Source organism: Mytilus californianus, unplaced genomic scaffold (genome assembly GCF_021869535.1).
Source record: "Mytilus californianus isolate M0D057914Y unplaced genomic scaffold, xbMytCali1.0.p SCAF_49, whole genome shotgun sequence".
Taxonomy (NCBI): Eukaryota; Metazoa; Mollusca; class Bivalvia; order Mytilida; family Mytilidae; genus Mytilus; species Mytilus californianus.
The window spans coordinates 1,241,293-1,385,471 of record NW_026262700.1 but is presented as its reverse complement, the minus strand read 5'-3'; the positions used below and the strand labels follow the sequence as shown (position 1 = coordinate 1,385,471).

The following is a 144,179-nucleotide window of genomic DNA, read 5'->3' as shown; positions in this document are numbered from 1 at the left end:
GATAAATTCGTTCAACATAGTCACCAAATTTTGTATTCTTTAGTGAGAGAACATCATCTATATAGCGGAACGTAGTGTTAAAGGATATTGCTAACTTCTTATCTTTCTTCCTAAGAAGTTCCTGTATGAAGTCAGCCTCATAATAATAAAGAAACAAGTCGGCAAGAAGAGGGGCACAATTGGTTCTCATTGGAATTCCGACAGTCTGTTGAAAAACACGTCCTCCAAACGTAACAAATATGTTGTCAATCAAGAAATCAAGCATCTTGATAATGTCAGTTTCAGAGAATTTTTTGTTTGAATCAGAGTGATTCTTTACAAAGTAGGATTTATCCCTCCCCAAGACAAGATACTTGTATATACGTTCGCCATTCTTTTTAATGAAACAAAGTAATACCAACTCTTTCAATTTGTCTTTTAGTTTAGAACAATGACAAGAAACATAAACATAGATCTGTACACTTCTGGAGTAAACAATCACACAGCAATACGCACAGTAAAACTCAATTTAACAGAAGTCTGAGTCCGATGTTATAACATGGTTGCAAACAAAAGCCATACGTCGATTTAAATCAAGTTACACCAACTTCAAAAAAAGAAGCAACGAAAAGACAAACAAAATTCGACAAAACACTACACATACAACTTAATATTAAGCAACACGAACCCGACCAAAATACGGGGTTTGAGGTGCTCAAGGAATGTTAGCAGTTCTTTATTCAATAGCGAAAAACAATCCTGTTACTCATTGTGTGATGGCATGATCAAGAAAACAGGACTGGGTTGTGGCTAGGCGCCATGGAATATCTGTGGTCATCTATGACACAGACATTTCATAACAGTCAACTAAATCATGATGGCATCCGTAGACTTTCGAAGATACGAGCCGATATCTTTTCGACAAGCCTTACAAGTATAAGAAGTATAAGGGTAAAGAAGTTCGTTTGTCGCTGCGTTTTAAATACTTTTTTTAAAGTCGAACCTCTATTTTCGATGTTTATGTAATATACAAGTGTTTTATATCTAAGAACGTCTGTTTTGTATTATACGTGAATAATGTTCATCATCCTTTTTTATATTTCATTTGAACATATAAATCTGACCTCTCTTAACAGTTAAATCTATTTTATTTTCACAACAGTTATGCACGACGCATAGCTATGGACTTCTAATTCTGCATCTACTGGCTGAACCCATACTTCGTCATTCACGTTTAAGGCTAAAACAGCTATTCCGGTACCAGATTCATAAGCGTTGGTATCAGATATATATGCCTTTGAAACCAGATACCCATTCGTGTTAATACCAAACCTTTTATCGTTGGTCCTTGATAAAATTGACACGGAAATCTGAAATAATCCTTCTGTTGTGCATCTAAATTTACCGGTTGATGTAAACGTTGACATATTCCTTATTCCAACGTAGTACAATACATTCTCAAATTTTATAACGCTGCCCTGCAGGTATTCCCGAGTAGTGATGGCACATGAGGTAAATCCAACTGTAAAGTAAAATAGCATATAACTTTCTAAATCATTTGGTTTTTTTCTATAAAAAAAAAGATGTGGTATGATTGCCAATGATACAACTCTCCACCAGAGACCAAATGATATATTAGTTTACAACTACATGTCACCGTACAGCCTTAAATAAAGATCATATGTATATTTCAATTTTTCAAAATATGTATGCTTAATCAAACAAGACTTTTATTATTATATCATATCATTTGATTAAGATTACTTTGATGAGTTATATTTGTTGATCGCGAAGAAGACGCCAAAATATCTTAATAAAGAAGATAGTATCCTATGTTCGCTAATCGTTTTGACTCAATGCTTATTTGCGACTAGGTAGTCAAGAATTTATTGGTGAGTAAATCAACCAGAAAGATCGTGTAACTGGATACTACTTGATTGTCCACATAATCGTAAAAATAATTTTCAAAGTATTACGACATTTCATTCTTGTTGCTACCGTTTCTAATTCCTATAGTGAAATCAATGTTCATTAATCAAAGTAAGAAAAAAGTCAATGCCACCCAAATATAATAAATGTATATACGTACAAGAAGCTACTGGACAATCATACCGTAAAAATCAAGTCGCTTTTCAAATTTCTGTTGTAAAACATATTGTTGTAGAACATATTGTTGTAGACATATTGTTATAGTATAGAATAATTAGCTTGAGATTTTTATTTGATCCCAAATTTGGGTGTTTGTTTTGTTTTTTTGACTGCTTTTCCAGAAGGCAATGGAGTATATATATAGCCTTTTCAGATTTATCCCATATCACAAATTACTATCCGCCGTTCATTGACATTAGTTATAGCGGGTATCAAATTGACATTTGCTAAGTCTTGAGTTTTCTATGTTGTGTTTTTTAGTATGTTGTTTGCCTTTATTTCGTTTTTCGTTTTTGCCATGGCATTGTCAGTTTGTTTTCGACTTATATTCTTCTTCTCTTTACAAAAATGTTCTTAAGGACAGCTAAACGCAATTCTCGTTTTATTTGGCAGTTCTTGCAATTCCAAAGTGCGATTTTTAATTGTATCCTTCTATAGTTAGATTAAGAACTTTAGTATGCAAAATAAATTGATATTTAACAGAGTATCTAAACACAAGTTCCTATATAGTTCTTCTGTTGGTTGCAGTAATGTCATATTTTAAAGTTGAAAAGACTATTTGAATGTTCGCAACGACCATTTGCATTGAACATTGAATATTCTTTAATTAACAAAACCCTTTGATATTTTAGAATAAGGTCTCTTTTTTCACAGGTCGAGTTTCATGGGGAAAATTCTGAAGATGATTTCTTTTTTAACAATTGAAGACAATAAGTAGGTGTTTTGTAATAAGGACCATATTTTGAAAAGAGATTGACAAATAAAAATAAGGAATAATATTGAATTTTTTTTCAAATATGACGGTTCTTAATTACCTTTTTCGTTAGCTTTTTCTATAAACTCTGCATATGTTTTATTCACATTCTCGTCAATTGTATCTATTTTCTCATATAGGATAGCCCTAGATCTGTTTTGATAGGTCTTAATATTCTGTAAGAATGTCATTGTTACATTTTTGTCAGCTTCATGTTGTTTACCTAGAGATTTAAGTGTATTCTTGTTGATAATAGTCTAGTTATACAAGGCTAGGAAGTCCTGGTTCCTTGCCTGCTGGTTAACGTCTGATGCATGCGTTCGTGAACTAATACTTCGAACTTCTTGAGTCAGTCCATTTAAATCCTGAAGTTGTTGATTATTTTTGAGTTGCTGTAACGTTTGAACGTCTTTCCATAGATTTGCTGTTGAATTCCCTAACACCTGAAGTTGTATTTCCATGCCTTTACATGTTACTTGCAATTTTGTAAAATTTTGTAATAATTTTGTGATTTTGTCTTCTAGTTCACTTATTATCTGTTTCAATTGCTTCAGTTCATTTGTGTCATTCGTTCTTCCACTCACTTGTATTTATTTTCTATCGAAAGTAGTTTTTTGTTGTATTTGTGACGTTAGCAGAGCTTGTGTTTTATCTGAGTCAGCTTTCATTTTTTCAATATGGTGCCTAAGAACATTATGTTCATACAGGTGTTCTTTTTTCGCTTCGTAAAATTCAGCAATCGTCATTTATTGTTTATTCCAGTGAGATTAACGGCACAGTGTGTATTGGTTTCGAAAAGGAATCCATCAGTCGAACAAAGACAAAAACAAATAGAAAACAACACCCTAGACATGGTATTTTATTATATAAGATTATCGTCTCAATTCGGATATAATTTGATATTTGGACATATTTTGTAACAAAAGTTAAATTCTTTTTACCCAGATTACATATATTTCATGTTCTGAACTATGTTCTTTGTAGAATAAAATGTATTTGTCTTTGCCAAACAAAATTCCTTATTTGTTACTTGTTGCTCAATCAAATTCGACCGAAAGATAGATTAAATGATTCAACTTTGGGTAGAAATGTCAAAATCAGGTGAATATTTCACTCAAATGGAAATTTAATCTGATACCATACAAGTATGCTATCCGTTACATAGCATAACATTACATTATATAAATTTTATTTGTTTTTGGCTTGCCAACTGATAAGTCTTGTGTAGATGAATAGTGCGTATGGGTACCAAATTATGCACCAGGTATCTTTGATGAGTTTTTATACACAATACATATAGCTATACGTTTCACACAAAAAATGGAAATTTGATAATTTGCTACATCTGAAATTGGTGGAACAGGACAAAATACAGTGTCATAAATGAGGTTGAAGACTGCTTAATTTTTAGATTTGTTTAATGATTTTGTTATATGATGCATTTTCTTTCTTATTTGTCGAAACCTGGTCTGGTAGGGATATCAACCAACAACTGTTGTCAGGCAGGTATTACAATACGTCTATGAACACAAATGTGTCTCTTATAATTTTGCTGAAGTTTTTTCTACATATTATAGATTGTCAGGGTAGTTAGTATAGATACTTTTTGCAATCACCATGGATCATTTTAATATTTAAATTTTGTAGCTGTTCATAATCTATTGTGACTGGACAGCAATTACTAAGATTGTATTCCCGTCGCTGGTATTGTGAAAAAATATTTCTTAAAGTTAACTGTTCCATTTACATTTTTTTATCGATAACCATAATTGTGTTCATACATTTGCTAAAACATTATGACTGCAAGCTATTTTGTATGATACCTGTACATCTGGAGAACAAATTTCCCTTAATTCAATACTGAAAATGCCAAAAATGTTTTCATTTTGAGAACTTATTTAATTTTCAGATTAGAGCCAAGACATCACCACCAACATTTGTTTTGATTCAACATGTATGTAAAAAAATGTAAATGTTAGTTCTGTTAAAACTCATTTTTGTTTAGAATTCATATATAGTTTTTCCAAAAAGTAAAATACATCATTCCATGTCAATATGAATAATATGAGTGCAAATTAGAAAACTCTCCATCCAAGTCACAATGCATAAAAAATTAACAATTATAGGTCAAAGTACGGCCTTCAACACAGAGCCTTGGCTCACACAGAACAGCAAGCTATAAAGGGCCCCAAAATGATTCTAACAGGTAAACCAACGGTCTAATCTATATAAAAAACGAGAAACGAGAAACACATATGCCCCACACAAACAAACGACAACCATCGAATAGGCATCTGACATAAACGTTTTAACAGACGCCAACCTTCACCCTAAAACATGTTTTTGACGTAACGTTTAAATCTCCGCTGATATTTCTATAATAAATGAACAGGTTACATTATCCTAGCCTTTAATCAATAAAACTATATTTTTTTTAATTCCAGGAGCCATATAATGGCTCTAATCATACCTCATCCTCTATCCAAACTGTTTACCAGGACTGACGAATGGGAACAGGGCAATATGTACCCGTAAGGAATGACAGTGCACTTGCTGGTAGACTGGAAAGGCGACAAACATTTCATAATAGGTCATTATGTGTTAGGATATACAAGTCTTCGGTAAACAGAAATTTGATGAGCGATAAATCTGAAAACGCATCACATGGTATACATTGTAGCATGTTCACATAAACCATGAAAACAACTTTCAGAAAGGTCTCATGAGTAACTCCTTAATAAAATGCGATGGCAATCCCACGTATGGTCATTATATGTTTAAATACATAAGTATTCTGTAAGCAGGAAATTGATAAGCGATAAATCTAAAAAAAATAGTCACACGGTTCAATATATTCGCATAAAGCTCGACAATCAATTTCAGGAAAAAAGTAAAATAACAAAAATACCGAACTCCAAGTAAATTCAAATCGGAAAGTCCCTTATCAAATGGCAAAATCAAAAACTCACACACATCAACGAATGGAAAACAAATGTCATATTCCTGACTTGGTACAGGCATTTCAGGAAGCTCTTATTTCTTGTTCTTGGGAAAATTTGTGAATTAAATTGACGGGGACGAATGGACGGGCGAACATAAAGACAGACAGTAGTAAAACGGAGATCCCACTTTTGGAGAAGGGTATAATAAAGCAAAAATTCAAATATTTCTTTCTTATAGTATACTAACATTTCAATGTGCTTGAAACTGCAATTATGATTGGAGTGCACATTTGTGAGGGGTATATGCAGAGTTCACATGCTAGATTCATCTTTCGAATCGCAGATTGCGTTTTAGTTTATGTAAAAAAAATATCCAATTGAAATGCACTATTCATAAATTGCATTCGAATAGAAATAATCGTTATGTTATTTATACCTGCTGACGTGAATCTTACAGTTTTTACATGACTCAATGTGCGACAGTAAAATCGATTTTGACGTAAACAAGTAAAAACATACAACACTGCAATCCATAATTAACCATATTATGATAACATAAACTGTGCTTTCTATTTCTCATTGTAACAAGTTTAGCAATTAGAGTTTAATTCAGATTAAAAGAGAACTGAAATACAACATATAAATACAACCACAAAAATCTTAACTTTCGTATTTTTTGAACTAGATAACTTTTCGGAGAGCTAATTCACTGATATTGCTTTCCTTTAATGTAGCTTTACATTCATGTTACAGTGTACAAAATGGAGTTCAGTAGGATACAAAATTATCCGAGAAGAAACGGTAATATTGACGTATAGTAGATAAAACCTAGTACAAATCAGAGTTATAATATTTACTACCATACATTTAGATATCTACATTAGTACTAGGAGGACAGATGATTATTTATATTAAGACATAGAACAAAATAAAAACTTATTTAATTTACTGTACAATGAGAATGAAAACATTTAATCTGTGCTTATCTTGACAAAAGAAAATTCCTTGTCACAATGCATCTCTTCATGTGCCTTATGACAAAAGTCATTATAGTCATGATAGTGCTCACTTGGTTCTCATAACAGTTTAATTTAGTATTGGAAGATAAGATATTGTCACTAGAGGATCGAAACATAAGAAAATGTTGTTTATGTCAGACAACGTACCAAATAAGCAGTATAACAGTCGCATGAGAAATGTCACTGCAATACCAAAGTGTTTATCACATATTATAGTGTTCAAATACACAAAGGAGCAAAAATCAATTGTAGTATCAAACAACCTTAGGAAACAAACATTTGGTTATAAAGATATTTATATTCATTCCAGACATACCTTGTAAAGAATAAACTGTTTACACAGATTTAATTTTCATAGTTTAATGCAAAATTTGAAATTAAGATGACAACATTTTTAACATAAAGACACAGTTGTTTGTCTTTTTGACTTGATAAAATGGAATTTGGTATATTCAAAGTGTACAATTACTCTTTGTAAAATAACATTTGTCTAGTTTATACTGATTAAATAGTACTGAGTAAGAATTTGTTTTAAAAAAAATACCCGTCGTTGGACGCCAAGGTATAGTTCCGAAAGCGCTTAATTAGCTATAAAATGATTTAGGATAATTGTTAATATACTCGAAAACGAGTGTGGCATTTGCTCAAACTCTTAACAAGAAATTGTGTGTTTTTTTCTATTTAAGGCATAACAGTATGCTATATTAGAAATGTATAGAACTACATGATTTTGATAACTGTCATACAAGTTCCAAAACTGTCTATGGAACCACTATCAAATTTAACCCACACTTTGTCATATACCTGTAATTCTACAGCTACTGTAGCAGGACCGGTATCATAATGATTGCTGTTCGCTATACGTGTGTCTGATAAAGCAGTACTATTCTTAAAAATAGAAAATTGGTGGCCACTGGATGAAGGTTTAGCAAGCACCCAAATGGAAACTAGATAAAGTCCAGCTTTACTGCACGTAAACTTTCCAGTGGATATAAACGCAGATAAGTTGTCAATTCCTACATGTGTCTTCACGTGTGTAAACAATACAGCCTCACCATTGGGTACAATATAATCACCACTGATACATGACGTCACTGCCACTGAAATTAATAATATATTTTCCAATGAAAAAAAAACAACATTATGTTATAGAGAAAGTTTATTTCATTTTGGAATGGTTTTCTTTTCATTTATCCCGTGTTGTACCCAATAATCCGCAGGCAAAATTTAAGATCAAGCTGACCATCTACTCACTTAATGAAGTATCAAGGAACAGTAGAATAACTACTATGAAAAGATCTTGAATAAAGTTCATCCAGATTTATGTTTTAAGTAATTGGATACGCACGTCTTTCTTCTAGTGGGATTGAGAGGATATTTATTTGTGTTTTTAAGTGGTATTTCGGGGGGGGGGGGGGGGTGATATTGATGCAAATATGTTAATGGATTAAGTGTGTTTTCCGTTTGAGAAATACTATATTGGATGTAGAATCGTCTTAGAAAAAGGAACGGTACAACTAGAATAAAGTTCATGGTATGTTATTCAACTAAGAAGGGAGTACTCGATTATAAGTCATTTCGGAACCAAATGTGATTCTATATTTTAAACCATTCTAGCTATTAGATGAAAAAAATTAAACTAGAAAACAGTGTTTCAGGCTTAACCCAACATTTTTGATAATGTTACTCATAACTGTCGGAAATTGAATAAAAACCGCGCCGAATATTTAATAGAAGCCTCATTTAAATTTTATCCATACCCTTAAAATTCTATAATTATTTGTACTATATTGAAATTATACATAACAACGAACATTTTAATAATATACCGATTCAGCGATTTTGATCATTTCAGTTTCTTGAAATATTTATTCTATTTAACCACAATATTGTTGTAGAAACTATCAGAGTAACTCCTCTGTTTTTAATGTATATATTAAAATGCAACAAACGATTTTTGCTGTACAAAATCAAAATACCACATTTTAAATTTCAAGGAGATAGGTGTTTTTTAACCATAAAAATTAAAAGGAAATATTTAAGTGAAATTTAGTTTTTCTCTAACCTCATTATTGAATAATGTTAATGTGTTCAATATTACAAAATGATTCATCTGAGTTAACACAGTTAATATTTTGTAGACGCACAGAAGAGGAATGGCACGCAATGGATAATATTCGTTTTTACCCACTTGGATACTATCTGTGACAGAAATTCAGCCCAGATTTTCATCTAAAAACAAACTGCGGATATTGTTGTTTGATTTTAGTAAATTCGATACTATATTTTATTCAATGGAATTACGACTCGCAAATTAAAGATGTTTGTAAATAATGAGATATTTAGTGTTCATTGTATTACTACGATCCCACCTAAAAAAAAACAGTATCAGCCGTTTTACTAAGTTTTCATTTTCATTCAATATCGCGTTACGTCTTTTAGAATTATTTAAATTGGTGAATACTTTTTAAGGAACTGCCCATGGAAATATCCAAAGGGCAAAACGTCCGGAATAATTAAGATGAACAATAGAAAATAACTCTCCATTCCTGAAAAATTATGGAGAGTTTAAAGAAAAGATGTACTTCACAGGTGTATTTCAATTTGAAAATCATCCATACTGTAATTTGCTTTTATAATTATCATGACCGTTATACAACTAGAAAATGAGAACAATCATCGTATTTGTTCTCTTACTTCACTTCATCATTCTATCTCATAGCGTTCTTACTATTGAAACTGTATAAATGTAAACTTTGCACAACCTGTTTGTCAAAACAAACACGCATGGTGAAACATAATTCCTTCATAGCTGTTTAAACTAGTTACATTTTACCTACTATTACGCCATAATTTAACAATTTGTCGTTTATAGTACCATACTATCTTAATATGTCTTGTAACTTTGATAATGAATTTTAACTATATAAAAATGAGAATTCAGAATCAAGATTTATAACTAATAGTAGTTTAATTGTGACATCATTAACATGTACAATGGTGTTGCTATGGTGAAGTTATTAAATAGGTAGATGTTGACCAACTACTTAAAACACAGAGGATTCTGAAAATAAGTAATCAACGGTTCCAAATCGGGTTTACAAAAAAGTTTCTGACGTACAAATTATAAACCTGGTATCTTTGATCTATTGTTTTCCTACCTTTTTCGTTTGCTCTATCAACACGAGCATTTGTCCTATTTATACTCATTGCTAATTGATATATTTTGCCGTTAAGAGCCAATTTAGATGTATTTTGCGCTTAATATTCTGTAGAGAAGCCAGTGTTTGATTTTTGAAAACTTCTTGTTGTTGTCCAAGAGAATACAGATTATTCTGATTTATAAGAGTCTGGTTATACAAGGCTATGAAGTCCTGGTTCCTTGCCTGCTGGTTAACCGACAATGAATGCGTTTGTGATCCTATACTTTGGACCTCTTGCTTTATTCCATTTAGATCTTGAAGTTGCTGAACAGTTTTGAGCTGTTGTATGGTCTGAAAATCTTCGCTCAATTTCGCTGTGGTATTTCGTGACTGTAGAAGTTCGTTCTCAATTGCTTTAAATTTTATTTTCAAATTTTCTAAATCTTGTTGTAGCTTTATGTTTTTGTCTTCAAGTTCATTTATTATCCGCTGTACTTGTTGCAGTTCATTTGTATCATTCTTTTTCCCATTCACTATAAACGAATTTTCCATAGACAATAACTTTTGCTGTATCTGCGACGTCAGCAAAGCTAATCTCTTTTCCGAGTCGGTTTTCATTCGTTCCATTTTGTGACGAAGAACATTCAGATCGTACTGATTTTCATTTTTTGCTTCATAAAATTCAGTAATCGTCACATATTGTTTATTCACTCCAGTAAGATTAACGGCACTTTGCGTATTTGTTTCCAATAGGAACCCATCACTCACGCAAAGATAAAGACCAACAGACAACAACACTCTGAACATACTCTTCTTTAATTATATTGGATTTAAAACAATTGCAGATTTACTATGGTGTAATGCCTGACTGTACTTTTACAAAACAGTAGCCTTCCTTATAAAATGAACTACATGCAGAAATCAAACAACATTCACTTTAACTAATAGACACTACATGAAACAAATTTATGTAACAAAATCTAATTTCTATTTACCCCGATAAGATAAATGTCAAGTTTCAAATAATTTCTTTGTAGAATAAATTGATTTGTCTTTGACAAACACATGTCATCATTTGTAACATGTTGTTAGGAAAAATTTATCGGAAAAGTAAATAGAAATATCTTACGCGAGAAGAACATACCAATATCAAATAAATATGTTATCTACAAAGGAATTAAATCACTGACATCATTTTGTTATAAGCTATATTATATGTCATTCAATTCTTATATAGATATACTGTATATAATGAGACAGTCTCTGAGACGAAGACGAAGGAAATATAATTCCTCAGTCGGGAATGTCACATCATATACCGTGACTGAAACCTGAATTACACTTATATACCGTATAGAACGCCACATGCTGGGTGTTGGTTGTGTTTGACACGAGTTGGCGGTTTTTGAAGCGAAGAAAAAGCGATCAAGGTAAGTAAAAGAATCAAAATTTCTTTTTTGAGTATTGTTAGCATCAAATAATGTATTGCACAGAAGGAAGCGAACCATTATATATTTCCAGTAAGCAGAAGCAGAGATTTCTAGAGCTCCGTTTTTTCAAACATCTCTCCCTAGTTTTTTATGTGTTGCAGATTTTGAGACATCATATGCAAGTTTTAGGATAAAAAACTACTTTTGTTAACTTGTTTTCCGTATGATTTATATGTAAATGAATTCCTATTTTAGATTTTAACCAAATGCCAGCTTCTTAGTCAAAATTTATTGGTTTTAAAGTACATTTTTCATCGACATGTAATGTGTCACTGGGAGTATCAGGTTTTGCTTCTCAAGCGGTTGAGGCTTTTTATTAAATCAAGAATAGATTTGCCTATAATTTAATGTTTTTCTGATAGTTTGTAATTCAAACGCACCAACTCGGTTATTATGACTCATCACAACCTTAAGGTATTTCATTTTACCCATTTTTTTAGTTTTTTTAGTAATGTGCATTTTTAATGTTAGATATAGAGAAAAAGCCTCAATATATCTGAACATGGTTTGGTTTCCTTTTCAGTTATTAGCATGGTCAGAACGAAGTCACGGCTATGGCTTAATGCACCAAACTTTAAAAAAAATCAGTAGCCAAAGTATGTTCTTCAGGTCTTCTTGAAGCTTTATTTTCATTTGTAAATAATGATTGCAATGAGTATTTCTTTGGAGTGAGTAAGCCAATTCACTTCGGAGTAAGTCCTTTTTAGAGCGTGCACGTGTGCTTTGAGAGAAAACTAGTTAAGAAATGTGATGAAATTTAAGTGTTGGTTGCTTCGGCTTCGTACAAATCTTATACAGAGGTCTGCTCTGTGATTTTGTTCCATGTTTTGGTGCATTACGCCATAGCCGTGACTTCTAACTGACTATGATGGTAACTGAAAAGGATAACAAATCAAGTTCAGGTATATACAAAATACTTTGAGGCTTTTTCTCTATTTCTAACATTAAAAGTTCACATTACTCAAAAAACTAAAAAATGGGCAAAATGAAATACCTTAAGTTTGTGATGAGTCATCATGCATAACAGAGTAGGTGTGTTTGAATTACAAACTATCAGATAAAGACCGAAATTATAGGCAAATCAATCCTTGTTTTAATAACTGTCTCACCCCCTTGAGACGCAAAATCTGACACCCCGAGCGACACATTACATTTTAATGAAAAATTAACTTTAAAACCAATAAATTTTGACTAAGAAGCTGGCATTTGGTTAAAATCCATGATAGGAATTCATTTATATATAAATCATACGGAAAAAAATGACCAAAAGTAGTATTTTATCCTGAAACATGCATATGAATTCTCAAAAACTGCAACACGGAAAACTAGGGAGATGTGTTTGAGAAAACGGAGCACTAGAAACCTCTGATTGTGCTTACTGGAAATAGATTATGGTTCGCTTCCTTCCGTGCAATACATTATTTAGAACTAACAGTTCTCAAAAAAGAAATTTTGATACTTTTGCTTACTTTGGTCACCTTTTCTCCGCTTCAAAACGGCCACCCCGTGTCAAACATAGCTAACACCCCGCATGTGGCGTTCTACACGGTGTTATATTACGGATTACCCCTGTCTTATGATATTTTTCCGCTTACGTGAAACATTATGTTATTTGCAGTGAAAATAGTTTTTCGTGTATGCAATACTTTATAAAAATACCAAGGCTCCGTGTTGAAGACCGTACTGTGACCTATAATGGTTTGCTTTTATAAATTTTGACTTGGATGGAGAGTTGTCTCATTGGCACTCATACCACATCTTCTTATATCTATATTCTAGCCATCAATCTTTTTTTGTGAGGGTGTAAAAAGCTTTCTTTTGAACTCGTACCATCGAAGAATACCCATTAAATTTTTTTACACTTTGTGAGCCTCTGATATTCCTTTACTATTTTATAGATTAAGACTATGTCACATTGTAACGTTTGTTACGATTGACGTTAAGCAGGTTCCAATTGGCATAAAAAAAAAGGTCATATATACCCTGGATGTTTCCGGGATATATTCTGAAACCTCTGTGCAGTTATCCAAACACAAACTCGACCCATTTATAATCCGTAATACAACATGATATTCACAGTATCAATAACTGTTCGATTCAGACATTAAAACAGAGATCTAATACAAGTTCTAATATGCTACGTATAAAAATTGATAGTACAGGAGAAAATACAAAGTGAAAAGAATGAACTGTGATCCTGTATAAAATTGAAATTTAGCTTGTTGGCCCTCGGTTGTAAAGTTCAATATTCTCTTCTACTCTAGCTAATACTGTTTGTAACTTTTGTATTTATTTTACATTTGTTACAAAACAGCCATTATCAGGTACACTTATTGTTAATAAAACTATTCTTTTTCCTTTTCCTGCAAATTAAAATTGTGTATTGCAAAATTACCCAAACGTCATCTAACGAATAGACATTTCAGGATAAGAGTGATTCTTTAGCCAGGTTTTTTATGTTTCAGAATTGATTATATGGTTAAAATGTGATGATACATCAACGATGCAGCCTGCCAGCTGTATATAAAACAGTTAAGAATATCCTGTATCGTTGAAAGTATTTTAAAGAGATCCTTATATGACACCTTACGAAAAGAGTGTCTACCAAAAACGTTTACCATTTCAAAATACAATAACAAGTAAATAATCAAATCACAAATAGCTTGGACATTGGGTTATTTTGCCTAAAAGCAAGATTTAGCAAAATCATATTCGTTGTCTTGTAATTTTGCATTCTTATGCAATTTCACATGATACTTATAGTTAACGTATACTATAAATACAGAAGACTGCCTCATAATTATACTTACATCTACAATTTTGCATAGACAATCGATAGTGAAGTAAATTATTACGAAAATAGAGATAATTTCAGATTTCTTGCAGTGAACTTTCGATTTCTATGTAGCAACATTCCAGCAGCGCCTGCATACTTAGGATATAGCTTCCGATAGAGACAGGGGCCTCGGTGGCCTAGTGGTCTAAGTAGTTACTACTGTAATCACTAGCCAGTCAACACTGAGGTTGTGAGTTCGAACCCCGCTCGTGCGGGTGCACTCGACTCCAATCTTAATTGACTAGGATTGTCAGTTTTCCTATCGAAGGTCGGTGGTTTTCTCCGGGCACTCCGGCTTCCTCCACCAATAAAAACTGGCCGCCACGAAATAGCCCAAAAGCGGTGCTTAAAAGTGGCGTTAAAACACAAAAAAATCAAAATCAAATCAAATCCGATAGAGACTGTGTTCCCTACAATGATTTTCTTGTAAGAGGGTCGCTGCTAGTAAGATCGGAATCAAACCAAGGGTTTCTATAATTAAGTTGCATCCATCTCTTTTTTTAGCGATTTAGACATCGCCAAATGTCATTCTCAATGTGTTTACTCGGTATAAGCAACCCGGCGAGTGAGTAGGATCTGCTTATTCTCGAGAGTACCTGAGAAATCTTACTCGATTTTTTTTAGGATTCGTTATGCTCATTTTTTTTATGCCCCACCTGTTATCTAGGAATCTCATCTTTTTCGCCACTTTTGATTGTATACTCCATCGTTATTTTACGACTGACGGTCGGTGTCATTCACAAAGCTTTTTTAGATAGATACGCTACGTGTAAATTTACCAATCTTTTGAATGAATTAGTTATAAATGGTTATCAATTTATCACTGAAATGCTTTCTTTAAATATGGTTTATCGGAACAAACATTGAGTTTATTATCAATAAGTTAAAACATAACTAAATATTATTGCTATTCAGCTATGAATATTTACGGTCCTACATTTTGTTTCTGATTTGTCTTAATTTCTTAGATACATGAGTTTAAGGTTGTATTGGTTTGAATGTTTTCAGAAACTATGAGTTCTCTCAGATCTGTACGGTAAGACTTACGTCTTATCGTGAATTGTTTTTGTGTTATTTATTTCGATCTGATTAGTCAAGTTTTTTTCATAAGATCTTTATAGTTTGCTCTTATGATGTACAGTTACAACACTGCCCAAGGTCAGTGCGAGGATTTGGCACACGCATACATGTTTAAATCTGCCACACTCTGTGTATGCCTGTCTCAATTCAAGAGCCTGCAATTCAGTGGTTGCGTTTGTACATAAATCAGGCCTTGTTTGAAATGTTGCACATTTGTCATGACGGTTTTTTTATAGCTTTCAATGTGGAATGGTTTTTGATTATTGTAGAAAGCCGTGCAGGTGCCTTATAGTTACTTACTTTTACGTTATTTGGTATCTAATGGAAAGCTGTCTAATTGGAAATCACATCTAGTGTTCTTATTTGTATTTTACAGTAATATGTTGAATGCATTGTTGGCGTTATTTGGGATTTTCTTAGCACCACGTCACTCATATAATTTCGTTTGCCTCAGTCTGTCTTATCCCCTTCGAACACATACTGTTTTTTCTTGATTACTTGGCTCAAAAGAACATATGTCAGTCAATGATGGACAACAGAAAAATGTTATATGTTATTGGTAGAAAGAGTGGAGACAGATGGCATTTCCATTTTTCTCAAAAACAATTTGACATGCATGATTCAGCCAGTGCATTTTAATAGAGATATAACCGCTATATGTATTTTGTACATTCATGCCGACGTCAAATTGTTTACTGGTTCGTTTGACTCAAATTACGATTGTAATGATTGTGACTGGCAAATGACAGGAAATAAAATACAGTCATTCAACGATTAACGCAACATGAACTTGGTTCACTTGTCCCACGTGTCACAATATTGAGAGATCCACCATAGTTCAAATGAAGTGGATGTAAGCAATTATAGACAACCTTACAGCCTTCAACAATGTAAAAAAAACAATTTTTGGGGATTTTGTTTAGTGCTTCTGACTACGTTTTCAAAGGGCTAATTTTCGAAGTTTCGTTTTCCTTTTATATGACTTAAAATATATGGGACAGTGTACAAATTCAAATTTAAAAAGATCCAGAATGGTCCTAGTACAAATTGAAATATTGATTTATAATTATTATTATATATCTAATACAAATAAAAATTCCAATATTTGTTTTCTGAAGTAAGGATGTCTACATTTGGACTATGAGGATAAATGAATAGTTATACAAATAGAGCAAAAAAATGAAAACAACACTTTATGCATGGCATGCGTCCGAATAATTTTATTTTATTCTGGATATATTTTTGTCAGGAGCGTTCAAAGCCGAATGTCTGAAAGCCAGTGATGTAAAACGTCAGAGTAGTTTACCGATCTTCAAATCTCGTAAATAGATTACGACTACAATCAAGGTAACTAACAAAAGCTGGTGGAATCATATGCGCTCCAAATGGGGCGAGAATGGTGCATCGATAGACTAAGCAACTCTTGCTATGTATGCATTACTAGCCACGCATATCCACACTCAGTTAAGATGTTGCATAGGGGGAATAGGACACAATCTGTAGAATAACAGATAACACGATTATTCTGGTTTCTAAAGATCTGACTGCAAAGACATGTCGCTAGTTAGTTAAGACATAAAGATATCACACGAACATAAATATATAACACAAACATAAAAGACATAACACATGCATAAAGACATAACACAAAATAAATATTGAATCAAGAACCAAACTCTTGTTGCAAAGGATATTTCCATTTGTTTAAATGCATTCCTTGCTAAGAAAACCTTCAATATAGTTCAAACTGACAAAGTTAACAGATTCAAATTTGTTACCATTTAATTTCTTGAAACCAAACGGATTAGTGATTCAAAGTAATTTTATTCGTTTTCCTCTTCGGATGGAATTTAAATAATTATTCAGAAGATGATCACGTTGATTTTCTGTTACCCTGGATTCAATTTCCATATATTGAAAATTAAAAAGAAAAATTATCCGACATTGCCTTGATATATGCTAGTATCTTACACGACAGAGTGACGAGCCAATGTAGACAGAGTCAAAAACAAAATACAATTTTAAAACGTAGCAATGCTTAAAGTTAATGTTTTTCGAAGAAATTGGTTTTGGTATTTTATGGAAACGGTAAAAGAGAAAGTAAATAGTTTCTTTAAAAATCTAAAAATAAAGGATATGTGAAATCTATATTACTACATGATTTTAACAATTGTCATGCATGTTCCCCAACTGACTACCCTGCCTGTATTATATCGTACCCACACCTTATCATTCACCTTAAATTCTACAGCTAACGTAGAAGTACCGGTGTCATAGTGTGCAGTATTTGATATATATGTTCTTGATAAAAGTCTGCCATTCTTAGAAATATATGCATGTCCACCATGGTTCCATATGGAGTTAGCACCCTATGGAAATCCGCAGTGAACCGCACCCAAATGGAAACTAAATAAAGTCCAGGTTTGGTGCAGCTAAACTTTCCAGTTGATGTAAACGTAGACAATTCCTACTTGGGTTCGTACATCATTAAACACTACAGCCTCTCCATTGGATACAGTATGATCTGCACTAACGCAATACATCACTGCTACTGAAAATTATTTATGATTATCCACTGTAAAATAAGTCAGTTCTCCTTACTTAAACTTGCTATGAATGTCAAAAATCTATCATGTAGATTTATTATTTTTATTATTATTATTATTATTATTATTATTATTATTATTTAAATGATTATATTTAACTAGGAAAAGGGAATATTTGCCGAATATTTTGTCTTTTGTTCTCTTAAAGTATATTCAAAAACTGTATTCTATTCTCTCATTCTATCTCCTAGTTTTCTCTCCGTTAACAAATTATTGTTAAATAATGCCGATTGTGGCCACGTGGTTATTAGAGACTTCCAAGACAAGGAAGTTATGATTTTTAAATTAATAGACCGAAATATCGTCCACCTATAATAAAAATTTTGTGAGTTCATCATGACATGAGCAAAAAATAATACAAAAAAAGTGAAAAATATATACCAAAAGAAAAAACATCATAAACCATTGAAAAACAGCGCCATTTTTTTTCTGAATAAAAAAAATAGATCGGAAAAACTTCAAGCGGTTGAACTTCTGGGTCAGCTTATTTTATTCCCGATTTGAATGGACTGTTAAAAATAGCGTTGCATTTTGTTGTTCCTATTTGTTTGTGTTAATGGTCCTCCTATACATATATCTGTTTTAACAGGTCTTGTTCGTGCATTGTCGGGTAGATTTTATCCATCTTTTATATTGTTTGCCTCTTACTTGTATACTATCGTACGCACTAGTATGCATAATTTATTGTTGCAATCGGGGTTTTTTGTTTTTTCTTAAAATTTTGACTTGACGTAGTAGCAAGCTCGAACAGTTAAAACTGTAGAAGAACGTCTTTTTGAGATCAAATGAAATAGGTGCCATTTATTATTGAATTATAATCATATCTTGACGAACGCAAATATTTATATATGATATCTATAGTAATATGTCTTACCACGTTCGTTTGCCTAATCAAATCTTGCATTTGTAATATTGATGCTTTGTTCAACATGTCGAATTTCCGCATTAATTGTGGCAGTAGAGATGTACAAAGTATTGTTCATGTTGTTCGAATTGTTGTTCATGTTTTTCAAAATATTTTGTTGGTATATTTCATGCACCTTCAGATTATTCTCATTGGCTATAAGTCTGATTATACAAGGCTAGGAAATGATTTCTGGCTTGTTGATTAACAGCAAGAGAATGGGTCTGAGAATCTAACATATTAACTTTCAGTTGCAATGCACTTAGTCTGATATCCTTAAGTTGTTGAACAACTTTGAGTTGATCTAACATTTCAACTTTATGTTTGAGTGTTTCGATTTCATTAGAAAACTTATCCTCTATTTGCTTGTACTTCGATTGTAAGTTGTCCAAATTGTTTACCAGTTTTTGTGTTATTTTTCTTCTAATTCGCGGTACTTTTCATGTAGTTGCTCAAGTTCCCTTGTGTCGTTTTTGCACTTATGTTCTATAGGTCTTTTCTCAAGAGAGGTAAATTTCTCCTGGACCTGGGTTGTCAGTAATGCTAATGTTTTATCTGAATCTAGTTGCATTTGCTCCATCTGATGTCGGAGGACAGTAAGATCGTATTTTCCTGATTTTTCGCTTCATAGAATTCAGATAATGTCAAATAATGGTTATATCCAACAGCCTTGTTACCCTGATTATTTGTTTGCAACAGAAATCCATCCATGATAGCACAAAAACAGAAAAACGAACAAAACAAGATACTCAAAATCATGTCATGTTAAATTGTGCAAATTTCAATATAAAAGGAAACAATGTTATCTATCGCTAATGAATACAATCCAAAACAATGACATAAACTAGTTTTTTTTGCATTTGAAATTATCAAATTTCTATATAGCATATAACATCAATACATTATTTTATATTTATAACTGATAACCGTTGCACTATTCAGTGCTGCAGATAAAATAAGTAAATATATACAGCTCACTTATTATTTTGACTTTGTCTTAGGACAAATCGATAAAGTGACGTGTAACAAAGAATATCTTTCAACTTCATTGCCCCGAAAAATGTACCTGCAACTGGATGTTTTAGGGGGCATTTCTCTTTTCAAACATTGGTCGACTATTCTCCTTTTTTATATTTTAGTACCCCATTCTTCTCTATTCTTACAATTTGAGCACCCCATTATTCTCTATTTTTATCTTATTATTCTCTATTCTTTTTTGCCCATTCTTTATAGATCTATATAAAAATAAGGAGATGTAGTATGATTGCCAATGTGACAACTACCAACCGCAGTTCCAATGAAGTGTGTAAGAGCAGTTATAGGCAACCGTACAGCCTTCAACAATGAGAAAACCCCATACAGTATAGTCGTCTATGAAAGGCCCGACATAAAAAATATAAAACAATTAAATTGAGAAAACTAACGGCCTAATTTATAACAAAACAATTTACAAAAAACCCTCCCCTAACCTGGGACAGTGGTTTAACAGTGCAACATAAGAACAAACTTTAAAAATCAGTTGGGTCAATATCCCTAATGGACCTTGAGATGAGGAACACAGATTTATGACTCTCTTTAAAAAATTAGTCCGCCATACAATTGTGGAAGCTGTGATTTTAAAAATTGACATAAATGAACTAGGACTGGTGTTTTATAGAGCTGATGTGATGTGAAAAAAAGTATAAAAAAATAAACCTGAACAAATAATTACAAAGGACATATTTTTTAATGATTTTTATGGTCAGAATTTTGGGATTATTTCCTGAGGAGAGTGACATTTTTCACTATCTTTCGGGGTTGGGCACTTGACGGGAAAACGAATCACACTTGCCAACCCGAAAATCGCACCACACATGTGCAAGTGTCTCAGCTTCAAAATGAGCCATCATACATATCCAAGTTTACGATATGGCCTGAGCAACAGAAGAAAACGTTAACATTACCGCCTATGGAGAATCTATTACGCATATTGCCCCAGTTGAAAAGGGCTAAATCAGATCGATACAAAGCAGAAAAACATCTGTAAACTTTGTCCATTATTCTCTATTATATAAACACCCATCTAGACCTTCATTCAGGCATATGGCAGGGTAGGCATCGTTTATTTGTCTTTTTATATAACATTTATTTTAAACGAATTTACATTTTAGTCTTTTAGCTTATAGTTTACCTAATATTTAAATCTAAAGGAGATAATATAAAGCCAGTGAAAAATATTTATATTTTGACAATATCTATTCAAATAAATCCTGACAAAACAATTTGAATTAGGTTAAAGCGATAAGAAAGATTTTGTATATTAGATTTTTTGTGAAAAATATATTAAATGTGAATGTTTGTGTAACTTTACAATGGCTGTGGAAGTGCACATCTTGTTTATAATAAAACGGGATTTTTTTTTTCCAGCAATCCCATATTCCAAATTGTCTCCGAAAATTTAGGCTTTTGTGCAAAGGGAAGCAAATCAAATTTACTATCTAAGGTGCCATATCGCCAGATGTTGGTAGTCTATCTTATGGGTGCTCAATCTTCAGGTGAGTGATCTACACCTTACTGGTATCAGGTGGGAAATAATATAAAAAAAAACTCGCATTTATAATTTCAGTTGTGACGTGGCGTTAAACATCAATTAATCAATCTGATCAACTTGCCAAAGCATACATACTGTAATTAATATAGATAGTAATGTATGCATTCATTATTGCAAATCACTGATTACTGGTAAAAATATGAGATCTAATAAATGCGATTGCAAAAAAAATGTGAAGAAAATCAAAACTGAAATTATAAATGTGAGTTTTTTTTATATATATTATTTCCCACCTGATACCAGTAAGGTGTAGATCACTCACCTGAAGATTAAGCACCCATTTCAGCACTATTCTGCTATTTCGGAGTGGTCAGTTTTATTGGTGGAGGAAGCCGGAGTGCCCGGAGAGTACCATCGACCTTCGGTAGGAAAACTAACAATCCTAGTCAATTAAGATTGGAGTCGAACGCACCTGCTACGTGCCGGATTCAAACTCACAACCTCAGTGATGACAGGCTAGTGATACAGTAATTTGACTACTTAGACCACTAGGCCACCGCGGCCCCTTGATCAGATGCAGTGGTGCAAATTACTTGTTGTAAAGCCAACTACCTCCTGGATTGTTAGTAATCACGGGTAAAAGCAAAACTGAATGAAATTTTTTTTCAATCGAAAAAATTAATAACATTTAATCTTGATATTTTATAGATATTCCTTTTTTGGATAGTTATGTTAATTTGACCCCTTATGTTGTATATGGAATTCACATTTAATTATCTTATTTTCAATAGGTCAATACATAACTAAAAATAAATTCAATAAAAGGCACCTTGTTTATACTTATATCTTGATGTTGCACGAAGTTAATAAAAAATCTACTTTTCTAAGACATGTAATAGTATGTTTACACACAATCTGTTGGAGATGTACTTTTCATGGTGATTGTATGTCTACACAAAATCTGTTGGAGGTGTACTGATTGATCGATTGTTGGTATAAAAAAACTCTAAGCACGATGGTTATATCAAGGTGGAGAGTTTTTATTGATGGAGAAAGCCAGAGTAGCCAGAAAAAACACCTGACCTTTGGTAAGAAAATTGAAATTTGTAGTTAAATTAGACTGGAGTCAAACACACCAGAGTCTGGAAAAAAAAAAGGATATTTATAGGTTGAAATTGAGCTTTGAAATACTTTTCATAAACTGCCAGTACTCCTTTATTGATACTGTGTTTGTGCCTAGTACCTGCCTGATGATTTTTTTCCACTAAATTCCAATAATTGTGTGTGCGTTATGTAATCAAGAGCATATTTAGCCTGGTCTCTTTTTTATTTGGCCTGTCCCAAGTCATAAATTTGTAGTCCAGTGATTGTGATTGGTTATTCTTTTTAAGTTACTGTACAACATTTTCGCTCATTTGTGAAGATCATAAAATAAACTGCAGTTATTAACATTCTCGTCCTATAGTCTATGGTGGAAAATTGTGTCATAGTGTCATGTTTAATAAGCCAAAATATTTTTGACGTCATAGTTGGAAGACTTCTTTCAAAATTCTAGCAAGCCTTGTTTGCTGAGAGGTGCAAGTAGTTCATCTACAGCAATCACTAGCCTGTCAACACAGAAATTATGAGTTCAAACTCCACAAGTGGCAGGTTGGTTCGACTCCAATCTTTATTAACTAGGATTGCTTGTTTTTCTGCCTACGACCGGTGGTTCTCTCTTCCTTCTCTCCTGCTTCCTTAATCAAAATAAAAACTGGCTGCTACGATATAACCTGTAGTGCTGACAGTGGCGTTAAAAATGAATGAATCAATCAATCAAAATTCTAATTCTGCATCTTTGACATAATAGTTGGAAGACTTCTTCGAAATTCTTACTTTGAAGAGAAGTGACATTAAGGTAAGAACATATGAGACAGACAACACAATTTCATTAAAAGAAAGTACTAAAAAAGTGATTTAAATAATTTAATTCTGTCATTAACATAAACATGAAACAAAATACATAACTTAAAAAGCCTTTATTTTTATACAACTCTCTGTTTCCACCAAAACTAAAATTGTAAAAGCTTCATAAAAGTTTATGTGTGAAATCGGAACTTGTGTTACATTAACCTGTACGAGGGTAGCAATGCCCTTTACCGTCAGGAGTCAAACGGTCTTTTTCGGCTACCGTTAGCGTTAAATTACTTTAAATTTTACCGTGATTCGTCAAAATATCCTTATCGTGATTCGTCAGAGGTCTCAAATAAGTATCGTTACCGTTATTTTTGGAAAAATTTAACGTGATTCGTCAAAATCAGTCGATTTCTTTATCGTCTAAAAGAAAGTGTACATTTTATCGTCATGCACCAAAAATTACCGTAAACGTCATTTGGCAAGAACTTTTACCGTTATTCGTCATGAAGGGACCCCTATTATGACCCTCCTGTATTGTTTAGAATACAAATAAAGTCTGAACTATTTTCAGCAACTATATGAACAAAGACTTTTAAACAAACCTAAGCCCTTGTCATCATATCATGCTTTTCATGATCAGTACAATGTCTGACACTGCATATTGAAAGAATGGACAGGGGCGGATCCAGCCATTTTTAAAAGGGGGTTTCCGACCATATGTCCCCATTCAAAAGCATTGATTGTCAAAAAAAAAAAGGGGGGGGGGGGGGGGGGTTACAACCCCCGAACCTCCCCTGGATACACCACTGATGGATAAGTTTTACTGGTGTCTATTTTCCTGATTAAGGAGTGACATGATGGTCCATGTACACCAAGATCTTGAGATATGTGCTCAGGACTAATAATTGTCTTTATTACTGAAAGGAATTGAATGAGTCAAAATATTGAATTGAAAGGAAATGGTATCATGTGTTTTTGAATTTGAATGAAATGATGTCAAAATGGCTAGAAAAAAAATATTATTTCATCAATAAAATGCAGAATTAGCAAAACATTCCATATTTTTCAATAGTAACCATTTAGAATATCATGTTTACAATTAGAAGCCAAACTAGAAGACTTGCCCGTCCATAAAAAGTGACCTCTTCAGTTGTAAATTCAGAAACATTTGTGATCTTTTATTATTGCAACAACAAAAAAAACTTTATGCAAAAAATAAAAACTTGCATTTCAAATTTTGATAGCATTATTTGCATGAAGCATGTCCTGAAATCTTAATAATTGATCTCACATAAAATGTCTATACTTTGTTCAGCAATGGCTTTAATATAAATGCACACAGAAATTTCAGTATACTTGAATGTATATCTTTGTCCTTTAAGGAATTTTTGTGTAGATGGTTAATCATTAATATTATGATTGAATGCATTGACAACTTTTCATTTTTTTTCAATTTTTGCAAACTAGAGCTTGACATGTTGAACAGACCCTCCTTACATGTTGACGACCTTATTTTGACCTCTACATGGCTTTTACTTATTTGTGTTGTTTCTTTGCTGTCTCATTGCCTTATACTCCACCTTTTATTCACATTCACAAAGCTGACCATAAATAATATGATTTCAGGGTTCAATTTGCAAAAAACTTGGGTAAGTTCTAGGGATGTCAACTCAGTGAAGATAAACTAATCGAGTACTCGTAGGATTTACCGAGCGATACTCGAGTACTCGCTCGGTCAAGCATTTTATATATACAAAATGGAAACACAAAATTATATCCATTTTATGAATTGTGGGTCATTGCATTATAAACGTTAAACCCTCAACATTATTACTTAGGACTAGATAATAATCCAAGGAATTTTATATCATAATTAATAGTTCATTTACTACATGAACTGATTATGTAAGCTGACAATAATCTAATCAAGTAATTAATAAATATCTATAGAAAAATGATTACTCAAACAACAGTGACCGTAAAAAACACATTTAATGATCAAAGGGGTGATGATTAGAACTTAATCCTTTTCTGAGGGTCAACACAGGGTGCAACGAATTTGTTCTTATTGAAAAATATCATCTTGTTTACTTTTTCTGGGACGAGGCTATTTCTCATCTTTGTTAGGTAACTAACAGTCTTGCTGAAGAAAATATATACTTTTACGGTAGAGAAGATGAGGAATAATTAAGGTCAGCCAAAGGTGTAAGCCTTGGAAACATGCTCTTGTTCATATATCCTACCTCTCTTTGGAGGAATTTTAAATGACATTTAAACACAAACATTCGAATCGAATTTTAAGTTTTATTAATTTTGATTAATATTTAATTTTCCGGGAGGCGCTCTCAAAAATTTTTTTTTTGTTTTAGCTTAAGAAAGCAAGAAAGCAACAACATTCTTACAGGAAACCGATTAGTCGAGTATCATTTAGGTAATCGATACTCGGTACTACCGAGTGATACTCGAGTACTCTAGTACTCGTTGACATCCCTAGTAAGTTCCCATAAGCTGGCATCTGTACAATTTAAATTATTCAAGTACACACATCCTTATAGCAAATTTTCGGCACTTCATTAAGAAATTTTTATATAAATTATTTATTCTGCTCTGTCTCTGCCATAAACTTAAAACCATTAGCGATAGCTTTCTGGATCAATTTTCTCGACTCCATAAAGAAAGTTGAGAACTGAATGTGAGGGTATTTGTCAACCATGGCTTCAACTCCTTTCTCTGACACTGAATCACATCTGAAATTAGAAGATAAAGGGTTATCTCCCTTTGAACAAGTTGCAAGATTAATTTCTTCATAGTAAAACAAACTTGAATTTGAAACATCTATCAATTAACATACAAACTGGTTAAAATCTTGTGCCACAGATTTTTAGTATATGAAATAATACATCAGGTATGAATTTGGAATGAAAATGATTGATCAACTAAAACAAATTTGATACTAACCTAACTATGCCTATTAAATTTGCATTGTTTTAGTATCTACTGTAAGAAATCAGGGGCGTGGAAATATTTGTTGTGAACACTTGTCCCTGGGCAAGTTAAACTGTAAATTTTACTTGTCCAGAAAAAAGTAACTTGCCCTGCATTTCCCAAAAAATATTTAAGTATTTTACTGTAAGCTTGTATGATTCTTAAAACTGCTTTGTATCACAATATAAATGAATGTTTGTGATATTTGTTTATGTGTATGAATAACAGGTATGGGGTGAACATCAATGAGACAGAAACCTAACAGCAAAATAACCAGAAGACATCTTGAGAGCAATTTTGCAATATGTTTTTCTCCTGTTGAACAATAATTTCTTTTACATAAAATAATACATCTTAACAAGTTGTGAAAACAATTCTATACTTTTAATTAAATTGATTTTGTCAAGTGTAATTTTTTACTTGTCCATGGGCAACCCTAACAAAAAATTACTTGTCCAGGTTTTCAAATGTACGAGTCGGGCAAGTCCAGCATAGTATTTCCACACCCCTGGAAATAGAATCAAACATCACCAAAAATGTAAGATGAAACAAAGTCAGATGTCCTATGGTAAGATTTCAATCGATATCAGACTTTTGATATGAATGTCCTTCTAGTGGATGAATAATCTTTCTTATCTCATGTGTCGGATATTTTGTGGTCACAATTTTTTCTTATGTATATTTAAGAGCACTCAGTGGTGATCTCTGTCTCAATTGACCTTGACCTACCTAATAAGTCCTAGATATTTTAGAGCTGGACAATTTTCAGTGACCGCCCATATTCCACGGTCAGTAATGTCCTTACACCAGCCCAAATCCAATTTTTCTATATTCCTTCCATTGGATGCTATGCCCATTAATCCTGCAAAGAAAGGAATATTTTTTAATATATTACATGCATATTCAAGACATGAACATGTTGATATGATATATACAAAATCTCTCTGTATTTTACTACATCAAGATGCTTATTTCATTATAAAATGCCAGTTCAGAAGTTATCAGAAAAACATGTAACCCCATCTGGAATCGTTCTTTTGACTCCTTTGCCTAGCCTGAAACATTATTGTACTACCTATAACTAAATTCCCATTGTTTTTTTTATAAAGAATTTTCTTCCATAAGCCAATGAAATGAGAAGAGGGACATGGCCTAATATACTTCTTAAAAGAATTATGAATGCTAAATCCTATATTTGGTTTATTACAGGTCATCTATATGAACAACTCCTCATCCTATGCCAGGATAACTCACTGGGTGCACAACTACAACATATTAACTTAAAGATTGACTAAAAAAAAGTTATAAAGTCGCATGTAGTTGAAAATTCTAAGCATCAGTATAAAAAATTTGAAAAATGACATGACATGTGATCCTGAAGCTTAACATATATATATCTTCATGATCTATGATTCTACCTTCATCACTTAAACTACAGTTAACACAAAACAATTTTGTTATCTTCTGCCCATATCTGACCACTTCCTGTATACATCTGTCATCAATAGTCAGATTCAATGAAAGGTTTAAACACTCCAGATTATCACACTTTCTTGTAAGCTGAGAGACAATTGCTGCAGTGATACTACCACCAGGCAAATTAGAAATATCAAGGTATTCCAATTTCTTCATCTGAAAATAAAGAATTTACAATATTAAATGAAATTGACACAAAATAAAAAGTAAAATTCTATACTGACATTTTTAGACCAACATCAGCTGTTGAAAAGGATTTCAAGGTTGCACTTTGTAAATATAGCTGTTTCACAAACCATGCCTCTTTTGGGGAGATATAATATTCATAGATATTTTGTTTTGTTTACGTACTGGTTCCCAGATATGATCTCTATGTTTCATCTCATAGAGAAATAACTTGGGAATGTTACCAGTATAAATCCAAATGGATAGCTGCGAAATTGAATTTTGAAAAAGACCCAAAGTGAAGGGAGGGGTAGTACAGAATTTTAGTATAAGTTTAAACTCTTAGAAGTTCAGGGCATATAAATGTTATGTTCATTAAATGAATTGATTATTAAGGCAAATTAATTAATATTTCATCAAGGTTTTCAAAAGCAACTCATATATCAATGTAAATGACCCCCATCTTCACCCCCAAGTGCATGATGTTACTCCATACCAAGTTTGGAATAAAATGACAGGTGATTATAAAACAGTTGGTCAAACATTCTCGGGCTTTACACTGCTTGAAAGATTTATATGTTTTCTTTAGAATGAGCCATAAATGAAAATTATTATAGGCCCAGAAATAATTTAATAAATAATTAAAGTAAATTAAATTAACCTAGACTCATTTTTTGCATCAATAAAATTTTATAAAAAACAAGAAATAATTGTAACTGGATGCCGTTACGAAGTCTCCCAAACAAAGCCCCCATAATTCGTCATTCCCATGGTCTCCTGACATTGGGTAAAGTCCAGTTCATATTGGTTTGGTCTAGTAAATTGATATGCATATGTGACACCTAAGAGATTGACCCTGTATGCCATTCAAATCTTTTTGAAATGATGAACAGGAATAAATATGGTTTAGGTGTGGGTATCTCGACCGTTTACAAGTTCTCAAACAGGAGGGGGTTAGGTGACCCCAGGGACTCTACCTATATTTCATTTGATTTGTTATATTGTCCCATACATGAATACATATGGTTTAGGGGTGGGGATCTCGACCATTTCCAAGCTCTCAAACAGGAGGGGATGGGGTGACCCCAGGGACTCCCTATATATTTCATTTGATTTGTTATATTGTCCCATACATGAATATATATGGTTTAGGGGTGGGGATCTTGACTGTTTACAAGTTCTCAAATAGGAGGGGGTGGGGTGTCCCCAGGGACTCCCCCTATATTTCATTTGATTTGTTTTATTGTCCCATACATGAATATATATGGTTTAGGGGTGGGGACCTCGACCATTTCCAAGTTTTCAAACAGGAGGGGGTGGGACGACACCAGGGACTCCCCCAAATTATTTTCATCTGATTTCTTTTATTGTCCCATACAAGTATATATATTGTTTAGGGGTGGGGATTGCGACGGTTTACAAGATAAAAGTACATTTTCAAATTGAAGGGGGTTGGGATGACCCCCAGGGACTCATCCTATATTTTGGTTAATTTCTTTTATTGTCCTGTTCTCATTACTGAAGACTGCATGTGTCTATCACTTACTGTTTTCGAGAAATAGTCATTTGAAAATTAAAATAAATAAAATCCCATAGGGTTCTATAGTAAACCCCTCCCTTCTTCAGGCCCCTCCAAATATCCCTAAATAGACCCCAATGCACAAACAAAAGATTAATGGCTCCGCTAGACATGTTAGTCTAATATTTTATGAAACCCTACGTAAATCTGACAAACAGTCAAAGTTGTCTTCTTAGACGGTTTGAGTGGATTCGGTCCGACTTGTCTCGGGGACGAGTTGTCTACATTACTTAAAACATCCCATCAACGTCGATTTCCGCATCTGCTTCATGACCTCGTTTCATTCATAAAATAACAACAACCTTATTTGGCAAGATAAGTTAAACATTACCGCCCACTTTTATAACTTTATTTCCTCTATCATAGAGATTTGTTGAACATGAACAATATTCCTGCGCATTTTGCTATTTGGGAAATATAAACGACTTGTAATTACCAATTTTCGGCGATGAAATATTTCATACAATTGTTCTTTGACATCATAGCCAAAAGCACAGGGGATAATAAACTACGTACGGATTTCCATAGATCACTACTTCCTATGTGCAACTTCAAAAGTTTTGGGTAGTTCGACGATCATTTAAGGTTTTTCTGGTCATATTTTTTGTATTGCAGAAATAAAAGTATTAAAAAAATGTCCAATTAGTTATAAATAACATAATAGCCAGCTAGATAATAACATTGGCACGTATTTCAGCATTTATTGGGTAGAACACAAATCTAGGGTGCTCGTATAAGGCAGCTTAACTGCCTAAAAATAGTAGTGCATATGAACTATCCATTGTAGGATATTATTTATTACAAAATTTCGTAGTAAAAGTGGCACAATTTTAGCCGTAAAAGGACTTCCTATAGGAAATTGCATTGTCTATATTTACACAAGTGCAACCTCAAGTTCGAACACTTAAACTGTTATAAAGAATACAAATTGATGAGGAAGTGATCATAAAATAAGTAGTAAATGTAAGATTCTACAATATCATATGGATCAAAAAATTGTACATGTTCTAAGTTTTCTCAATCTTAGTTTTTGAGTTTGTATATTTAGTAAACTGCAACATTTCTGCCATAATAACAGTATTTGAATGAAGATTTCACTGAACATTATGTGATTTATACATTATTTCTACCTCCCCCAAAGGGTTTTCCAATGATTACTTTGTACTGAGTGCCTGGCATTGTTCTACACCAGTCATGGGATTTAACATTCTACTTCAAACCTAAGGTTAACAAACACATATTATTTATGTTAGCCTGTATGGAGAATATGTCAAAGCAACAAAATCAAGTATTTACAAGTTTTTCCAAAACCATAAAAAATGTTACCAATGAAAATGAAGTTATAAATCTTCAGTAGAGAACAGATATGAGTTTCAGATGACTTTTTATTCATACCCAATATACATCATGTACACTGTATAATTCAGTTGAGACAATCTTGATTTACCTCTAACAAGTGATGACAGACTGACAGACAGGGTGATTACAAAAGGGCACCACTCACTAGTCAGCAGGCCCTAATTACTTCTATTCTTACCCTATATATAGAACATATTCCAGTGTCTGTGATGTTACAGTTAGCTAATGACAATGTCTTTAAGTCTGGACAGTTTTCTGCCAACATTCTCACTGATTGATCTGTAACCTGGAAAAGAGAATAAGAGGAAATATGTCTATGATATTTTTAAAATTTATTTCAAAGAGGAAAAAAGAATCAATATGTACAGTCATTAGTTTGTTACATAAGGAAATGCCTGTACCAAATCACAGGAACATGACAATTGTTTTCCATTCGTTTGATGTGAGCTTTTGATTTTGTCATTTGATATTAAAGGGACTTCCCGTTTGAATTTTCCTTTGAGTCCAGGATTTTTGTAATTTTACTTTTTACAATGTCTTCAACTAATTTTTTATCTCAGAATGTTATAACAAGTTTTCTCTTTAACTCAAGTCCAACTAATTTTGATGTTGTTTGCATCTACTCTGACCTACACAATAATACAGAAAATTATTTTTTTATGGATCAAAGTTTCGAGTTACCTTGACCCCTGACATATGTTACCTATTACAAGATCCAGTTCAGTATTTTCAAAGTTGTGGCAGCTTTGAGATACCTTACCTTTTTGAAATGATCCAATATGATATTTTTTTTAAGTTTATGACAATTTTGAGCAACCTTGACCTCTGACCTATATTACCTTTTAATATTGGTTCAGTGAGATATTTTCAAAGAAATGACAGAGTTGAACTACCTTTACCTATGACTTACATAACCTATTACAATGGTCCTTAATGATATTTTGTTTAAAGTTATTACAGTTTTGAGCTACATTGACCTCTGACATACTATTACCTTGTTACAATGATCCAGTATAATATTTTTTAACTTATGACAGTTTTCAGCTACCTTGACCTCTGACATACTATTACCTTGTTACAATGATCCAGTATAATATTTTTTAACTTATGACAGTTTTCAGCTATCTTGACCTCTGACATACACTATTACCTTGTTACAATGATCCAGTATAATATTTTCTAAGTTATGACAGTTTTCAGCTACCTTGACCTCTGACATACACTATTACCTTGTTACAATGATCCAGTATAATATTTTCTAAGTTATGACAGTTTTCAGCTACCTTGACCTCTGACATACTATTACCTTGTTACAATGATCCAGTATAATATTTTCTAAGTTATGACAGTTTTCAGCTTCCTTGACCTCTGACATACTATTACCTTGTTACAATGATCCAGTATAATATTTTCTAAGTTATGACAGTTTTCAGCTACCTTGACCTCTGACATACACTATTACCTTGTTACAATGATCCAGTATAATATTTTCTAAGTTATGACAGTTTTCAGCTACCTTGACCTCTGACATACTCTTACCTTATTACAATGATCCAGTATAATATTTTCTAAGTTATGACAGTTTTCAGCTACCTTGACCTCTGACATACTATTACCTTGTTACAATGATCCAGTATAATATTTTCTAAGTTATGACAGTTTTCAGCTACCTTGACCTCTGACATACTATTACCTTGTTACAATGATCCAGTATAATATTTTCTAAGTTATGACAGTTTTCAGCTACCTTGACCTCTGACATACACTATTACCTTGTTACAATGATCCAGTATAATATTTTCTAAGTTATGACAGTTTTCAGCTTCCTTGACCTCTGACATACTCTTACCTTATTACAATGATCCAGTATAATATTTTCTAAGTTATAACAGTTTTCAGCTACCTTGACCTCTGACATACTATTACCTTGTTACAATGATCCAGTATAATATTTTCTAAGTTATGACAGTTTTCAGCAATCCTGCTAATTCCTACATCAGTCATCTGACTACAGCGACTCAGGACCAATTCCTTTAACTGTTGACATCCTTCTCCAACCTACAAAAACAAATTATTAATAAACTCATTATAGATACCAGGACTGAAATTTGGTACACCAGTTGCGTGTTATTTCTACAACAGAATTATCAGTGACGCTTGATTCAAAAAGTTTATAAAGCCAAATAAAGTGTCATGCAAACATGAAAGGTTTTTTAGGTGTTGTTGGGTTGCTGGCCTTTTAGTGTATAACCCACTTTTCCTTTTAAGAATATTCATATTAATACCACGAGGATCAACAAAATTACGAAATAACTGTAACATCATTATTATGATGCAAAGAAATGTGTGGCTGTTTACTTAGCTGATGAATGAATTATCAAGAATTCTGCCTTTTAAATATAAGGTATTTTCCATGTGTTTCATGCTATTAAATAGATAGCAATACACATGATACATTTAAGCAGTATTATCTGTTTATTATGAATTAAAATTGTATAACATATTCTTCCATGAAAATACCCCCACCCCCCATTTTTAACCACCCTCACTAGAGTGTGTTCGTACTTACACTACAGGTCCATTGATCACTGATTCTATAACAACCATCCAGATATAAACACTGTAGATTCTTACATGAAGTCCCTACCATCATTAGTACATCATTCTCTACAGAAAAACACCTGAGGAATAAAATAAACAATCAATATAAAACTAAGCAAATTATATGAAATGTTTCATAAGTTATAGAAATTAAGTATAGTCATGATAGTGACATATTGCAACAACTGGAAATTTGTTACCATAAAATTCACCTTTAGAGCAACCTTGTCATTTCCATTTATCCAAGGTCAGAGGACAGGGAATGGACAAAACTTCCAAACAGTCCTTTGTGCTCTTCTAATGGAATAGATACACATGTAAATGTATTATTAATAAATTCTTACCATCCTAAGAAACTGATCATTAAACTAGAAGTACTCACAATATGAAACTCCCACCCTTACATACAGAAATGACAAAGTCTATGAATTGCCTAGGGAAATCCTATGAATAACAAGACCGTATAGACGGACGGACACACGCCCGGTATTTCCATGTCTCCCGCAACGAGTTACGCTGGGGACAATAAACTTTTTTTTTTAAAACGGTAGGGGGTTACAACTGATAATTAATATGGTTAAGATTCTGAAAAAGTTTAAATTCTTATAATGTGTTTTGGAGGGGGTTGCAGATACAAAATATGTACTCTCCTGATAAAGCATGGCAAAGTCCATGATTTTCTTCAGGAAACCTCAAAAGTAACACGAGTTGTAACTTCAAACAAACTAGAGGCTCTCAAGAGCCTGTGTCGCTCACCTGTATTGACTGATGCTTTGGAAATCATGTAAAATAAGGTTAAAATGATAATTAATAGTATTAGATATTAGATATTATAATGATATCTAAGATAATAACAAAAAACTGTAAAATTTTTGTAAAATTACTAACTCAGGGGAAGCAACCCAACAACAGGTTGTCGGATTCGTCTGAAAATTTCAGGGCAGATAAATCTAAATCTGATGAACATTTTTGCCACCTGTCAGATTTGCTCTAAATGCTTTAGTTTCAGAGATATAAACCAAAAACTGCATTTTACCCCTATGTTCTATTTTTAACCAAGTTGGCCATGATGGTTGGAAGGCGTGGTCCTCGGACAAATTTTTTAAACTAGATACCCTAATAATGATTATGGCCAAGTGTGGTTAAATTTGTCTCAGTGGTTTCAGAGAAGAAGATTTTTGTAAAAGATTACAAAAATTTACGAAAAATTGTTAAAAATTGACTATTAAGGGCAAAAACTCCTAAGAGGTCGACTGACAATTTTTGTCATGACAACTTATTTGTAGATCTTACTTTGCTGAACATTATTGCTGTTTACAGTTTATCTCTATCTATAATAATATTCAAGATAATAACCAAAAACTGCAAAATTTCCTTAAAATTACCAATTCAGGGGCAGCAACCCAACAACAGGTTGTCAGATTTGTCTGAAAATTTCAGGGCAGATAGATCTTGACCTGATAATCAGTTTTACCCTATGTAAGATTTACTCTAAATGCTTTGGTTTCAGAGATATAAGCCAAAATCTACATTTTACCCCTATGTTCTATTTTTAGCAATGGCGGCCATCTTGGTTGGTTGGCAAGGTCATCGGACACATTTTTTGAACTAGATACCCTAATGATGATTGTGGCTAAGTTTGGTTAAATTTAGCCCAGTGGTTTCAGAGGAGAAGATTTTTGTAAAAAGCTAACAACGACGGACAACGGACGCCAAGTGATGAGCAAAAGCAGATACAAATGTGTACTGCCGTGTGTGGATAAGACAAAGTCCATGCCAGGTCAAAGTTAAACCCATAAGTCAGTTGGAAGAAGAAACTTAATAGGAGATGCAAAAGTACATTTTGTTAATAAAATTCAGCAAATGTTCACAAATTCTCTCAATCGTTTTAGAAGATACCATATACATGATATATCAGGTTTTTTTCGTATCGTCTTTTTTCGCAATTTGATCACAAAATGGGCAGGTTATACATGTTATATTTTCAGAGTGTATAATTTACCCAAAATTGGAAAATACATGATAAAAAAAACTCTGTATTGTTAAAGATGTAAATAACATAAAATTAATTAAAGACAGATAATAACGAAAATACACAAAATTCAGGTTCTGGTTATGACAACAATCAATAGACCATCGCTAATTGACATTTTTGAACATATCATTGGTTGGTGTGTTGTCAAAAGGTATGATATGTATTATTATCATGATTATGTAAACAGAGATCTTAATTATATTTACACATTCTGGTGATCTGTCGATCAAAACAAAAGACTTATTATATATATATAATGTCATTTCACTTATAAGATGAAGAGTTTACATACAAATTTTGTGTATTCTCGAATGCACATATGTATGAAATGCTTAAACAACAACAAATCTTGGAATATACAGGCAAATTAATGCGGGTCAAATCTTTGTATTTCTTTAGATGCCGCAAACAAAGCAAAAATTGAACACACACCAAAAAAAAGATATATGGTACAAATGTGGGGCGAAAGGATGAAAGGAAAGAGGAAGGCCTTTCCTATCACTATAAAACTTTGTCTAAGAAAACTCGGTGTATATTTAGAATGTCCTTACCTGGTTAACTTCAGTTTTTGCAGATGTTTACACTTTACACATACCAGGCTGATTCCATGACTCGTAAGAACTTTCGTGTCTTCAAGATTTATATTGGTTACTCTATCACTGTATGAAGTCAAGCGTGACAACACATTATCATCTGCTTTGTGCTGATGACTTAGATCAACTGATCTCCAGAGGTCAGGGTCATGACACAGGTTATACCATGTTTTGCACACCAAGCTTGCCTGACACAATAGTTCACACATTGTTAAAGATTTAAATATCTGCAGTAAAATATTCATTGGCAGTCTGTTTATACTTGACTGAAATTCTATATCACCACTGTTTGAGGAGTCATCTCCCTTGAGTAGAAAATAAGGTGAGCCATTTTGATCTTCAGTGGCATTGATTGCTGTTTCTCGAGTCAATGAATCAGTCTGTGTGGCTGAATCAGACATGCTTCTAAAGTTAAATACATATTTAACAGACTGACGACTATTATAACCATCTCCTAGTAACACTGTATGAGTCATGTTAGACCTTGATCCAGTACCACCAAATGTTAAGGTCATTTCAGTATGACGACTTGGCTGAATTTTGAATGTTGATTCAGACCTATCTGATCTGGCAGAGTCTATTTGATTATCTGAACTATCACTGTCTGAAGAGGAGGAATTCAAGTTCTCAACAGGGATTACCTCTCCTGTATCATCAACAACAATGTTAGCAGGACTTTTATTCCGACTAAATCTTGTGTCGTGAGAACAACTCGGCATACTTTCTACATCTCGACAAGGTTGATTGGGTTTCGTAAAAGATGATATATTTTGTGACGTTACCCAGTCAACAAGTATATCAGATGGCATTGGTGCCTCTTCACTACCTGACCTTGAACTTGACCTTGAATGTTCATCAACTTCCAGCAAGTTGTTACGGCAACCCTGCATATCATCATCTCCATCCAGACTTTGCGCCCTTGAACCTCTATCTTCATTTTCTGTATTACTGTTTGCATTGCTGTCAGTTCCCATAGCGCATGTGGCAGCACCTTTCACTTGAACTTTGCCCTCATCTGCTGTATCAGAAGCACTTTCACTCTGAACTTTATCTCTTTCTGTGCATCTTTTCTTACAAGGCTGGTCAGAGTCTGAATCCATTTCTAAAATGTACTGTAAACTTTATAAAGGAACATTAACATTATTTATCAGTATATTTAAAACCCAGTAATTTAAGACTATAGGCATATCTTAATATTGAAAACTGGCTCACAAACTACTGATTCAGTTAATTTTGTGGCAGGTTGGGCCCCTAGTTGGAAAATGTTAGTTTTATTCCCTGTAAAGCTTTATGAAAAATACTTTAAGCTGCTGCTGCCAGATTAGCTCACCTGGGTATCACATTGTACAACTGTTGTTGCACAAGAGACAAAAAATAGCAAAAAATAAAATTATATGAGGCAAAAGTAAATTCTTTTGGAATTATTTTACTAAAGCAAATTCAAAGGAACGTAATTCCGATAAATAAAAAATGAGATTTCTGGCCCAGAGAGCCTACTTGCTAAAACATTAATAATTTAAATATAAATTTTAGGCCAAGTAAATTTAATTAGTAGATTTTCATCCAAATTTTTGAAAAAAATGGGGTGGGTGGGAGGATTTTATTTTTAATTTTTTATTAGATATGAAACGCTCTTGTGACGTGTTCTTCATATATGCAAGTGTAATAATAAGGTTCTATCATGTATATACATGTATAACGAATCAAACATACAAAGAAATGCAAAAACCAAAATTTGAAACAGGATGTTATTAATGAAACGAAATTATCGACAGTTACCGGTAACGAAAAGGAACAAAATCCGGAAATCGTAAATTTTTCAAAATAAAAAAAAATTGGGGCGGAACGATTTCAGAGGGGCGGGCGGGGATGAAAATCTATCAATTAATTTTAATTGGCCTTACATCAAAGTCAAAGTTGAAGACTATACATCAACCATTGTGGCATGTCACACATGTCACACATTGTATAATCATGTCTGTTTAGGGTTTCCCTGACTATCTATTTATAAACATGATAAAAGGTTATCACCTGGTCTTATTTTTAGTAGTGGGAACTAGAAATTAAAAATGAACTTAACCTCAAGATGAATTTCTGTATACTGTAAAAGCAGAAATTTTCGTGGAGGATTTATTTCGTTTATTTCGTGGAAAGAATATATCCATGAAATTAAAACCCCCTCATAAATTTAACCTAAATATAAGATCACTTCCAAATACTGGAAACCATGAAATTAAATCCCCATGAAATCTTATATCGAGACAAAACCACGAAATTTTAACCCCACGAAGAATGTTTCTACAGTATATGTATAAGGAAGAACTAAATCACTTGCAAAAAACAGGAAAACACATCATATAAGACATGTAAGATGAACGAACATTATAACTGTTCCTAAACCTTATCGAGAAACAGAAGAAGGAAAAAGAAATTTGATTTCTGGAATATGATCTGAAGTAGTTTCTACATTTCTTGTACTGAAATAAACCATGGAATACAGCTGTGACCGATGAAAAGTCTGTGGTATTGTTGAGAATTGATTCAAACTTTTTCATTGTTTTGTTAAAACAGGTCGGAGTGTTTGAGCTTCTATGATACATACATTTATTGTAGCATAGACACATGCTAATCTGCCCATGGGTTTGCAATAGTTAATGTTTACTAACTATTACAAATGACACAAATCATATTTAATGCACATTTTTTTTCTCATAAAAAATAAATTGGTACATGTAAAGTCCTGTTCTCGCTTTATTTGTGTACTCCTGAAGCTTTTCTGTATTTCCACTTTTAAATTATTCCTATGTTATGTCCAAAACTGGTAGTGTGGGTTGTTACAGAATTATTTTCACACAAAGTGTTTGCCTACAAATGTCGTTCAAATGCCAATCCCTTGAAATTGGGATATTTTTTTTGTAAACTCATAAGAACAGAACACTTATTACATGTATTACTTAATTCTGTTTTTAAAAAGAGACAACAAATCTTAAGAAACAAATGACAATCAAAATGTACTGTACAGAAAAAAGTGTGATGTTTTTATTAATATATAATTAACAAATCTAAGTCACTTTTTTTTTTCATAGGAAACTAACTTACATGTACATGTAACTAATTTTGCTTGGACAATGTTGGATAACACTAATTCTCTATGATTCATCTTGTGGCAAATATTTAACGCAATTTTAGGCCTTAAGCAACACAGTAAAAACAATTGTGTAAGTATTACTGCTGACTGAAGGTTTCAGGTCATCTAGGCCCAAAACAAATCCAGTCCCAAGTCAATTAGGTCTCAGTCTATCTGGCCAAAGTCATTCTTGCCCCAAGCTAATTTGATTCGCCCCCATAATACATGTAAATTAATGAATAATTGCTATAAAAGTCTGAGAGTTTTGTGAAAGTATTTGATTCAGGGTAAGTGGCAATTTGCACATGAAAAAGCTGTGAAAATTTTGCTGTCGATCAGAGGAATAGTTTTAGGAAACAGTAATGACGATCATTGACAACATTCAGCAAATCAAACAATATTTCTCAATTCAAGTAGTTTTTATAACTAAAAAAAAAATATGTACATTACTTTGTGGATCAGCTTGTGTGTAACCAATTGTTATTACACCAGTTGAAAAGATTATTAAGATCAAAGTCATATGAAAATTGCTGATTAATGTACGTTTACTTTATCATGTTTATTATGATCAAATAATGATTGTGCTAACTTTTGTAATACATGTATATATTTGTTTTTTAATCTAATTATGCATATAATCAATATTCTTGAAAACTTCTAATAAAATCGTAATCAACATAAATGCTATATGTATATATATTGCATAATCATGATAATCAATAAAATGTACATGTGATTGTTCACACAGAGATATGTCTTGCCTTTTTGTTATTTTGATAGTAAAATGCAAATGTAGAAATCAAAATAGCAATACTTTAACATGTAAGTTATGCAAAATATTCAGAGTCAATGAACCATAACTGAAGGTAATCATGGTAAAGGGCCAATCAAACTCCATGGAAATGAGTTGTGCCAATGCCAATACAACTGTATACCAAATATCATTGACCACTAGTGGTTACCCAAAAACTGACCTAATCACAGACTAATACATGTAAACTAAGCAAAAGTTTCAAACTCAAAGAGATCATGACAGTCAGGGGTAATACTTTTATACAAGTTTTTTTTATTTACTTGAAGATGTAAATAGTAATTTACCATGTTTACTTGTATAAGTGAATTTATAAGATTTTTTATGACCTCATAAATCATGTAAATTCTTAAGTTTTGGGAGGTCAAAACGTGCCTAAAAAGAATTTTTCTGGTTTGCTAATTAATTTTTCGTTTTTGAGATTTTCATTGTCCATGAAATTATACTTTAAGAATAGTTAAGATAACTATTAATGATAGACAACTAAACACTCTAATAGAGCAGTGAAGTCAAGAGAAATTATAGAGTAGAAGAAAATAAGACTTCTTTACTTATATAACATATGTATAAAAAAAATCTGAATGTCTAAGGGATATAACTCTACTGCCAAATTAATTTACCAGTAAATAAAAAAACACTTATACAAGTATTACCCATGACTGCATGACTGAGGCATTGGGGCCAAAATATCTCTATACATATGAGATGTGCCAATGCTAATACAACTGCATACAAAATATCATTCACCTACACTACTCACTAGTGGTTCCCCATAAACTGACCTAATCACAAACTAATACATTGTTGACACCTCCGGAAACAGTATACCTATGTCTCGCTTTTTGACAATAAAAATGATAAAGGTGATAACATATAAATAACACATAGCTGAGAGGGTGATAGAGCAGAATTTAACCCCTGAGAAAACATTGTCTACCAAGGTGAATTATTTTTTCCAAGTTATAAGGGGGCATAACTCTAGAACAGTTGACGACTTACTGCTAAACTTTCATCTCTGTCTGAGCGTTGTGATTCTTAGCATTGTGTTTGAGCTTCATAAAATTTCCATGAGACAAACTTATTAAGTTAGACATGTTAGAGTGCTGAAATGAAAAAAATGCAATTCTCCAACTTACAAAGGAGCATAACTCTAGATCAATAAATGACTCACTACCAAAATTCGAACCCTGTGAGTTTTGGTTCATAGCATTGTGAATGAGTTTCATAAAATTTGGATGAGGAAAACTTAAGTTAGAGTGCTGAAATGAAGAGATTTGCAATTTTCCAAGTTATAAAGGCATTTGAAAGGCATAACTCTAGATCGATAAGTGACTCACTACTAAAATTTGAACTCTGTGAGTTTTGGTTCTTAGCATTGTGCATGAGTTTCATAAAATTTGGATGAGGAAAACTCAAGACAGAGTGCAGAAACAAAAAAATTGCAATTGTCCAAGTCATAATTGGCATAACTCTAGAACGGTATGTGACTTACTGCCCAAATTATAACTCTGACTGCAAGTATTAGTTCTCAGCATTGTGTACGAGTTTCATGAAATTTGGATGAGGGAAATTAAAGTTAGAGTGCAGAAACAAGAATAGGGACAGACAAAAGGATGGATGGTCAAGGTAACACTTAATGCTCCCATTGCTTACGGCAGGGGCACAAAAATTTGTTATGGACCGTAACAAATAAGGCCAATATTGTGTACGGCAGAAATGACATATGGCCGAACTGGTATATATGGCCAAAACTTCTCGAAAGCCATGAAACCACTAAGAATTCATACATTACATGTATTTAAACGAGTCTTACCAGTGGCTCGTTACAAAAAAATATTGCTAATCTGAGACTGGCGCATGCTCCAATATATTACAGATCAGGGCCCGAACCAGTCACAGATGACCTTTTGATCAATTGTGACAAAAATATTTAAAAGAGGGTAGGAATTTGGTACCCCACATGACAAAAGACGGTAAAACATTTGTTAAAATAATGTTTACAATAACTATTTTACTCCATTTGACACTAACATATACTTAGCTACAAAATATGATGTGTTGAATGACGATAAAAATTAAGACTCATTTGACGCAAAAACGACAGGTAGTGAAAAACGGACGTTTGACGCTTGACGATAAAGCCAATTTCCTACCCTCTATAATCAGTCAAGGATATAACTCTATAGGGTTATTAGAGAAAAATAACATACGCTTGTTATTGTGGACAAAAAATCAAAGAACTGTGATAACATATGTATGTTACATGTTTCAAAGGGCCAATATACATCATTTGTTTTGTTAAAATGTATACAAGTTCTATTGATATTGCTACTGTCTTTATATATACTTAACTATAGAAAGATATAACAGCCCATAGTTTGCCAATCATGCATATCACAACTATGTTATTACAGAACAAATATGCCTGTAATAACTAGATGGTGTTATTATAGCTTCTCTACATCACTTCAAAGCCTTTGCTCAGACATAGATCATGCTCAATTACAATGTATTTTAATTTATTGTAAGAAGTAATGATCAGAGCATGTAATGAGGTTCTGCGCAAGCTTCCCAGTAATTCCCAAGTGTCTCATTTAATAAGTTTCATGCCTTTAATAACTAAGCCTTGTTATTACAGCTAAGTTAATGACTTAAAAGCCTTGTCTCATTGATTTACCATGGTTAATGAAAAATGTATTAATCTGAATTAATAGTTAGTTATCAAGGCTATGCATTTAGTTTCTGCGCAAAGTTTCCAGCGTTCCCTAGAGCCCACTAAAAATAAAAATATTTATGATTTATTTTACAAATAACAAACATATGTTATTACAGATTTAGTAAATTTAAGGATTAAAGAGTAGACAACTCATAAAAGTATCTGTAATAACACATGCAAGTTATTTTCTGTAATAACCCTATAGAGTTATATCCCTGACTGATAATTTAAACAAGCCTGGGTGGTCTGTACGTTGGGTGCAAGACAAGTTGGCCGGGAGACAACTCGGACCGTCTCCAAAAAAGACAATTGGACCATCAATAAGACAGCTCAGACCATCTATAATGACAACTCAAGAGTAAGTATAAAATTAGACTTTGGAAGAATATGATTTAAGGAAAAAGAATGTGTCTGATGAGAAGTCTCTAATAAAGTATTGATGCCGATTTTGAGTATATAAATAATGACAACTTGGTTCGTCTATGAAGAGACGTTTATATCGACAATTGAGTGTTGTTCCCAAGTATTTTTATTTCTGTTGTTCGAAAGCTGTATGAAAAAATAATGTTTGTAATGTTTTGATATATTCTCACATTACTGATTGTTGATTTAATTTAATTATAATGACGAAAAGAATAATTTAATTAACGGATTAACTAAGTTCGTTTATTGAATTAATGAAGATTTCTTCAAAATATAGAATCACTATGATGAAATAGAAATAAATATCTACACATTGATGTAAAATATAACATGTTTAACATATAAATAGCACAAACTCTTATGTTAATACTTAGTTATAGTTGGCATAAATGTATTTACACTTTTGGTATTTAGCTATATTTTGCCTGCGAATGACCTTAGATCTACTTCGAATCACCTTTTGACGTCAGGCAACAATCACTTTTTAATTGTGACGTCAAATGTTTTGAATTAAGATGTCAAAGTTTACGGGAACCTGTATGATTTTAGGTAATGGCGGATAAATTTGCATACAAGTGTAAATACGTCTATTATGGAAGGTCCGAGATGACGTTAAAATAATAAAGAATTCAAAAAATAAATAAAGCAAATTCAACCTAGAGTTATTTTTTGCATCAATTAAGTTTTATAATAAATTAATAAAGATAAGTAAAAAATTGTATTCACGTAATACAATACTTATTTTATTATGTTTTGCGAATTCAGTAAGGGAGCTACCATTTGATTTTTATGGGGGTCTAGGATGAAAAATTTCGTCCTGCCTTTTTATTTTTCCCTCTATTCGGTCCTGCCTTTTTATTTTTCACTCTATTCGGTCCTGGCTTTTTTTTTAGTTTATCCTGACTTTTTTTTTTTACATAAATTGTCATCCTGCCTTTTTTTTTTTGCAAATAATCTCATCCTGCCTTTTTTTTTTACTCAAAACTCCTGTCCTGTAATTTTTATCAAATTTCATCCTAGCCCCCCATAAAAATCAAATGGCAGCTCCCTAACATTCCCAAATGATGTTGTCATGTAAAATATATATCATATAAAAATAATGATATATATAGTTCAAATCCACTTTTCTTTCTCTGAGTTGTCCTTACAGACGGTCCGAGTTGACTTATTGACAGTCCAAGTTTTTATTGACGGTCCGAGTTGTCTTTTTAGATGGTTAGATTCGGTAGGTCTTTTCACCACCCAACACCACAGCACACCACCAAACACATTAAAATACCATCTAATACGCCTAAATATATTGTTTTCATCTTTATTTATATATTTGACTTACCTTCTGAACGAGGATGAATATGTTTATACATATACACAAATTAATAAGAAATGATAACAAGAGAACCAAAAAGAACAGTCTTGCAGGGCTGTTGTCAGAACAGTACACTTTCAAGTCTTACATTTTTTATATATAATTTAATATTGTGATAATTTCACATTAAATAAAATGTTTTAACTTATTTGAACAATTTATTTCTAATAATTGAAAAGTAAAGACCATAAGATAATATACAATGAAATACAGACAATGTAAATCCGAAAAAAATATTGCTGGATCTGGAAGGGATTCTCAACTTTAACATCACTAATGCACATAAAAATGTGAAAAAAAAACATGACAATAGGATTAAGTTTTACGTAATTTAATCTATTTTATTGTTTTATTGTGTTACATTACTGTTTTTGTTAAGGGTTAGTGGTCTTTATGGGTGTTCGGTGGTGTTCGGCGGTGTGCGGTGGTGTTCGGTGGTGAAAAGACCGAGGGCATAGCTATAATCCGACACCCCGAAATTCCGACAGTCCAGTAGTCCGACAGACTGATAGTTCGACAGTCCGATAATCCGACAGTTTGTTAATCCGACAGTCCGGTAGTCCGACACGAAGCCGTGTTGCTGCGAAGGGTATGGATCTCGTCTTCGTATAAGCTTATAAGCATACTGCCGAAACGCCAGCAGTGTTTAAAAATTAAAAAAATGGAATGCGTTAAAATGGTATAAAAATTAAATCCTATCCTATTTGAAAAGTTAGGGAGCTACCGTTTGATTTTTAGGGTGGGTTGGGGGGTTGATGAAATTTGAAAAAAAAAGGAAAGGAGTTTTGAGTTCAAAAAAAGTCAGGATAAGCAGTTTGGCAATAAAAAAAGGCAGAAAGCCAATTTATGTAAAAACAATTTATGTAAAATAAAAGTCAGGATAGACTAATAAAAAAGGCAGGACCCAATAGAGTGAAAAATAAAAAGGCAGGACAGATATTACAACTAGAAAAATTACAGGACAACATTTTTCATCCTAGCCCCAACCTCCAATAAAATCAAATGGTACCTTAATATATTCATCATGTCGATGTTGGTAACGAGAATGTCTGTTTTTATACATTTTGTACATGCGTATGCACGTGCATGTATAACATATACATGGTATAATGTGGTCGATTGTGATATGTCGCATGTATTAGATGTATTCTTCTCATATCTGAGGGGCATTCATAGAAGCAATAAATATTTTTTTTTATCTTTTCTCTTGTTTTTAAAAGAGCATAAGTTTTGTTAAAATGGGAATAGTGTCATTATCTCAAATTTTCAAGATGCAATAACACTTTCAGAAGATGTTTCATATTTCATGATTTGAAATGAAATCTTAATAAATTGCGTCAATTTTTCTGTAATCAAAATAATACCTTATCACTGCTTTTGCATGGCAATATCAATCGCTGTCCTTCCAATGGAAAAATTATATAATAATAGCAATTCTCTAACCAAAACATGATTTAAGATTTACTCAACACAAAAAACGTTTTCAGAATGTCAACTTATTATAAAACAATGAAAAAAATCGACTTTTGTTAAGTGTATTGCTATAAATATTTATTTTTTTCATTGTTTCATAAAGAAACAAAACTAAACGTGTAGGGTGCGAACGTGTAGGGTGTGAAAGTTTATCCGGTTCGTATGGGATCAGTGCGGCCCTGTACAAGACGTCATACTGACTAATTTGATAATTTTCTGTGTGAAAAAATATATAAATTTACAAACGTTCTATGTCTACATAGGCATATATTTCAGAGACAAGTGACCGCGCGTCGGACTATCGAGCTGTCGGATTATAGGACTGTCGGACTATCGGGCTGTCGGTTTATAGGACTGTCAGACTACAGGACTGTCGGATTATGGGACTGTCGTATTATAGGTTTGACCCCGAAAAGACCGACCGGTCCGATTCAGCGATTGGACTCGGTCCGACTTGTCCGGCATTCTGTACGTCTACCACTGTTCTGTCAAGATCATGCTTGATGTCATGAAGTATAGCAATGTAGCACTGTCAATGTAAATATTAAGTTCTTGTAACGTTTCAAGACGAATTTGAGTTATATGTAGTTTACCAATTTTTGATTTACAGCTCTGCCAGATTTGTTGTAGGAAAATTCCAAAAACATCCGAATGTTGAAAAGTTCCGAACAGACCAACAGTTTTCATGACGAAGTACACCTTCATCTTAAAGCGGAAGTAAAGATTGACAGCTTAATAAGTCTAAAGCAGGTCTTTCGAATGCAGGCTAGTGTTGAATTATGGTAAACTGATTACCCTGTGCAGTATTTAAAACATATTGCTATTCCTTTTTCCTATCCTATCACAGAGTATTTGAGTAAACTATGTCAAGTGTCTACGTCAGTACAATTTGCACAGTAGCTGCGGAACCGTAGGCGTAGCTCTTAGTCTTAGGTCCTTATGTTATTTTTTGACTATTAGCGGACCTGATCTATGGTCAGCAAATAGCAAAAAAATAACGTAAGGACCTAAGAGCTACGGTTCTGCAGCTATTTGCACAGTTGCAACTTGCAAGACCCTGAGGCCTGCACCGGTTGAAATGTTGGATTGGACTAAAAGTGAGACGGAGAGAGATCAATTATTAAGTTACAAATAAATATGAAGAAGGTGCTATTTGTTGATCTCATGGTAGTTATTGTTTTTTTGTCACATGTTGATTTGCATGTTTGGTCTACTTGTCAGCAGCAAATTTATTACGTCCCATCGACCATGTCGACCCATGCAAGATACTTTGCCACTAAGACATTTCGGTACACTGTTCATAAGACAATTTGGCACCATTTTGCAAATTTCAACTTCAAGAAAAATTGTTTTTTTTTATACAGTTGGTTTATAAATCACCACTTTTTTTTATACAGTTGGTTTATAAATCACCACTTTTTTTTATACAGTTGGTTTATAAATCACCACTTCTTTTATTTCTGTACGGTTGGTTAATGGGTCCTTTCATGGTTTTTGCAGTCAAATTGAATAGTTGGCAGATTTTCATAATGGAGGTGAAAATCTTTGAAAAACACTGGAAATCATCATTGAAACCAAACAGTTGCTTGGTAACATGCATTGGTTTTCCTGTACTTTCTTACTATTTCCCCTCCCACACATGTGATTCTTATGGCAGGAGTCAAAATCTCCCTTTTTTAAGCTGTCTTCTGTCCTTCCTGTTTGTACATTTGTAATTCAAATCATCCTTTTTTTGAAAATTTAAACCCCTAAAAATTTGTCAGTCTCAATCTTTTATTACCATCAATGTCAATCTCTAATATCGTTTTTGTATCACTGATAAGCAAAATTGCGTAATTAAATTATATGGCTTCATTTTTGGGGGGTCTGATCCCAGGTCCCGCTTATTGTTTTGTCAGATTCCCCATTCCTGCTTATCATTGTAATGATAATGCTTGTAATTTCACATGTCCCGCTGGACTCCGTTTTCCTTTTTCAAGCACAATAATTTGACTTTTGGAGTCACGCTTACAAAAAATCAGCCAATCCCACGTCATGCTTAGACCCCAATGTGACCAACTTCATTATACAGCTTGGGTGTGAAACCTATTTCGTACCTGATGGAAGTATTGTATGTATACCATTTCGTACCTCATGGAAGATTTATATGTATACCATTTTGTTCCTCGCGTAAGATTTATATGTTTGCCATTTCATACCTCATGGAAGATTTACATGTGCGCAATTTAGTACCTTATGGAAGATTTGTATGTATACCATTTCGTACCTCATGGAAGATTTAAATATAGAATCTACAATTCTGATTTTGGCACAAAATTTGAACTATTTACAAATATATGGTACGAAATAGTAAACATGTATTTAGTCCATGAGGTACAAAAATGCTATATGGGCAGTCAAGGATATAACTCTATCATGTCTATAGGGTTATTAGAGAAAAATAACATACATTTGTTGTTGTGGACTAAAAAATACAAAAACTGTGATAACATATATGTAAGTTACATGTTTCAAAGGGGCGATATACATGCATAGCACACCTATGTTATTACAGAAATCAGCTGAGAAAAAAATCTTCGGCAGTCAGGTTATCCGAATTCCAATGGGGACTAACTGTGCACCACTTATTGCGGACCTTTTTTTGTATTGCTATGAGTTACAATTTATGACAAAAATCAGCAAAGACCCATCAAAACAACATCTGATACACAAATTTAATAATACTTTTAGATATTTGGATGATATTTTGGCTCTCAATGATGACGACTTCAGTATGTATACTAAAGAAATTTATCCTGTTGAACTTACTTTAAATAAAGCTAATACTAACAATGACCACTGCCCTTTCCTCGATCTTGATATCTATATCATTAATGGAAAGCTTAATACTAAAATATATGATAAAAGAGATGATTTTTCATTTCCTATCGTTAATTATCCATTTTTAGATGGTGACGTTCCCTTGTCACCATCTTACGGTGTTTATATATCTCAACTTGTACGATTCGCTCGTGTATGTAACAATGTTTTAGATTTTAACGAGAGAAATTTATGTATTACTGAAAAATTATTACACCAGAGTTTTCGATATCACAAACTAGTCAAAACATTTACTAAATTTTATCATCGGTATAAGGACATCATTCGTAAATATAGCTCAACATGCAGACTTCTTATACGTTCAGGTATTTCACATCCAATTTTTTATAGAAATATTCTTTATAAAGCACAAAAATGTCAGTATTCACCTCTGAAGCTAACAAAACCTTTAAATAGACTTATTAAGAAGGGATATAGTTACGATACTGTTGTCAGGTCATTAAAGATTGCATATTTTGGCATTAATATTGATTCACTTATAGGGTCTTTGCATCGGCACTAAACATAATTATTTAAAAACCAGTTGTTGGCATGACACAGGTTATGTTCTTCTCATATATGTTATGATGGTATGATACTAAACCCCTAACGGGAAGGATTGTGCCTGATATTCATATGATGAAGACATAATCTTTCAATCAGTTTAATTGAAGTCTGGAGCTGGCATGTCAGTTAACTGCTAGTAGTCTGTTGTAATTTATGTATTATTGTCATTTTGTTTATTTTCTTTGGTTACATCTTCTGACATCAGACTCGGACTTCTCTTGAACTGAATTTTAATGTGCGTGTTGTTATGCGTTTACTTTTCTACATTGGCTAGAGGTATAGGGGGAGGGTTGAGATCTCATAAACATGTTTAACCACGCCGCATTTTTGCGCCTGTCCCAAGTCAGGAGCCTCTAGCCTTTGTTAGTCTTGTATTATTTTTAATTTTAGTTTCTTGTGTACAATTTGGAGTTTAGTATGGCGTTCATTATCACTGAACTAGTATATATATTTGTTTAGGGGCCAGCTGAAGGACACCTCCGGGTGCGGGAATTTCTTGCTGCATTGAAGACCTGTTGGTGACCTTCTGTTGTTGTCTGTTCTATGGTCGGGTTGTTGTCTCTTTGACACATTCCCCATTTCCATTCTCAATTTTAAATTTAAGGAATGATGACAAAAACATGAAAAAAGAACACAAATATTGTAAAAAAGCTGAAGTACACATTAATTTTATACATATTTACATGTATGTCTTGTAAGATTATTTTTTTTCTGACTGACTTACCAAAATTATTTTCATTAAAAATCTGGTAAACCAACAAATTAAAAAACCATGGACTAAGGTTACCCTGTAAAAAATGCTACTCTACCAACAGGGTTAGGATTCCACCCCATTACTCCCAATGGAGCAGTCCTGAAGTGATTGACTCTTAGGCACATTTAGGGAGCTACCATTTGATTTTTATGGGGGGGGGGGCCTAGGATGAAATTTGAAAAAAAGGCAGGACAGGAGTTTTGATTAAACAAAAAAGGCAGGATGAGCAACTTGTCAAAAAAAAAAGACATGATGACAATTTATGTAAAAAAAGTCAGGATAAACTAATAGAAAAAAGGGCAGGACCCAATAGAGTAAAAAATTAAAAGGCAGGACAGAGATTTCAACTAAAAAAAAAATTTTCATCCTAGCCCCCCCCCTTTTTTTGCTGAATTTAAATCTTCAGAGAGCAAATTTTTTAGTTTGAAATGTATTCACAGTATATGCCTTTTTCTTTAAAATATTCACAAGTGTTAATCATTTACTGAAAATTAATTACAGTTTTATTATTATTTTTATGCCCCCGCTGTTAGGCGAAGGGGGCATTAAGTGTTACCAATGTCTGTCCATCTGTATGTCTGTACTTCTGTACGTACGTCCCAATCTCTAACTTAAGTTTGCCTCAACCAAATGTTATGAAACTTATTTACAATGCTTATTACAATAAAACACAGATCAAGTTCGAATTTGAGTGGCATCCCTTTTACAGTCCTCTAGTTATGTCCCTTTATAATGTTATATGCAAGCAGAGGCATCATCTGTGTCCCATGTACACATTCTCCCATTTATTAGGTCTTTCCACTTTTCTGCTAAGATTTTTTGCATATGATATCGAACACTTATTGCGCTTTTGAGACTGACCGTGTTTAGTGGAAGACTTTTTATTGTAAGAGTTATCTCCCCGAACACTGTTTTCTTTGTAATGAGATCTACTCCGTAACCGTAAAAGAAAGTGACAAATTTGTTTAACCAAATTGCTCGCTATATCCTCAGGATTTTTTGTCCAATTTTGACGGAAGCGATAAGAAAACTCCATATGAGAGTTATTTCCCTTTCTGTATTTGAAATAAGGAATATATAAATGTATAGCATGAATGGTAAGTGATAGAGACCTAAGGTATATTGATTTGATGTCCTTGGTTCATTTAAATGAAATTGAGGCCAAGGTCAAAGGTCAAGGTCATATTCTTAATTTTTCTTTGTTCCATGATCTCGTTTGTCACTTTTTAAGATATATGTATATAAAAGAACTAGTGCAAAATGTTTGCCTAATTGTGATTAAGATATGATACATTTGGTCTGAAACAATCCAATGACATTTTATAGGAGTTATTGTCCCTGAAATGATTCAATTTGAGGTTAATTGATTATTACTCCAACTTGGTACATTATAAAGCCATAGGGTCTTTTGCAAACTGTTGATTGACATATGACCTTGAAAATATCAACCGGAAGTGACCTTGAATAAATGGGAAGTAGCCATTTTTGCACTTGTTTCATGGAAAATTTCTTCACTACCGTCTTTTGGGGTGTATAGTGCACCCCCTTTATGGTCCAAGAAACATGAGAAAAAAAGTTTATTGTTCGTATAAGACTCATAGACATTTTCGGAAAAGTTACAGCTCCAAAATCGGCAAACAGGAAGTCTATCGGTAAACAGGAAGTTTTTTAAATGGACACCGATGTCAGAGAATTCTGTACAGAATACTTAATTAATATGAAATTGCAAATATTCTGACAAATGAATAAGAATTTTATTAGATTGAGATAAATCTACATTTAAGTTTGTTTTTTTAAAACCAAATTTAATAAATTGTTTGAGTATCAAGGACAAGGTTAAATATCCAAATTAATGTTTTGATTGAAACAATAACATAATTACGAATCAGTCAAATAATTATCATTAGCATCTTTAGTGCTGTAATAAATAAATCTCATTATTTTTATTTTTTGTTTGTTGATTCTAGCTGTTAATCCGGATTATCACACCTCAATCAAAGGGTCTAATCGATGTCAAAACCAATCAGTGACAGGTTCACCTTGTTCCTAATTAAATTCGTTCAGGTTACAATTATGGGATTATCATGTTTTCAATCATAATTTCTTAAACGGTTTAAACAGTTGTTTAAAAGTTACAAAGTAGAAACGTATTTATAAAAATAAACTTCTCATAGACTAAATCATTACTTTACAATATCAAGTCACATGACTGACCCACATGACTGACGATCACCTGATACATTAGAAAAAATGGCGGTTTATCTTTTCAAAAGGAGCGTGGTTTATTCAATTTTCATACACTTTTCTTCTACCATGTCTACTCTCCATGATGAACACATACAAAAACAGAAAGTTATGACAACAAGGAACACAGAGGCTAATTTAACCGACAACAAAAGCTTTATTGTATCTTTATAAAGACAAATTTCCGGATTGCAAACAGATGGACAAATTTACACGATAAACGTAACTACAGAGATATAAAATGTTTTTTATTTGAATAAAACATGACAAATCAAGGACAATAAAATACATATTACAAATATAACATGTAAAACATAAAAACAATCGAGGTTTAAGCAAAAATATTCCGTACTCTTCACTTCTCCTGGAAATTTCTTTGTCGGAGTTTGGACCTGAAAAAAGACTTAAGAAAATGTCTGTAGGCATGTATAACGCGCACCCCTCTTACAAGAAACATGACCCAGGGTATAAATGTGCACACTATACATACCAAAAGACAGTATATATTTTTTTTAAATGCATACATAAACCTATCATTTGATACCGGAAGTGAACTTCAATAAACCGGAAGTACCTATCATCTCCCTTATTACAGACAAAAGTATATAGAAACCATATATTTTTGGATTCAGTGTGAATAAAGCTATCCTGTGAGACCTGAAGTGACATTTTTATACGACCGCAAAAAAATTTTGTGGTCGTATATTGGTATGACGTTGGCGTCGTCGTCGTCGTCGTCGTCGTCGTCCGAATACATATTGGTTTTCGCACTCTAACTTTAGTTTAAGTGAATGGATCTTTTTGAAATTTGACCATAAGGTTAAATACCACAAAAGGAAGGTTGGGATTGATTTTGGGGGTTATGGTACCAACAGTTAAGGAATTAGGGGTCAAAAAGGGGCCAAAAATGAGCATTTTCTAGTTTCCAGACAATAACTGTGGAACGGTGTATGGATCTCTCTGAAATTATACTACAAGTTTCCATACCACAAAGGGATGGTTAGGATTTGCTTTGGGGGGTTATGGCTCAAACCGTTTAGGAATTAGGGGCAAAAAAGGGGGAAAAACAAGGTTGTCCTGGTTAATGGACAAATACTTTAGTACAAAACATAATTTAAAGCAGTGTAAGGGAGATAAATCAAATACATCATTGAAATTATCTCCCTTACACTGCTTTTAAATTATGTATAAAGTAATGGTTAATGAACAATAAAGATAATCTAAAACAGTGTAAGGGAGGTAATCCAAATACAACGTTTTGGTTACTTCCCTTACACTGCTTTTAAATTATGTTTAAAGAAATGCATATTTATAAAGGAAGACCAGTAAAAATATCTGCAAATGTTTTCATCTTTTTTTTTTACAAAAAAATCCATATGAAAGATTTGACACTATATTTTTATTAATTCTATTATAAAATAGATTAAGTTAGCACTATGGTAAACTTAAATGGGTAATTATGGTTGCCAACTCCATTGGAAATTTGAATTGAGATTATGACCATATCTTGAGGGAAAGAATTTTTTTGGGGGAAAAAGGGGGGGGGGGGGGTAAAAAGAAATTGTGGGGGGCCAATTTTTTCTCATTTCAGATTTCAGAAATTAAAAAGAATTATTCTTCAAATATTATTTTTTTTTCAAATTTCAAATATTGAAAAATTTCAAGAAGTAATCTTTAATTGCACAGTATGGCGCATTAGATTTGTAAAATCTTTGATCACATTTATTTATTTGTTATGCCGAATCTAACAGTGTATTTAGATTTTTAATTTTGGGTCCAGTTTTCAAATTGGTCTACATTAATGTCCAAAGGGTCCAAAATTAAACTTTGTTTGATTTTAGCAAAAATTGAATATATGAGGTTCTTTGATATGCTGAATCTAAACATGTATTTAGATTTTTGATTTTTGCCCAGTTTTCAAGTTGGTCCAAATTGGGGTCCAAAATTAAACTTTGTTTGATTTCAACAAAAATTGAATATATGGGGTTCTTTGATATGCTGAATCTAACCATGTATTTAGATTTTTTATTTGTGGACCCCGTTATCTAATTGGTTCATATTGAGGTCAAAAGGGTCCAAAATTAAACTTTGTTTGATTTCATCTAAAATTGAATTATTGGGGTTCTTTGATATTCCAAATCTAACCGTGTATTTAGGTTTTTAATTTTGGGTCCTGTTTTTTAAATTGGTCTACATTGAGGTCCAAAGGGTCCAAAATTAAACTTAGTTTGATTTTGACAAAAATTTAATTCTTGGGGTTCTTTGATTTGCTGAATCTAAACATGTGTTTAGATTTTTGATAAATGGGCCCAGTTTTCAAGTTGGTCCAAGATAGGGTCCAGTATTTAAACTTTGTTTGATTTCAACAAAAATTGAATATATGGGGTTCTTTGATATGCTGAATCTAAACATGTATTTAGATTTTTGATTATGGGCCCAGTTTTCAAGTTGGTCCAAATTGGGGTCCAAAATTAAACTTTGTTTGATTTCAACAAAAATTGAATATATGAGGTTCTTTGATATGCTGAATCTAACCATGTATTTAGATTTTTTATTTGTAGGCCCCGCTATCAAATTGGTTCATATTGAGGTCCAAAGGGTCCAAAATTAAACTTAGTTTGATTTTAACAAAAATTGAATTCTTGGGGTTCTTTGATATGCTGAATCTAAACATGTGTTTAAATTTTTGATTATGGGCCCAGTTTTCAAGTTGGTCCAAGTTGGGGTCCAAAATTAAACTTTTTTTTATTTCAACAAAAATTGAATATATGGGGTTCTTTGATATGCTAAATCTAACCATGAATTTAGATTTTTTATTTGTGGGCCCCGCTATCAAATTGGTTCATATTGAGGTCAAAAGGGTCCAAAATTAAACTTTGTTTGATTTCATCAAAAATTGAATTATTGGGGTTCTTTGATATTCCAAATCTAACCGTGTATTTAGATTTTTAATTTTAAGTCCCGTTTTTTAAATTGGTCTACATTAAGGTCCAAAGGGTCCAAAATTAAACTTAGTTTGATTTTAGCAAAAATTGAATTCTTGGGGTTCTTTGATATGCTGAATCTAAACATGTGTTTAGATTTTTGATTATGGGCCCAGTTTTCAAGTTTGTCCAAGTTGGGGTCCAAAATTAAACTTTGTTTGATTTTAACAAAAATTGAATATATGGGGTTCTTTGATATGCTGAATCTAACCATGTATTTTGATTTTGGACATTGGACCATAATAGGTAAATTAAAAAAAGTCAAGTTCTTAGACCACATTCTTTCTGTGTCAGAAACCTATGCTGTGTCAAATATTTAATAACAATCCAAATTCAGAGCTGTATCAAGCTTGAATGTTGTGTCCATACTTGCCCCAACTGTTCAGGGTTCGACCTCTGCGGTCGTATCAAGCTGCGCCCCAGCGAAGCATTTTATCTAAACTGGAAAAAGACAATTATCTCCCTTATTTCAGGCATAAATATATAGAAATATTTATTTAATAAATCAGTATGAAGAGACCTATTCTTGGACGCGTACGCCAATAGTAACTTTAGTAAACCGGAAGTAGCTTCTCATCAATAATTTAGAAAATTGATGTGGAAAGACATTCAATTGTTCTCTGAACAATTGGTTTTTAATTTGTATTTTTTTTTTTTTTTTTTTTACCTTTATAACTTCAATGTAATTATTTCACTGCATTTATTTATCATTTAAATATTGATTTATGTAGTACATTGTAGTGACTAGTACTGTTAATATCAATCAAATTCCAATTTTTGTATATATATATATACTCCAGGACTCCTACATTTTTAAGGAATTTTTTAATTATACTAGTTTTAATTACAGGGTTCTACTCATTTGGGATGGATGTAAAAGTATGCAGTGGCGTTTAATTTTTTTTCTTATCATTATCAAACTGCTATTTTTTTGGGTGTTTAAATACGCAGCCACTGTTTAAATTATTCTACCGTTGTCAAATTTGAAATATTATACAAGCTTAGATCGGTTAGTGCTGTTTATTGGGAATGTATTTCCACGCAGTTGTTGTAACATCTTAACTGTCGTCACCTTTGGAATTTTAAAGTTGTGCAAGCTCATATCGCAAATTATTACTATTTTTATTTTAGGTATGTCGTTGCGCCGTGTTTGAAAATTTTAGAATTGTACTAGCGTCTCTATGATGTTCTGGTAAAACTGTTTTTTTGTATAGAATTCAAGTTTGCTATACTTTTATAATCAGAGTAGGTTGATAAGATTCATTTTACATCACGATCTTACTGATGAAGGATATCTGTTAGTTCATTTTATTGTTATTTTTTGGTGATGTTGTACCCTTTTAGACTGGTTATATATTATATTTTGTAGTGTACTGTATCATAATTATATGATCCATCGCCCAGTAAGATTTATCGTTGGCTATTATTCAGTCATTTTATATATATATACTGATACATTTGTATAGATATACATGTATTAGAATACTGTCATGACCATGATGACTGTAAATGTAAATTCAGAAATATTTGCTTTGTTTACATTATTTTGGAAATTGCAACAGGATAAGTTTTGCCAAAAAACAATATAAAAACTGGCATTTTAAATTCTGATACCATTATTTTGTATTCTTGAAATTGTTATAATTAATCTTATATTCTTGTCCATTATCATGATTATTCAACATGTTCAAGTTCAACAATTGCAATAATACTGTGGATTCATTATTAATCGTTGGATACCAATTTTCGCGGGTTTCGTGGGTACAGGTGAACCACGAGTTCAAATGTTCAACGAATTACAAATTTTCTACAGGCTTTGTATGCAGCAATTGGCAAAACAACGAATTCAAATATCTACGAAAATGCAAATTTTCTCAATCCACGAAAATTGATACCCACGAAATTAAATGAATCCACAGTATTTCTCAATTTACAGTACATTCCGAAAAAGACATTTCAAAGCAGATATATATTACATTTCTAACAAAAAAAATCTTCTGAAGTACCTGCATCTGAGAATGTAAATCTTTGTCATGTTTGTGATGTTCAATTCAGAAATTCTGAGCCCAAGTCAAGGCTCAGGGAATCTTTTAACAAAAAATCTTACGACAAAAATTGATCGTTAGTTGTACTGAAATGTTCATGACTTTTTTGTGAAAAGAGTCTTCTAGGTGTTTAATTTCATGTTTTGTCTGTACCTATCTTAGGCCAAACAAATAATTCTTTTTCCTGCCTCCTAATTACAATGTACCTACCCTAAATTTTCATGCCTTACCCAAAACATGTTATTGACATTTTTGGTTATTCTCTGTAAAAGTACTAGTCCAGACATATTTTTTTTAACATGTTTAAGCACCTTTAGTCCAAAACATCTCAGTATATCATGCATTAATAGCTTTAGTCTGTCTAGGTTAAATATAAAAAAAAATCAATCTTTTAATTTTCAATTCCCATTTTTTTCTGCCAAGAGACAGGAAACAAGTATACTTTTGTTTGGCCTTAGCTTCATCTGTTGAGGAGGATGTGAATAAAATTTTGATGGAGAATTTAAACCAAGTGTTATTGATTAAACTGAAATTATGATTTATTATTAACTATGATATATTTTGTTTACCAATTACACCCACGTTATACCTATAGATATATCGTCTCAATGATCTTTGATATGAAACCAGGAAGTAAAAATGTTAGTTTACTGGTATAAATAGTGTTATAGTTAAATTACCTTTTGTGGTGATAACACTGGGATGGCTGTTTGATTACATGCTAAACAGAAAGTAAGACTAAACATTATAAAGGTTTTTTATTTGTTTGCATCAATGAGGAAGTGACTGACTTTGATAAATTCTTTTGATAAGTTTTGTTAAGGTTTTATAAGTAAATAACAATGATTGTCAAAAAGAGGTTTGATTTGTAATGTCCGTTTTACTTTTAGGTAGGAAATAATTTTCTATTCTTGAATATTATCTGATAATGCAAACAAAATCTTCAAACTGTCAGATCTTTCCATAATTTCTTTAAGTTTCATTGTAACTTTTGAATTTATTAAACTTAAATTGTTAAATGGAAGATGGTTTGTACTGTTCATTGAAATGGAATAGAGCATAGCTGATAATGTTTATGAATTTTTTTTTTCTTGTAGTCTTTTTTTTTAACAATGTTTAAGGTGTTAAAGCATTGATGCAAGCACATTTTGATATTTTGATGATCAAGCACTTTTATTCAAAGTAAATGAGACATAAAATGACATCTTTTAACACAATTGTAATTGTTGTCTGCCAATCAGAAATTGTAATCCATCTGATATCTCTTTGTCATGGATCTATATCAGTTTAGAAAAAAAATGTACATGTATCTTAGACAATTTAAGCTATCTTCAAAAAGAGGGGCGAAAGATACCAGAGGGACATTCAAACTAAATTCAAGTATTGAATCATTCAATAAATACACACTAAATAATTTTTTAAAAGCAGCATTTAGGAGTTGAAAGAAAAAAAATAGTCAGCACAAAGTGAGAGTAACATGTCCTGTTTGTGTGATTTGTCAACCAGTGGGTTTTTCATATTACCGGTAAATCAAGATAATTATTTAACTTGTGTGTTGAATAAGATTTTATATTATATAAAAAAAAATCTTTTTTTTTTTGCAGAAATATGGGGTTTGGGACAGACCTGCAAGGCAAGGATTCCCATGATGCCCTAGTGCGTTGCCATGACACTGAAATTAGATTGTATGAAAACATTAAACGTTGCTTAAATATTCGGATAGACAGTGATAAAAAGTATGCGACATCTTTAACAACATTTGTACAACAAGCTCAGAAAGTGGATTTCTCTGAATTTTCTCCAACATGTGCTGTAATGCAGGTTTGTAAAATTAAATAAAATATATAATGTGAAAATAATTTGTACAAGGAATGTTTGAATACAAGTATTAGATAAGGTTTAAAAGTATATGGCTTCTGTGTCATTTGGTCTCTGGTGGAGAGTTGTCTCATTGGCAAGTATACCACATCTTCTTACATGTACTTTTATACCACATCTTCTTACATGTACTTTTATTCTTACTGCTTGAAAAGCTGGTGTTGATTAGAAATAAACATTATTCAGATAGTTATATCATGAATATGTTGATTATTGGTCGATTAAGAACTTTATTTGTGGGTTCTATTAAAAGGTAAACCAGTATTAGCATGAATAGAACAAATTAGCAATCAATTCAAATATTAAAGGAAGAGGTGAAGTTACAATTGAAATCTTGCCTTAAGTTACAAAGATCTTCTATGAACATGATGAACTGCTTATTAACTGTTTTAAAGAGGGGAATAAAGATGATGTATAACATAGAGTCTATAAGAAAGACTAATTCTTATGCGGTGTGGACTTTGCTCATTGTTGAAGGCTGTACAGTGACCTATAGTTGTTAATTTCTGTGTCATTTGGTCTCTTGTGGAGAACTGTCTCATTGGCAATCATACCACATCTTTTTAGTCCCCTACCGACGAAGTCGAAGGGGACTTTAGGTTTGCACTCTGTCCGTCTGTCTGTCTGTCCATCTGTCAGTCCGGCAAATCAGTTTTCCAGACTTTTTTTCTTTGTGCTTGAAAATATTGATTTGATATTTGGTTTATTGATTTATCATGACAAGTTACAGGTCAAGTTCAATTTTCACGATTTTAGCTTTTCTCTTTCTCACAGAATGCTTGTTATTTTTATAATTATCATATCATTTAATAATGTGTAAATGGAGTAAGCAGTATAGAATATATATTCAGGTTAAATAAACCAATTTATGAAAAGTTTATGTCGAAATGATATATTAAAATAAGAGCATATAAAAATATTTCAGGAACATCAGGCCTTTGGACTGGTTTCCACAACCCCCCAACCCTGACCCAATGGCTTTCATTTGTTAATGATTTGTGGAGAACAGTCTAAGTTTACTAAATTAATGCATTTTTTTCAATTTAAACAACTTAAGTAAAACGGTTGAATTAGTCAATGAGTTATTTCACTAGAGTATATAGATGTAAGTGTATTTCTACTTAAACATTGTCATGTCTTTGAAAACCTTAAGTGCCACTTTAATAATATATTCAAAAAGGAAATAAGATATTTAAACTAGTTACTAAATTTATTTCAGTGTATAGTTAATTTATACAGATGGAAAAAATATAAGTTTCATCACTTTCATGTATAGATTATAGTTATTTGATTTTTTGATATTATTCAAAGCAAAAAACAGAAAGAATCAACCAATAGTTAACTGTGAAACATAAAATGCTGTAATGTGAGCTCAGTCTTATAAATCCTTTCAGAAGATTTTTCCGTCCTTAGTACATGAAGTATGCATTAATTATAATTTGCCAGTGGACATAAAGCAATCAATCAATTTTTTTAAAGTTTTTTTTAGTCCCCTACCGACGAAGTCGAAGGGGACTTTAGGTTTGCACTCTGTCCGTCTGTCTGTCCGTCCGTCTGTCCGTCCGTCCGTCCGTCCGTCTGTCCATCCGTCGGTTCCGGCAAATCAGCTTTCCACACTTTTTTTCTTTGTTCTTGAAGATATTGATTTGATATTTGGTATATAGTTTTGCCATGACAAGTTATAGATCAAGTTCGAATTTTGTTCCAGTCTGATGATTTAGTCCAGAGTTATGGACCATAACTCTGGACCATATCTAATGTTAGAGTACTATGTTAAACCATATTTCTGTACAAAGGGAGATAACTCATTTTTTGAAAGACATTCTTTGGTACATTATTGGAAGAATTTTTTGGCAGGATTGTTTGTTATTTTGTATAAACTAATTTTCTGAATGCTATATATATATATATAAAAAATTATGAAGTGAAATCCTTTAAATAGATAATAATCTATTTTTATTAATGTATCTATTACATTACATTGTGTAGATAAAAATTGTTGACATTTTATAGATAAGTTACAAATCTATATTAGTTTGTGACAAATAAAAGAATAAATATTTGGAACTAGTAATTATATTTGATTATAATTTGAAAATACATGTACACTGTATTACATCATATCTAATGTTAAAGTGTTTTACACACTTTTTTTCATCATGCTTGAAGATATTGATTGATAATTGGTATATAGTTTTATCATGACAAGTTATACAGATCAAGTTCGAAATTTTGTTTCGGTCTGATAATTTTGTGCAGAGTTATGGTCCTTGGACTTGAAAAATTCACTCATTTAATCAGTTTTCCACACTGTTTTTAGTCATGCTTGAAGATATTGACTTGATATTTTCTTTTTGTTTACACTATGACAAGTTATAGAACAAGTTATCTTTTTGTTCCAGTATAATGAATTTTTACCCTGTAGGGGACTATGTATTGCCATGCAATACTCTCAGAATGCTTGTTATAATTAATTTGTCACAGGAACATAAAAATTAATCAATGTATTTATGATTTTTTTACGGAAGGGTAAATTGTTACAACTAGATTACATTGCCAACAGTTGTTTTCTAATTGATTCCATGGGGGGGGGGGGGGGGGGGGGTAGTTTTTATATGAATTTGTATCTTAATGCATGAGATTTAAGAGGGAACATTTTCCATTATAATTCAAGGGTCTGGAAACGGTCATACTTGCCAGTCATGACCTAAAATGAAAGCTATTTGTCCTATACGACAGCGGCTCTTTTCACAAAAAATCTTAAGAGTAAAAAAAAAAAGGCTCCCTGTGAGGCATTTGTGCAGGATTTAAACTTTGGACTGTTCAGCTTACCAGTATGTCCCTAGGTCATGTGACCAGTGAGGGACTTTAATTTACATTGGATCATTAGGGAATTATTTGAAAAAATTTAACTTTCACGTTCTTATATTTTTCTGTATGTTTTCAATGTCACATTATTATGTTATAACATCACTGTAAGAGGCAATTGTTCAATGACATCGTTTACAGCGTTTGACCTCTGGTCAACTGGTTTAACTCATTTATATAAATGAATTTTGAATTGGTCTATTTATGCATAAGATTTTGATAATAAAGATTAAATATTTATTTCTTCTCTTATGATATCTGATTAATATAGGCATGGGAAGTTATCATTCAGGAGACGGAGAAATTTGTCCAGCAATTAAAGAGAAACGTAGAAGAACTGACGACAGACACAATGGAAAAGCTGAACGAGATATTACATGAGAAAAAGACAGTGAAAAAACAGTATTTAGAGGATAGAAACCATCTAGAAAATGATTTCTCTAAGGTAATACAAAACATTATTATTACAATGACATACATATAGGAGCAGACTGAAAGTTGGGGGAGGGGAGGAAACTTCGGAGAGTGACAAGCAATACAAAAAATTCTATACTCTAATAGCCTAGAACATTTTTGTAGAAGTAAGTCAGTGTCCTCTTTCAATTTCATTTTTTGAATTCAATAATTTATTTTTTTTTGTCAATAGTGGGGGCGGGGGGAGGGAGGGGACAAAAACATTGTTTGTCCCCTTTTCCTCCTCCCCTTTACCGGTACCATGTATAAAATAAGGAAATATAAACTTCATTAGTTTATAATTTATCTTTGCTTTTTTGTATTTTGAAATTAAGCGGAACAAAGTGTATTTCAATAGTTAGTTTCCTAGGCAATTCAGTGGCGTAGAACGTTGCATAATGCAAATTATAAGGTTTTTTTTCTTCTTTCTTTTCAAAGTTCATTTTCTTTTAAGTAAATTTTATTGAATATTTCAACTTCTAAAGGCAAGCAACTACCAAAACAGATAATATATTTAATATCAAAACTAGGAACAGTTAAATTTCTTGAGCAAATACTTGAAAATTGAATATGGATAAAAAAGTCATGTAATAAAATAATTGTTGACTTTTGATACCAGCTGGTACAATGATTTATCAACATGATTAACCTCATCAAAAGTCAATAATTGTATAATAATTGTTATATTTTAAAGCAATTGAAAGATAATATAAAATTCAGAACATAAAATGTCATACACTTGAATTAAAATTTTCCCATAGGTACAGACAGCTGTTAGAACACAGAAACAAGAATATGATAAATGTCTGGGCAAACTTCAACAGGATCAGGCCAAACTTCAGGATCTTAAAGGGAAAGGTATAGTATCAGTGATATAAAACTAAAAGTTACTTCAAACCTTAAAACCTGGTTCTAATTGGCTGAACTCAAAAGATATTTTCAAAGCCCCCAACGATAACTAGAATATAAACAATAGATACAAAGCACCAATATAAGAATTATTGCAGGTACTAGAAGGTAGTTCAAATGTAGAAATAAGAAGATGTGGTATGATTACCAATGATACAACACTCCACCCGAGACCTAATGACATAGAAATTAATAACTATAGGTAACCGTATGGCCTTCTCAATGAGCAAAGCCCAAGCTGCATAGTTAGCTATAAAAGCCCCGAAATTACAAATGCAAAACAATTCAAAGGAGAAAAAGCCAATTACAACTTCTAAATAAAACATGTTTTCCCAGACTAAAGAACATAGAACACTTGTTAAACTTCAAAACATAGAACACTTGTCAAAACTTTAAAACATAGAACACTTGATAAATTTTAAAACAGAACACTTTTTAAATTTAAAAACATAGAACACTTGATAAATTTTAAAACAGAACACTTTTTAAATTTAAAAACAGAACACTTGATAAATTTTAAAACATAGAACACTTGTTAATATTTTAAAACATAGAACACTTGTTAATATTTTAAAACAAAGATCACTTGCAATTTGTTTAATTTTAAAATATAGAACACCTGTTAAATTTTAAAACATAGAACACTTGTTAAATTTTCGCTTCAGCATACTAACCTTACCTGCATATACTTTGATATTTTATCTTATTCTTTGTTTAAATTTTTAGCTAAATCTGGTGGAAAGTTGGACAAGGCTAAATTAGACCATAAAAAATCCATGGTAAAATTACATACAGTTCACAACAACTACGTTTTATCTTTAAAAGAAGTGTGCTTACATCAAAAAGAATATCTCAATCAGACTTTACCTGAATTTTTAGATTCTCATCAAGCAACGCAGGAAGCACTTGCTCAGCAATGGTAAGGGACCATCTAGATCTGTTATCTTAAGTTGGACCACCTTTTAGTATATCTTAAGGGTCAACAGGGTTTAGACACTCGTTATAAAGGTTTTTAAAAAGTATCATTTGTCAATTTGAAGTTCCCAGGAATTTTGTCACCACACATAAAAATAATTACTTCATACTTTGACAGTGGTTACAATTACTACTAGCCTGTACCTTGATGTTGGTTCTATTAACTGACAGTGTGTCCGTTGTAGTGTGTAATGTAAGAGGACTTTTAAGCTTGTGCTGCAATCATTATTAATGCATTAGCACTGTGATCAGAAAGTTTACTTTTGTTTTAAAAATCACACTTTCTTAAAAACAGGATGTTGACTTCTTGGAATAGAGACAGAAAAAGTGAAATCTGTGTACATTTTTATCAATAAAATTGAGAATGGAAATGGGGAATATGTCAAAGAGACAACAACCCGACCAAAGAGCAGATAACAGCCGACGGCCACCAATGGGTCTTCAAGGCAGCGAGAAAATCCCACACCGGAGGTGGTCCTCAGCTGGCCCCTAAATAAAATTGTGTACAGGTTCAATGAAAATGGACGTCACACTAAAAGCATTCTTAATTTTAGTAGTTTATTTCACATTCTTTTTTTCAAATAAATAATTCAGATGAACTCATAGTCTTACAAACATAACTGAGATAAATATTTATTAATTTTGAAAGCTTTGAAATGCATGATTATTTGATAAATCAGTGTCATATCTGTGGGCTCATGCTTTTTTGTATGTATGTAAAATGCGTGGTTATGTCTATTTTCGCCAAAATCTTTTTAATTAAATCTGTCTGAATATTGTTTTGACTCTCTTAATCATGTATTGCTAAACACAATTTAGTTGTAAGGCTTCAAAAATATTGATCAATGTCTGGTACTATAGTTTACCTCTCAGCTGCTTGCCAACACTACACAGAAAAGAGAGGAGAAGGATACCAAAGAGACATTCAAACTCATAAGTCCAAAATAAACTGACAATGGCAAAAAAAGAAAAAGACCAACAGACATACAACAGTACAAGAAACACAACATATAAAAACTAAATTAAACTTTTCACTGCAAAACATTTTATCGATGTGTGATCAATATACCTGTATTTATACACCGGAATTTTAGATACACCAAACCAGGCACTTCATATCCGAAAAACAGGCAATATATGCCCTCAATTTTAGAATTCATTCATACATTTTTGTATTATTCAAAATAACCAGTAAATTATGTGTTCTATCAAGGATCACCAGTCATTCACCTTTCATCTGATACTTTATTTAATAAAATATATGCTACATAGTTTTAGATTTACACCTATGCGTAGGAACTATTTTGTTTTAAATATGTACTACTTTCTAGTATGTTCTTTTTTGTCCGGACCCGATTTGGTGGTGTTACATCTTACAAAGTCTATCCAAATTTATTTTTGCAAAGAATTCTGCTCAAGCCGCTGCTAGGGGCCGACTTAAACTTGCAGTGAGGTGAGAGTTTTTTTTGCTCCATGTTGAAGGCCTCACTGTGACTTTGAGATGAAGAACAGCAATAAAAGCACGGTTCCTTTGCTTATTGTGTGTTTTTTTGTTGTGCATGAACTGATTTTGTGTCATGAATTAAAGATTTTTTATCGCACTATTGTATGCAGCAGTTTCTGAATTTGCGAAGATGAATTTGACATTGTACAACTATAGTAATGAAAAATGTTCAAATTTCTGAATATACAATGATTTAGATGTCTATTTATTATCTATATTTAAACATATTTTGACTGGTTATTATATGAGCTGCTTTTTTTCTGTTTCAGTAAAGATTTCCTGCAGAGTTTTTACAACAATACAAATTTTTGTAATAAAGATTTCTGTGATATGTCCAAACAAATATCCGACTCCATCGAAGAAATAGTCCCTGAAAACCACTTTGTACAGTTCATAGATGCCTTCAAGTAAGTCATTACTCTTTTTAGAAATAAAGTCTCCCTACCTTTTTTTCAGTTTATGGAGGCTATTTTACCAGAAATGGTTCATAAATTAATCAATTATTGTAAACTAACGGATTAATTTTCGAGAACAAATTATTTACGCCACTTTTGCAAGTAGAAAAATAATGTGACTACAATGTATAAATATTTGTGAAAATGTCAAACTTGTATCTTTTCTAGTAAAAATTAATCAACAAATACCAAAACACATCTCCGCAGTGACGGCTAATTTGGGCTTGTCATTTATAAAGTATCTGCAAAAATCAGTTGATTAACAGTATTACAAGATTTCATTTCTAGTTTAATTTTATCAACAGCCAATTTAAAAAAACATATTTCAACTGTTGAATGAAAAAAGTGTCTTAAATTTACCCTTTTTATACGACCGCAAACATTTTTTTTGGTTCATATAATGCTATGATGTCGTCATCGTCGTCCGGAGACACATTTGGTTTCCGGACAATAACTTTAGTTTAAGTGAATGGATCTCTATAAAATTTTTTAAGAAGGTTCAATACCACAAAAGGAAGGTTGGGATTAATTTTGGGGATGATGGTCCCAACTGTTTAGGAATTAGGGGCCCAAAACAAGCATTTTTCTAGTTTCAGGATAATAACTTGTGTATAAGTAATTCGATTCCTCTGAAATTGTACCACAATGTTTAATACCACAAGTAGAAGGTTGGGATTCATTTTGGGGGTTATGGTGCCAACAGTGTAGGAATTAAGGGCCAAAAACAAGCATTTTTGTAGTTTCCGGACAATAACTTGTGTGTAAGTGTAAGGATCTCTCTGACATTGTACCACAAGGTTCCATATCGCAAAGGGAAGACTGGGATTGAGTTTGGGGTTAATTGCCCCAAACATGCAGGAATTAGGGGCAAAAAAAGGGCCAAAAACAAGCATTTTTCTAGTTTCCAGACAATAACTTGTGTTTAAGTTTATGGATCTCTCTAAAATTTTACTACAAGGTTCCATACTACAAAGGAAAGGCTGGGATTGAGTATGGGGGTAATTGCTCCATGGGGGATTCAAAAAGTTTGGGGGGGATTTTTTTAAGGGGTTCATATTTTTTTTTCCAAAATTTTTCAACTTTCAAATTTTTGAAAAGATTCAAGAAGAAATCTTCAATTGCACAGTATTGCGCTATAGATTTGTAAGATCTTTGACCAATTCTTTTATTTTGTGTCAGAAACCTATATTATGTCAAAAATTTGATCACAACCCAAATACAGACAGTATCAAGCTTGAATATTGTGTCCAAATTTGCCCCGACTGTTCAGGGTTCGACCTCTGTGGTCGTATCAGGCTGCGCTCAGTGAAGCATTTTATTGTTTCAATGATGGTACTTATTAGTGCTCAATTTGATTGCTTTATTTTTCATACCATTTTAGATCCGATCCAATAGAAAATGTGACGTTTGAATTTGATGAAGGTTTAATAAGTAGCGTAACAGGTGATCTTAAAGCTGACACAATACAACTCAACGCAGAGACACACGAAGCCCTCAAAACAAGGTAGTTAATGAATACTAAATTAAGAAATTATTGTGTGCATATATTATTGCGATTTCGACATGACAGATCAAAACTGGAGAATAATTATTGCGATTTGAGGATAAGCTGCAGACAAATGTATTTGTCAGATTACAGAATGTGAGTTCTTATTATTGCGATACTCACCCAGTTGCATTAATCGCAATAATTTCTAAATTTACAGTAGTAGATTTTACACAAATAAACTTTTAATCTCAAGTAAAACTTTATGCCAAAAGATACGAGACTAGGATTTAATATTTATCTTCGAAAGTTGTTCTCAAAGGAAGGGGAGTTAAAAGTAATAATGACCAATTAAAGTAACCTTGCATCTGACAATCTAAAATTGACAAGTTGTAAGAAAAGAGTTTATAGCTAATTGATTCCATAGCTCCTTAATTTGTATGAGATTAAACGAAGTCCATGTTTTGCTATTGTAGACCCCAAAAATACATTATAGATGCATCTGTTCAGTTTAAAATATTACAATACTGATGATAATTAGGGTTAAAAAAAAAACATATTGAACTATTACATAGATCTTTGTATTTTGATGTCCTGTACTCAAAAGTCATATGAAATGAGTTTCTTTAAATTTTAATGTTATTAGAATTATTGAACCAGTAGTAGTTTGAAATCTGAAAAACATATATATATATGTGATATAAAATCTTTATCATAATCTAATTCAGGTTACAGTCAATTGAAGAGGAAGAAAGCACAACAAAACAAGAACTAGAAAGTAAGGAAGAGGCCCTGAAAGAGGTGGAGGATACTATCACACAATTAGAATGTAGTCCCAAAGATAAAGACAATAATATGTTATTGTAAGTAGTCTTTAACCTTGGAATTTAGTCCTAAAGAAGGGATTCCCTTAAATCACAACTAAAATGTAGTCCCAAAGATAAAGATAATATTATGTTATTGTAAGTAGTCCATTTACATTGGAATATAGTCCCAAAGTAGGGATTCCCTTAAATCACAACTAGAATGTAGTCTCAAAGAAAAAGACAATAATATGTTATTGTAAGTAGTCCTTAACCTTGGAATTTATTCCTAAAGTAGGGATTCCCTTAAATCACAGCTAGAATGTAGTCCCAAAGGATAAAGATAATATTATGTTATTGTAAGTAGTCCTTAACCTTGGAATTTATTCCTAAAGTAGGGATTCCCTTAAATCACAGCTAGAATGTAGTCCCAAAGGATAAAGATAATATTATGTTATTGTAAGTAGTCCTTAACATTGGAATATAGTCCCAAAGTAGGGATTCCCTTAAATCACAACTAGAATGTAGTCTCAAAGATAAAGACAATAATATGTTATTGTAAGTAGTGGTTATATGCTTTACATTGGAATATAGTCCCAAAGTAGGGACACACAACTAGAATGTAGTCCCACAGACAATACCATGTTATTGTAAGGAGTGGTTGTCTGCCTAACCTTAACCTTGGAATATAGCCCAAAGATAAGGTCAATGATATTCTGTTCTAAGTCATTCATAATTGATTTTTAGTAAAATAACGTAATTGGCTTAAACCTTATCACAGAAATGGTATAAAGTCCCAAAGTAGGGATACCCTTAAAGGGGCATTAGTTGTCAAAATCATGTTCACCGATTTGACTCATATTTGGTTCAAAACATACTAAAACATATATCCATATTGCAAAAAGTCTAAAATAAGCAATTAACAATACATGGACTCGATAATATGTATCAGCATTTCATGTGTATTTTAGTCTAGACACCATCTAGTTAACCATCAAGATGACCTCTAAAGACTGCAGACAATCATATAACCTGATATAAACATAAAAATAAATAGGTAGAGATCGCATACAATTGGATTTCTCTATGTCTGTTTGATTTCATATTGTAGTTTAAGAAGTATGTTTATCATTGTTTTTACCTGTATAAGAATGATGTTTTTGTGGATCAAATCGGTTAAACAAATGGTTCATCCTTGTTTCACTTTCAATGTTGACATTCTTTTCCTTTTAATAGCTGAATACATGTGTAACCCATCTCCAGCTAAGGGGTTTAATTGAGGGTCACATGAATACAGATTCAATGAAGTCGACTCATTCACTTGGCAGCGAATAATTCATCAGCAATGTTTCTTAGCTTATTTTGACAAAATTGAACCAAACTGGCTGCTAAAAGAGAATTATTAATTCACTATTTCACTTTCATTAATAATTGATCAAAGAAAAAATCATATTTATTTTTTTTATAGCTCGTAGCAAATGCCCCTTTAACATATACAGGTAAAATTTAGTCCTGAAGACAGTAATATTTTATTTTAAGTAGGGATTCCCTCAACTATCTTGAACATAGTTTTACCACTGAACATGTGTGGACATAGTGTTTACGGTGAAAATGAAAGTACAAAATGAAAGTACCAATTGATGAAATCCTTCTAGATTTTAACACATAGTTATGAAACATACAGTACATATTCATTTACAATTAAAGATTTTTCTGCAAGCACCTGTATCTGTGATCACTAGATCACTTTATTTTAGTTTACTCTTTGTGTTTTATATTCACACAGGTTCAGAAGTAAAATGTTGGCACATTAATTTGACAATGTTTTCAAGTGAAAAAGTGCTTATCTATAATATGTATAATGCATTTCCATTTAAAATGCTGGAAGTTATTTAATAGAGCCTTGCATACCCATTTTCCATTCAATCTAGGTAAAGTTTCCACAAAGGCTATGTATGGAAAGCACAATTCATGTGAACTGCTCCTCTCACTAACCAGATTCATGGCTATCAAGGCTATAGTATAGTGATAAGAAAACTTCACAAATTTTTTTTAATAATTTATTATTGATCAACAAAGTTTTATATTTATTGTAAATTCTGAAATTACTGCATGCATGTATTGCAATTGTAAAACAATGGGGGGAAAATTGAGATTAATTATTCAATTTCAGAAAATGAAGCATACAAATTATTCTATCAAAATTGAAAATGCTAGTTTTTATTTTTGCCTATCCATTGCAATTTTCTTATTGATAAAAACTTCACTTGGTGGTTGTGGAGGATAGTATTTTCTGAAGCAGCCCTGACTATAACAGAAGTTAGTTTTCAAGCCATTTTTTACCTGACACAGGATAAAGGTTTTTATTGTCAAGGTGTGTCATGAATATGACAGTTATAATTGGAATGGTTCTAACCACTCAAGATGTAAATATATAATTTAATTTCCAGAAAGAAAAGGAGACAACGGTAAGGAAATCATTACCTTGCTATGGGCTAAATGGCAAAAAAGGCATGTTCTGAAAACCATGTTTTGATGTTACTTAATAAATCCAATTGCAGTATTGTCCTATATTTTAGTATTATACATGATAATTTTCATTTTAACATATTAGATAGGTTTGGTTCTGTTACAGCCTTGGAATCCTTATCTTTATACATTTTCTATGACCTAATCCTTATCTTTATACATTTTCCATTACCCTTCTAGATGAGGTTCCATTCCAGTATCCTAGGAATTAGGCATTATGTGTATGAATGGTTGCGGTTTTAGTAGCTAGAGTTATACCTTATAAATATATTATGATATAGTACTGAATTGATAAGTACTTTAGATTGAGGGTTTTAAATTTGCAGATTTATAGTTGGGCGATAAAGAAAATTTCCAAAGGAGCACACAACTAAAAGTTGTATACAGTAACATGTATGTCATGTCTGATAAGGTGCCATACAAACTATATTCAGAGACTCAAACAGAAACATTTTTTGGAACAAGTTTTTACCAATTATGTTTCTACAATGAATTTTAGATTACCATCTATTAAATACCAATCAATGCATTTTAATTTCAAATTTCTTAAAGATTGTTGAAGCATATGTACTACCCTGGTATATACAAATGAATTGAATATAAATCTCTTCATGTATATATATATGGTTATATAGTACACTTCAAGAAATACACTCATTATAATCATCACAATAATGCATGAAAAATGCACACTACAATATGATATTGATGCACGTTAAGCCCTATATTTTAGGATGATATCAGTAGAAACAAACTAATAAAAAATACAAATGTTTACATGAAGCATGTGAATGACAATAAAATCCATAACAATAAACTTAGAAAAAAAAATTATAACAAAATCTATGACATGTAGTAATCTGACATGAAGAACTATGTTAACATGGTTAATATCCACTCTATCACTATGTCTCAGATAACCCTCCGCTTTCAATAATTAGTCCCTTGAAGCAAGAAATGTGCATTTAGCATGAACAATATTTTTTTGTAGAATATAAAATTTCAGTTTACCGTGTTAAAGAACTCCAAATTCAAGCCGTGATTTTTAGCTGCTTTTGTAGTACTTAATAGTTTAGGTTAACAAAATTGTGAAACGTGGTACCCTTCAAAAGATTTTTTTTTTAATTTGTGTACCATATTAATAGATTGGGGAGGAATTTACAATCCTCCTACTCTTGAGGTGTGTAGGCTACCATGAGAACACAGTGACTGTCTTAAGTAAATAAAAATTATTGAAGATGATACAGATATTAATATATCAATATGTCTAAATATTTTGATGGTAAGACGTACACTGAACATGGTTTTTGTAGTCTTTATCTTTCTAATTCTGAAGTGGCTTAAGGTGGTGAGGGTGTCTTCTGCCATCTTGGATTGTAAAATAGCAGAACACAATAAAGATTTTAAATGAAGTCGTTAAATTTCGGTGCAAGAATCTAGTTTACTAAAAAGAATTTTCATTGAAATGAACAAATTTATGTGATTTTAACTTGTAGTTACTAATATGTTTACAAAGGTACAACTTTTTTGATTGATTTCAATTTTTTTTTAATTAGCGTATTAAGGGAAGGTAACTCACAAGTTCAACAATTTATAAAGGAATCTACAAGGAATTTTTCAATTTTATGTTATTGTCGAAAAAACATACAGTGACTCAATTTTTCTTTTGATATTCAAAAGCACTTTATAAGAGCTAAAATCTTGTATATTATTTAAAAGTTTTAGCAAATTTTGATTTTTTTTTATCATTTTTCATTTATACTCCCATACCATTATAAACATAGCCTGTAATATTTATTTTGTAATTATTTGAGCTCCCAAATTTCTGTTTGAAGACAAATATTTCAATTTTTATTTTCGTTATAGACATCTACAGAAGAAACGAGAAAGACACAAATGTCTGTTAGAAGTTACAGAAACAAAAGCAAAGTTGGAAATACAATCACAGATGATTCAACGGATAAAAGAGTCACTTGATGCTGCAGGGGATGATATGCCTAAAATGTTAGACAATGGTGATGACTGTGATGTCTCTGTAGGTATTTTATTGTTTTAAGATACATAAAAGACTCTTGCATATATCTTTCCTTGAAATTATTATGTCAAAGTTAAATTTTAACTGTCAATTCTAAGATCCAAACTGTGAACAAAAGCCGACACAAAATTAATATAACATATGGTATGTGACAGTATCAGTGATTTAACATATATCTTATTAAAGGTGAGGTTGGCTTCTTTTACAGATGATAACCAGGAAATAATGTTTTCTAGCTTAGTTTTCATTAAGATAATATTTATTTAATTTTTGATTTTAAAAGAAAATGATGAGTTGTGTTATTTATAGATTTACAAGACTTTATTAATTAATCTGTACTTTTATTTTTGTTTTTGTTTGCATTGTCCCCCATGTCTATCATGTCTATCTATTAAACATGTTTATTTTCATCTCATTTATGAAGTAAGGCTAATATGTCATTGAGCTGTGTCTAAATGCAATTATCTCAGATACTGACCTTTGGGTGACCTTGTGTAAAAACTAACACATTTATCTTAAAGTCAGTATGATGAAAACAAAAATTTAAATGTGTGAATTAAATTCAAACTGCAAACTCCAAATTGATTTTTTTTATTTCATGGCCAGTTGACTAGTGATACCAACCAATCACCAAACAGTACCATAGCTAAGGCAGGGAAACCATTCAAGTCATTATTTAATAAATTCAAGAAAGCAGACGGAGGTGAGAAGAGCACGCACTATGAACCTAATGACGTCCCTGATGCTAATCATACAAATAATGCACATGAAGTAAGTATGAACATTCCCATAATTCATTGACTGTTTCTATGGTAATTAGAGACAAAAGTTTACACAGTAAAAAAATTTAATGTCGTTGATGCTATTCATACAAATAATGCAAAAGAAGTAAGTATGAACTTTCCCATAATTCATTGTCTGTTTCTATGGTAATTAGCGACAAAAGTTTACACAGTAAAAAAATCTAATGTTGTTGATGCTAATTATCATACAAATAATGCACAAGAGGTAAGTATAAACCTTCCCATGATTCATTTTCTGTTTCAATGTTCAATGGTAATCAATGACAAAAGATTACAGACACAGTTAAAAAATCCTATGTCAGTGAATCATACAAACAATGCACATGAAGTAAAGTATGGTTCCCATATTTCATAATCTGTTTCTATGGTACTAGGAGACAACACAAGAGAAGAATCATTTATTTGTCCTCTTCAGGTTAGGATTTGAGATAGCAATAATTTCAATTAGCTGGTATGGTTTATAACCCTGGAAATTTATTGACCTAAAATTTATTACTGTTTTAATTTATTTTGATATATTAATTTGAAGGTCAGATCTAGTTTAGTTACCTTTATATATTGATTTGAAGGTCAACTCTAGTTAATTTATCTTTATATATATTAATTCAAATGTCAGATCTAGTTTAGTTACCTTTATAGATTGATTTGAAGGTCAACTTTAGTTAATTTATATATACATATTAATTTGAAGGTCAACTCTAGTTAATTTATCTTTATATATATTAATTTAAAGGTCAACTCTAGTTAATTTATCTTTATTTATTAATTTGAAGGTCAGCGTTAGTTAATTTATCTTTATTTATTGGTTTGAAGGTCAACGCTAATTAATTTATCTTTATTTATTAATTTGAAGGTCAACTCTAGTGATGTGGAGGCTGTGTTGGAAGAACAGGAGTGGTTCCACGGTGTTCTGCCAAGGGAAGAGGTTCAACGTCTGCTCAATAAAGATGGTGACTTCCTTGTTAGAGAAAGTAAAAACAAGCGAACAAGTGAAGTTCAATATGTCCTGTCAGCATTTTGGAATGGACATAAACACTTTATTATACAGTATGGAGAGGTATAGTCTATTGTAGCAATTCAAACAGCATATAATATTATTTCAATAACTATTAACCAGAATAAATACTAGGCAATGTTGGTATACATTAGTGAGACAGCTAGCAATCCAACAACAAAAATAACGGCAAAATTGTTCAGTCTTTGTCTATTTTATCTTGATACTGTGGATTTATTTTTCGTTGATTGAGGAAAAATTGTATTTTCATGGATATTAGATTTTGCGGTTTTGCCAAACTCTGCTTACAAGCCTATAGAAAAATTGCACTTCATTGAACATAACAATTCCTTGTCTACCTTAACCAACGAAATCCACGAACTTGGTGCCCCACAAATGATAATGAATTCATAGTAATAACCAGACCATCAATTTCCATTAGAACAGATTTTAAAAGACTAGGCAATAAATTATCAAGTATGATGAATTAAAATGAATGTGGGGTATACAGAAGTGAGGCAGCAACCCAATATAAAAAAATAAACGAAAAAAAAATTTCCCTTTTTTTTTTGTTCGTTTAATGATTAAGACTTTATAGTGTAAACATATTTTATTAATTAAATTCAAGTTAAATAATGTACACAATTTGGCATTAAAATTTTAATACAATTGAATAATTAATAGGATCCAGAAACAAACTGTTAACTTATATTAATCCGTTTCCTAATTTAGACTTTTGTATATTGTTGAACATTTGAATTCAGGGTTCATCTTTACCCACAAAATCCATAAAAAAATCCCCCCACTAATGATAATAAAACCACAGCTTATGTCAGTGATTAACAAACCAATACAAGAGAGGTACTACCGTCTTTTGGGGTGTATAGTGCGCATTTGTGTGTAGTGCGCACCCCATTTTTGGTCCAAGAAACGTGAGAAAAAAAGTTTATGTTCGTATAAGACTCATAGACATTTGGAAAATTTGCATCTCCAAAATCGGCAAACAGGAAGTCTATCGGTAAACAGGAAGTTTTTTAAATGGACACTGATATCTGAGAATTCTGACGGAATACGTAATTAATATGAAATTGCAAATATTCTGACAAATGAATAAGAATTTTATTAGATTGAGATAAATCTTCATTTAAGTTTGTTTTTTAAAATCAAATTTAATAAATTGTTTGAGTATCAAGGACAAGATTAAATATCCAAATTAATGTTCTGATTGAAACAATAACATAATTACGAATCAGTCAAATGATTATCATTAACATCATTAGTGCTGTAATAAATTGTTAAAATCTCATTATTTTTATTTTTGTTTGTTGATTTTAGCTGTTAATCCGGATTATCACACCTCAATCAATGGGTCTAATCAATGTCTAAACAAATCAGTGACAGGTTCACCTTGTTCCTAATTAAATTCGTTCAGGTTACAATTATGGGATTATCATGTTTTCAATCATAATTTCTTGAAGGGTTTTAAGCAGTTGTTTAAAAGTTACAAAGTAGAAACGTATTTATAAAATAAACTTCTCATAGACTAAATCATCACTTTACAATTTCAAGTCACATGACTGGCGATCACCTGATACATTAGAAAAAATGGCGGTTTATATTTTCAAAACGAGTGTGGTTTATTCAATTTTCATACACTTTTCTTCTACTCTCCATGATGAACACATACAAAAACAGTAAGTTATGACAACAAGGAACACAGAGGTTAATTTAACCGACAATTAAAGCTTTATTGTGTCTTTATTAAAACATGGCAAATTTCAGGATTGCAAACAGATGGACAAATTTACACGATAAACGTAACTACACAAATATAAAATGTTTTTTATTTGAATAAAACATGACAAATCAAGATCAATAAGATACATATTACAAATATAATATGTAAAACATAAAAACAATCGAGGTATTAGCAAAAATATTCCGTACTCTTCACTTCTCCTGAAAATTTCTATGTTGGAGTTTGGACCTGAAAAAAGACTAAGAAAATGACTGTAGGCATGTATAATGTGCACCCCTCTTACAAGAAACATGACCCAGGGTATAAATGTGCGCACTATACATACCAAAAGACAGTATACACCTTATCACTATATTTGTCATCATTCCTGGAAATCACAGAGTATTCCTTAAAATTTAAACGTCACAAGAGAAAATGATGCTGCAAAAGAAAAAGGATTGTTGTATGAAGTCAATAGTTCAACTGTCACAAGTTCTCATGTCAAGTGTCACAGGTGTATTATCTAACTCTATAATTATCTGTTTCAGGGAGGATGGAGGTTTGAGGGAGATTCTTTCCCATCCATTCCAGAGTTAGTGACGATCCAGTATAAAAGTGGGACCATTGTGACAGCTAAGTCTCAGTGTATACTGAGTAACCCAATCATCAAAGAACAATGGCAGTTAAATAATGATGATGTCGCTTTAGAGATGAAGATCGGCAATGTAAGAATGATTCAAATATATATTTAAGGTCAAAATGACCATTAAAAATTAAATAATATGCTGAACAAAACACCTTAAGTGCTGATATATTTCATGAGCTAAAAGATGACTTTATAATTCGTTCACTTTCTTGTACATTACCTGTATTAGAATGCTTATGTGATTGTTCAATGACATAATTTACACCAATTCCAACTCATTCATAGATAACCAACTTGAGATTGATAATGTAACTGTGAAAACATAAATGCTTTCATTGAAAAATTGGCCAAACAGATCTACATTGACTATGTGAAGATGCTACAAAGTGCAAGTTTATCCTACACACAAGCTGGAGGTTTGGGCTTTCAGTCATAAAACTCAGTACTTGGAGTACAGTATTTTGATTGGTTGATTTCTGAGTCTGAGTATGATAGTGGTACTCTAAATTTTTTTATGACGGCAAGTAAAACCTGGTTCAACGTACCATCTTCTTTTGTATATGCCTGTACTTAATCAGGTCTATGACAGTCAACTGCTGATTGTTCCAATATTTGAAGAGATTAGCCCTAAAACTAACCAGTATTTATATCTACATTGTTAAATACGGAGATGTAGTATAAATGACAATGAGACAACTATCCAACCGAGTCCAAATGATGTGGATGTTAGCAACTATTGGTCACTTAAAGGCCTTCAACAATGAGGAAAACCCATTCTGTATAGTAAGCTATAAAAGGTCATACTTGTCAACTGACCCAATTTTCGCGGGTCACATCCAGAAATTTAAGAGCTCACCCAAGATTTTTCAATACCTCCCCCCAGGTCATCAAATAACCAAGGATTTCATCATATGACTGGTTTTCACCCATATTCTAGTTCCAATCAGATAACTAGATTTTATTTATCTAGTATTTATATAACAGAGTTATCTCCTGCTTGTATTAGATATATGGGTATCTAAAACATTTGTATTTTAAAATCCATGTGCTCTACAAATTGCCCAGAATGTACACAACAGTGTACATTCTATTTCTTTATCTTCCTCTTATGTATAGCACACTAGCTACAGCTGATTTCTAATCATAGTTAAGGTTTATAAAATTCATTAATGAAAATTGTGTGAATGAAACAATTAGATGTCATTGTTCTATATTGATATTTGATTAATAGTAAATTTTCAACAAATACAATGAAGTTAAAATTAAAACATAAATTGATGAAATTTTAAATAATTTTCAGCAAATACTTCACAATTGTGAATTGTAGAAAACTGTATAAAAGATTATAGAATATAAAAAAAAATTCTCTAAATACTAGAATTCAACTGGAAAAAGAGTGTATGCTTTATGACCTTACTTTTTCTTCCTCAATGCAGGTCATGACCTGCATTTTCATTTTTTGAGGTTGACAGGAATGAAATGCAAAATGTGGGACAATTCAAATGAGAAAACCAACGAACAACCTGATTTATTTTCTATTTATTTTGGAATATACATTTAAGTTTAGTTCATCTTGTATTCTGTATTCTTTAATATAGCTATATATTTATTCAGTGTTCTCCTCCAGGGCCTTTTAGCATATTTGCAATTGTTGTGTAATGGTATAATACTTGAATGTGAAGCTATCTGAAATGATTTTCTCACAGATTGTGTTGTGGATAAGATGCTATAATTTCTAGAAACATGATGGTATCTCTAAATTTCCTGTTTACCAGGATGTTATATGAAATTTCTTTATGAGAATACTGATTTACTTTGATAATCGAAAGTAATTTGTATTGTAACATATTTTATTCTGAAATTAAAACAAAATTACCACTCGTATAAAAAAATAGTTTTACTTTTTAGGGTAATTTTGGTGAGGTATACAAAGGCATATACAAACCTAAAAATCAGGTTGTGGCTATTAAGACTTGTCGAGATACACTCTCTGATGATCAAAGGAAAAAATTCTTACAAGAAGGAAGGATATTAAAGCAGTATGATCATCCTAATATTGTACAGTTCATTGGAATAGCTGCTCAGAGACAACCTGTCATGATTGTGATGGAATATGTGGCAGGTAGGGGGAAGTAGAATTAGTGGCAGAAATTAGATTTTTTTTTCTTATTTATTCATGCATATTTATTTGGTTTCTTTTAGACACAAGAGGACAACACTACACAACAGTATTAGTTGACTTGCTTTTCTTTCTATTATGACTGTTTCAAAATTTTTGGGTGGGGGGATGGGAGGCACTCAATTAAATGAATATGGATTATTGCATTTTCCTTAGAATTTTGTAAGAATTATAAGTAAAAAGTGGTAGGTCTTAAAAAAGTGCCTCCCATGCCTACTGTGTCCCATGCCTACTGCGTCCCATGCCTACTGTGTCCCATGCCTGGAACAGTCTGTATACTCTTACTTGTTTTTTTCCTGAAATATGTACTTTGGTTAAAAAATGGGAAAATTGGTAAAGTTATTTACACAGATTTATTAATTATCTACTAAACTATGAAATTATGAACATATTCCAACACGCTATCAAAAGTAAATATCTTAACTTTGTTGGAAAAGGAGAGTAAAGATACAAAGGTTGCAATCAAAAACCAAAAAATCAAAAGAAAAACAGAAAACACCAAGGCCAAAATTAATAGACCATGAAACACTTCACAGAAAACTGACTGATAAGGAATATTTAATATTCTTCCACCTTCACCAACCAGGTTGACAATAAAAGGGACAATATTGAAATGAGAAGACATGACACAACTTATGACCTCAGATGAGTTGTGACTCCAACCTTGGATTTATGAGTGGAAAGATATTGTTGGGTCCCATTGACTTTGACTTATCATGGTTTTACTGTAGTTTCTTTCTGCAAAACGAAAAAAAACAAAATTGTTTGACGAGAGAAGTAAAAATGTACTATTTAACCCAAGTTTTAAGACATAAACATAAATCTTTTCAGGGGGCCTCGGTGGCCGAGAGGTCTAAGTAGTTACTACTGTAATCACTAGCCAGTCAACACAGAGGTTGTGAGTTCGAACCCTGCTCGTGCAGGTGCACTCGACTCCAATCTTAATTGACTAGGATTGTCAGTTTTCCTATCGAAGGTCGGTGGTTTTCTCCGGGCACTCCGGCTTCCTCCACCAATAAAAACTGGCCGCCACGAAGTAGCCCAAAAGTGGTGCTTAAAAGTGGCGTTAAAACACAAAAAATAAATAAATAAATAAATGTTTTCAGGTGGTGCATTGTTAAGTTATTTACGGAAACATGGGAAAACTCAATCTAAGAAACAGTTAACAAAGATGTGTGAAGACGCAGCTAATGGAATGGCATATCTGGAAAATAAAAACTGTATCCATAGGTAAGGCCAAATTAACTTAATATAATATTAACAATAAAATAATATGATACTTCTTTGCTCAGAAAAGTCACAGAAGCAAAACCTAGGTGTTGTATTTTTGGTGTCAGCAGAATCAAGAACTGTTAACATTTTTGATAATGTCAGTTTAAGGGGAACCACAAATGATAGGTCAATGATATTTGGTATGCAGTTGTATTTGCATTGGCACATCTCATTTCCATTGAGATTATTTGACCGAATCCCTCTCAATCATGGTTCATTGACTTTTGAAACTTTTGTATAGTTTTTCATGACAAAATTTGTTATCAGATGAGTGGAAAAAGTACCGCTAACAATAAGTCAATGATGATTGGTATTCAATTGATAAACATGAGAACATCTCAGTATTTGACATTTGAATGAAATTCATCGTGGTTCATTGTTGCATTTTCATTTTCAGTGTCACAATAAATTTAGAAAATTTTAGTCTTCCAATAAGTCTTAAGCCATTATAAAAGTTTATTGGTTATCTAAAGGCCTTTTTTTCAACAAAAGCATGGACCCCTCTGTCAGCAGCCCTAAACAACTTAGAGTTTATGAAATATATGTGATTTAAAATATAAGATGGTGTTCATGTTAAAAAAACAAAAAAAATGGAAAAGGCCTTTTCAATTTTGCTATATGAATTCGCTAATAAGAATTTATTTTGCTAGTATCATTTAATTAGCTGGTATCAATTTATTGTGTTAGTATCATTTAATTAGCTGGTATCATTTTATTGTGTTAGTATCATTTAATTAGCTGGTATCAATTTATTGTGCTAGTATCAATTTATTTTGCTAATCTCAATCTGACTGACTGTTATTTTGCAGAGATCTAGCAGCCCGTAACTGTCTAGTTGGTGACAACAATGTTGTTAAGATATCAGATTTTGGAATGTCCCGAGAAGAAGAGGAGTATACTGTATCAGATGGACTGAAACAGATCCCCATAAAATGGACAGCACCAGAGGCCTTATTATATGGTAGGTTTGGCTTAATACACTATTGCTCTAGTAACCAACTACAATGACGTTCTGTGTACAAGTCATACAAATGATGATACCTTCTGTCCAAAACAGGAGGAAGACTGTTTTAACTATGTCAGCCCATCTGTAGGTCAGTTACATATATAGATTCTATTACTGCATCTAGTGTGATATGATATTTCTGCTCTCCAAACAGTTAAATTTTCATATTTTTAAACACAAGACTTTCCAATATTGTTAAATATTTAAAATGCAACTTTCGAGAGTGGATAAATATTGTATTACACATTATTTGGAGGTGGAATCTGTTTCTCCAATGATTTATAGGTTGATATGTAGACAAACTTTATCGTTCCTCTTCAATGATCTGCTAAAAGATTTGTTCTTTATATGTGACATCATCAGGCACTGATGCCTTCTTTCGTGACAGCACAATAGGAAAATCACTGGAGCAAGAAAATTTGATGTCATAGTTAGACTTTTACCAATGAAGAACCGAGATCAAACAAACCACATGTATATTAAAAAAAAAATAATCACCAGGTCAGGAAAGGGATAAATCAGCTAAGAATTAGAGAAACATTTCTATCGCATTTTCCTCACATTATGTCATAGCTTCTTTTAACATGGCACCAGAATTCATCTATTTTGCCATAGTGGTCCTTTGATGAGATTGTAGCCAAGAAACTCCCTCTTGTTTTCAGAACCATAGATAATCCCAAAAAAAAGATGAAAAACTTTTCATACAATTGTTCTAGACTATACATATGTATATTGCAATTTAGGACATGATATATTGTTTAGACACTTTATTTTGTAAGACCATATTTTGACCTATAGATTTTTTCTTCATAGAATTGCTGTCTCATTGATGCCAACCTGGCTGCTTCTTTAAATTATACAAATTAAATAAAGAAACCCTAAAAATGTTCTATAATTAATGAGTATGCATATTTCGGTGAATCCATATTCATTATTTTCATATGTAAATATTGTTTATTATTTTACAGGTAAATACACTTCTCTTTGTGATGTATGGAGTTTTGGTATATTAATGTGGGAGATATTTTCTGGTGGATTAACACCATACCAAGGCATGTCGAATGCTCAAGCCAGAGAGAGAGTTGATGCAGGTATAAATAAATACTTAGTTTTAATTAAGCTTGTTGTCTCTTTGACACATTCCCTGTTTCCATTGTCTATTCTATAATTACTTTAATTAAGTAACAAAATTTACAATGCATCTTCATCAGTAAAGTTCAAGGTTTCCATGAGGATTGTATCCAAGAAAATAAACCTATAAAACTATGTCATAAAAAGGCCTTAGACTAGAATTGAAATCAGTATTGACTGTTTGTTTTTGTTGTCTCATTAAAGTAATGTTGTCTCATAAGTCAATTCATTTCATTTAACAGTTGTTAGAAATTGTAGGACAAACAAAATAAGGTATGATGGCATTTCATAAGAAACCAGAGGGAACACCCAATACTATTTATAACATTTTTTTCATACAGGATATAGAATGCCAGCATCAGAGGGAACACCAAGTACTATTTATAACTTTTTTTTCCCTACAGGATATAGAATGCCAGCATCAGATCTAGAGGGAACACCTAATACTATTTACAACTTTTTCCCCTTACAGGATATAGAATGTCAGCATCAGAGGGAACATCCAATACTATTTATTACTTTTTGTCGAGCCTGCGACTTTTGTTGCAGAAAGCTCGACATAGGGATAGTGATGCGGCGGCGTTAGCTAACTTCTTAAAAGCTTAATATTTTAGAAGCTAGAAGACCTGGATGCTTCATACTTTGTATATAGATGCCTTATGTTACGAAGTTTCGGTCTGTCATATGTCCATTGTCCTTGACCTCATTTTCATGGTTCAGTGACTACTTGAAAAAAAAAAAATTTTTTGTAATGTTAATTTCTTTCTTATTATGAGTAATAGGATAACTATATTTAGTATGTGCGTACCTTGCAAGGTCCTCATGCCCGTCAGACAATTTTTATTTGACCTCGACCTCATTTCATGGATCAGTGAACAAGGTTAGGTTTCGTGGTCAAGTCCATATATCAGATACTATAAGCAGTAGGTGTACTATATTTGGTATATGGAATGATTGTAAGGTGTACATGTCCAACTGGTAGGTGTCATCTGACCTTGACCTCATTTTCATGGTTCAGTGGTCAAAGTTAAGTTTTTGAGTTTTGGTCTTTTTTTCTAATACTATATGCAATAGGTCAACTATATTTGGTGTATGGATATATTTTATGATGTACATGTCAGTCTCGCAGGTTTAATTTGACCTTGACCTCATTTTCACGGCTCATTTCTCAGTGTTAAGTTTTTGTGTTTTGGTCTGTTTTTCTTCAACTATAAGCAATAGATCAACTATATTTGTTGTATGGTAGGATTGTAAGGTGTACATGTCTGTCTGGCTTGGTTCATCTGACCTTGACCTCATTTTCATGGTTCATTGGTCAATGTTAAGTTTCATGGTTAAGTTTGTTTCTTAGATACTATAAGCAATAGGTCAACTATGGTTGGTTTATTGAATGATTGTAAGGTGTACATGTATTTTTCGATTGGTTTATCTGACCTTGACCTCATTCTCTTGGATCATGTTAAGTTTATGTGCTACTTGTAGTAAAGCTTTATATTTAGGACTATCAACATAAAATCAATGGTTAGTAAAGAAGTCGAGATATTTCAGTGTGTACACTCTTGTTTTTCCCTACAGGATATAGAATGCCAGCATCAGATGGAACACCAGAAGCTATATATATGCTAATGAAGAAGATATGGGAATATAACCCAACAGACAGACCACATTTTGAAGCAATCAGAAAAGAATTGAAATCTATACATCATAACTTATAGCAATGGAGTGAGCTGAATTGTGATATTGTTCGAACTAAGGGCTCTGTACAGCTATTTTTAAATTTTTAATGCAAAATCATGTACTGTGAAAAACTTTTAAATAACCGTTTTTATGTGTTACTGTTTCCATGGAAACCTTATATTTTATAAATACAAACAATAGTAGGTTTCAAGAAATAAAAATTAAATCATAGACCTTTATTTTTGTTAAAACAATTCAACTTTTATGAAAAATGCACTTTGTGGGTATGTATAGGGGATCTCCATTTCTGTGAGAGAAAAAAATATTTTATTGTCCCATTATTCTCTATTCATTAATTTTTGGGCCCATTTTTCTCAATTTATAATACGGCCCATTAATCTGTTATTTGAAAACCCCATCCAGACCCTCCACTATGGCCTTTCTTACTGCTTAAAAGACTGAAAATCTTTATAATTGACCCATATGTTTACAGTGAATTATACTATGGTAAATTGTTAGTAATTACTTACCCTCCACTTAAACCCACCCCATGGACAAAAAAATCAACAAATGATATTTTTTAATATTTCAGGGCAAATTTTTATATACAAAAAATAGTGCGTCACCTGTTTATGTTAAACATTTTGTTTGTAATTTGTAGACATATATTGTCTAATGCCACTGATATAGCGGCACACTTTTTTTTTTTAAATTTTGAAAAGAATATGGAAAGTTTTAATATAGATGTATGTTGATGTAAAAAATGAGTTAGCTCAGGTCTTGTTTATTCATGTTAGTTGCTGTTATTGAAGATCGTGATATATTATAGAATTCAGACAAATATGTTTAATTTGAAATATGGGCTTGTATATTTCTTCAACCTTTAGATATTTTATCTTTGAGTTAAAACAAATGTCATCATGCCTTCCATAAAAAATTCCAGAGATATTAAGTTCTATAGAATGAGGTTTGACTGTAATGCAAAATATCAAAACTAAGACAATGACAGGAATGTTTCTTTTTATTTTGCTTTTTTAAATTAGGAAATTCTTATTTTATTTTGTCTTTGAAAATATTTGTATTTTTTTCATTAATAGAACAATCTTGTTTGTCAATGAGGATATAGATGACAATTCATATTGTTTCAGATCTCTAAAGAACTAGGGGTAATTTCATTTTTCTTCCCACAAATGAGAATAAAGTCACGTCATTGGTTGAATTTCAATTGTTTGGGACATTGTAAGACAGTGTTTTGGTGCAAGCTTTTGAAAATATTACCCAGAATGCATTAGATTCTGAAACGGTGAATTGCCCAATTAATAGGATTCCATTGTACTACTATGTTTGTCAATCAATGTAAGACTAAAAGTAAAAAAAAGAAATTATTGTATCATTGTGTAAATTTTTAATACTAAAATTTGTCCTTTTTTAATCGCTACTACATTAAAAAATTTGCAGTAGGAATGTGAGGAAGATTTTTTGTTCTCACATTTGCAGATTTGCTTTATGAAAATTTATTCTATATCGGCTAATGCAATAATAGTTTTGAGTTCTCAATATGCACTAATCGTTTTTTTTTTTGGGTGGAAAAATTCATTAGTATAATTCATTATATATGACAGGATTATTATCAATTGCCAAAATGTTTCTTGTTGCAGTTGGACAATGCTCATGAATTTAAAAATTTAGAAAAACTTTTTTTATTTTATTTATGTAGATGTTTTTAACAGTGTTTATATGAAATTTGGCCTTCTGAAACTGTCTAGTAGTGGGATCATTTTTACATATAAGTTATTTTAATTAACTATCTTTAGAAAACAAAGATACAATTCCCAGGTTCATTTTCATATGTATTACTATATACTGTAAATTCAGAAATTTTTGTGAGGTTTTTATACTTGCAAACAATGTGAAAGGATAATTTTAGCAAAAATAAAAAATGCAGTTTTAATATTATACCATTATTTACATGTAGAATTTCCTAATCATGCTTTTTTGTCTATTGTCCCACAATCCCAATAATATATGCACCCACAAATTTTTGAATTTACAGTATTTTTATTTTTTTAATCAATTGTGCCTTATACAGGGTTTTTATATTGAAAGTGAATTTATCACATTAAATCTTTTAATATCTCAGGACAGTTGGCATAAAAAAAAAATACAATATGTAAGGCTGTTTGTAACAAGCAAATATATTGTTAATAAATAAGAATATTGAAAATATGGCCACAGTTGAGCAAGATGTTTTTGATCAGAATTTGTCATCATGTTTAAGGTTTGTCCAACTCATTTTAGAAAATGTTTTTTTAGAGGCTATATTGAAGATTGAAAATTGCATTATAAAAGATGTGCATACCCTCTACTTATTTTTGAAACAGAATTTTGCAAATATAGGGCACCAAAGATTTGTTTTACCATCATTACTTTTGCAAAATAAAGTTTTCTTCACAAATTTCTCCAATAGTACCGTTTTATCAAGACTACTGTCAGAATATGTAGAGGATGGTCGAAGGGCTGAATTTGACTAAAATCATTAACTTTCTCAACAAAAAGACTTCATATTTGGTCAGCAGCCCAACAATGATCGATTGTGATGTATGTGCACTTTTCAGATCGGTCTGACACATACATCCTGTTTTGATAGTTTTAGTTACAAGTAGGGGTATGCATAGCATGACAATGCATGGAACATCTTATTTTAGACGTAGGGAAATCTAATAGCACAATACAGAATTATACATTTTTTTTAATATGTTGGTAGGTAATACAGAAATTGTCATTAAAGATTAAAGTGGGACTAACAGTAGACTTCCATTTCACATTAGGTACTGACCAATATGTACATTACTTTTATATGAAATCAAGATGACCTTTCTGTTTAGATATATATAAACCAATTGAAAGGGCAGTCTGTCATGACTTTTATAACAACTTTATGAATGAACCATAAAATTCATATAAAAAAAAATTTACAAAACCGTAAATTGAAGATAATTCCATTGATAAAGACATGAAATTCCATCTAATTATGTTACATGAACTGTTATCGTTGGTTCATGTCTGTTATATTTGTTTTTCGGTAATTGTTTTGTTTTAAATTCGGCTGTTAGTTTTCTCAATTGAATTGTTTCATATTTTTCATGTGGGGGGGGGGGGGGGGGGGGCTTTTGTAGCTGACTATACGGTATGGGTTTTTCTCATTGTTGAAGGTCGTACGGTTGCCAATAATTGCTTACGTCCACTTTATTTGAACTTTGGTGAATAGTTGTCTCATTGGCAATCATACCACATCTCCTTATTTATTTTAATATTGTAACATGTATATAATATGAATTCGTGACCTGAAATTACATTATGTTTTTGTATATGAAATTAAAGCTCATTAATCAATACATTGTATTTTGTTACATGATGTTGATAAAATTTTTAATTGAATTGTCAGATCTTTTTAAATGTTAGATTTTATGTAATCTTGTGTCTGCTTAACATTTTTTTTTTTTTTTTTTTAACAATAACAAATATTTTTATTCAATCATTTCCTGATATATAAATACCTAAGTAGCCCAGGTCGCATACTTAGGGGCCCCTGTATTTTAACAGCCTCACTTGACCAGGGAAACAATCAAATGAATTTAAACTTACAATAGTTTTACATACATATATTTAACATTTTTTTAATTCTGTGATATTTTGTTATTCTATGCATTTTTGCATCCAACTTTTTTAGCATTGTATATTGTACCTAATTTTTTTTAACAATCTAAAAGTGTATGTATTTTTGTTTTAACAAAATTTTTTTTTTATTAAAAACCATATATGAGCTGAGTCGGATAGAAATCGACCTTATGCAACTTAATATCAATACATCTGTTAACCTATTTCGGGTTGAAAAAATCTTTACTGAAAGTATGTTACTGTTAGCAAATTGAGCTGTAATAAGAACCCTACAAAACAGACCAACATTCTTCTTTTATTTCGTATTTGAACGTTCTAAAAATCAAACAAAGCCTTAAACATGTACATGTATAGGTGCACTTGCATAAGGTCGAGTTCTATCAGATGCAGCTCATATTATTATATTTAATTTAATATTGAACTTTTAAAGCTCGACTGTCTGCAGGAAATACACACTGGAAATATTACTTGTAATTTTGGTCATTAGACGGCATGTTGTCACAAGATAATGCATTGTGGATTCATTATTATTTGGGGGTTCTAAATTCAGTAGAGTTTGTGAGTGTAGCTGAACCATAATTTACAGGGTTCAGCAACATATAAGATTCTTAAAGCAGGGGTTCAAATTAGTGTGAGTCCGAGGTCAGAGACCTGTCTTTTCTAGGAGGGGACTTTTCATTTTTAAATTACAAAAGTCAAGGACCCACCATTCTTTACACTGATGCTTGATACACGACCATTGATTTCTTATGGAGGACCCTTCACTTAAAATTTCAAATGGTCCTGGACCTTTCATTATTTAAAGCAAATTTGAACCCCTGTTAATAAAGAATGTAGAGTTTGTCAAAATCACAAAATCAAGTATCCATGAAAAAAGATTATTTCCTAATACATGAAAATTGGTATCTCCCAAACACAAATGATTCCACAGTAATCATAGTATCTCCCAAACACCAAAGATTCCACAGTAATCATGGTATCTCCCAAACACCAATGATTCCACAGTAATCATGGTATCTCCCAAACACCAATGATTCCACAGTAATCATGGTATCTCCCAAACACAAATGATTCCACAGTAATCATGGTAATAGACTCTTTCATGGTTATATGCAAGCATGTTTTAAAAGCTATAATACAACATTAGAAGGGCAAACGGACAGTTGTTTTTACGTCATTTTTTTTCTTTTGTGGCTTTTTAGTAACAGAAAAATTGTTCTAAACATTAGCTCACAAAGCAGAAAACAATGCTAAAATAATATTTATTTATTTTGTAAGTTCCAAAATAATTTATGTAACTTTTGAATTGGAATGAATTGTATGGTATCCACCCATAACCAATTTGCTGTTAGGAAATTCTATAGATTTATAATTTATTGTGTGAATACAATGTAAAAAGAAACGATAGGTATAACGTCAATGCAACAGCAAACCAACTACACAAAAAATCAAGAGACAACTAACATTTGTATTGCAATCTTTGATAAGAGACACTAATTTGATATAAATTATTATCTTCCTCCCTTCACCTATATTACATTGATCAGTCACTCTGTTATTCTCTTATCAAGGCTTTTTGAGGTGAGCAGAACTTATCAGCATCATAAACAAAACAGAAAAGCAGCATCTTTTGCATGGAGCAAAACCTGTACAAAATTGGTTAACTGATTTTTTTATAAGCTGGTATGAATACAAGGGAACACACTGGCAAACTCCATGACATTGTATCTTGCCATAACTTAACCTTTGCTTTTCTCAGTGTTTCACAAAATTATTGTTTTCCTATTTAGAAATAAAACATGCTGCTGAGAATGTACTTTACTATAAAAAGATGGCTTGATATAGAATTTCAAGATGGTTGGTCCCAATACTTGTTTAAATATTTTTGAATATAATTAAATAGAAAAATTCTACACTTTGAATTAGCTTTTACACACAACAAAATGAGATTTGAAACAAAGTTGCCTCCCCTTGATAATTTGATTATGGGTCATAATCGTTAAATGTCTTGGTTGCCTCCCCTAATTAACTTGATTTGGGGTCATAACCTTTATATGTCTTGGTTATGTTTCTTAAAATATAAGACAAGTCAATAATTTTTAAGAATATCTTGGTTGCAATGAAATACCGTGATTTCCCAGTTAATAAAAATTCCCAATGTCACATGTGAAATAAATCTGATAATTACACTACTCTGACTGTCATACAATAATGGGTGTTGTCAAGACATTGTCTATGATGTTGCATCAAAACAAATTAGGAATACGTAGAATTCCTTGTATTTTCTACTTTATTTCCATTAAAAAAACAGTCAATGTAATAAAAAGAAAAACTATTAAATCAAAGAATTCAAATATTGAAAAATATTTAACTTGTGACTGAACAACACTCAAAATTAGTGTGTTGTTTGGTCACTTGTTGAATATTTTTCTATATTTTAATTTTTCAATTAGTTATTCTATATCTGTTTAATTCTTCCCTAGATACAATAGTGTACAGTGATATATTATAGCTCAATCAAGTAGCTCAGTCCAGTAAATAATGTAATGTTAACATATTCCATTTTCATAATTTTTTCACATATACTAATACACATTATTAGTTTTAAAGACTTTTTGTGATGAAAGTCCATATTGAAGGTTAATGAAGAGGAGAGCTAACACTACATCATAAAATGTTATATTTGTATATTAAGAAATTTTTGTGATGTTTTTATTGTTGTGAAAAATTGCAAAAGGATAGGTTTCGCAAAATAAGAACTCGCATATTAAATTTTGACAGCATTATTGGTGTGCAGCATTTTCTGCTGGAATTCAACATGCACTTTTCTCCACTGTTTTAATATCACAAAAATAAATGCATGCAAAAATTTCTGAATTTACAGTACTGTATATATGAATAATTTACATTTCATTTGAAATGACAAATAGAATAGATCTAATTTTATTCTCTCATGTTGATTGTATGACCACATCAGGTTTATTTATAGAATCTTGTCTCTGCCTGTCCTCTCTGCTATTGGCCCACACTAAATTTTATCATGAATTTTTTTTGTGCACAAAAATTGTATTTTTCAAGTGTTTGGTTTTTTTGCACACATGTGCTTTTATAATAAGAAGTTATTCCTTGTTAAAAAAATTCCAATTATAAAAATAAAACAAAGAATTTTATTTTGTCAGTTCATACTGAGTTATCTTTGACATTTTTTAGACTTGCCTCTGCAAGTTCTACAAAATCTTTCAGAAATCAGAGCAGTCTCTGACTTATACTGAGCAGATGTACCAGTTCCTTAGAAAACAAAATCTTACCAGTCATCCAATGTTTCAATCAGATAGAATTTAAGATCCTGTGCCAATACATACAGGTACCTTCAAAATTTTAACTGCAAATGTTCTGTATTTGAGTCAGATTGTCAATGTTTTAGTGACAATTTGACAAGGATTTTATAAATCAACTTGACCTTTAGATATTACAGATTTATATTACTGTTGATGCTTTTTAATGAGTCTCATGCCTCGTTTTTAGAATTATTGTTTTTTTAATTAATTTAATTGTCTAATCTACATAAAACGTCATTGTGTATCTTTATTTCATGCTTTTATATATTTAAAACTCAAGGTTGCCAAATATGAAAAAATAGTATATATTGTAAATTGTTGACGCTTATGTTTAAAATATAGTATTGAAAATATTGTATTAGTTTGTGTTGTTTTAATGAAGCCAGAGAAAGCAGAGTATCCCTATATGTGTTGACCACATGTCGAACATCTATTTTTTTGCCTAGGTTACATTGAATTAACATATGAATGAAAAGAGGCAAAGGAAAAAGTTTCATGGAACTCCATTCCAACAGACATCAAGGGGTCACTATATAACCCATGACAATATGTTAAGCTCCAAACTACTCTTTGTTTTGACCTGGGCTCTTGGTCATAAAACTTTACTCAGTATTTGGAGTATTAAATTTGTGCTCGAAACACCAAATCCAATATTGTGATCGGTTGAATTCTGAGTCTTGAGAACAATAATCGTATTCGATTTTAATGACCCTAAGGCCAGATGTGAAATGATTATGCTGAGACAATCAAAGAGCTCAAGGCCAAATTCATGTTCACACTTACTGAATTTGAAACTAGAACTTCATATAAATAAAGGTCCAAATTTATCAGGCCATAATAATCAGGGATATAAATTTGGTACACCAGATAAAGTTTCCTCTACATAAGTCAGTGGCACTCGACTATAAAAAGTTTGAAGCCAAATCAAATACAAATTTGAAGAGCATTGAAAACCCAAATTTCTAAAAGTTTTTTTTCTACAATCAGGCTTAGGCCAACTTTAGCTGAAGGATAGATAAACCTTAGTGTTTTGTATAATTGCACACTTTATAAACCAAACAAGATGTTTAGTTTAAATCAATGAGACAGCAACTCAACAACAAAATAAATTTAACAATGAAATTTATACAAGAACATAGGGTCTATCAAGTACTGGTAAGTAAGCAGCAATTAGGAGTAAGAGCAAAGACTGGTCAGCTCTCAGACAGAATAATGTGTCTTGGTAGTGTGACATGTCTTCCAGCTGATTGCCTTGTTAAACAACATATTAATAGCATGTTAAAAACCTTGCTCATCCTGTTGGTCTAAAAAAATTTAAGAATCCATTTGAGTATCAGTCTTGTACAGAGCAAATCACATTAACATGTTCTTGTCCTATTGCCACTGGACGTCAAGCAAACAACAATCACTCAATGTTCTTTTAGTCCTGATATGTATGTAATATTTGCCACTGGAATTACACAAAACCATCATCATTTATCAATATCATATGTCCATGGCATACGTCAATCACCTCATCATCCTGAACCTATACAAGTTGTAATTTAATTCAACAGATAGTATGAAAGATCAGCCTTCAAGTTGATTCAACACTTAATTCATTAACAGACAAAAATTTAGATATGAACATACAGCCACTACAGACAAGATCTCTGACTTGGGACTGACTGATAAAGATTTGGCTGGGGGAAAACTGATTATATAGGGACTCCGCAATCCTTAGTTAAGACCTCCCAACTTTAAGTTTTCCTGACTTCATATTTGTGTTATTGCCATCAGTTGGACATGTGTCTCAGTCTCTCTAACTCACTGAGCAAATTGGAACTAACAATGGTCTGAAACTTCTCATGTAAAAGAACGACTGATTCAGCAGCACGTTTCAGAAATAATCTTCCAATTACTAGTAAACAAATTCGAAAGTCATGCCCTTTTCAGTATAATCTACAATCAATTTTATTTGAAGATTTCTTGTAAACAGAGTCACTGGTCCATGTCAGTAAGAACATCCAAGAAAGAAGAACATATATTACACAATACACATAGCTGTAGCTGGAAATATTAAAAAAAAATTGGGTCATTTTGGTATTTAATGACATTTCAATGCAGCTTCAACACAAAATGCATGAAAAGACGAACTATAGAAAATATATATCCAAGCTTGGACTAATTACATGCCCCAGTTCCAAGAAATGGTATACTAGAGGGTATGGATGGGGGTCCTTCATTTCTGTATTCTTTAATTTTTTCGCTCATTATTCTTTATTTAAAAAAAAAATAATGGCTATTCTGTAATAAGTCTGCATAGGACTATTATACTAACAATATATTATGTCACAGAATTACTTGATAACTGTATTCTGAACAATGTTCTTTTCTGTAATCAGTATATGTTTACCCAATTCATTAATGCTTGCAGTTATTCTTATTATTTTAGCCCCCCATTATTCTCTGTTTTTTTAAATTTTTTTGTCAATTTTTCTCTATTCTTTATTATTTTGCCCATTATTCTCTATTCTGTAAACTCCATTCACACTCTCATAGTAGTCGCTAGATGATGATCAGCAGATTACATGACTTGCGACGTCCGACGTCATAATGTAGCTTTAGAAACGTTTATAGTTAGCATGCAAACAGTCTTTGTTTATACACAATGAAGCTATGAAAGTGAAACATTTTGTAAGTAGAAGCTTATTTAATCATAATTTTAACCGTTATTGAGTCGAACTGATTTTTATACAACGTTTTCGACAATAAGGTATTTAATTCATAGTGTCAAGTCGGAGAAAAAATATAATCATGGTTTGTTTTCTCAAGTCAGTATGGATAGCAAGTATTCATTAGTCGTTAAAACCATTAAAACAAGTTCAGATGAAAAATTTTGTCCTGCAATTTCTGTCCTGCCTTTTTATTTTTTATGTTTCACTCTATTCGGTCCTGCCTTTTTTTTTTAAAAGTTAATCCTGACTTTTTTTTTGCAAGTGTCTCATCCTGCCTTTTTTTTTTACTCAAAACTCCTGTTCTGCCTATTTTTTTCAAATTTCATCCTAGCCCACCCCCCCCCCCTAAAAATCAAATGGTAGCTCCCTAAGTTGATGAAAAACAGACCCATAAAATTGTCAAAAAGAATAACGACGAAAAGACAAACAACATTTGCAAGACACTACACAAAAAAAAAAAATAACATGGAAAGTACATGCACAGTTGGGAAGAGGAAATCATATATTTTGTCGTAAATGAAAATAGTGTTATCCTTCATATCAAGTTCAAAAGGATAGCTTCGTTAAACGTATTCGCTCAACTTCTTTTCATTCTTCCTGAGATGCTCATGCATGTACACAGTCGATCTAATATTAAAACAGGAACAAGTCGGCGAGAAGAAGCGCACAGTTGGATCCCAAAGGAATACCGATTGTCTGTTTGAAAACAAGTTTTCCAAACGTAGCAACTATGTTGTAAAAAAAATCAAGCATTTACATGATTTCAGTTTAAGATCACTTTTTATTTGAATCAGAGTGTTTTAACTTAGATTGTCTAAATTTGTGTGATTTTTCCATTCACTGACTTGGCGTACGTCGTCTTCGTCCTCAATCCGTCTTCTCTGAAACTACTGGGCAAAATGTTACCAAACTTTACCTAAATGTATCTTTGGGAATCTAGTTTAAAAATTGTATCCGAGGATTTGATCCATCTGCAAACATTGCTATTGATGCTATAAATATAAGCAGAAGTCCATTACTAGGTCTAGTAATGGACTTCTGATATAAGATAGAGGTAAAATGGAGTTTTTGGCTTACATCTCAAAAACTAAAGCAGTTAGAGCAGAACTGACGGAAGTAAAAAATATCAGAATATCTTCTATGGACTCTGATTTTCAGAAAAATAAAAAAAAAAACATTTTGGAGTCATTGCCCTTGAATTTGCAGCAAATTTCATAGCTTTTGGTTAATATCAACATTTCGAGCAAAATTGACATTAGAAAAAATATCAGCAGGTTATGGTCTATCTCCATTTTGGAGTTATTGACCATTTTCAGCAAATTTTGAAGTTTGTTCTTATTTTCTAAAAAACTATAATAGAAGATAGTGAAAAATTTTAATTAGTAAAAATGACTGGAACATTAAGATCTTTAAATAAGTTGATATGGAGGAAATCGTTAATAGGAGTTATCTCCTTTAAAAGTGATTTTTTTTAATTTTTTTTTTTGTTGGAAATTATAGTAGATAAAGAGAAACTGAAAATAGGAAAAATGTTCAACAAATCCATTATAGGGGTTATTGCCTCTGAAAGACGATTTTTACTAATTGTTTATGTTTTTGTAGGAGCTATAATAGATAAAGAGAAATTGAAAAAAAAACCCAAAAATGTTCAGCAAAATAAGATCTACAAATAAATCAGCATGGCAAAATTGTTATTTGAAATCTTATAGGAGTTATTGCCCTTGAAATATGGTTTTACCTATGTTTGCATTAATTGTCAAAGAAACTGACCGTAATAGATAGAGAAAAACAATAAAGAGCAAAGATGTTAAGCACAATAAGTTCTAAAAATACGTCAACATATAAGAAATTGTCAACCGAATCCGTCGTATAGGAGATACTGCCCCTGAATGACAATGTTTATCCATTTTTGCATTTTTTGCAGAAACTATAATATATAGGAAGAGACTGCAAATAGCACATGTTAGTCAATTTGGCGAAATCATCATCAGACTACTTATAGGATTCATTATCGTAAAATGATATTTTTTACAATTTTTGACAATTTTGATAGTTTTCTCGAAACTTTAATAGATATATGTATAAACTGTAAACTGTACACAGTAAATATTATCACCAATACAACATCTACAACAACAAAAAACACTAAAATGATTTACAAGTAAGAAAACAGAATTTATTGCAATAATTGTAAAAATATTTTCAAAACAGCATACAGCATATTTCTCGCAGGCGAGAGATTCGGGCTCTTGTGAGCCTTTGGTTAATTTTTTCAAAGCATGATTATCCCTTCCCAAAACAAAGGATTTGTATCTGCGTTGATCGTAATTTTTCATGAAACAAAGTTGAACTTAGGGATCTACCATTTGATTTTTCTGGTTTGGGGGGAGGGGGAGTTACACGTATAAAAATTAGAAAACCAAATGGAACTTTATTTAACACACCCAGATACATTTGTTTTAACAAAACATGACTAAATTAAGAATAAATGATTGCAGCACGGAGATATTATAAAATTCGCAAAAGTCAAAGCCTATGTATAGTACTACTTATGGTAAGCATCAATTCTTGTTTATTTGGAAAATTCACGTTTACCTCATAAAAAAATCGGTTTGCAATATTCTACACGACTTCACACAAACATACCTAAAAAAACAGAAAAAAAACGAAATTTTACGTGTTTCGTCCTTTATATATAGAACTGAGAAAAAGAGACCTTGTTTTTACAGACATAAATTTTCTATCTATCATGTTTGTTTAATTTGCATAATTTATGTTATATCTGTTTGTAATGTGATTATATTGCCATGACGAATAGTTGGTCTCAAGTTTGCATCAATATTTATAAAGATAAAAAAAACTAACAAATGTTAACGTCTTCTTCAAATTTTACTTTATGATTTTTAGTACTGCAACTGACCTCGAAAAAGGCGCTTAGTTAACGAGTTTAATGTTCCGGAATAACACACGGCTGCAAATTGTTTTAAATGATAGAATAATATCTATATTTTAATTTCCGTCTGGTCGTAAAAAGTTTCTTTGGTCACATTTTTGTATTTTAGCCCTTAAATGGGGTACCCCTCAATTTACGGTTTTGGGTGGTCACCTTAAAATCCAAAAACAAATTTATTTTGTTAAATTTCCGGCTCTTTTCGTAAATAGTTTCGATGCACATATCATCAAGGATCATCGGAATGATGAAGACATAAATATAATACCATCCCCGAGTAAAACTCTTAAACTTAAAGTTGGCAGTTTTTAGATGGAAATTTAACGCATTCTTCTCTGAAAACGAGAAAACTTATGATTCAAAAACAGTATTTGACATTTGAGAGGAAAAAGTACATTATTGCGATACTGCATGCAAATTTCATTGGGCAAATTCCCAAACAATTTTGTCAAAAACTCAAAAATAAAATCATAATTTATACCTTTTTTTATTACGGAAATTTCATATCCGTCAATCAGCTCCATCATTTACTTTTTCCTTCACAATGAATTTGGTAGTTTCGATGTGATTATGTTCATTTTCTTGGATAAGTTAATTAATTATGAGTTTTTTTAAGAGTGATTTGATTAAATATAGTAGTTCTTTCTTGTGTTTTCTGTAAATAAGTTATATTTTTGTTGATAAAATTTTGACTTTTTATAAAAGTTAACCAAATCCTTCGGATAAGATGTTTTTCCGGATATTGACTAGTTGTGGAAGTCCTGTAAAGTTTACTCCTACTAGTCCCAAAAGGAGAAGGCTTGACAATGTGTGGAAAAATATATTGTATGTCAATGTTCAACCTCAGAGCAATTATTATGCATGCAAGCTGTCGGGGAAAAAAGTACTTTTGATGTTTTGCAGAGATTTGGTGTGTGACAAGGTGATGCTACAACTAACTTCTCTTGATATTCTGCTTTTCTTGGACGAACGAGTTGTGAATCATCAGTGATGTTATAAGACTTACACCAGAAGGCAAAATTGTAGCGTCTTCAAATTAGAAACAACAGAAAGCCAAATATGTGATCAATCTGATCCACATGTATCCTCACAACCTGACACTTTCATACGATCTTGCGCTCAGTTTCCTCCATTCCCCCTTGTAGTTTGGATATGAAAACATGTTTTTTGTGTAAAAGCAAAACCTTTGAAAAGGATAGAAAACTTCACAAAATTGAGTCGCCTGAACGTGTTGACAGTCTTTTGAGGTGTGCTAATGAGAGTAATCATTTATCCATGGTAAAGAATGGGAGTACAGATTTATTTTCAAAAGCAGTCTACCTGTCAGCATGCATTACCAAGTACTTATTGAAGTCAACACCTGTGAAATCAGGTAAAACAGTAACTGAAGAATTAGAAAATGAATTTGCTTTCAATTCATTGATAACGATTGTTAATGATGATATTTTCTTCCATAAATAGGCCTTTTTCATGTAGCACATCCTCGGCATATACCGATCACTTTTACCCAAGAATGTCTCTGATGATTACCCATCTGCCAAACTCCAGACCAAACTAACTAGTTGTTATGACACCTTACAATTCAGACACAGCAGGGACAAGGGATGTCAAATATAGAGTTCAGCTCTGAGCTCACTATAGGGGATACCATATCTGCTGCAGGAAAATTGAAGTCTATGTTAAGACTTTCAGAATTACACCCAGGTGTGTCTGAAGATATCAAGGATACATTAAAAGAAGAAGAATTACTTCACTCTGCCGCAAGCGCTCTTAGAAGCTCTGTCTTCGTCGGGTGCTTTTATGGAAAAGATGCCCGCATCGCTTTTTTGAAAAATCACACAAAGGCGCTTCTGAACCGTGTGTTGTCTCTAAAGATAAAAAAGAATCGTAAATGTATGGCTATTACAAAATCAATCGTTTCTGTAGCACATTCAACATTTCGCCCATTGCATTTGGGATTGGCCGTGCAGTTATATCATGACTATGGGAATATGGGTCACGAACATTGATAGAAACTTTGTACTCACATGGCTTTTGTGTTTCCTATGCAGCGGCAAGACTATACCCGACAAGCATTGCCATGCACGAGTTTGACCGAATCAAGACGGTATTTACTCTCCAGATGGCATTGTTTCAAAACACCAAGTGGGTGTTTGATATTAAAAGGTACCGACAATAAAGTCATCAACACGGAGACAATTAAAAGTGAGGAACGTTTCATTCCATGGCACAAGCAGACTTTCAGGTTTGTCAATCTACAATTGATTCCAGTTTGCATCAGATTAAAGTGAAAAGAGGTCAAGATAACACTTTTCAATTTACTGACAGTGCATCATCGTTGGCGGCTGTTTCATTATACTAAAGGTAAGAGAGGTCTTCCTCGCGTTCCGAATGTTTCAAATACATTTCAAATTGTGCTGAAAATATGGAAAACACATCAGATATTCCTTGGGTAATTTTGCGCTCCATGTTAAGATATATCGGAAATATTACTGTTAAGTCAGAAACGTTTGACCATCAAGTTATTTCATTTGAGACCAGATATAACAACGCTTTCTGACTTCAGGCTTGAATTTTCGGCCGGGAAGACAAAAATGAATAAACCCCCAACATTTTTCAAGGGACAAATGTCATCAGATTACTTACAAGATTGTATTGGTACCTGCAAAGGTAAATCTCTGTGCTTAAAAGCGGTGTTTGCTTTGAACAAACTCTGTCCTGCACCGAACTAGTTTGTGTCATGAACAGGAAGTGTGTTGTAGTGCAAATACGCATACCATGACGAAGAGATTGATCCATATCCCTCTATAATGAAGACTAGAGCTATTGTATGTAGCTTTTAAAAGACAAGTTATATAAGGGTCTTGACCGATTTTAAATTACAACATTAGCAAATTGGCATTAAATTGTATTTTTCATTACTTCCCTAAAAAAATGATGAGTCTACACTTATTTACCAGGATAATGCAACTAAAACAATGTTCATGCACCAAACTGAGTTTGTTTTACACTCAACCAACCGCTAAATCAATGCATGTCACACTTATGATTTTTTTTAACCTCGCATTCGCCTCGGTGTACTATGATTTTTTTTGTGTTATAACTGATCTGTCCGGACTTTGCAAATACACAATATTTATAACTAGATCCTAATTTTCCCAAAATACACATCATTTTAGATGCAAAATTAAAAACATTGTTTCAGCGCTTGAATTTTGTTTTTTTCAAAGATAGAAAAAATATTTAATAATTTGATAAACTGGTGTTTTATAGTTTAGAAAATAATTCTGTAATATACTGTAGTGAAAAACTATAAGAAATATGAAAGTTGATGGATGTAAAAAGGTCAAGGCCACTTCTACTTTTGCTATGTCATAAATGGAAAAAATCAGGAGGTTCCAGATTAACGCCATTTTGTAATAGCAGCTCTTCATATAAATAGTCAAATTTGTCGTTTTAACATCCTTTGCAGCATATGCTTATGATTGAACCGTTTTTGCAGCATTCTAATGAATGAATATCAGAAAATTTCTCCTTTTTGTCCTTGTGGTTGTAATACTGATATTTTTAGGCCTGACCTTTGACCCCAATTTCACAAAAATGTGACCACTCTGAAATTTTACGACCAAACTTTTCTTTTTGTACACGTTTTCCTCTTTCCATCGATATATAATTTAGGTGTGTGTTCTTCCGGAACATTAAAGTTTTAAAAAATTAACTCTGGTTGCAGTACTATTTTGATAGTTCAATGGATCAAAACGAAAAAAGCGTGAAAAATCAAACACATATAATATCACAAAAAGGAGAAGAATCCTCGAGTCACGCTCTCTGCACTGACGATTCAAATTCTGAATCCTTTCAATCGGCTAAAATAACATCAAATGAATCTCCAAAAAATGTAACACCTCCTTATATGTCACAGAAAAATGCACCTCCAGTAAATACATACCATTCTTACGTGGAAGATTCAGCGGAACGGATGCAAAATGTATCAGGAACAAACTATCAACCTTATTGCAATTCCGAATCAGAGAAACATATTTCAAAGTTACTTCCATCAAATAAATCAGGTGCAAAAAGTGAACAACCAAATTACTCACCAAGCGTAAAAAGATCAGCTCCAGAATCACAAGGTCCAAATTTCGCTGAAAATTATGATGGGTACCTATCTTATATACCAGAACCAGAGAAACCTATCTCAAATCCACCTCCATTTAGTAACACAATAGAAACTGAAGGGCCTATTGAACCAACCTCCGAAAATTCAGTAAATGAATCGATTTCACAATGTTCAAATGAATTAATTATAGCTTTGTCTGACGAAGCTCAATCAACCAAAACAATAAACTCAATTAAAAAGCTGACAAAAATCCACTTACCGAGAATAAGGTCAATGATGAAAAGCGATCCTGAAGTCAGATTAGTTAGTAAAGAAGCGGTAGTAGTTCTTGCTAAAGCTACGGAACTTTTCATAGAAGAACTTTGTAAGGATGCGATGATTAACACACTAAAAAGTACAACTAAACGGAAAACCCTGCAAAGAAAAGACCTCGGTCTGATGTTACGTACAATACCCGTAATTGCTATGCCTTTTACCACGGAAGAAAAGACGGGTGAAGGATCTTCTCTAGTCACTGTATTCGGTCAAGGCAAACAGACTAATGCTCAATCTGTAGTGGGTGTGCCTTCCAGCAAGGAACAGCAGACTTATACCGATTCCGTAGTAGCTAAGCCTTCCTGCAAGGAACAACAGACTTATATCGATTCCGTGGTAGCTTTACAAATTAATAAGGAGCTACAGTCTGGTTCTGAACCTGTGATGGCTTTGTCCTTTGATGACGAATCAGTGAAGACTACTAGGCCTTTTAAGGATATTCAGACTGATTATGAATCCGATCAGGATTTGGCTGTAGGCAAACAATTGCAATCCGCAAGGAATTGGCCTTTGAGCAACGATCTGCAGACTGATGTAGAATCCTTAAATGCTATCCCTTTTAGCAAGGAACTGCAAATTGGGACTGCAGTAATGGTGCCTATGCCCTTTAGTAAGGAACTGCAGTCGGATTTTAGTCCCCTTATGGATATGTCCAGTAACAAAGAACTGCATACTGATGTTGCAACAGATATGACTAAGTCATTTTTCGGAGAACTACAGCATGATGAAGACTCATTGATGGCAGAACCTTTCAGCACAGAACTCAGTGGTGATCTTGAAACAGTAATAACTTTTCCCTCAAACAAAAATGATTCTGATTAAAGCCACGTTGTCGAAATGCTAAAACAAGAGATCATTAAAAATTTTGTATGGAACCTTTTTATTTCGGAAAGAAATTGGCAAAATTCTGATGGGTAAATCGGAACCCTATTCAAAAATTTCAGAACAATGATCAATTTTTGGGCTATTTTATTTTAGTTTTTATTGGTGGAGGAAACCGGAGTGCCCGGAGAAAACCCCCGACCTTCGATAGGAAAACTGACAATCCTAGTCAATTAAGATTCGAGTCGAGTGCACCCACATGAGCATCTTCGCTAGCCAAGAGTTGAAGTGGATCGTAACCCTTGGCTAGCGAAGATGCCGCATGAGCGGGGTTCGAACTCCCAACCTCAGTGTTGACTGGCTAGTGATTACAGTAGTAACTACTTAGACCACTCGGCCACCGAGGCCCCTTGTACGATATTCTTTCTATTATAACAATGATTCACAATAAAGTAAACGTGAATCAACAATAATATTAGAAGTTTAATATACGTTCCTGATGAAGGTAAAAGTCTTTACTATAAAAATAAGAAGATGTGGTATAATTGACAATTAGACAACTCTCCACCAGAGAACAAATGACATAGAAGTTTACAACTAGTTAACCATGTTGACCGACCGTCCTATCTGTGATGGAAATGTGTAAAATAAAGGACCGCCTTTTCAATCTGATGATGGAGATTCTAGTTCATTGACAGCCCATTTGACCAGATAATTGGACATTTCATTGCCAACGTATACCACGGGAATCATAAAACTAGTTACCGTCTTTCCATATGTGTGTAACATGTATCCAATGTCAGAATTGGTAAAAAGAAATTGCTATCTAACTGGCCAGTTCATCATTTTAATTCAGATTAACATTACATTTACCACAGTTGTATGTTTAGTTTCACACACCTGATATTTTCTGAAAATAATCTTGATAAAATTAAGTAAATGAAGTTCATTGCTGGTAAAATTAAATGGTCAGCACAAGTCTGGTTCTGGTTGTAAACCTAATTTTGCGAAAGTAGCAATTGATCTTTGGTATGGATGACCCGGCTTTTTTTACGCTATAGATTCCTGTAGATTTTAGTCGGAAGACGAAAAGACGCCGAATGTGATTTCGAGCAAATATGTATGTTTATTTTTGACAATTGAATTCATACTAGTTTCAAAATATCAAATTAATCATCTCTTCATCTTAAAAATCAAGTTGTCTGCAGCAGAACTAGGTCGCTCAAATCACATCATATGGCACATAATCATAATTACCAGGGGTGGATTCAGGCGGGGGCGTGCGCACTCCCCCTAAAATTTGCAAAGCATGTGTTGTTCTCAGCTTAATGAAGAATGTTTCAATAATTTTACATAAAAAAATTTAAGTTTGCGTCCTTCTTACCTAAAATCCTGGATCCGCCCCTGATTATATATGTTTCTGCTATCACTGATCAGTATATGCATCCTATCTATGAAACTGTTGACCCCTATAAGTATAGTATGGTCCTACCAACAAAAAGGTTGTGGCAGAAGTTATTGATCGGATATAAATCAGTACTAGTGCTAAAGATGTATATCAAATTTCCCTATTTCACTAGGACCATTTTCAATGTTCTGCAATATTTCCAAAATTTACAGTATCAAAGTATGGCAAGCCGTTTTTCTATTTATTCTAACTTCAAGATATCTTACATACTTTATAAGATATCTCATATATTTTATAAGATATCTTAAATACTTTATAAGATATCTCATATAATTTAGAAGATATCTTATAAAGAAAATTATGAGATATCTTATAAATCATAAACTATATAAGATATCTTATAAATCATAAACTATATAAGATATCTTATAAATCATAAACTATATAAGATATCTTATAAACTATACATGCTATATAAGATATCTTATAAACTATATGAGATATCTTATAAAGTTTATTAGATATCTTGAAGCTAGAATAAATAGTAAAACGGCTTGCCAAGAACCATAGCTTCATACGTCACGGTATCAATTGAGTTTGTAACAGACTTGTGTTATAATTCTTGGTATATATTTTGGCATATTCATAAATGCCTATTTATTTCAATAACATCGATTAAAATTGCTATTTGAAAGCTTTCTGCAAATTGTCCACAAAATTAATGAAAATGGAAGAAATCCTAGTATACGGTCTTGCTGATATCAATGGTTATTTAAATGAATATTTTTGCAGTAACAAATCAAAATGGTCCCTAACAGCAATTTTAAGAAACGAGTATCTTACTTTTGTTCGCATCTAGTAAAATTGCTGCAAAATAATGTAAAATTTAGTGCACAATTCAGATTCTTTAATATTCAAACTCCTTTTGGTTTCATCAGCTGATGAACTTTGACCCTGTGAGTGAAACAAGATCAAAGAAAATCGGCAATACTATTTACAATTTCCAATATGGATGGGGTCATTGATGAACCGCATGGTCAAGAAGAACGAATTAGTGTTTAAAAGTCCAGCGACAAACATTACACAATTGACATTCAAACTCAAGTCAAAAATAAACTGACAACACCATAGATAAAAAAGAAAAGACAACAGTACATAAAACACAACATAGACTGTACAACACGAACCCCACAAAAAACGAGGGGTGATCTCAGAGGGTAGGCAGATCCTGCTCCACATGTGGCACCCATTGTGTTGCTCATGTAAGTACAAACCCGGTGATAAACTTAATTCGGTAGGTCACATTCGGGGAAAAAGGGACCATTATTAAAGGCCGTACGGTGCATGACCTTAATTGCTAACACCTACGTCTATTGGTCCTTGGTGGATAGTTGTTTCATTGGTAATCATACCACATCTTTATTATTTTTAAATGTAATCTTGTAATAATTCAATACACCAAATATTTTCAACAAATAACTAAAAGTAAGTGAGATAATGTTTCATTTAAAAATATATATATATAATATATGAAAGGAATCACAGAACAGAATGGGTTTATCCTATCAAACAGTCAATTGGACCCTATATGAAGATTCTGCAGACAAAAGATAGTTGACCAATTAAAATATGTACTCATAAGACTAAGTGACTGAGAAAATATTGATATAAAGAATAAATGAATCATGAAAATGATTTCAACGGTAATTCAATATTGTCCTTACAATTGTTAAGACAAAAATTGTTGACCAATGACTTGCAGTGCTGGAGAGACAGACCTAAACTCAAAATTGTATGTTGATCAATGAACCATAAATTGAGGTCAAGGTAAAAAAAACCCTGTTAGACAAATACACATTGCAATGATTCAATTGGCCACAAATATATGATCTGTTACAGTCAACTTACTACTACTTAAATTACCGTTTCTATATAATTTTGCTCAGTCATTGAACCATGAAAATAAGGTCAAGGGCAATGGGCATATGGCAGATGGAAAAGGCAGTCCATTTGGTAACTATATAAATATGGGTTATCCAGCTCTACTGCCCTTGTTTATGCCATTGATACCAGATTAATATCCCTTTACTTGGCAATCTTTGACATTCTTTGCAGGTCAGACAAAGGAATGCTTTAATTAAGTTCATATAGCACAAAATTAGAAATGTTTGTATGCGAGATGCATTGGATCGAAATCGACCTTATATAAGTGTACATGTATGAGACTTTAATTGCTTTTGGAACATTCAAATACGAAATAAAAGATGAATTTTGGTCTGTTATGTAGGGTTCTTATAACAACTCAATTTTCAAACAGTTACAGCTTTCCGTAGATATTTTCAACCCGAAATAGGTTAATAGATGTTTTGATATTCATTTGCATAAGGTGATTTTTATCCGACACAGCTCATATTTTGAGCAAACTATCATTTTTTGACAGATGAGCTAGGAATTTCAGCAAACTTTTTTCAGGATAAATTCTGGTAGCACTGTTCTTAACCAATATGCAAATGTTTGTCTCAACTTGCAACAATAGTTGTGGATAAACTCATCGTGGAATTGACATTTGTCATGCTAATTCAAGCTTCAGTGGCTTCCAAAATTGTAAAAGATTGTGCAAGTGAGACTTATCTCTATGTTACATTTGTAACCTGTTATTGAAACCAAATTTAGCAGAATTGATGATGAGAAAAATCATTTCATATCTGTTAAATGAAAGAACTAAAATTGGCAAACTTATAAGCTTAACAATTGGTAGTCACAAGTGATTGTCATGTAGATATGGACCATGCGACTTAAAATACTGGTCTTGCTGAGGTTGTTGGATGGTTGTTTTCCATCATATTTGTTTTCGAATGATGTTTTATCCTAAATCAGGCTGTTGGTATTCTTGTTTGAATTGTTTGACATTTTGTCATGTTGAGGCCTTACATAGCTTACTATACACTACTGGTTTGCTGATTGTTGAAGGCCTTACAGTAACCTATAATTGCTTACACCCACACAATTCAGTCTCTGGTGGATAGTTGTCTCATTGGTAATCATTCCATAGCTCCTTTTTCTTTAAAATCTCATTGGTAATCATTCCATAGCTCCTTTTTCTTTTTTAAAGAAAAAGGAGCTATGGAATGATTACCAATAAGACAACTATCCACCAGAGACTGAATTGTGTGGGTGTAAGCAATTATAGTTTACTGTAGTTGTCTCATTGGTAATCATTCCATAGCTCCTTTTTCTTTTTTATACGCACGTCAAAATTTCGACGGGACTTATTATGGTATACAAATGTCGTCTGTCCGTCTGTCTGTCCAGTGTAAACATGTCGCACCGTAACTTGAGAACAACTTATCCAAATTTCATGAAACTTAAAATAGTTGTTTCTTATGATGGTCAAACGATCTGTATACTTTTTGGTGAAAATAAGATGAAAACTTTTTGAGTTACGGGACAGTAACTAAAACAGGTGTGTGTTTTTTTCACATGTCGCGCCGTATCTCAAAAACAATTTATGATTATTGCTTAAAACTTTACACACTTCTTAGTTATATTAATCTAAATCCCTATATCCTTTAGGTGATGATTCAAAATTTTATTTAAGAGATATTGAATATTTTGTTAAAAAAGGGGGTCGGGTTTTTCACATGTCGCGCCGTATCTCAAAAACAATTATGATTATTGCTTAAAACTTTACACACTTCTTAGTTATATTAATCTTAAGATCTGTATACTTTTTGGTGATGATCCAAAATTTTATTTTTGAGATATTGATTTATTTTTTTTTAAAAGGGGGTTTTCACATGTCGCGCTGTATCTCAAAAACGATTTATGATTATTGCTTAAAATTTTACAAACTTCTTAGTTATATTAATCTCAAGATCTGTATACTTTTTGGTTTTGATTCAAAATTTTATTTTAGAGATATTGAGTTTTTTGTAAAAAAAGGGGATTTTCGCATGTCAGATACTATTTATGATTATTGCATAAAAATTCACACACAAGAAGACGGGCGTATCATGTGCTCATGGCGCAGCTGTTTATTTTAATCTTGCCGACTTTTTTTTAAAGGGAAAAGAAAACATTATACCAATAGTTAAATTTATTCCAATAACAATAGTAGTTTGTTTATAACTTAACTAAATAAATACAATTATCAATTCAAGTAAGACTTACAATCAATGTAAGATGCTATGGGAAGTAACTCTTCAATATCTTCTGAGGATCCATGTATCAAAATTTTAATTAAATCTCATCATATTGCACCAATGGCAAATGTATGTTTTGATCTATGTGAAGAGTTCCCAAGTTTCTAAATACTCATGCAGAGTAGTCTCTTTTCATTAAAGGTTAAATCTCCCTATTCTGAAGAAAAAAATATCAAAGTTTTCTGAGCAGCTTCAGATAATCAAAACTGGTTGTCTACAGCCATTTCATTTTCTCATTCAAATTTTTCATCAGGAATGATTTGATAAGTGGAAACCTGTAAAACTTTCTTCCCTCAAGTGTTAACACTGAACAGTCCTAATGTATTCAATGAAAAAAATCCTAATATCAACATGTAATTTCTGATGAATTTAAAAGTAAACAGGAGTTAACAAATTTCTTCTCTAATTATTTCTATTCATAGGTAACCAGAGGTGGATTTAGGGGGGCCCAGGGTGCCCAGACCTACCCCCCCCCTTTTTGAAGGAAAATTTTGTTGATTATTTAGGGAATCACTGAAGCATGACTAAGCAGGTCCCCTCTTATGGCAGTCAGTGGGCCCCCCTTATGAAAATTTCTGGATCCACCACTGGTAACAGTTTTTCTGTTTAAAGAAAATTGTTTGAGGTGAAAAAAAAACCTTCATTCCAAGTAATTTTTTAATGGGGACAAAAAAACATGTTTTAAGGAAAATTTCACTTATTTTAATGTTTTATCTTTAGCTCCTACCCAAAAATCTATAAAATATTAGCAATAAGAAACCTCTGAATAATAAATGCTACAACAAAATTTCTCAAGTTAACAGAATAAAATGTTGAATCTGAATCTAGAATTAAAATACAACATAGCTGTATTTGTTTAAATATTTTTCTTTTAACATGTTTTACCATGGAATGACAATAAGTATAAAACATTAAAACATGGTGAAATTACACCCTGGACTCATACATCTGAAAAATAATATACTCAACAACTCTCCCCCTAAAGATACAGATAGTTTATTGTATGACAAGTAATCTGCACTTGATTGATTGATTGTTGGTTTGAACATCACTTTCAGTGCTCTTGGATATATCATATATCCAGGGTTCTCACTAAGGATTTTTTAAAGCGAGTTCAGGGACTGGTCAGTTTTGATAATGGCGTGTCCAACAGTGAGAAATAAAATTGTAGTGCCATATCGTTTATAATTTCAGTCACCATGACAAAAATAGAGCAAGGAAATGACATGAAATTTAGATTATTTTTGAACTTTTGTGATAATATGATGGTATATGTGTTCAGTTGATACATGTACAATCTTGATCCATCTTTGGACTCACCAGTTTTGAAAATGATGAGTCTAAACAGATGTTCATGAGTCCAGGATTCATGGACTCACCTAAGTGAGAACCCTGATATATCATGGCAGCTAAATAGAAATTATTCTTGTTTCCTGTCTCCTTGCAGAACAAAATAGAAAAGGAAGTTACAAAATGTAGGACTGGTAGGAAAAATGATTTTATTTCGCAAAAAACCTTTATTTTCATAGACTACAAACAAAAATGACAAAGGGAAATGTTCTAGACTTAAATGCTTAACCAAAAATGTATAACCATCCAATTCGATTCCCACATTAAAAACTTATTTGTTATTTACAATATATATAACATACAGGAAGAATGAATTTAATTCCAACCCTTTTCCTAGAAAATTCAACACCCCCCCCCCCCCCCCCCCCCCTACTTAAAAGGTTCTGATTTATGTTAACATAATTCTAGTCCAAAAAAATTATTTCTGGTCATACCTTCAATAACATAACTGCATTCAAGAGCAATTTTTACATTTTGAAGTAACCAGTGAGCACTTTCAACATTATACATGTAATATCTCTCTCAATGTATCTTATGTAAAAATAAATTTGTAATACAGGAAATTCAGTTCTTTTTTTAACACTAATGTACATTTTTGTGTAGCTTGAATCATAAATGTTTACTATTTTAACTAATGATACAAAAAAATTGATACAATTTGTGTCTGGAATGAAATTATATACAATCATGGTAATGTTTGCATGATACAGGCAAACACGTGAAACATATAAACTATAAGAAGCTGCTTCAACGAAGGAAGAATGACGAACTGATAGATATACAGATCATATTGCCATCCTTCCCAGGGATCTGACAATGCTACATTCTACCTTTTGTTTTAAATACCTTACAGGGATCTGACAATGCTACATTCTACCTTTTGTTTTAAATACCTTACAGGGATCTGACAATGCTACATTCTACCTTTTGTTTTAAATACCTTACAGGGATCTGACAATGCTACATTCTACCTTTTGTTTTAAATACCTTACAGGGATCTGACAATGCTACATTCTACCTTTTGTTTTAAATACCTTACAGGGATCTGACAATGCTGCATTCTACCTTTTGTTTTAAATACCTTACAGGGATCTGACAATGCTACATTCTACCTTTTGTTTTAAATACCTTACAGGGATCTGACAATGCTACATTCTACCTTTTGTTTTAAATACCTTACAGGGATCTGACAATGCTACATTCTACCTTTTGTTTTAAATACCTTACAGGGATCTGACAATGCTACATTCTACCTTTTGTTTTAAATACCTTACAGGGATCTGACAATGCTACATTCTACCTTTTGTTTTAAATACCTTACAGGGATCTGACAATGCTGCATTCTACCTTTTGTTTTAAATACCTTACAGGGATCTGACAATGCTACATTCTACCTTTTGTTTTAAATACCTTACAGGGATCTGACAATGCTACATTCTACCTTTTGTTTTAAATACCTTACAGGGATCTGACAATGCTACATTCTACCTTTTGTTTTAAATACCTTTCGGGATCCTCAAGTTTGTTATAATGATACACAAACAACTTCAAAAGTTTGGAGAAATTTCATTGGCTGATGTTACCAGAACAGAAAGTAGAACAGAGTAATGTCAGAGCCTTGTTTAATAGCAAAGTGTGAACACAGGCTTTTTATTTGAATCAGATTAGCAGAATGGTTCACTGGGTGAAGACATAATTTTTGTTGGCATAAACTGATACTGGAAGCAATTAACTCAAATGATAAAGTAAAATCTAATTTCAAACAACACCCTCAAAATACTTATGGGTACTTTTAACTGAAATTGCTACAATTGGTACTAAAAATTAGATTGGAACAGTCTAAATTAAATCTGAGTGGACATAAGTTGCATTTGCTTCCAATAGTGGCCAGAAGGAAAAAAGAAAAATGCAGCTGTAGTGTAATAGAAAACTGAATACAAATATTAAGCACTATTAAGACTATATATAAGAATGATCATCTTCAATATATTGACTACTGTCTGTAGACAGTGCAACCATGGCGATAGCTGCATTATTATCATTGTCTGTCGTGTCTGGCAATGTATCTATTGTTATTGAATCTGCTGTACTTGTCTCCGAGGAAACTGTTGTCATGGTGATTGTGGAATGCGCCGTCTCTGAAGGATCTGTTGTCACCATGTGTTGTGTGATATAAACTGGTACCCCTTCAGAACTCCCGTCGTCACTAGATTTAACTATCTGACATTGATAAACATTCTCCTCACCAGAGTTCATATCCTGCGGAATCTGTATTATGACCTCTTGACCTTGGCTGTCATTCATTACAATTGGAATGTTTCCACTGGATAACTCAATGACCTCTTGACCTGAGCTGCCTCCAATATGGAAATTTTGTGGCACTTCTTCAACTAATGATGGTACATTGACCTCCCCTTCTGACTGATTATTTCCATCTAACAGGGCTTCAGATGAAACAGTTTCCAAAGTACTTATATCTATCTCAACAGGCACAACTTCTTCTTCATTCTGCACAGCATCTCCTGTAGATATATTAGCCTCATCTTCAATTAACTTTGACTCTTCTGCTGAATCATCATGGCTGCCATTTTGTTCTGTATCATCCGAGTGATTTTCATTCACATGTATTTCTAACTCATCCAGTGACATGAAAGCTTCATAACACTTTCGGCATTCATAGACCATCAACATATCATCATCTTCCATTGATTCATCCTGACTTTCTCCGTCTGTTTTCTTACGATGAATAAGCTGATGACGTAGAAGATTGAAGCGTTTATTGAAATACTTCTTACAACCAGGTTCATCACATTCGTGTACTGTAGGGGTTATGGGTTCACCTCCTGTTAAATAAATGAAAGATTGATCGATTGTGCTTAAATTCCAGTGATAAATATTACATGCATGTACAGCAAAATAAAGAACAGATAATAGGTGAAACAAATAAGATGTAAATTCAGAAAATTTTGTGATGTTTTTATAATTACGAAATTTGCTACAGAATAGGTTTCTCAAAAATATAAAATCCCATTTAAGATTTTGAAAGCATTATAACTTTGCAGCATTTTCTGCAATTGCAATAATTAATTTTGCTTTTTTGTCTATGGTTCAATAATTTGAATGATAAATGCACACAAAAATTTTTGAACTACATTATAGTGAGTATGATCAATATTCATTCTCAATGATATTTTAACACACTTATGGAATGATAGAACTCCTCTTCCTACAGAACAATGGTTTCGAGAGTCTCTTTTTATAAGGCTGTGATAAAAGTGGTGCTCCAATCATCAGAAACATCTTATTTTAGTCAAGAACTAGAAATCAAATGATCCATTCCTAACTACATGTATAAAGATTTATTGTGTTTTCATGCTTCTTTAAATAAAAAAAAACTAGAATGTGTCCATAGTAAATGGATGCCCCACTCGCACTATCATTTTCCATGTTCAGTGGACCGTGAAATTGGGGTCAAAACTCTAATTTGGTATTAAAATTAGAAAGATCATATTATAGCTATAGGATACATGTGTACTAAGTTTCAAGGTGATTGGACTTCAACTTCATCAAAAACTACCTTGATCAAAAACTTTTAACCAAAATCTTTAACCTGAAGCGGGACAGACAGACGGACGAACGGACGTACAGAGCGAAAAACATAATGCCCATAAATGGAGCATAAAAACTGTTACCTTCATTTTTCATTTGTTGTTCGACTCTAAATTGCCAGTGCAGTAATTAGTTACATTTTAGTGACTTGGCTTTTATTTCTAATAACAATGTGGATCATTCTATTACATTATGGGGGGATGGGGGTGTTCACCATAATATTCAAAATCAACAGACCATAATTTCAAAATCAGAAACCATATGTTTTATCTGTTTAAACATTACTATACCACTACTGACTAACTTTACCTTGAGTATCATGTTTAATGAGTCTGTGAGTCTCCAAATGGTTTCTCTGTTTAAAGATCTTGTTACAGATGTCACATTTATGTATTATATTGTGAAGTTTTCTGTGCCTTTCTAAGTTCTCCTTCCTCTTCACCACTTTAGCACAGATTTCACATTGGTAGATAGGCTTTTCTTTGTCGTCTCCCTTTACACTTCTCGTATGTCGCTTCGATGCATTCTTTAGTACACTGTAACAGCCGGTAAATCTCAAATTTTCTTGAATCTGTTTCTCAATTTCTTTAATTTCCTCAGCTGTCATGACAACACCTTCGCTCTCCTTTTATTTAAACAGAAAAATAAACAAATCATGAATATTGTTATGTTAACCTAGTATATTAAAAGGCAAATGACACCAATATATTAAATGTGTGTTTGACGAATGAATTTGTATAAACAGGCAAACCTGGTAACCCTATAGATATTATCTTCTATGTCATTTGGTCTCTGGTGGAGAGTTTTCTTATTGGCAATCATACCACATTTTCTTATATTTATATGTACACGTTAACAGGGGTACAATTCACTGAGAAAAGTTAGTCATGTTAGTGAGAACCCTGGTTAGGACAAGATTCTTTTGAAAATATCAATAAATCTTACCTAACTTTTGACATTACCTTGTAATTCAGTTCATAATCAGAAATATCCATGTTGTGTATGTTTTTAATATGACTCTGTAATGCTATCAGGTTGGTAAAATGTCGTCCACAGATGCTACATAAATATCTACCATCATTAGTGGTTTGTACTATTCCCGTCTTAGTGACATCTGTTGGCCGTTCATCAGGTTTGTCAGGAAGATGCATTTCCATGTGTTTTACTAAGTCAGCATTCCACGGTAACATTTTCCCACAATGACTACAACAATAAAGAGTATTTTTCTGAGTGGCTGCAACTTCATCTTCTTCTACCGTGTTCTGGTCTTTCTCATTTTCTCTGTCTAAATCCATCATACCAACTTCTAAAACAGACTGTTTTTCAAAATCTTTAGAACTGTCTGTCGAAGTATTTTCTGGTGTTACTTCGACTGTAGTTAATGGATCAGTATCTTTTTCCATTTCATTGGAAACATTGTTCTCGTCTTCGTAGTCCTCTTCAGTATCATCAACTTCAATTTTAATCATTGTACCCACATATTCCTCTGCATCTTCCTTGATGGTTTCATTTTGCACTGCCATGGCTTTCAATCCGTCTTTTTCATGAATTTTACAATGTTTCTCAAACGTATCGATTCTAAAATACGTCTGCTTACAAATGTTACAATTATAGAGCCGTGAATTCTCATGTTGTTTTTCATGCTTCTGAAGTCTAAATGGATCCCTGTAAGTTTTCGTACAAAACCTACATCTCAAACGAACTACATTTGACTCATCTTTTGGTTTTAAGAGCTTTTCAACACCCTCATGCTTCAAAAGATGTTTCTGCAAACTTAGAATATTTCTAGCTGTAAATGCACAAATTTGACATCGAAGGTGATCGTTATTATGTGTTTTCACGTGAGCTTTAGCATGATCCCTTCGACTAAATCGTTTGTCACATTTTTCACATCCATAAGGTCTTTCTCCTGTATGCTTTCGTCTGTGATTTTTCAGTTGTTGTTTCTGATTAAATCCCATGTGACAGAATTCACATTTGAATGGTTTAATACCAGTGTGAAGTCTCATGTGTATCTTTAGATCGTTACTTTGTGTAAACTTTTTATTACACTGCTTACACTCCCATGGTTTCTCTTTAGTGTGAACAACCATGTGTCTCTTCAGTAAGCCTTTATAATTAAAAACTTTATGACAAATGTTACAGTTATGTAGTTTTCCGTCAAGATGCAAACGTAGATGACGTTCCAGAAAGGACAAATCCTTAAACTGTTTCTCACATAAATCACACCTATATAGAATTTCTGGTACATCGTCCACAGGTTTGTCTAACCCTAACTGACCAATTGTGAGAACCTGAGGTGCTGGGTCTGGTTCGATGCTGGCAATTTCAATTGTAGCCGTCTCTACAGAATCGTCTTGAGTAGATACAAAGTTGACGACAGGAATTTCATTTTCAATGTCCTGTTCCGATTGTTCATGCTGTACAATTTTCATGATGTCATCTTTGAGGTGCTCATCTCCTTCATAGTGATATTTTCTCATGTGTCTTTTAAGATGCCCGTTAGCGGTAAAACCTTTCTGACATATTTGACAACGTATATCTGATTCTGTATGTATCCGGGAATGTTCTTCCATGTGATGTTTTCTGCCGAACCTTTTCCCACAATGTTCACATTCATAGTTCTTTTCTCCAGTATGCGTCAGCATGTGTTTTTTAACATTTTGTCGTTGTGTGAACCCCTTGCCACATACCTCACATTTAAATGGCCTTGACCCAGTGTGGGATCTCATATGAGCTGTCAAATCATTACTCTGTGTGAATCTTTTATGGCATAACGAACACTCATATGGTCTCACGCCTGTGTGTATTCTTATGTGACGTTTAAGAATGGACGAATTTGCCAATTCTTTTCCACAAATCAAACATTTAAATTTCTTGTTTGGAAGTGCACGGCTGTATTTTTTCATTTCTGTTGTTTGGACACTGACATCTTGATAGACAGGGGAATCTCCATATTTAAAAACTACAGGATTTTTATCATCTGTTTCAAACTGTGGCTCAACTTTGGCTTTACTAGGTGTTAATGCTTTTTCATTTTGATTCAGAACCACAGTGGGTGTGGCTTTATCACCTTGATTGACAACTACAATCTGTTGGCCGGAGTTTGTATTCAGATTGAGAGGGGTTACACCATTCTGTGTGATGATTACCAAGACGTTTGTTAATTCTTCTCCATCACCACCTTCTTTCACCTGAGCTAGCTGGAACATATTATTTTGTTGTTCTTCATCATCTTCTCCATCTTTAACTTGAGCTAAATGGAACACACGACTTCTCTGCTGATCAGCCATGCTGGTCTAGAGTCTAAAATACAAATTATCATGATTATAAATAGTAACTTGTCTACAGTCTAAATTACAAATAATCATGATTACTAGTATAAATAGTAACTAGTCTACAATCTAAAATACAAATTATCATGATTATAAATAGTAACTCGTCTACAGTCTAAAATACAAATAATCATGATTATAAATAGTAACTTGTCTACAGTCTAAAATACAAATTATCATGATTATAAATAGTAACTTGTCTACAGTCTAAAATACAAATAATCATGATTCTAAATACTAAATCGTCTACAGTCTAAAATATAAATAATCATGATTCTAAATAGTAACTTGGCTACAGTCTAAAATACAAATAATCCTCATTTTAAATAGTAACTTGTCTACAGTCTAAAATACAAATAATCATGATTCTAAATACTAAATCGCCTACAGTCTAAAATATAAATAATCATGATTCTAAATAGTAACTTGGTCTACAGTCTAAAATACAAATAATCCTCATTTTAAATAGTAACTTGTCTACAGTCTAAAATACAAATAATTATGATTCTAAATAGTAACTTGGCTACAGTCTAAAATACAAATAATCCTCATTTTAAATAGTAACTTGTCTACAGTCTAAAATACAAATAATCATGATTCTAAATAGTAACTCATCTAACAGTCTAAAATGCAAATAATCATGAGAATAAACAGTAACTGGTCAAACAATATAAAACTTATGTCCAATTGATATCTATTAGAAAGAAAGAATTCATTATTAATTTGTTAACAAAATGATTTAACAGGCTGATAAGACTTTGGTTTCATTTTAATTTATATTAATTATGCCTTGGGGGTGAGTTTGTGAATATACAAATTCCCACCGTAATGATAACATTTACAAAGTTTAAAGCTGATTTGAGCACAAAACAAGAATATAAAATAAAATTGAGAATGGAAACAGGGAATGTGTCAAAGAGACAGCAACCCGACGGAAAGCAGAAAACAGCCCAAGGCCACTAATTTGTCTTCAACACATCGAGAAAATCCTGCACCAGGAGGCAGGCTTCAGCTGGCCCCTAAACAAAAATGTGCACTAGTTCAGTGAAAATGGACGTCACACTAAACTACGAAAAATATAATAGAACTAAAATTTTAAAAAAATACAAGACTAGCAAAGGCCAGAGGCTCCTGACTTGGGACAGGCGCAAAAATGTGGCGGGGTTAAACATGTTTTGTGAGATCTCAACCCTCCCCCTATACCTCTAGCCAATGTGGAATGAACAAACAGTCATCACTATGCACAGTAAAACTCAGTTTAAAAGAAGTCGGAGTCCGATGATAGAATAGAAACAGAAGAAACTAAGCAAAATGACAATGATCAACATAAATTAACAAAGGACTACTTGCAGTTACTGACATGCCAGCAAATACATATACTTGGCTAAAACTCTGTTTCATGGTAAATAACAGAACAAGGAAACATAATAGTGCAATTGGGGCATGGTGTCCTACCTGAACAAACAATTCTGACTTGTGCGAGATGTAATATTGTAAGGTATTCCATTTATAATTTACATATTGTTTATGTAAATAAGGAGAGGTATTGTTGCCATTGAGACAAAGAACAAGGATATTAACTATTAATACTAACCTATAATGATCTATAATGTAAACAATGACAGAATCTGCACAACAAATTCTTTTATATTCACTTGTCAAATTTTAATTTCATTTCAAAATTTGAGTTATCTCCCCTTTTTCATGTTGTTCTAGTCAAATAGTTGTAGAAGTAATTTTTGTACAATCTCAGAAAACATTAAAAAACTCTGGGACACATAGATGTTAATTATGTGAATATCAAAATGAATGTGGCCTTTAAAAGTGGTCCCTGGAAGCTTTATGCATTATTTTGAAAATAAAAGACAAATGAGATTTTTATGATTGTATTAAAGTCAACTATATATATAAAATCATGAAATATAGACAATTTAACTCACTTTTACAGTCAAGAGAAATTCTAGAATATGACCGTCTTACTTTTTACATAATTTAAAAACAAGAGTGCACACGCTGAAATGTCTCGCCTTCTTTACTAATCATTGATATTATGTTGATAGTCCTAAATATAAAGCTTTATTACAACTGTCACATAAACTTAACATTAACCAAGTAAACTAAACATTGACCAATGAACCATGAAAATGAGGTCAAGGTCAGATGAACCATGCTAGGCAGGCATGTACAGCTAACAATTCTTCCATACAACAAATATAGTTGACCTATTGCTTATAGTTTAAGAAAAACAGACGAAAACACAAAAACTTAACACTGAGCAATGAACCTTGAAAATGAGGTCAAGGTCAAATAAAACCTGCGTGACTAACATATAGATCATAAAATATTTCCATACACCAAATATAGTTGAACTATTGCATATAGTATTAGAAAAAAAGACCAAAACTCAAAAACTTAACTTTGACCACTGAACCATGAAAATGAGGTCAAGGTCAGATGACACCTGCCAGCTAGACATGTACACCTTACAATCATTCCATACACCAAATATAGTAGACCTATTGCATACAGTATAAGAAAAACAGACCAAAACACAAAAACTTAACTATAACCACTGAACCATGAAAATGAGGTCAAGGTCAGATGACACCTGCCAGTTGGACATGTACACCTTACAGTCCTTCCATACACCGAATATACTAGACCTATTGCTTATAGTATCTGAGATATGGACTTGACCACGAAAACTTAACCTTGTTCACTGATCCATGAAATGAGGTCGAGGTCAAGTGAAAACTGTCTGACGGGCATGAGGACCTTGCAAGGTACGCACATACCAAATATAGTTATCCTATTACTTATAATAAGAGAGAATTTAACATTACAAAAAATCTGAACTTTTTTTTCAAGTAGTCACTGAACCATGAAAATGAGGTCAAGGACATTGGACATGTGACTGACGGAAACTTTGTAACATGAGGCATCCATATACAAAGTATGAAGCATCCAGGTCTTTCATCTTCTAAAATATAAAGCTTTTAAGAAGTTAGCTAACGCCGCCGCCGCCGCCGTAGCCGCCGCCGCCGCCGCCGCCGGATCGCTATCCCTATGTCGAGCTTTCTGCGACAAAAGTCGCAGGCTCGACAAAAAACTGGATGACTAAGGGAGATAACTCTACAATGTTCCTCCAATATTACATGTAGTTACATGGACCTAGTTAACATTGTGCATGTAAATAGAAACAAACCTACTTACAATGTATATTAAGTACAAATGTTAAATATGATTATTTCCACATAATAAATAAGGTTTTACTGTAATATGAAAATTAAAATGTCAATTCTTATTATTGTTATGGTCATCAATCAGTTATATTTTTATTAAAAACTTTGCATTAATATTAGAATAATATAATTAGGGTTCTTACTAAGGATTTTTGAAGGAGAGTCCAGGAACTAGTTACTATCATGACTATGGCAAACAGTAAGAAGATGAAATTCTATTGCTACATGTATGTACATGTTTAGTTTGTTATTCATTTGTTATTTCAGTCACCTTAACAAAAAGAGCAAGAAAATGACATCAACATCATCAAATTTAGATCATTTTATAAATTTTGAAATTAATTGATGATATATGAGGTCACTTGATACAACATTATGGACTCTCTAGTTTTGAAAACAATGAGTCCAGATGAATTTTCATGAGTCCAGGACTCATCGCCTCACCTTACCGAGTCAGAGAACCCCGGCAATTTAACACTGACTGCAGCTGAGATGAGCGGACATGCCAAAATTTCTCGTCGCCTTCACTGACTATAAATTTTTTAACCCCGAATTTGTGTTGATATATTGATGCCAATTTGATGGATATTTTCAGCATATTTCTGAAATTCATGATTTCTTCAATGACATAATAAACACAATAGTTAAACATACGTATTTATTCATGAGTAGGACATTTACATGATTAATAAACTACACTAGTAGTCTTTGAGTTGCTGCCTCTCTGATGAATTTTAAAAGCATTAAATTTTATATTGGCAAACATAATCCCTTATCTTTGAACTGACCAGGACATTGTGCTAGCTTGACATTTTTTTAAGTATTCCTCTGTATTTTGATGTACATTATTCCATTAACCTTACCTATATAAATATATTAAATAATGATCCTCACAAAAAAAAAGTTTGATGTCAAAGCTTTTTGCATCAATTACATGTATCATGACTCATGCAAATAATAATGACGTTTTAAAAGGCTATTTTAAGCTGTTACAATGTATGTAGGAATTAAAGAGCCACATCGAAAAATTAAAATAGCCTTTCAATACTTCATTATTATTTGGACTAGTATCATGACACAACACACCTTATTGCTATTTAGTCCAATCTGGGAAAAACAGTTACTTAGACAACTTCATGTTGAGGTCAAGCGGAACAAAACAAAGGTCATCAAGAAAAAGTTTGGAAAGTGGAAATATATATTTTTAAATTTTGATAGTTTAATTAAGAAGCAATTTTTAAAAGACAAATTAATGTCATTGAAAATGCTTTGTTTTAAGTGTTTACGATGGTTGAAACATTTCTCTATGAAAAGTTTTATGCACAATATATTGTTTGAACAAGACCCCATGGCGAGATAGCTTCAACTGGTTTGAAAAGTTGTGTAATTTTAGAACTTATCCCAATAGGAATAAATAGAGATAAGGCCTCGCGGTCATAAAACTTTCGAGCACGATTATGGTACTCAGACTCAGAAATCAGCCAATCAAAATACTGGATTTGGTGTTTTGAGCACAAATTTTGTACTCCGAGTACTGTGTAAAGTTTTATGACAGAGGGCCCTGGTGTATCAGGTCTGGTTAGATATGGTTAACTTAAATAAGTGTAACCATTCCCAGTTTTAGGACACTGTATCTAAATATTTTACTCTAATAATAAAGAATAACCATTTATACCTGGTTACAAATGATAGGGGGAAATATTCAGCACTAATTTCTTGACATATATTGTTCTGGTCAGTCTGAGTAAAATTCCCTTACGTATATAATCATATTTATTACGTTAAACGCATTCGAAATTAATATCCCGGTAGTTAAATCTGGGACATAATATAGTCTTTAATTTTTTTTACTGAAAATTTAGTTACGAATTTCACCTGATGGTGACCATGGTGACTTAAAGGGGCATTAGCTACGAGATATAAAAATAAATGGGGAATGTGTCCATGGGACACAGATGATGTCCCCGCTTGCATAGAATGTTATAAAGGGACATAACTCAAGAACTGTAAATGTGACGCTACCCAAATTTGTACTTGATCAGAGTTTTGTGGTAATTAGCATTGTGTATAAGTTTCATAACATTTGGTTGAGGCAAACTAAAGTTAGAGAACGGAAACCAAAAATTTAGCAATTTTTCCATTTGTAAAGAGGGCATAAGAAGGGGAGACTTTTTATAATTTGGATATGCGTTTTAGTATGTTACAAGTCAAATGTAAGAATTTGAGTCAAATCGATGAACATGAATTTGACAGCTAAGCATGCTAATGCCCCTTTAAACACGTTGGGGAGGATCCTCATAAACATGATAAATTGGGTACTATCCTCATTTATGGGTATTGCTTAGTCCAAATAATTATTACGTCTGGAAAGGCTATTTTAATTTTTTTTCTGTGACACTGTCGTAGGAAGGCGTCACAGAAAATACAATGTAATTAAAATAGCTTTTCCAGATGTCATAATCATGATAATTATTTGGACTACAAATAATGTAGGTATTGCCCCAAAATGGGTATCAATTTTCAGTGATAAAAAATATAAACTTTGGATTTAGATAATTTCTGTCATGACGCAAACATTCCGGTAAAAGACAACATTTTGCCATGACTGAAATATCATCAGGATAAATGTTAACAGCCTTCAAAAAGTAGGATTTTTAGAATTTTTGGAGGTCATCATCTCTGAATCTAGTCCAAATAATTATGACGTCTTGCAAGGAAGGCGTCACAGAAAAATTAAAATAGCCTTGCAAGAATCCAGTTTTCATGCATTTTCATGTGACCTATGGTCATGATGGTCTTGAAGGAAAATTCTAAAATATTTGCGCCATGACAGCTATCATGATGAAATACAAAATTTGTTTTTTCTTATCACTGTAATTTGTAAAGTGATACCCACATTTCAGAGGACCTGTTAGTGTTACTATTTCAAAGTTTAATTATAATTTTTCCAGGGTTGAATCACTCCTGTCAGTGTGAGCAATGCGGCGAAATTAAATCGTAAAGCTTAACCCTAAAAGACTTGTGGCGCAGGGTTACGTTATATGTCTTTATGCCGTATCCGAGTAGAAATATCCTTTTAAATCTTACAAAAGCACGTGTTGACATGGTTGAAGCTAAAATTCTTCACTGGGGCGAAGGTCGAACTCCCCACTGAACAAATAAAATATACTGTCATAACTGACGGGTGATTCTTTCAGAATATAAGCCTTTAATTACTTTAAAGATGTTATTCTTACAAAGTAACCAGCACTAGCTACTGGTACGGCTATCAAAACGATGCCAAAATCTGTAAATGGTATCAGTTCGTCACTGGTATCCTTGTCCAATATGGCGGCGAGAAAAAGCGGAAAACTTTTACATCCGGGAACCAGAAATAGATTAACGAAAGTATCAGCTTTTTAAAAAGCTTTTGTGACCTCAGCAACTTCATATTTGTGAAAAAAAACATGACATTATTATAAGTTTAATATGGAAAATAACGGAATAGTTGTGATTTGTTATGTCATCTACTTATTTTCTCTTTGTATCCATAATAATCTTGCTAGCACTATAAAATATATCCCTTATGTTTTACCGTGGCATTAAAGACCCTGCACTTGGTGAGGTGCGTTAGACTCACAGGCGCTTCGGGAATGGACCCCCTTTTTCTCATTTGTTTTTGTTTGTTTGTTTTTTTAAATTGTTGTTAATATTCTGTAATATTTTAACTTATATAATGTGTTATTGCTCTTTTCCATACGATATCACAATAACAGACTTAGTATTTTTGTGATTTTACTTTCATGCCAAGAAATTGCCTCCGTTGAAATTTTGCAAACATCCCATAGAGCAAATTACATGGATGATTAATTTTGACCATTTGGTATATGGCTGTGTTTTAAGTGAGACGTACACGCGGGTCATAAATTAATTTATTGAATGAAATCAAATCTTTAACTACCGTAATGGATGCCGTGGGAGGTCGACCGGAATTTTTATCGAGGATTTCTTGGCATGTAACAGATAGAAAACTCAGGGTAAACATTCATAGAACCGAGACAAGGGGCAGTGGCAAATACTTCATGTATATTTTGAACACAAAGAGGATTACCCCGGTACCCTTTGCCAAACATAATCTTTTTTTTCTTCTACGGCGTATGTGACCTATTGAAAGGCTAAATTTCTATCCCTTTCCAATATACCTTCATTTCCCGGTAGCATTCAAAGTTCCCCGTCCTTCATTCCGGGTAATCCCTATATTACAGGACTTATCTATTATATTTATTACAAATAGTTCTCATCCTGAACATGCATGAAATGCTTGCCATTGGACATAAAGTAAACAACAATCAATCATAATGAGTTCTTTCTAAAAATTATCTGCTCTAGCTTCATACCTACATGTATAAGGAGTATTTACATGTTCCTGTTACTTATACAGCTATCAAAGTATTAAATAGTGGTTTGTATTTTAGGATGTGAAGTATTTTTTATTGCAGAGAAACATTATGATTTTATACAAAACTCCAATAACCTTATAATCTCCTGGTTTTTCATGTCGAGGAAAATTATGATATTAATTATATAAGCACTCTTTTGTAGTGTTATTTTCCCTTATTACTATTGACCAGAACAGCATAAAGCCCAGCAGATAATGATTCCTTACGTGAAACGCGCCAAACAGTGGATAATTATCATTGAATTAATCATTGAAGCAGTTTTACTGTTTGAAAAAGAGCGAAATTACGACAGAACACTTCTAGACCAGTGTTCTGTCCTACACTAAAGTATTTTGTACTTTTAGTTACGCTCAGTGGTGATGAAGTTCTGCTACCTATACTTTAGCACTAATACACCAACATTTTTTGCCAAGTTAACGTGCATCCGATCGGCCTGTTCTAACAAAGGACAATGTCCTTCTTTTAATATCAAACAAACCTTTTAATTGGCTTTCTGTATATTCAGACTAATGAGGCGTCGGACTATTGGGATGTCGGACCAATGCTGGTTCGGACTTTTGGGGTGTCGGAATATCGGGGCTGTCCCAAAATTTATAAACTACTAACATGCCAAGAAATCCTCGCTAAAAATTCCGGTCGACCTCCCACGGCATCCATTAGTAGTTAAAGATTTGATTTCATTCAATAAATTAATTTATGACCCGCGTGTACGTCTCACTTAAAACACAGCCATATACCAAATGGTCAAAATTAATCATCCATGTAATTTGCTCTATGGGATGTTTGCAAAATTTCAACGGAGGCAATTTCTTGGAATGGGAGAAAGGAAGAAAAGACCATTCACAATTTGTCTTACATTTGTTTTTCTCTCTTTCAATTAAATAAAAAAAATATATAAACCTTTCAAATGTAGAGTTCATAAGAAGGAAATATTCCCTGTGGAACACCCCCACTCCACCCCACCCCACCCCCCCCCCCCCCTTTTGTGCTCTCTATTTTCACCCTCTAATCTAATTAAAAGTAAAACTTTGATTTCTAACCGATCTATTCATGTACCGGACCGGCAACTTTTTTTATTTAATAAGAAAATCTACAGTGCCGTTATACACATGCATGTTGATTGCTTGGAGTCCCCGCCCGAAAAGAAAGAAATAGTCTAAATCCAAGATACTATATATTCCTGAATCACGTGATTTTTACTACGTGGAGCTTAAATTAGAATAAATACCGAATATGGAAAGTGAAACTACAATTCACAATAAAGTCCGTTGGCAAACGGGACCCTTCAAAGAGTTGTTGTAAATGTTCTATATCTCAACTTGTACGATTCGCTCGTGTATGTAACAACGTATTAGATTTTAGCGAGAGAAATTTATGTATTACTGAAAAATTATTACACCAGGGTTTTCGATATCATAAACTAGTCAAAACATTTACTAAATTTTATCATCGGTATAAGGACATAATTCGTAAATATAACTCAACATGCAGATATCTTATACGTTCGGGTATTTCACATCCAATCTTTTATGGTAATATTCTTTACAAAGCACAAAAATGTCAGTATTCAACTCAAAAGCCAACAAAACCTTTAAACAGATTTATTAAGAAGGGATATAGTTACGATACTGTTGTCAGGTCATTAAAGATTGCATATTTTGGCTTTAATATTAATTCACTTATAGGGTCTTTGCATCGGAATTAAATACATTTATTCTAAAACCAGTTGTTGGCATGACACGGCCGGGTTATGTTCTTCTCATATATTTTATGACGGTATAATACTAAACCCCTAACAGGAGGGATTGTGCCTGATATTCATATGATGAGGACATAATCTTTTAATCAGTTTAATTGAGGTCTGCAATCTAATTAAAATATAGATCTCGGATTTCGTTATACTACGTTATACTACATACGAAGATCTAACAAGTACCCTACAAGGTTTCACTTTTGTGACCTTATATAACGTAATATTTGACCCCAGAAAGTATTTATATCGACCAATCAGAATGCTCCTTATAAACGCGACCTATGAACATGTTGAAGATGGCGACGTAGAAATGGAAAAACAACATAGAAAATGCATTAACTGAAATTTTGCCTTAGTACAAAGTGAAAGAATTGAAATTTGAGAAGAGACAAATTTTGGAAATCAAAGATTGCATGGTCAGGCTTCCAACATGCTTCAAACGGGCTATGGAAGAGTTTACATACCAGATATCTGCTACCCGATAATCAAGTCAGCATTCAAAGGTAAATTCTCGAAAATAAGAGTATTAAATGTTGACATTTTTCTATCATTGGGCAACTTCTCGAGTGTTTATTAAAAAAAATCTTTGTGGAGGATTCACAGTGTACTTTAAAAAAACATGACAATATCCCAGAAAATACATTGCAAGTCTTCATTTTAATTCTCCTACAAAAAAATTATAATTTACAAAGTCAATGAAGATATGGGATCAGATAAATCTAAATTCATTGGTAATAGTATATAAATCATAATGTCATCTTATTAATGATATTCTACTGTGTACTTGCAAAGATATACATGTATACTTATGCCAGCACATGCAGAAGAAGTTTTAATATCAGCATACTTTTTTTACTTCTGTCACACACTGATACATGTTGATATCATGTGGTGCTCCAGATAATTGTTAGGGGAAATTTTCTGCCAAGAAAGAAATTAATTGTTCACTATTCTTGGACTCGGCTACAGTGGGTCAGAATGGCAATTAGTGTTTCAGTGTTCATTAAATATTAGCTTAATGCTTTGTGAGAAAAATAACTTCATCCTGTTTATGTACATATAAAAAAGAAGATGTGGTATGATTGCTAATGAGACAACTCTCCACAAGAGACCAAATGACACAGAAATTAACAACTATAGGTCACCGTACAGCCTTCAACAATGAGCAAAGCCCATATCTCACAGTCAGCTATAAAAGGCCCCGAAATGACAATGTAAAACAATCAAACGAGAAAATCTAACGGCCTAATTTATGTAAAAAAAAAATGAACGAATGACAAGTATGTAACACATAAACAAACGACAACCACTGAATTACAGGCTCCTGACTTGGGACAGGCACATACATACAGAATGGGGAGGGGTTAAACATGTTAGCGGGATCCCAACCCTCCCCCTAACCTGGGACAGTGGTGTAACAGTACAATATTAGAACGAACTATAAAAATCAGTTGAAAGAGGCAAAAAGTGTTACTTGAACCGTTCCAGAACAAATGGTAAAATTTCTGAATTTTTCGTTTCCATTCTCTAACTTTTAGTTTGCCTCAACCAAATGTTATGAAACTTATACACAATACTTATTACCAAAAAAACTCAGATCAAGCACAAATTTGGGTAGCATCACTTTTACCGTTCTTCAGTTATGTCGTTTTATAACTTTATATGATCTGCAAGAGTGGGCATCATCTGTGTCCTATGGACACATTCCCCATTTATTGTAGTCTTTTATACTCAAATATTTAGCTTTAACTACATGATTGAGTAAGTTTGCAGAGGCGGATTTAGAGGGGGAGTTCAGGGGGCTCAGGACCCCTTTTTGGAAAAATTTGGTTGTTTATATAGGGAATCACTGAAGCATGGCTGTACAGGCCCCCATTATGAAGAAAATTTCTGGGTTCGCCACTGCTTTGTTTTCATTTGTAACATTACTAGTATAAATAATTTTGAAGACTTGATAAAGTGATTATGCTCTTGACTGATAGAATACTCTATCTTTAAATTCAACATGTCCAATACATATACTTGATCAATATATAGAAGAACAAGACAGACAAGGCTATCTCTATCATAGTACATACATGTATGTTAAATTGTTCAGAAAACAACCAACCATCAAACAAAATCAATAGGTATCTTATAAGATTAATGTCTGGAAATGATGATGCTAAACAAAAAGTAAAAAATGTGAAATGAAATGAAATACAAGTTTAAAGATTTGTGTACAGATTCTGATAATAAATACATGTACGTACAAATTTGATTAGGGAATCCACACCTCAAGGACTAATCCCAAAAAGGATTACTCAAGGGCCAGTGTTTTTATTTCCCCAAAAAATGTTCAAAGATAAGAAGATGTGGATCCTAGAAATGGATTCACAGTGTCAATTTATAAATTTACTTTTAGATAACCTACATGTATATCTGTAAGTAACATTTATTTAAGGACAATAAAACATTCTGTCATTAACCAGAGGAACATATCAATTAAAATGTGTTTGAATAAACACTAGTATTAAGTAACAGGGTACATGTAGGTAGGGAAACCCTAAACAAACATGCATGTACATTTTTTCTTCATCTTTTAGTCTGGAAAAGCTAGTAATAATTATTAAAGAAAAAAATTAAATGAGTTCCTCTGAAACGGATGTTAAATAATCTTAAATAAGCTTTATAATGGAGTCAGCATTGTTTTGAAATCAGAATATTCCATAAATATATTTAAATTGATATTTCAGGAGCAGACATTCTTCCCTGGTCTATATAGCTTTATTGAAAGGAATCAGACACAGAAAGTTTGGGGAAATGAAATTGAGAGTCACTGTGAATAATTCACACACATGCTAGACATAAAGAAATGGCCAGACACAGGCTCAGCTATAGAATCTGTATCAACTGGAAGCAACAGCATTTTCATCAGAAAACTAAAAAGGATGTGAAAAACATGAAACATGCATTTGGAAATGTTCAGCCGCCAAACAAATAGATATGCCAGGAAATGCAAATTGTTTGCTAATATAAATGTCAATGATGTCTGTACAAAAGCAAAGATATAAAAGCCTTTTTCATTTATACATGTAACAGTCATATACAATACAGATTTAAGACCATCAGACAATCTTTAAATCTTTGGAAGCCACAGTACCTAGTCCAAGACATTCCATATTTTCAACTCGTTATGAAGACAAATTTGACCAATTTGGTTTCCAATAGAAGTTTAAAAATAAGTTCTACATGTACATGACATGATGATCACCAGCAATGAAGGTGATATAGGATATAATGTTCAAAGTAGAGAAGTATAAAGTGAATTTGAACCTCCCACCATAATAGCATTCTGCACATTTTGGATCACATATGGATCAAGCTGTTGTACTTGTGAACTAAAAGATTGTTGCTTGTTTGTTGTCAGGTACATTGTACATGTTGACAGTGCTATAAGTTCATTAAATAAAATGCAGTTCAGAACAGTTATATTTTAGTAATAGATAGATTTCTTCTGTCTTTATTTGAACGGATAAACCAGATAATTAAGAAAAAAAAATTCTGACAACTATGTCTGTTCTGGAACTGAAGACTACCTTCACTTTTTGTATCTTCCTTGTTCATTTTCCTCCAGATAAATTACTGACTATCACCATGAGGCTTATAACATGTATAAGTAGGCTTAATTCCTCCAAGGTCTCCAGTTATGTCCTGTCTGTGACAAAAGTTTCAGAATACAAGACATGCAAAACATGAAATGCTAATCGGACAACAACATTTACTATTTATATGAAGTTTTATATTTCAGAGGGTAGAAATCATGGATTTGTCATTCTTAAAATCATAATCATGATAATGTATAAGGAATCCTTATGTTTAGAAGTTTCTGTCAAGACATTTGTCCATTGTCCTTATTCCCTTTTCATTGTAAAGTGCTCCTTAAAAAACTACATGTGTAGTGATTTTATCAAGTGAATTTGTGGCATATTATAAGTAATACGATAACTATATTTGGTATACATGTATGGGATCAAAGGTTTACATGTACATGTGTTGTCAGACGGGGTTCAACTTGTCTCTCAATTTCTTGTCGAGCCCCGGGTTCTCACTAAGGCGAGTCCTGGACTCATCATTTTCAAAACTTGCGAGTCCCAAGATGCATGAAAATTGTAAAATGTTGTATCAACTGAGCACATACATGTATATCACCATTTTATCACAAAAGTTAAAAAATAATCTAAATTTTGTGTAATTAGGGATAGTGATGCGGCGGCGTTAACTCACTTCTTAAAAGCTTAATATTGCAGAAGGTAGAAGATCTGGATGCTTCATACTTTGTATATAGATGCCTTATGATATGAAGTTTCCGTCAGTCATATGTCTATTGTCATTGACCTCATTTTCATGGTTCAGTGACTACTTGAAAAAAAAGTTCAGATTTTGTTTCATGGATCAGTGAATAAGGTTAAGTTTTCATGGTCAAGTCCATATCTCAGATACTATAAGCAATAGGTCTACTATATTTGGAGTACATGTATGTAATGATTGTAAGGTGTACATGTCCAGCTGGCAGGTGTCATCTGAGACCTCATTTTCATGGTTCAGTGTTACTAGTTTAGTTTTTATACGACCGCAAAAATTGAAAATTTTTTGGTCGTATATTGGTATGACGTTGGCGTCGTCGTCGTCGTCGTCGTCCGGCGTCGTCCGAAGACACATTGGTTTTCGCACTCTAACTTTAGTTTAAGTGAATGGATCTCCATGAAATTTTACCATAAGGTTCAATACCATGAAAGGAAAGTTGGGATTGATTTTGGGGGTTATGGTACCAACAGTTAAGGAATTAGGGGCCAAAAAGGGGCCAAAAATAAGCATTTTTGTAACTTCCAGACAATAACTTGTGTGTAAGTGTATGGATCTCTCTGACATTGTACCACAAGGTTCCATATCACAAAGGGAAGGCTGTAATTGATTTTGGGGGTAATTGCCTCAAAATGTTAGGAATTAGGGGCCAAAAAAGGGGCAAAAAACAAGCATTTTTCTAGTTTCATGACAATAACTTGTGTGTAAGTGTTTGGATATTTCTGAAATTGTACTACAAGGTTCCATATCACAAAGGGAAAGCTGGAATTGAGTTTGGGGGTAATTGCCCGAAACGTTTAGGAATTGGGGGCCAAAAAAGGGGCCAAAAATAAGCATTTTTCTAGTTTCCAGACAATAACTTGTGTTCAAGTGTATGGATCTCTCTGAAATTGTACTGCAAGGTACCATACCACAAAGGGAAGGCTGAGATTGAGTTTGGGGGTGATGAATCATAAGGGGGTTCAAAAAATTTTGGGGGGGATTTTTTTTTTTCTTTTTTTTTTCTTTTTTTCTTTTTTTTTTTCTTTTAAAATTTTCCATTTTAAGTTGGTTATTTCTGATTTATATTTAAAAGCAAATAATAATGATATGGTAGGAGATACACACCAAACAGGATGTGTAAATTATTATATAATAAGTATTGTGCAATAGCAAGAAATTTTCAATTGCACAGTATTGCACAATAGCAAGAAATCTTCAATTGCACAGTATTGCGCAATAGCAAGAAATCTTCAATTGCAGAGTATTGCGCAATAGCAAGAAATATCCAATAGCACAATATTGCGCAATAGCAAGAAATTGTCAATTGTACAGTATTGCGCAATAGCAAGAAATAATCAATTGCACAGTATTGTGCAAAGTATTGTGCAAAAGAAGATACTTCGTATAAATTGCTTATTTCTTGATCAATTTCAATGGGGTTTTATTCTTGAATTCTTGGGGTTCTTTAATATGCTGAATCTAACCGTGTATTAAGTTTTTGGAATTTGGGCCCCGTTTTTAAATTGGTCCACATTGAGGTCCAAAGGGTCCAAAATTTAACTTTGTTTGATTTTATCAAAAATTGAATTATTGGGGTTCTTTGATATGCCGAATCTAACCGTGTATTTAGATTCTTAATTTTTGGTTCTGTTTTCAAATTGGTCTACATAAAGGTCCAAAGGGTCCAAAATTAAACTTAGTTTGATTTCAACAAAAATTGAATATATGGGGTTCTTTGATATGCTGAATCTAACCATGTATTTAGATTTTTGATTATGGGCCCAGTTTTCAAGTTGGTCCAAATCAGGGTCCAAAATTAAACTTTGTTTGATTTCAACAAAAATTGAATATATGGGGTTCTTTGATATGCTGAATCTAACCATGTATTTAGATTTTTGATTATGGGCCCAGTTTTCAAGTTGGTCCAAATCGGGGTCCAAAATTAAACTTTGTTTGATTTCAACAAAAATTGAATATATGGGGTTCTTTGATATGCTGAATCTAACCATGTATTTAGATTTTTGATTGTTGGGCCCCGTTATCAACTTTGTCCACATTGAGATCAAAAGGGTCCAAAATTAAACTTTGTTTGATTTCATCAAAAATTGAATATATGGGGTTCTTTGATATGCTGAATCTAACCATGTATTTAGATTTTTGATTATGGGCCCAGTTTTCAAGTTGGTCCAAATCGGGGTCCAAAATTAAACTTTGTTTGATTTCAACAAAAATTGAATATATGGGGTTCTTTGATATGCTGAATCTAACCATGTATTTAGATTTTTGATTATGGGCCCAGTTTTCAAGTTGGTCCAAATTGTGGTCCAAAATTAAACTTTGTTTGATTTCAACAAAAATTGAATATATGGGGTTCTGTAATATGCTGAATCTAACCGTGTATTAAGTTTTTGGATTTTGGGCCCCGTTTTTAAATTGGTCCACATTGAAGTCCAAAGGGTCAAAAATTTAACTTTGTTTGATTTCATCAAAAATTGAATTATTGGGGTTCTTTGATATGCCGAATCTAACCGTGTATTTAGATTCTTAATTTTTGGTTCCGTTTTCAAATTGGTCTACATAAAGGTCCAAAGGGTCCAAAATTAAACTTAGTTTAATTTTAACAAAAATTGAATTTTTAGGGTTCTTTGATATGCTGAATCTAAACATGTATTTAGATTTTTGATTATGGGCCCAGTTTTCAAGTTGGTCCAAATCGGGGTCCAAAATTAAACTTTGTTTGATTTCAACAAAAATTGAATATATGGGGTTCTTTGATATGCTGAATCTAACCATGTATTTAGATTTTTGATTTTTGGGCCCTGTTATCATTTTTGTCCACATTGAGATCAAAAGGGTCCAAAATTAAACTTTGTTTGATTTCATCAAAAATTGAATTCTTGGGGTTTTTTGATATGCTGAATCTAACCATGTATTTAGATTTTGGATATTGGACCATAATAGGTGAATGTCCAATTTAAAATTTTTAAGTTCTTAGACCACATTCATTCTGTGTCAGAAACCTATGCTGTGTCAAATATTTAATCACAATCCAAATTCAGAGCTGTATCAAGCTTGAATGTTGTGTCCATACTTGCCCCAACTGTTCAGGGTTCGACCTCTGCGGTCGTATCAAGCTGCGCCCTGCGGAGCATTTTATTGTGTTTTGGTCTGTTTTTCTAATACTGTATGCAGTAGGTCAACTATATTTGGTGTATGGAAATATTTTACAATGTACATACATGTATCAGTCTGGCAGGTTTTATTTGACCTTGACCTAATTTTCACGGTTCATTGCTCAATGTTAAGTTTTTTGTGTTTTGGTCTGTTTCTCTTAAAATTTAAGCAATATGTCAACTATATTTGGTGTAAGGAATGATTGTAAGGTGTATGCATGTATGTATGTCTGGTAGGTATCATCTGACCTTGACTTCATTTTCATGGTTCATTTGCCCATATGGAATTTCCATGGTTTGGTCTGTTTGTTTTATACTACAAGCAATAGGTCATCTATATTCTGTGTATGGAATGATTGTATTAAAGGTGTACATGTATTTCCGCCTTGGTTTATCTGACCTTGACCTCATTTTCTTGGATCATAAATGTTAATGTGATACTTGTAGTAAAACTTTATAAGTAGGACTATCAACATAAAATCAATGGTCAGTATAGTAGGCGAGACATTTCAGCGTGTGCACTCTTGTTTCAACTTATAAGTCTACAGATATCTAAATAAAAAATTAAGGTATATACATTAGGTAAAAATAAAAGACGGTGTTCATGTGACCTCAACCTCATTTTACCCATCAGTGATTAAGGTTATTTTTTTGTGCAAATTAATATATATTGTGGTTAATTCCATTTCTCAGATTCTACACAATGTACAATGTATATAAAGCAGTAGGTCAAAGTTTACATATGAACAAGAAGAGATACTATACATGAAACGTTTATATATATGTTAATGATGATGATGATGATGATGGATAGCTGCTTACAGTCCAGTGGCAAATTAATATGCATATTCAGGACAAGAATATGTTTATGTGATGTGAATAATAACCCTGCTTTGTAATAGAACGACAGCAACTAAAATAGCAAAAAATAATTAAATGACATCTAGAATGCAACCTACATGTATATATAAGGCTTCAATAGAAGGAAAGGCAATTGTCTATGCAATATGTCAAGCTCTAGTCTTTAATGTGTCTATAAAAGTAGTGAATAAATTCAGCAGAAATATCTTGTTCATTGTGTCTGTGATAATCATTCATGTACATGTACATCACATCACTGCATGTACAAAAATGTACCACATCTATTTTATATAGATCTGTCATATGCATTTAATACACAATTCTAAAAATAAAAAAATAAAAACTAAAGGCCATGCAACATGTACTACAAGTATACAACAGGGTTTATACTTGGTACAGGCACATGAAATGTGATTGAATTTAATGAAATATTTTTTGTGTCACCTGAGACCATTGTTGTAAAATGTGACACTTAGTGATTACAATCAGCATAATCGTGCAGCAGCATAAACTATTTGAATAAAGTTTGATATTTCAGAAGATAGATGACCTGGATGTTTTATACCTTGTACACAGATACATTTTTGTGTACCTTATATGTGTAGTCACTAAGTTTCTGTCCAACAAATGTCCATTGTCCTTGACCTAATTTTTATGGTTCAGTGACTGCTTGATTAAAAATTATGCTTTTTTTTCTCATTTGAAATTTTCACTTTACAAATGTATTATGGTCAAGTCTGTATCTCAGATTCTATAAGCAATAGGTCAACTATATTTGGTGTATAGAATAATTGTTAGATGTACCACATATGCATTTTGGACTAGCAGTTTTCATCGAACCTTGACCTCTTTTTCATGGTTCAATTTTTAGTTGTTGTGGTTAAGTCTATTTCTCAAACTAGCAATTAGGCCTCTACATTTGGTGTATGGAATGATTTTAAGGTGAACATGTCCGACACAGGCATTTTTTTCTGACCTTGACCTTTTTCATGATTTATTATTTATGATTTTGGTCTATTTTGCAGACACTTTGAAGCAATAGGGCCACTATATTCTGCAGCCCTTCTATGTCAAGTATATATTGATCTTAAAAAATGACAGGTTATTGATAATTTAGTTTATTGCTTTCAATTTTAAAAATTTGATTAAAAGGTAAAAAAAGCTAGAATTTTCATTTTGGACTAAGGGAGCTACCATTTGATTTTTATGGGGGGGGGGGGGGGGGGGGGGGGGGGGGGCTAGGATGAAAAATTTTGTTCTGCATTTTTTTTAGTAGTAATATCTGTCCTGCCTTTTTATTTTTCACTCTATTTGGTCCTGCCTTTTTTTAAAGTTTATCCTGACTTTTTTTTTTACCTAAATTGTCATCCTGAGGCCATGTTTGTTTGCCCTAACCCTATCTACCCATATAATAGCTGCCTACTCAAAATCTTTTATTGTCCTGATGTGAAAAAGTTTTTTTTTTAATCAGATAGGCATGAAGACTAAAAATCATCTGACACTTTAATTACTCTTTACTGAAATAAAAGAAAATGCCTACCTACCTACCCACTGTCTCTACCTTTGGGTAGGGTTTGGGCAAACCAAAATATTTTTAAGTGTGGCCTGACTTTTTTTTTTGCAAGTGTCTCATCCTGCCTTTTTTTTACTCAAAACTCCTGTCCTGCCTATTTTTTTCAAATTTCATCCTAGCCCCCCCCCCCCTAAAAATAAAATGGTAGCTCCCTATATAACTTTTTCAAATTAACTTGGATTTGAATAAAACTCTACAACTATCTCAATCATATATTGATCTTACAAAATGCAAGGTTATTTGGAAGTCAGGTTTATTGCTAGCTGCAAATGTAAGGATTTATTTAAAAGGTAAAAAAGCAAGAATTTTCAGTTCGAGCTAAATTCACAGCTATCTAAATCATATATTGATATTACAAAATGCCTGGTTATTAGTCCCCTACTGTCAAAGTCGAAGGGGACTTTAGGTTTGCACTCCATCCGTCTGTCTGTCTGTCCATCTGTCAGTCTGGCAAATCAGTTTTCCACACTTTTTTTTTTCTTCGTGCTTGAAGATATTGATTTGATTTTTGGTGTATTGTTTTATCATGACAAGTTACAGATCAAGTTAGAATTTTATTTATCAATTATTATGTCAATGATAGACAAGGATTGGTTTTTTGTATATATGTATCTGCTACAGCATGGGAATTGTATAGGAAATACACATGTATTTAAATATATAGCCTACTACCTAAGATTTTTTTCTTACTAGATACAAAATAAAAGAGCCCCCCCACACCCCACCTGACAGTTCACAAAAATTCGTACAGTAAGGCACCTCTCTAGTAGACTCGACCAACTGAGCTAAAAAAAACTTCACCAGAGCAGCTAATAGAGGACAGTTTTTGTTCTTGTATGCAAGCCGAGGGGGGTGCTTGTGGCGCTAAACATATATATGTATGGTTTATCAATGCTTAGACTTTTTACATGTCCCATTCAAACTATGCATAGTTTGCACCCCCTTATCAAAATCCTTGAACCACGTCTGGCAGAGGGAAGCAGTCAGGGGCGGATCCAGCCATTTATAAAAGGGGGGAGGGGTTCCTAACCCAGGATAAAGAGGGGGGGTTCCAACTATATGTCCCCATTCAAATGCATTGATCGTCAAAAAAAAAGGAGGGGGTTCCAACTCCCGGAAGCCACACACACCCCCTGGATCCGCCTCTGGCAGTGCTATAGTGTACAGTTTAACAGTGTTTACTGTACTCTTTAATTTCCACGATTACGATCCGACCTCAAGTCATAAAGCATATGAGGCACATCTGAAAACTTTGACAAACGTCACATATTTCAAATATTCATGGCTATAGTTACAATATGACGACGAAAGAGATTTAAAAACTATTTCCAAACGATTAACAATCGAAGCGATAAATTTTAAGTCCCATTGTTTTTATTTTTTGGATACCCTCGGGACCTTTCAATGAACCTCATTCAAGTAAATATGTTCCGCGTGCGCTGTTCAGATTGGATAACTAGAATTCTGATTGGTTGAAAAAGTCACATGCAAAATCTTTCAGAAGTGAAACCTTATAATACGGGTAGTTGTTAGATCTTCGTATGTAGTATAACGTAGTATAACGAAATCCGAGATCTATATTTTAATTAGATTGGGAACTATTGACAATAGACAACAATATTTTCTATAAAGTTACATTGTTGTCTGTACATCTCAGTTTGTCAACCATTTAGAGGCCCTGTACACTAGTTGGTCCAGCGACTTTGAATTAATCAGCAATGTTGCTGTCCATCAGATTGTCTTTTTCTGAATTTTATGCCGACAGGCGAGACATATCTCAGTGTCATCAGTTTATTTTGAACCTAAAGTTACTTATGTTTTCCGACTCCATAAAAACAATCAAATTAAAATCATTTGTAAATAAAAATGTTCATTTCACAGATCCAATTTTTTAACATTTAATTAAAACACGATACCAGTATATCAAATGGTAGTTTTGAGTCCTGTCCAAACCGAAATATTGAGCAAAAAAATGGGGCAAAAAGTAAAATGGATGGGTTGCGCATTAATGTCTCTTAAGCAAAAAAGAATAGTCTTTATACTGAACATTCAAAATATAAAATATAAATTGGGAAAAAGTCCTTAAACAACAACCCAACTGAACTGGTGGAAACTGTATGTGAAGTTCCATAGATCTGGATAAAAAAAAATGTGACCATATTTTGAAAATCTGCAAAAAATGACAAGTTCCCAAATGTGGTATAATGGAAAAAAAATACCAAACAATTCCATAATAGCAGGTACACGACTGCAATATATGTCGTGCAATAGTTGTGTAAAGTGTTAATAAAGGATGTGGGGTGAAATTAAAAACTGTGGGAGCAATTACAAATTAATAGGTACACAACTTCAACATGTAAGAAATCTTTTTGTGCAGTGTCAGTGATCCTGGTTAAAAAGTGTAGGAGTTAATCACACAAAATAGGTACCAACTTTTCCATGATCGCCGAACATTACCATAATATAAGCCGGTTTTGGACGGTCTATTAAAAAAGAAATCATATAGGTAATTTAATGGAAGAAATTAAATTTTAATTATAAAGAAAAATTTTAATCAGATTTAATTTCTTTTTATTCAAGTTGTAAAATCTTCCTTTTAAAAATTAACCAAAATATACGAAAAAAGACCAAATATATAGAAATTTCGAATTTTTAAAAATATATTTGCAGAATTAACATTGTATACAAACTTCTGATTAAATAAGTAGATGTCAGACATCTTCCAACAGTGATCACACATTTACAACTCATCACTGTCAAGCTGCTGACCAAATATAAAGTTTCTGTTTAGTTATACATAAAAAATCTGTGATGGGAAATTTTAAGCCTTTTAAGTATATCAACATATGGAAAAATTCAAAGTATCGACAATCAGGAAGAAGTTGTCTAACAAATCCTGTCACATGTTACAACTCATCACTGTTAATCTGCTAACCAAATATCAAGTCATTCTGTTTAGTTGTTTCGGTTGGGGGAGGGGGCTCGGTGGCCGAGTGGTCTGAGTAGTCCCACTATTGTATCACTAGCCAGTCAACACTGAGGTTGTGAGTTCGAATCTCGCATGGGGCATGTGCACTCGACTCCAATCTTAATTGACTAGGATTGTCAGTTTACCTACCGAAGGTCGGTGCATGGTTCTCTCCGGGCACTTCCGCCACCAATAAAAAAACTGACCGCCACGAAATGGCAAAATAGTGTTGAAAGTGGTGTTAAACACCAATCAATCAATCAAATGTTTAGTAGTTTCTGAGAAAAATGTGACAAATGTTTTTTGGATAAACAAACAGAAAGTGGACTGCAATATAGCCTCACTCCTAGAGAGGGATATTTTTTTAATATTTTTTCTATGGTCAAATAAATAGAGTGGTACAGTAAAGAATACGGAACTCTTGATTAAGAATAGAAGTCATCAGAAAAGGACAAAAGAAAACAAATCGAGACAAAAAAGAAATAAAAGTCATAAAAAGATGGGGACATCAGCATAATATCAGAACCGCCAAAGTGGTCAATATCAGATACACAAAGTCTAAGTACCGGGTATGATTTAAATCACTTGAACAATTGGACATCAGATAAGCAATGTCTGTTGTATGAAAACGACAGGAATTGTAGACATATTCAAAAGTGTATCTTGTTTCTCATTTTTTATATAGATTAGAACATTGGTTTTAAATTTCCTGTTTGAATTGTTTTACACTAGTCTTTTTGGGCCCTTTACAGCATGCTGTTCGGTACGTGTGAGCCAATGCTCCGTATTGAAAGCCGTACTTTGACCTATAATTGTTATCTTTGTATACAGTGTGACTGGATAGTTGTCTCATTGGCACTCATACCACATCTTCTTATTCATATATTGGTAATCTTAAAAGTATTGGGAGAGTATAAATCAATCTTCAGAGCATTATTCAAGCTTATGCCTTCTGTATATTTAACATATTTCCAAGTATTTTCCAATACTTCAGGGAAGGGGATCCAAACTAAATGGCTGTGTCGGACAGTCAGTCCATTTGTTATCATTTTGAATAAAAGGACAATAGGTATAGGTCAACCAGACAGCAACATGATATAAATAACCATCTTGAGGGTCAGTTTGTTCTCTGCAATGATTTTCACTCAGGTAAAAAAGATTTTAGTACAGCACATGCCTTTAAACTTGGATTTTTTTTTGGGCAAGAATATAATTTTCAATAAGCTTGTTTTTGTCACATTAATACACCCATTAGAATTTCTGACCTTAAATATATACATTAATCTTTCTATTACCAATAAATAGGAAACTATAAAAATTTATGTAAGCTACTCATGTTATGGTTAGTAAGACTGAGTTATAGATTTAGTCACCAAGATCAAATATCTGTTTCCAATACTTATTTTGGGAAAAAAGTAGCTGTGGGTATGCATATTGTTAGAAAAAGTTCGATATTAAACATGTTTTTTAGTGCTAAAATTTAAGGTCCTTTGCATTTTTCTAAAAACTGATCTTTAATGGGGGAAATTTCCATGAGACATCAACCCAATGACACAAATAACCAAAAGCCATCTAAAGGATATTATGCAGCCTTCACCAAAACAAAGATACTGTCTATATATTTAATATGGCAAGATCTAAATTGATCTAAAAAAAGAGGGTTGTAAAAACAGGGTAAATACTATGCATGTGCACGGACGAACAGGAAATAAAGTGTTCAATTAAAAATGAACCGGTTAAAAAAAAGGTTACTTGATGCCTTTTTACCATTTTCCTTGATACATAAATGAGATGTCTGGTCAAAATAGAATAGAATAGAATAGAATATTTTTATTTTCCTAATCATAGGGCTCATTACAAGCATATCAATCAAATTACAGACAATACAATATAATTATGATTATTATACAAATAACAGACTTTAATTGTTCAATAATAAAAGGGGGAGAGTTAGTTATTAATACAGTATACACAGGAGGATAACTCCTGGTCCAAATAAGATATTGATAATTTAGTGTTAATACCATCACGGGTTGTAACCTCGTCATATCGAGAAGCGTTTAGTACAGTGATTTTGTCATAGTTTGGTTAAGATGAACATGGTTGTGTTAAGTGTTTTTGATGACAAACAGTCAAAATATAAACATTCGAATAGTTTGTTAAAGGAACTAATGACTACAAATTCAAGCTGGTGAGTATCTTCGTTTATAGCTAATATGTTAGTACATCAAAATTTGTATCATATAGTTATTAATTTGACACAGAATAATGCTTGCGTATGTCAAAATTTTAAAGTTGTGATTCGTTTCTAATGCATAAATAAAAGTGGGTTGCTTACTGTCTACTACATTACATATTTTGTTAAGATATAAAACTGCCGTCAATTTTCCCGACAAACAGCCCCTAGTGCACACAATTTGAGATTACAGAATATTCGTGTCATGGTTTATTTCATGTTGAACATGGTTCAGTTATGTGATTCTATTCGTGAATGAAGGAAGAGTAACGATCAAAATAAACAGACATTATATGTATTGAAACACTCTTTTTTAAATCGTTTTATTTGGAATGCAAAAGGACATATATACGCACATTCAATGTAGTATTATATATATTAAGTACATGAGGTCTGATTGCCAATGAGATAACTATCCACCAGAGACCAAAATGACGTAAATGTAAGCTTCTATATGTCGTCGTACGGCCTTCAACAATGAACAAAATCCATACCTTTTAGCAAGCTATAAAAGGCTCCGACAAAATTATATGTAAAAAAAAATTAAATAAGAAACCAATGTATTATACAATATTACAAAAACATAATCATTTTTATTCGTTCGTAATAATAATTGTTAAAAGTGGACATTAAATCGGCTTCATTCTAATTCGGAATTGTGATTTTTCATATATTTAAATTCTGAACTTGTGTGTATTTTTTTTATTTTTTTTATTTTAATTTTACTTATAGTTTATAAAACAAATAATTTTTAACTGCTGTCCATGTCACGCGTTAACTATTTGTTTCGTGGATGGTTGAATACTTATTGTGTCCTCTTGATATCGTTTGGTTAGTTTTGTAGTTGGGATACTATAGCATGGGCGTATAACCCCACATCTCCTTTTATTCATCATAGACTGGTTCAAAATAAAACAACAGATATATAGTTTAGAAGAAAAAAAGTAGAACAAAAATTACTTTTTGACTAGCTGATACGTTTTGCAACTTGAAGTAGACGTTTTTACAAATTTTACAAGTGATGCCGCTCACGATATCATCGACACAGTCAATCATTGACATACGGAGAAAATAATCTATGTGAAACAGAAGCAGCGCTTTCTGGTTTTGTAATTATTATCTCAGAAGTTAGTTTAAAAGAGCTGTGACTATTTAAATTATAAAAGCAAAATAACAAAAATACGGGACTTCGAGGAATATTCTAAACGGAAACTCCCTAATCAAATGGCAAAATCAAAAACTGAAACACATCAAACGAATGGATAACAACTGTCATATTCCTGACTTGGTACAGACATTTTTTTCTGTAGAAAATGGTGGATTAAACCTGGTTTTATAGCCAGCTTGACCTCTCACATGTATGACAGTCGCATAAAATTCCATTATAATGACGACGATGTGTGAACAAAACAAACAGACATAAAAGGTAAAAAATGTCAAAAAATAAGGGTACACCTCTACATCTACATCTACATAATACTTCTTAACTTCAATATGTTGAAGATTACAAGAAGGCACGTACTAGGGAAAAAATTTAAAATCTGAACATATTTTACAATAACAGCAGGCAACATTGTGTTATAATCTTAGTCAATATAAAACCAAAACAAATATTTCAACAAAGAAAAACAAAAAGGCATATAGACAAAGCACATAAGCAAAAACGAAAGACAAGAATACAAAAATTTACCATAGCACAATAACACAATGACGAAATGTATAACTACCGAGTACCGGGACAAAAATAGACTAAACAGTTAAAGTAATAATTTACAAAGACAAATAAAAGAGTACCATAACACGTCATTAAGGTGACAAACAACGTCAGTACTTAGAATCTTTACTTAAAGACCACCGCTTATTATTTGTGAAGTTGAAAAGGAATATTTACCAACAAGGTCTTCCGATGAACTTTTTTGGAAAAAGCACGAGACGTTCTTTGACATACTACTGATTCGTCAACTTTCTGCTCAGACACTGGTGACGGTTTTCAAAGTCTGAGTAGCATCTGCAAGCTCTTGAATATCGAATGAGTTGGTAAATGTGTATCCCATATGCAGGAGAAGTTGGTATATTGCTACTAAGGTTGGAGAAACTGATAATTTTAAAATTAAAATCGTCTCGTTTGTCATATATTCTGCTACTAAGATGACCGCTCAGGTCAAATTCGAGGTAGAAGTCTAAAAATGAGGCAGAGGAAGCCGTGTCTGTTGTTCCTTTAATTTCTAGTTCTGGGGGATATATTAATGGAATTCAGTCAGAAAAGTCTGGATTGTTAATGAAAAGAACAATATATATGAATGTGAAATTAAATGATCTGGCTTCTTTGATCTTCTTGTTTTTTACAAATATCTGAAGGAACTCCGACTAATATGAAGATAAAAAGAGGTAGCTGCCGCACAGTTCGCTCCCATAGAAATACCGACAATTTGGTGACAAAGTCTACCTCCAAATTCAACAAATATTTTGCCAATAAGAAACTCCAGCATACTGGTCACTTGTTCCTCTGTGTAGCATGTTTTATTTTTTTGTTCACTATTAACAAAATATGCCGTATGGTATCCAAAAGTAATAAATGTATAGCGTGTGCTACCATTTTTATGTTGAAAAGCATTGTAAATTTAAATTATTTCTTTTAGACAATTTTTCAATTACACATAGGGAATGGCGGTACACAGGGTTGAAAAATTAAACGTTTTGATAGAACTAATTTCAGAGAAATATCGAGATTTACATTTATTCAGAAGTTCTTTAAGAGTTTTAACCACTACGCGAGTAAACAGTTTCACGGTATTTCTGAAAACCCTCTTTCATTGCGGAACGAATCTTTGTCAATCTAATGGACAATTCTGTCGTCGAACATGCAGATGAGCTGGCAATGTACGGCTGTTTGTATAGAATATCCAATACAAACAAGGTAAGTCCTCCGATTTG

At 32.5% G+C, this 144,179-nt stretch overlaps 4 protein-coding genes and 1 long non-coding RNA gene across 16 annotated transcripts; 3 read left to right on the top strand and 2 right to left on the bottom strand.

Annotated features, from left to right (window-relative positions):
• Positions 1–24,490: 24,490 nt before the first annotated feature.
• LOC127700164 (F-box/LRR-repeat protein 17-like) lies at positions 24,491–58,111 on the bottom strand. 3 transcript variants are annotated; one of them, XM_052203585.1, is made up of 8 exons: positions 58,079–58,111; positions 36,079–37,222; positions 33,461–33,572; positions 32,818–32,949; positions 31,070–31,177; positions 27,731–27,944; positions 27,042–27,174; positions 24,491–26,074 (listed from the first exon to the last, which is right to left on the bottom strand). In XM_052203585.1, the coding sequence occupies exons 2-8, from the start codon at positions 37,218–37,220 to the stop codon at positions 25,921–25,923; spliced, it is 1,995 nt and encodes a 664-aa protein (XP_052059545.1). In that variant the 5' UTR covers positions 37,221–37,222; positions 58,079–58,111; the 3' UTR covers positions 24,491–25,920. The 3 variants fall into 3 exon arrangements, with proteins under 3 accessions (XP_052059545.1, XP_052059543.1, XP_052059544.1); XM_052203583.1 differs by lacking the exon at positions 58,079–58,111 and adding an exon at positions 46,630–46,741; XM_052203584.1 differs by lacking the exon at positions 58,079–58,111 and adding an exon at positions 41,058–41,174.
• Positions 46,716–92,200, top strand: LOC127700163 (tyrosine-protein kinase Fer-like). Of its 4 annotated transcripts, none has more exons than XM_052203581.1 (18): positions 46,716–46,818; positions 59,094–59,310; positions 62,507–62,680; positions 63,450–63,546; positions 64,324–64,516; positions 66,346–66,483; positions 67,913–68,035; positions 68,746–68,880; positions 71,271–71,288; positions 73,216–73,384; positions 73,991–74,155; positions 75,041–75,244; positions 77,468–77,644; positions 79,474–79,687; positions 80,851–80,974; positions 81,826–81,977; positions 82,991–83,113; positions 84,729–92,200. In XM_052203581.1, the coding sequence occupies exons 2-18, from the start codon at positions 59,098–59,100 to the stop codon at positions 84,866–84,868; spliced, it is 2,559 nt and encodes an 852-aa protein (XP_052059541.1). In that variant the 5' UTR covers positions 46,716–46,818; positions 59,094–59,097; the 3' UTR covers positions 84,869–92,200. The 4 variants fall into 4 exon arrangements, with proteins under 4 accessions (XP_052059541.1, XP_052059539.1, XP_052059540.1 ...); XM_052203579.1 differs by lacking the exon at positions 46,716–46,818 and adding an exon at positions 58,153–58,221; XM_052203582.1 differs by lacking the exon at positions 46,716–46,818 and adding an exon at positions 58,337–58,379.
• A 2,257-nt stretch (positions 92,201–94,457) lies between these two features.
• On the top strand, positions 94,458–102,817 carry LOC127700162 (uncharacterized). The gene is made up of 2 exons (XM_052203578.1): positions 94,458–94,522; positions 101,258–102,817. Exon 2 carries the CDS (start codon positions 101,262–101,264, stop codon positions 102,768–102,770), a length of 1,509 nt encoding a protein of 502 aa, XP_052059538.1. The 5' UTR covers positions 94,458–94,522; positions 101,258–101,261; the 3' UTR covers positions 102,771–102,817.
• A 5,439-nt stretch (positions 102,818–108,256) lies between these two features.
• LOC127700161 (zinc finger protein 600-like) lies at positions 108,257–123,252 on the bottom strand. 7 transcript variants are annotated; one of them, XR_007981479.1, is made up of 5 exons: positions 123,153–123,252; positions 114,302–116,645; positions 113,649–113,964; positions 110,812–112,573; positions 108,257–110,764 (listed from the first exon to the last, which is right to left on the bottom strand). XR_007981479.1 is itself a non-coding variant. In XM_052203576.1 (4 exons), the coding sequence occupies exons 2-4, from the start codon at positions 116,630–116,632 to the stop codon at positions 111,690–111,692; spliced, it is 3,531 nt and encodes a 1,176-aa protein (XP_052059536.1). In that variant the 5' UTR covers positions 116,633–116,645; positions 123,153–123,252; the 3' UTR covers positions 108,257–111,689. The 7 variants fall into 7 exon arrangements, 1 of the variants encoding a protein (XP_052059536.1); XR_007981482.1 differs by having other exon boundaries at positions 110,859–112,573; XR_007981480.1 differs by having other exon boundaries at positions 108,257–111,046; positions 111,094–112,573.
• A 2,971-nt stretch (positions 123,253–126,223) lies between these two features.
• On the top strand, positions 126,224–129,596 carry LOC127700160 (uncharacterized). The gene is made up of 2 exons (XR_007981478.1): positions 126,224–126,611; positions 128,844–129,596. It is a non-coding gene; the product is annotated as an uncharacterized LOC127700160 (long non-coding RNA).
• The last annotated feature ends 14,583 nt before the right edge of the window (positions 129,597–144,179 follow it).

Bases quoted from the DNA above. Each gene is read 5' to 3' on its own strand.
- LOC127700162 (XM_052203578.1), top strand. From the start codon at position 101,262: ATGGATCAAAACGAAAAAAGCGTGAAAAATCAAACACATATAATATCA.
- LOC127700161 (XM_052203576.1), bottom strand. From the start codon at position 116,632: ATGGCTGATCAGCAGAGAAGTCGTGTGTTCCATTTAGCTCAAGTTAAA. The intron at 113,965-114,301 runs GTAATGTCAAAA...TTTAAATAAAAG, and splicing joins ATTATGAACTGAATTACAAG to GAGAGCGAAGGTGTTGTCAT. The intron at 112,574-113,648 runs GTAAAGTTAGTC...TTTATTTAACAG, and splicing joins CATTAAACATGATACTCAAG to GAGGTGAACCCATAACCCCT.
- LOC127700163 (XM_052203579.1), top strand. The intron at 59,311-62,506 runs GTTTGTAAAATT...TGATTAATATAG, and splicing joins CAACATGTGCTGTAATGCAG to GCATGGGAAGTTATCATTCA. The intron at 75,245-77,467 runs GTATAGTCTATT...TATCTGTTTCAG, and splicing joins TTATTATACAGTATGGAGAG to GGAGGATGGAGGTTTGAGGG.
- LOC127700164 (XM_052203583.1), bottom strand. From the start codon at position 46,741: ATGAAGGTGTACTTCGTCATGAAAACTGTTGGTCTGTTCGGAACTTTT. The intron at 32,950-33,460 runs GTAAGTACGAAC...TTGTTTTTGTAG, and splicing joins GTGATCAATGGACCTGTAGT to GTTGGAGAAGGATGTCAACA. The intron at 27,945-31,069 runs GTAAGAATAGAA...CTTTATTTTCAG, and splicing joins GAATATGTTCTATATATAGG to ATGAAGAAATTGGAATACCT.